At 46.2% G+C, this 143,318-nt stretch overlaps 2 protein-coding genes and 2 pseudogenes across 4 annotated transcripts; 2 read left to right on the top strand and 2 right to left on the bottom strand.

Moving 5' to 3' along the window:
* Positions 1–12,908: 12,908 nt before the first annotated feature.
* On the top strand, positions 12,909–13,433 carry LOC105705447 (large ribosomal subunit protein uL24-like; annotated as a pseudogene).
* A 20,172-nt stretch (positions 13,434–33,605) lies between these two features.
* On the top strand, positions 33,606–93,246 carry LZTS1 (leucine zipper tumor suppressor 1). The gene is made up of 4 exons (XM_012435362.3): positions 33,606–33,833; positions 83,545–84,023; positions 85,599–86,402; positions 89,091–93,246. The coding sequence occupies exons 2-4, from the start codon at positions 83,679–83,681 to the stop codon at positions 89,727–89,729; spliced, it is 1,788 nt and encodes a 595-aa protein (XP_012290785.1). The 5' UTR covers positions 33,606–33,833; positions 83,545–83,678; the 3' UTR covers positions 89,730–93,246.
* A 16,866-nt stretch (positions 93,247–110,112) lies between these two features.
* LOC135271506 (U6 spliceosomal RNA) lies at positions 110,113–110,204 on the bottom strand (annotated as a pseudogene).
* A 1,878-nt stretch (positions 110,205–112,082) lies between these two features.
* ATP6V1B2 (ATPase H+ transporting V1 subunit B2) lies at positions 112,083–142,701 on the bottom strand. Of its 3 annotated transcripts, XR_010339629.1 has the most exons (15): positions 142,566–142,701; positions 134,689–134,744; positions 129,603–129,701; positions 128,484–128,577; positions 128,303–128,380; positions 127,627–127,766; positions 127,194–127,295; positions 126,748–126,845; positions 126,056–126,179; positions 123,958–124,108; positions 122,417–122,499; positions 121,593–121,697; positions 120,646–120,775; positions 117,393–118,700; positions 112,083–117,191 (listed from the first exon to the last, which is right to left on the bottom strand). XR_010339629.1 is itself a non-coding variant. In XM_012435265.2 (14 exons), exons 1-14 carry the CDS (start codon positions 142,699–142,701, stop codon positions 118,561–118,563), a joined length of 1,536 nt encoding a protein of 511 aa, XP_012290688.2. In that variant the 3' UTR covers positions 117,266–118,560. The 3 variants fall into 3 exon arrangements, 2 of the variants coding, with proteins under 2 accessions (XP_012290688.2, XP_064224844.1); XM_012435265.2 differs by lacking the exon at positions 112,083–117,191 and having other exon boundaries at positions 117,266–118,700; XM_064368774.1 differs by lacking the exons at positions 112,083–117,191; positions 142,566–142,701 and having other exon boundaries at positions 117,266–118,700; positions 129,603–129,693; positions 134,689–135,021.
* Positions 142,702–143,318: the final 617 nt, after the last annotated feature.

Raw genomic sequence — 143,318 nt, 5'->3', positions numbered from 1 at the left:
GGTCCCTCTAAGAATGGCCATTATGTGTGTGTATGTTTGTGTATATGTGTGAGTCTGGGGTCCTGAGGCTTTGTTGATTCATTTATTCAGACTAGAAATAGTATGGCATATAAAGTGTGTTCAATAAATAAGGATTATTAAACTGGAGTGGGGAGGGCAAAGTGTTAATATCTCCATTTAACAGATGAGGAACCTGAGGCTCAGAGAGATTGCACAGGGTTCCAAGGCCTAAGATTGCATGTCATAGCAGAGCCTGCTTTCAATCCAGTGCTCCTTCTGTGGTCACCTCTGAGCCCTGGCCCATGGATCCTGCAGCACTCAGATCTGCCTACAATGCTCCCAATGAACCCTCATAACAGTACCCTCATCTTCCAATACTTCCTGGTTTAGTACTGCAACTGTCATTCATCTCTTCTATCCAGAGCTCCCAAAATCAGCTTCTCAAAACATCTTATAAAGGATCCCAGCCACATGTCATAAGTCACAACTCATAGATGCTGGCACTTGAGGTGGCCTCACAAAGTCATCACCAAGGACTCTTCCTGGTGGGTGGGAGAGAGCAAATGGCAGTGTTGGCAAAGAAGGTGTGTGAGGTCAGGAGGCAGAGGTGAGCAGGGCAGTGCCCAGTGGGGTAGAAAGTGCAGGCAGATGCCTGACGGCAGGAATCAAGCTCTTGGTATCTAGGCCCCTTGCAAACAACAGGAACAGCCCTGCAGAGAAGCTGAGTCAGCAAGACAAATGTCACAGGGATGAGCTCCTGGAATGAGATGTGGCTTCCTTCACCTTGGAATGAAAATACTTCAATATCTGTTCGAAAACCTTTTCAAGTTCACTGTGGCCCCCCTACTCTTGATTTCAAGTTTGCCGAACCTCAGCACTGGCGCCCACATGCCAGGTGCATGGCCATGTGCTGTTGCCATGCTCAAAGAGGCCTTCCTCTGAATCCTCACATTCTTTAAGGCCCAGCTTGGCGTGATCTCCTCTAGGAGACTCCTTGGACAAACTTATTTTCTCGCTGATATCTCAGGGCAATACTTGTCTCCTCCATTGGGTTTGCTGTTTCTTCCTGTTGTATTCTACCCTATACTAAGTTCTGAAGATAAGACATGTGTCCTAGACTACAGTATTAGTGTCCCAATGGCTGATCATCTCAGACATTTCCTTTTCCTCTACAAGCACCCTGCACAATGTTGTGCACATAACAAATACTAGCAAAACAACCAATTAGAGTCCTATTATCACATTCTGTACTCTACAGTATTCCCATGGTCTCCATTAAAATAATCTATTGATTATTAGCAACCTCTTTTTTACAAATATTATCTTGTCAATTAATACATACTGGAGCAGATGTCAGGGGGTTACTCTACCAAACAATCCTAGACATCTCTCTGTTGTCAACGCTGGAAAAACTGAGATACTCAGGTCGCCAGCATCTCTTGGAGTTGGAGAGAGGCAGTGGGCACAGGTTCCAGCTCTGATTATAAGACAAAAGTGGTGATCTGCCATGTTGCCGCTTCCTCCTTCAGAGGAATTCTGCCTGGAATGCAGGCATGATCATGACCTCTAGAACTGCAGTATCTTCTGGTTCATGGGACAAATGAGAGGAAAAGGCACTAAGACTCTCAGAGATGCTGGTGACATGCTGAGCAGAGACCTTAGGATAAGGAGCCGGCCCTTTGGGAGACTTGGGAGGAGGAAAGGGCTCCCAGTTCCCCCAGTGACATGATCAAAGTGCTGAGACAAGGCCAGGTACCATCTACACTCAGATTTTCAGTAAATGAAGGGGTGAATTTATTTGATGAGCAGCTGAAATCAGCTTTCTGTAATTTGTAGGCAGACAAACGTTCCTAACACACACACACATTGTTAAAAACAAAAAAACACAAAGATGAATTCCGGCTGGGCACGGAGGCTCCAGCCTGTAATCCCAGCACTTCGGGAGGCCAAGGTGGTTGGATCACGAGGTCAGGAGTTCAAGACCAGCCTGGCCAAGATACTGAAACCCCATCTCTACTAAAAATACAAAAATTAGCCAAGCATGGTGGCATGGGCCTATAATCCCAGCTACTCGGGAGGCTGAGGCAGGGAAACTGCTTGAATCCAGGAGGTGGAGGTTGCAGTGAGCCAAGATCACACCACTGCACTCCAGCCTGGGCGACAGAGCAAGATTCCATTTCAAAAAAAGAGAAAGAAAAATCCCCTGTCCCCTACCACCACAAACAGTTTGTTGCATATGATTCAATATTTTTGTAAATGTTACATTTTTATAAAAATGAGATCTTTTAGTCACATGGTTTTCCACAACTATTTAACATATATTATAAAACTTTTAAGGCTTGTCATCAAGAGTTACTTCACAGCATTATTTTAGATAATATATACTACAATTTGTTTTATTGATCTCCTTCCACAGTAAAATTGTCCGTATTGGTGAAAATGAGGTTCTTTCTAACACATCATTTTTATGAACGTGATCCTGATAAGTTTTTACACAACTTGAGAATGATTTCAAGATTTTCTTCCAGTAGTAAAATTGGTAAAGGTGTGCATATCTTTTTTTTTTTTTTTTTTTTTTTGGAGACGGAGTTTCGCTCTTGTTACCCAGGCTGGAGTGCAATGGCGCGATCTTGGCTCACCGCAACTTCCGCCTCCTGGGTTCAGGCAATTCTCCTGCCTCAGCCTCCTGAGTAGCTGGGATTACAGGCACACGCCACCATGCCCAGCTAACTTTTTGTATTTTTAGTAGACACGGGGTTTCACCATGTTGACCAGGATGGTCTCGATCTCTTGACCTCGTGATCCACCCGCCTCGGCCTCCCAAAGTACTGGGATTACAGGCGTGAGCCACCGCGCCCAGCCCAGGTGTGCATATCTTAATGCTTTTGCTATTTGATGTTAAATTTTCCTCTATCAATATTATATTATTTTTCTTGATAGCACAAATGATAAATTACAAAATATTTAACATTCATAAAGACCCAAGAATGTATAAAAAATAAAAAATCAACGCCTAAAATAACATAAAGCCAAATAAGCAAGCTTACACGTACGTCAGAGTTTAAGATGTCTGCATAGGGATTCAGAAACTTACCCTTTACATCACCATCACCACCACAATAGCCTCTTGCCCTTTTTCTTACTTTAAAAGAAAAAAAATCCACACATTTTGATTCTAGAAAGTAAAAACAGTCAAAGACGATGAAACACATTTCATAGAGAGTTTTCTATGATGGGAGGTTGGAGGGACAAGTATTTGGAGAAGAGTTTTCTGAAGAACAGAGCCAGATTGAGATGATAGAAGGAGTAGAATGTGAAGACAGAATAACATGGAGAAGAAGATCTTTTGGGTTAGTGGTGTCCAGGAATTGTTGAACACTAGAGAATAAGTGAAGACAGAGCATGTTAATAAGAGAGTCTCTAGACTGTACCTCTATTCCCTTGAATGAGTTTGGAAGCCATCAGTAATAATTTGACTTCCTGTTGAATTGTTCTTTAGATGTAACATAGCTCTATGTCTAGTCTGTATCAGTTAAGGCTTTTACATGGATCATGCAAGATACAGTTTACTCATCTTTAGCTAGTACCCACTACTGTCATTCATCCTTTCTGCTCTCAACCTGCTCCCACATGATGACAGAGACCATCCAAACACCACTCCAGGTAAGCCCATCAGGCCTCCAGCATCCACAGTGCCTAGACTCCAGAACAAAGCAAGTAAGAAAGAGAACAGGGAGCTCTCTTTTTCACTGTCACACCTTTTAAAGGCCTGCCATCCTGTTTTCAGAGAAGACCCAAGAGAATTTTGCTTCTCGCAAAGAATGAGCACTCACTGCAGGGGATGATGCCAGACCTACCCAGAGGGTGTGGCCTTCCTCAACAGGCCTAAATTTTAAAAATCAGAATGGAATACCACACAACCACTCCAATATTCACACCAGGGACTACATAGATGGTTTTTTTTAAAAGCATTATTCTATTTTCTAAATTGAAATTATTTTGAAATATGTATACATTGTGGAATAACTAAATTGAGTGTATCATATGCATTTCCTCAAATACCATTTTTTGTGTGTGATGAGAACATTTAAAACCTACTCTCTCAGCAGTTTTCAAAGATATAATACATTGTTGTTAACTACACTAACCATGTTGTGCAATACATAAATTCCTTCTCTTGGACTGAAATTTGGTGTCCTTTGACCAGCATCTATCTCCCCAATCCTCCCAGCTTCCATAGCTGTTTTTAATTCCAAGCCACCCTTCTCTTGCGAGGGCCACCTACATGGACCAAATGAATATTTTTCCTACTCTTCCTTTATCTCTCCACCCAAAAATCCATTTCCTGAGTTTCTTACCTCACCTCCAACACAAAAGCAGGGACCTAAGTCTGTTTTGTCTTCTTAATATATGAGCATGTGTAGTAATATCTCTTCTTTCATTTCTGACATTGGTCATTATGTCTCTGTTTTATTGCTTGAGATCAGTCTAGCTAGAGATTAGTCATTTTTCTCTTTTTAAAGCAAAAGGTTTTGTTCTTTTCTGTTGATTTTTGTTTTCTCTAATTTTACCTTTACTGAAATAAATTAAAATGTCTGCTCTTTATTTTTCATTCTAGGCATTTACTTTGGGTAAGATTTACTTTTTTTTTGTTTTCCCTAGCCTCTTAAAGTGAAAGTGTAACTCATTTAGGATAGTTTTTATTGTTATGTCTTGAAGTTCACTAATCTATTCTTTTATAGAGTCTAAACTTCTATTAATCTTATTCAGTGAATTTTTCATTTTCGATTTCTAATTTTATTCCATGTATTTATTTTATATGTGTACATTTCTTTCTTTTCCTCATATGTTCCTTTGAATTTTTGAGCAATTTTATGCTAATTTTGAGGTGGGAAGATAGCTTGACTCCAGGAATTTGAGGCTGCAGTGAGCTATGATCACACCATTGCACTCCAGCTCTGGATGGCAGAGAGATACTCTGTCTGTCTCCAATAATAAATACATAAAGTCCTTGTCTACTGATTTTATCATTTCTGTTATTTCTGCATCTACTTCCACTGACTGGTTTTTCTTCCCATTATGGTCTCATATTTCTGCTTCTTCCCATGTCTAGTAATTTCATATTGGATGCTAAAAATCATAATTTATATTTTGTGTGCTGAATTTTTATGCATTCCTTTAAAAATTGTTGAGAGTGTTGTGCTTTATTCTGGCAGACAAGTAAGTTCCTATGGATTGGCTTGCTCCTTTCAAGGCTTGTTTTTAAGCTTTATAGGGCAGATTTAAAGAAGCCCTAATATTAGCACTAGTTTAGCCCCCCTATTATGACAAGACCCTCTGGAGTTTTCGCAGAGCCTGAAGGCTCAGTAGGGACTCTCCACTCTGGCTAGTCAGAACTAAAACATCTCTAGACGACTGTATAAGCTCTGGCAGCTATTCAGTCTCCTGCTCCTTGGTGGTTCCTTATCTGGCCTGTGAGAGTTTCACCCTGTGCTGTATAGCTTAGTATCGAGCAACAAATTTAGGAGAACTCCTATGTGGGTTTCTGGATCTGTCCTTCTCTCTTTTTGAGACAGAGTTTCATTCTTGTTCCCCAGGCTGGAGGGCAGTGGTGTGATCTCGGCTCACTGCAACCTTTGCCTCTCAGGTTCAAGTGATTCTCCTGCTTCAGCCTCCTGAGTAGCTGGGATTACAGGTGCTGCCATCACACCCAGCTAATTTTGATATTTTTAGTAGGGATGGGGTTTCACCATGTTGGCCAGGCTGGTATCAAACTCCTGACCTCAAGTGATCCTCCCACCTCGGCCTCCCAAAGTGTTGGGATTACAGGAGCGAGCCACCGCACCCAGCTGGATCTCTTTTTTTCATGCAGCTCCCTCATCTCCTACACACTCCTCCAAAATTTCTGACTACCTATGACTTCCTAAATTCTATCCTCTGTTTGTACCACTCAGAAAGACTGTTGACTTCTGACTTCTCTTGGGATCACCTCCCCATGCTAATGTCCAGAAAGTGCTCCAGGTAGAAAGCTGGGGAAATCTTAGGGCTCACCTCATTTGTTTCCTTTCTCTTGGGACCATCATCCTATGCTACCTACTTTCCAATATGCAAAAACTGTTGTCTCATCTATTTTTCCAGTTGTTTACAGCAGGAAGGTATGTATAGTCTCAGTTATTCCAAAAAGGACAGATGTGGAAATCTTGGTCTGTTTTGTAAACCACACCACAAACCCTCCTAGATCTGAACAGTAGAGAGCTCCAGGCATCCACTGTGGCTCTGCTAACAGGACTAAATGAAAATCCCAATATGAAATATCAGGGAGAAAATTCAGGGCTGCTTTTATTGCCACTCTCTTTTACCTGGAGAGCTTTTCTTGGCTAAAACTTCAAAATTCTCTGCACAATGTTTGGTTGTCAAAGATCTGTCAAGCATCTGATTTCAAATGCCCACGAGCAAAGAGAAGTGAGCTGAAGCTTCATTTGGCTGAAGTGAGATAAAATGAGTCCAAAAATTCTTATTTTTCTTTGCTTAAATAAGTCCTTCGGACTGACTCCTTACTTCAAGTTAGTACAAGCTGGCTGCCTGTTGGAAGCAAGTCATTGTAATTGCCTTCTCTGTAAGGATATCACAGAATGAAGGCAGTATCACCAATCTTCATTTCTGAAATATCAAAGAGAATTCACACCATGTGGTTATCTTGGCCTGGTATGACCAGACTAAACCTCAAGAAATCCTTGCACTGCTTTTACCCCACTTCCTCCTCATCACTTTAGTCCTGGACCATTGCCACCAGTAATTCCCACTCCAATTCAACCTTCTCGTGCTGTGTGATCAAGTTTTCTACAATTCAACTCTAATCATGTTATTTTCTAGTTGGAAAACCTTTGTCGTTCCTCATTGCTATAAAATTCTCCCTAAATTTGGCCACAACCTTCTTTTCCAATGTTTTCTCCCATGATTCTCCTTCACTGCATTTCTGCATTAATTTCTGCTTTCTGGGCATGAACCAGAATTTCCCAGCTTTCTTCCCCTCTCCCAGCTCATACTTTTTTCCACATCTCTGGAAAACTTTCCTTATATTGAAAATTTCAACCTAAAAACATAGAAGTCCCACTCTAAGACTACCACGTTCATGAAATCTTTCATATGCTTAGCTATCTCTTTCTCCTCCCTCATAGTATTTAATTTTATTTATTGTATGTATCATTGTCTACCTTATATGTTAAAACCACCCCAGAAAACCCCTTGAGCATCAAGTATGTATCTTACTCTGCTTTGTGGCTCTGTATGCATCTAATGCACTGATCTTCACATAAGGGTGCCCAGTGAAAAGTTTATTGGGAGTGTGAGTGAATGAACGGTAAACTGAATGCTTACAGTCATGAATCACTAAATGATGAGGATACATTCTGAGAAATGCATCTTTAGGTGATTTTGTTATTGTGGGAACATAATATATCATGGAGTACACTTACACAAACCTAGATGGTATAGCCTGCTACACACATAGGCTGTGTGGTATAGCCTGTTGTTCCTAGGTTACAAACCTGTAACAGCATTGTACTGTACTAAATACTAAAGGTAGTTAGAACACAGTGGTAAGTATTTGTGTATCTAAACGTAGAAATGGTACAGTAGCTGGGCGCAGTGGCTCACGCCTGTAATCCCAGCACTTTGAGAGGTTGAGGCGGGTGGATCACCTGAGGTCAGGAGTTTGAGACCAGCCTGGCCAACATAGTGAAACCTCGTCTCTACTAATAACACAAAAATTAGCTGGGTGTGGTGGTGCGCACCTGTAATCCCAGCTAATCTGGAGGCTGAGGCAGGAGAATTGCTTGAACCTGGGAGGCAGAGGTTGTAGTGAGCCAAGATTACACCACTGCACTCTAGCTTGGGTGACAGAGCAAGACTCCATCTGGAAAAAAAAAAGAAAAGAAAAGAAAAAAGTACAGTAAAAATATGGTATAAAAGATAAAAAATAGTATATGTGTATATGGCACTTAACATGAATGGGGCTTGCAGGAGCTTGTAGGACTGGAAGTTGCCTGGGTGAGTCCCTGAGTGAGTAGTGAGTGCTTATGAGGGCCCAAGATATTAGTGTACATTACCGTAGACTTTATGAACACTGTACACTTAGGCTACACTAAATTTATTTTTTTTAATGTTTCTTTCTTCAGTAATAAATTAACCTTAGCCTATACTAACTTTTCTACTTCATAAAACTTATAAATTTCTTTAAACTTTTAAAAGAGTTAGAGCTCTCTTTTGTAATAATGCTTAGCTTAAAACACAAACGTATTGTACAACTGTACAGAACATTTTTTTCTTTATATCATTATTCTGCATCTTCTATTATTTTTTACTTTTTAAACATTTTGTAAAAACTAAGACACAAACACACAGATTAGCCTAGGCCAATACAGGGTCAGGATCATCGCTATCACTGTCTTCCACCTCCATATCTTGTCCTAGTGGAAAGTCTTCAGGAGCGGTAACAGGCGTGGAGCTTTATTTAATCTCCTAGGCTAGCAATGCCTTCTCCAGGAAGACTTCCTGAAAGAACTGCCTGAGGCTGCTTTACAGTTAACTTTTTCTTTTAATAAGCAGAAGTACACTCTAAAACAAGAATAAAAACTACAGTGTAGTAATACATAAACCAGTAACATAGTGGTTTATTAGCATTATCAAGTATCATGCACTGTACATAATTGTATGTACTATATTTTCATGTGACTGGCAGTGAAGTAGGTTTGTTTACATCAGCCTCACCACAAACACCTGAGTAATGTGTTGCACTGCAGGAGAACAGCTACAGTGTCACTAAGCAGTAGGAATTTTTTAACTTCTTTATAATCTTAACGGATCTCCACTGTATGTGAGGTCCACTGTTGACTGGAACGTCATTATGTCACCCATGACTATATATTCTTTGCTGTTCCTATCGGTTAACTTGAGATACATTCATCTGAATCATATGAAATTGCTCGAGGTAAGAAATAGTCAAATACCAGGAATTTCCAACAGTTCAACCTGATACTTCTTCTACTCTGTTTTAGTGCAAACAACTGTTTAGCAAATTGTATTACATTACTAAATTCATAGGATATCTAAATTAATCAGGGCCAAAGGATGCTCATGAATTAAATTAGAATGTCGTCATTATAGGCATGAGCCACTAAGCCCAGTCTTGCAGTTATGGAGATAACTGTAAGAGGAGAACTGAGTATAAAACAGACACATATCTGTCAAAGAGGATGTATGCGCAGGACTGGGTGCAGTGGCCTATGACTGTAATCCCAGAATTTTGGGAGGCCAAGATAGGAAGATAACTTGACCTCAGGATTTTGAGACCAGCCTGGAAAACATAGGGTAAAGAAAAGAAAAGAAAGAAAGGAAAAGAAAGAAAGAAGGAAGGAAGGAAGGAAAGAAAGAGAGACAGAAAGAGAAAGAAAGGAGGGAGGGAGGGAAGGAAAGAAGGAAGGAAGGAGGGAAGGAAGGAAGTTATATGTGCAAAAGAATAGATCAAATCAAGCTAGCTTAAGTCTGCAAGTGAAGTGTCAGCAGGATGTTGGGGCATCTCAGAGTTTGAACAAGCGGTACTGGTAATGGTGGAGTCAGGGCAACTTTGAAGCCCTGAGCACCAGGTCTTTCTGGGTTTTTCTTTCTAGAGCTCTAACTTCCAATCTGTTTCAGTTTGAGTTCCAAATTCTTGATGGAGACCACCTGAATGACTCAGCCTGCTAGAGGGGGCCACTGGTGCATTAGTGAAGATGAGAAAGCTGTCTAGAGGTTGGCCCTAAAACCCAGTAGCTAGAGAGGTAGAGTAGATATCCAGAGGTAGAAAGACATGATTTTTTACAGAAAAAAAGGACACTGATTAAAAGAAATGTATGCCACTCCTAGGGAGACATGTGCTCTGCTTTGCTACTGGGAGAAAATTTTAGGGAGCATCAAGCTAGATGATCTCTATGGTGTCTTCTAACTCTAGCTTTTCTCACTCAATCAGTCTCCATAGTTAGCCCAAAACTTCCTTTTTTGTTCTCCAACCTAGTTCAAGGTTTTAAAATTTGGTCTGTAGGTGGCTGGTCTGCTGTTCAGAATGTCTGAGGTGGAGAAAGATAGGGGAAGTGGAATTATTGGCACAAGTTTATAGTGAAACACAAAACAGCTCATTTCAGCTTTTTCTCTCTCATTTGTTCTCTATTTTCTTTTTTTGAGACAGGGTCTTACTCTGTCCCCTAGGCTACAGTATAGTGCTGTGATCACAGCTTACTGCACCCTCAAACTCTGGGCTCAAGTGATCCTCCCACTTCAATTTCCTGAGTACCCAGGACCTCAGACACACGCCACCATGCCCAGCTAATTTTTGTTCTTCTTGTAGAGATGAGATCTCCCTATGTTGCCCAGTCTGGTCTCAAACTCCTCAGCTCAAGTGATCCTCCTGCCTTAGTCTCACTCCATTCTTTATAATCCATTTTGTTCATATTTTTAAGCATCTACTGTATGACAAAATCTAGCACTTGGCAATACAAAATAGTATGGATATTGCGAGAAATACAAAGAAACCTAAGGAGTAGTCTCTGCATTCCAGAAAGTTACCATCTGATTAGGAAACCCAGATCAACACGCTGGAAATGTTAATAACCATGCAAGCTTAGTGGCTAAGCGTGCAAGTGTGTCTCCTCAAATTTAAGTGCAAACATATACGTTATTTCATCATAAACTATGATATAGACATGAACCAAAAGAATTATTTGTTGCATGGGATTAATTGCTACACAAAATTGGCAGCAACCAGACCAACAAAATCCTGTATGAGCTATTTGCCAAGACTTGGAAATAGAGCTTCAAAGCTCACCTTGATTGGGATCGGACGTGGTGGCTCACACCTGTAATCACAGTACTCTGAGAGGCCAAAGTGGGCAGATCACTTGAGCTCAGGAGTTCAAGACCAGCCTGGGCAACAAGATGAAACCCATCTCTACTAAAAAATACAAAAAAAAAAAAAATTGGCCTGTTGAAGTGGCATGCACCTGTAGTCCCAGCTACTTGAGAGGCTAAGGCAGGAGAATTGCTTGAACCTGGGAGGCAGAGGTTGCAGTGAGTAGAGATCATGCCACTGCACTTCAGCCTAGGCAACAGAGCGAGACACCATCTCAAAAAAAAGCAGTTACTAGGTCTTTATTCCTTTGAGTCTGTTCCATCCTCAATGCTGAACAACACTGAGTCATGTCTAAGCTTTAAGCTGCCTCATTATCCCCTACCCATTAAGGAAAAATCAGCAAGTCTTCCATATTTTCCACACATAGGCTGTAGACAGGAACTAAGGCCCAGACAGGGAGGAAATGACAAGAGTCATGAATTAGGAACCAGAAAACCTTGTTTCCGGTCTTACCACTGACCCTAACTTACTACAGTGCATTGAACAAGTCACTTAACCTCTCTCTGTCCTAGTTTTGATATATTTGTGAATCAAGGTGTGTAGGAAAAGCTTTAAATTCAAGCTTAAATTGGAGCTTAAGTGTAAAGCCCTCGGGGGCTTTAAATTCAATTGTAAACCCCCAGGGAAATGCCTTGTTCCATTAAATACCTGTGGGCAAAAATGCAAACTGAACTTTGAATCCCGAACCTCCAGACTGTCTAATCCTAGACAATTAATGGTGCAACATCTGCTCTATTTTTCTAATCCCCGGCCCCGTATCTCACTAGACAGAACACATGCCACCACTCTGATGCAGGAAAGTCTGTCTGAAAATAAGCTAAACCAGATCATTTGGGGGGACTTGCTCATGGCTCCCACTGAATTTTAACTTGTAAAAAGCTCTCCCTTGCGGAGGCGTTAAGAGGCGCTAATGTGATACTGTACATGAGAGCACAGAAACCAGTCTGGTCTCAGAAGCGTTTCTACTGGAAATTTATTGTTGAAAGCTGCGAGTTTTGATAGAGCATTACCCAGGGACAAATCCCACCGCTCTCAACCGTCCTCCTCTTCCTCCTCTGTTTATGCTCTTAATTCCGGAAGGGTCAGCGCTGACTCACAACAGCGCTGTGAATATCATGACCCTGGTGGGCTGCAGGGCCTGAGCTGTTTATTTCATTTCCCTTTCATTCCGTACATAGCTGGGCTCTCAGGGAAGGAGAGGGAAAGTAGCCCATGCTGACTAATCAGTCAAGAAATACTTACTGAGCCCTAGTCAAGTACTGTGCATTATGAGAAAACTTGAGAATACATTGAAAGCCCAGGGCTTTAGAGCTGTGAGGGGACTCGATGAGAACCGCATGCCCCGGCTTCCTTAAACAAGGTCACCAGCCCTGAGAAAGAAAACTTTGGCTGTGTTGGAGTGTGTGGGGGCTGGGAGAGGCCTGGGATGGAAGTTGCTGGAAAGTGCTTATGACCAAAGGGGCCTCAGTGCATTCAAGCATTGCATTTCAACATGTCAACATGTCCCCAACCTGGGCACAGGGGCATGCACTTATAATATCATCATCTCAGGGGTGGAAGTGGGAGGATCTCTTGAGCTCAGGAGTGCAAGACCAACCTCTAAAAAACAGCAAAATAGAGAGACCTCATCTCTTAAAATAAAAGAAAAAATATATATCTTACCAACAACATCAGTCATTAGTCAGTGGATGAACTTTTCTCCAGATTTGAATGCTTTGGAGGGTATAGTGGGGCAGAGGGAAGAAAGGAAGTGGTAGTTGTGAATCCCTCACTCCTCTCCTTAGCCCCCACCCCAGTAACAAATCCAGAAGCCCCAAACTCCAGGGGGCCACAGTTAGTGTTTTGCATATTTGTGCAATTGGGCAAGCTGTCTCTACCCTATCAAAAGAGGCAGCTCATCCAATTGCACAAATATGCAAAAGAGAGGCAGCTCACCCAACTGTACAAATATGCAAAACAGCTCTTCCCTTTTGCGGCCATCACCTTAGCGGGAGCTGCCAAAATGAAGTTCAATCCCTTTGTGACTTCCGACCGAAGCAAGAATCGCAAAAGGCATTTCAATGCACTTTCCCACATTCGCAGGAAGATTATGTCCTCCCCTCTTCCCAAAGAGCTGAGACAGAAGTACAACGTGCGATCCATGCCCATCCGAAAGGATGATGAAGTTCAGGTTGTACGAGGACACTATAAAGGTCAGCAGATTGGCAAAGTAGTCCAGGTTTAAAGGAAGAAATACGTAATCTACATTGAAAGGGTGCAGCGGGAAAAGGCTAATGGCACAACTGTCCACGTAGGCATTCACCCCAGCAAGGTGGTTATCACTAGGCTAAAACTGGACAAAGACCGCAAAAAGATCCTTGAATGGAAAGCCAAATCTCGCCAAGTAGGAAAGGAAAAGGGCAAATACAAGGAAGAAACAATCGAGAAGATGCAGGAATAAAGTAATCTTATATACAAGCTTTGATTAAAACTTGAAACGAGGAAAAAAAAATATGCAAAACAGTAACTGTGGCCCTCCAAGGGGTCACTTACTATTTTACATATTTGTGCAGTTGGGCGAGCTGCCTCTACCCTATCAAAACATTCAGGGAAGATGATTCCTCAAAAAGGGAGGAAGATGTTACAAGTACAGCCCCATGGGACCAGGCCTGACAGCAGAGCCAAGAGGCTGGGGGTTCAGCAAAATAGGATGCCTCCACACCACACTATCTAAGGTGAACCTTCTCCCCAGTCCAAGGAGGAAGTAAGAACAGCTGCTACCAATTTCAGACCACTCACCAGGGGCCAGACACCATGCTAAATGCTTTAGTTGCATTATCTTGTTAACTCTTCACACCACCACAAACCATGCCCTCCAGGGAGCTATAATTCTCTCTAATAAAGGTGGAGAGCAGTGAAGTGACATGGGCCAGTTAACACAGACAGCAAGAACAGGAGAGAAGATGCTGATCGGGTTTGTCTAACTCCAAATTCTGTGTTGCTTTATTCTGATACTGCTTGCCAGAAAAGAAGTTGGAAGCTCTAGGAAGCGGGTGGAAGAGGGGAGATGATAATGCCAGAGGCAGGAAGAAGTATAAGGGAGAAGGCTGATGATCCAGTCTGGGTTCAGCAAGGGGAGAGCTTCAGCTTTGGAACAGGACAGAGCTTGTGTCCCAGAGGTGCCCTTTAGGTGAGGGAACAACACAAAGCGGTAAGATCTGCCTTCTGGATCTGCATCTGTAGAGGAAGATCTTGGGCAGAGATTCTCCAGGAACTGAGAGCAATTAGCAGGCTCTCTGAGAACTTGTGCTCAGAGTTCATGGACGCTTCCTAACTTCTCCAGACATGATTGCAGATCAAGGCACTCATACAGTGCTCCTACACCATGGGGGGCAATGATGCCAATAAGAAAGGACCACTGGGGACAGGGGCAGGTTTGTGGGGCAATCCAATAGTGACAGAGTATCCAATAGCCACAGGCACAGAGAAAAGAGGACCAGCTTTCCAGTGCCTGTTGTTCTTGTTATTTCTGGACCCAGCCTTCCCCAAGTGCCTTAAGAAAACTTCCTGGGAAGGTGAACTCCACCTCTGCCCTGTGCAGTCTTCAGAAACATCACTGAGGAGACCCTTTTACTGTTTTCAATGCTATCAAGACTTGAATAGCTCAAGGACCTCAATCAAGTGCAAAATCAGTGAGGTACATTCCTTTATTCATTCTCATTGCACAAAGAAGTGTGAAACATGATCTCCACCTTCAAGAAGCATGCATTTTTGTTTTGTATCATGTTTTGTAAGCATGTTTGTTTTTTCAGAGATTTACTGAGATGTAATTCACATACCTTACAATTTACCCAACTAAAGTATACCATTTAATGGTTTTTAGTATTGTCACAGAATTGTGAAGCAGCCAGTATATAATCAATTTTAAAATATTTCATCATCCTAAAAAGGGTCCCTGTACCCATTAGCAGGCCATCCCCATTTCCCTTCAAATCACCCCTTTCCCTGGTCTTAGGCAACCACTAAGCCACTTTCCACATGGATGAGGGGGCACATCCCCCTCATTCTAGATGCTCCTTCCATGGGAAGGTGTGACACTCCTGGTCTTTCTCAACTTCTCATTTTCAAGAAGAAAAGGTATGTTTTAATAGGATTCATGAATTTGAAGAGAAGAAACAGAGGATGCTCAGCTCAGCTCAGTTCTTCCCTTTTTCATCTTGGGAGTGAGCCGCCTATACAGAGCAGCGGTTTTTTAATTTAAGGAGTTAGGAAGCATACCTGCCCAACTTGGTGAAACCCCATCTCTACCAAAAAATAAAAAAATTAGCTGGGCATGATGACATGTACCTATACTCCCAGCTACTGGGGAGGTTGAGGTGGGAGGATCATTTGAACAAGGAGGCAGAGGTTGCAGTGAGCCAAGATAACACCACTGCACTCCAACCTGGGCAACAGAGTAAGACTCTGACTCAAAAATCCCAACCAAACAAACAAAAAAACCAGATTAGTTTCAGGCCTCAGTTGGCAGAGCCAAATTTGCTTTCCCAAATACCATTCTGCATTCAGGTTCAAGGAGGGGCCTCTGGAAGAATTAATTTTGTATTCACGAGGCTAATCCTAAGGTGCAAAAGAAGAATAAAATAATAGTATTTCCAGGGGACTTTCAAGGTAATTCATGTATTGTAGGTAGACATTGGGCATTGCTCAAGCCCTGTGGCCATGTCCAAGTTATGTATAGAATTTAGAAGTCAAGAAAATTTAGTCCCTGGAGAAGTCAAGGTGAAACAATTGGTTCTTTCTGGGTCATGGAGGATATAGATTAAAAGCCTATAGCAGCTCCTCACCAGAATCATCCAAGGGTAATTTTTCCAGCTTAAAAAAATGTGGACATGAGATGAAAACCTCTAGCAGGTTCTTGGTCTTAAACAATTCCAAAACAAGAATCAGTGGCAACTCCTGCTGTGGCCCAGAACTGAAAATATACACTCACTTGATAGAACAGATGCCATGTTACCAGTCAGGGCTCACCCCTCAATGAAGCACTGAAATTCCAGAACTCAGGGCCACAGGGACAATGCAAAAGCCAATTTGCAAACTCCACAAGTGTCTCAATGTCCTTCTCATACAGTGCAGACGGTATACACAGATGGAGTCCCGCCCCAGTTTAGGTAAATTTACAGTGCTGAAAATAATGCACAGTGCCAAAATTAACCTTTTGCTAGGAGATTTCTTCCAAATGAGGTTAAGTTCTTCAGCTGCGGATCCCAGAAAACTGACATCCACTCAAAGGCATGATGGTGAAGTAGAAGTCAAGGTCTCCTTTGTCCATTCCCCTGCTCTCAGAATGGCCGTGGGACAGCATTAAATACTGGAGTCTGAGAATACATTTTTACCTGAGATGAGTGCTAAAGGCTGGCTGATTTTCTTAACTGGGGGTGTAGGAGTATAGGAAGTCTGTAACTGTGATCATCTTACGTGTCTTGTTAAATGATCAAGCTTTTTAAAAGTAAGGTGTCACTAGGAATCGGTGGCTCATGCCTGTAATCCCAGCACTTTGGGAGGCTGAGGCGGGTGGATCACCTGAGGTCAGGAGTTTGAGACCAGCCTGGCCAACATGGTGAAACTCCGTCTCTACACAAATTAGCCATGTGTGGTGGCAGATGCCTGTAATGCCAGTTACTCAAGAGACTGAGGCAGGAGAAGTGCTTGAACCTGGGAAGCAGAGGTTGCAGTGAGCCAAGATCATGCCACTGCACTCCAGCCTGGGCAACAGAGTGAGACTCTGTCTCAAAAAAAAAAAAAAAAAAGTGAGGTGTCTAAGGCTTGACATTGCATTAATAAAACTCCCGAGGCCCTGCAAGAATTACGTGACCTAGTGAGAATCCAGGTTGAGGCTGCTGAAAGAATCCCAGCTCAACCCAACCATCCTGAACTCTTCTAGCGGAGTCTGAGCAGAATAAGAAATCGAAGAGGATGAATTTCAGACTTCAATTTCCTTGAACTTTAACTCACACAAGCAAGTGAATTTGATTATGGAGATTAGCTTCTTTGAACTTTGACTTGGCGAGGGAATTTAGACTTTGAGCTTTGAATTCTCCTTGGGAACTCAATAATGAGAAGGCATTTATATTTGAATCTGAAGTGTTCCGAAACTGCTGGCATTTTATTACTGAATTGTCTTCATGCGGTTTATAACTGGAAGATCGTAGTGGATCACTCAATTTTATTCAAGAATTTCTGATGTACTATGTTGAAAAACGGAGTTGGACATAATTTGGGATAGGAAAGGGAGGCACTTTCAACCATGGGTACAGAGTGGTTTGGGGGTTATTTAACCAGCGGACTGTTAGGATTTATTTCAGAGCCTTGGTCCCAGCTACTCAGAAGGCTAAGGCGAAAAGATTGTTTGAGCCAGGAAGGTTGAGGCTGCAATGAGTTATGACTGAGTCACTGCACTCCATCCTGGATGACAGAGGAAGACCCTGTCTCAAAAATAAAGGAAGAAATAAACAAAACACAGATCAGTGGCCCCATCCTCAGAGCTTCTGGTTCTACAGGTAGGGGAGGTGCATGAGATGTTGCATTTCTTTTTTTTTTTTTGAATGGAGTCTCACTCTGCCACCCAGGCTGCAGTGTCACCCAGGCTGGCACAATCTTAGCTCACTGCACTTCTGCCCTACCCTGGGTTCAAGCAATTCTCGTATCTCAGCTTTCAGGAGTGCACCACCACATGTGACTAATTTCTGTATTTTTAGTAGAGTCGGGTTTCACCATTTTGGCCAGGCTGGTCTCAAACTCCTGACCTCAAGCAATCTACTCAGCCTCCCAAAGTGCTGGGATTACAGACGTGAGCCATCACACCCAGCAGAGACGCTGCATTTTCTAACAAGTCTCCATACTTTGAATATCACAGTATAGACAATAGGGGCACATGGATTTCACAGCCATACTTAAATTTCATACATAAAGAACGTCTGCTCTACCGATCTCAATGCATGTTTCGATGTCTATAACCGAACAGGTTTTATGGAGGCCAGCACTAGTTGACTTCACCTTCATCTCTGGCTTGCAAGCAACTCAAAGAGGAATTGTATATCATGTTTGAAGTAGGGAGTAGCCAATGGACCCTTGGTGAGGTATGATTTTGAGAGGCAGCCTTCTAGTCCTAAAGATACTATAAAGCTCAACCAAACAAAAGCAGATGTTAGAATGGCTGACTGCAGGGACCACAGATGCAAATATCCCCACCCCTTCAGAGAAGCAACTCTGAGTCCCCTTCTTAGTTGCTCTTCAAAGGCTAAATGTAGAGACAAAAAGATAAGGTATAGGGCAAGACACCGAGTGACTGCCAATTCCACCACAAGCTTGGGAACATCTTTGTTGTTGCATAAGACATACCTGTTATAACAGGCATCATTTAGATTAAAAGTAATAAATCTCTCCTGGTTCCAGTGACAAGTGGCTGGGCTCATGGTTTTTGGCTCTCAGCACACACATGAACACTACTCATTTTGTAAAGGAGGTACCACGTCTGAAATGGAGACACAGAAGGATAAAATCCAAGAAACATAAAACAAGCATTTAAATAAATTAAATCCCTGTATAGATGAGGAGCTAATTATGAAGCAGTCAGACACTTTTAGTGTATTTAAGAGTCTGTGTTCTGGCCAGGTGCAGTGGCTCATGTCTGTAATCCCAGCACTTTAGGAGGCTGGGCATAGTGACTCATGCTTGTGGTCCCAGCTATTCAGGAGGCTGAAGCAGGAGGATTGACTGAGCCTGGGAGGTAGAGGCTACAGTGAACTGTGATCACACCACTGTACTCCAGCCTGGGAAAATAGAATGAGACCATGTTTCAAAACTCACATCTGTCTTCTGAGAGATTCTTTATGTGCCAGACTTGTGCTAGTTTCCCCATGATGCCACAGCACTGCCCATAGCTGATCAGGACAGACATAGTGCCTGATCCAAATAGCCAGGACCATAAGGACACATGATTCTTAATACAGATAGCTGACTCGGTCAGATCTTCTGAGCATCAGAAGCAGCAAATACAGGTGACAGAATAGTACAGAAGTGGAAAGAGGAAAATAAAAGACAACAGGAAGAGGCCAGGTGTGGTGGTTCACGCTTGTAGTCCCAGCTACTCAGTAGGCTAAGGCAGGAGGATTACTTGAGCCCAGGAGTTTGAGGCTGCAGTGAGATATGATCACACCACTGCACTCCAGCCTGGGCAACACAGTGAGATGCTATCTCTTAAAAAAAGAAAAAGAAAAAACAGTAAAGGCAACAGGCAGAAATTATGAATAGAAACCACAGACAGAAGAGAAACCACAGAGAAAAGATGGCTGGGTGTGGTGGCTCACATCTATAATCCCAACACTTTAGGAGGACAAGGCAGGCAGATCACTTGAGCTCAGGGGCTCGAGACCAGCATGGGCAACATGGTGAAATCCCGCCTCTACAAAAAATACAAAAATTAGCCAGGCACAGTGGCTTATGCCTGTAGTCCCAGATACTCAGGAGGCTGAGTCAGGAGAATCACTTGAGCCTGAGAGGTAGAGATTGCAGTGAGCACAGCTCGGGCCATTGTACTCCAGCCTGGGCAATGGTAGTGAAACTCTGTCTCAAAAAAAAGTAAGAGGGAAGAGAATAGAGAATAGAGTAGGAAGAAGAGGTAAAGGAGGGAGAATATTTCGGTGGTAGACAGGTCCCAAGGTTGTTCTCTTTTTTGCAGCTGCTGAGGTCATCTCCTCATTTATGAATAATAGTCCTTTCTCTGGGAGCCCTCACTGGGAGTCCACAGAAGTTTTTCTTGTCTTTACAATAAACTCCCATGAACTCAGATAACCTTAGCATGTTTCTAGTTCTTGCAAACATATCTTTGTTAACAGAAACAGAGACAAGAGGAGATTGTTACAGACTAGAATTTTGGGCCAAACCAAAAGGATGAAATACAATATGAATAAACTGTCAATTGCTTCATTGCCACTAAAAGCATTAAACGGATCTGACTGGACAGTAGATCATATAGATTTTAGGTGAGCTCAGGGTACTAGAAGCCAGCAGTATACTGCATCTGAGGAAAATGCAAACTCAGCCTTAGCTTGCCTTAACAAAAGTATAGTGTGTGCAAAAAGAGAGAGAGAAAGAGAGGAGAATGGCTGCCCTCTGCCATGAACAAATGTTTGAATTGACACAACCTTTCCAGGGGCCCACACATTAAAGAGACCTTAATGAGACAGCATGTGGGTACAGAGGCAGCAAGGATGGTTAGCAGCAGCACAGATTGGGTGCTTTCCCTAATATGACTCCTAGATGTCCCCGTTCCTCCAACAGCCTAACACTTGCCTTGCCTAATCTCCTATAGTGTTACATTCCCACATCTTATTTTATTTGTTCAATGACTACGTTCCCCACCAGACTGTAGGCTTCATAAAGACAAGGACAAATCTGTCTGTTCATTACTGTGTTTCTGGCACATAGCACATGTTGAGCAGAGTTGGTTCTCCAGAAGTACTTGTTGAATGAATAGGAAAATCACATCACACAATTAGGGTGAAATCAAGTGGGAACACTGAATTTGGAAAGGAGGAAACTGCAGTAGACAGGATTGTCGCAGTGCTGTTCACAATAGCAAAGACATGGAATCAACCTACCTGCCCATCAATAGTGAATTGGATAAAGAAAACGTGAAATGTAGTACCTACACACCATGGAATACTCTGTGGCCATAAAAAAATGAAATCATGGGAGGGGCACAGTGGCTCACACTTGCAATCTCAGCACTTTGAGAGGCCGAGGCAGATGAATCACAAGGTCAAGAGATCGAGACCATCCTGGCTAACATGGTGAAATCCCTTTCTACTAAAAAGACAAAAATTTGCTGGGCATGGTGGTGCATGCCTGTAGTCCCAGCTACTCGGGAAGCTGAGGCAGGAGAATTGCTTGAACCCGGGAGGCAGAGGTTGCAGAGCCAAGATGACGCCTCTGCACTCCAGCCTGGGTGACAGAGAGAGACTCTGTCTCAAAAAAAAAAAAAAAAAGACACAAACAAACATAAAATCATGTTATCTGCAGCAACATGATGTAGCTGAAGGCCATTATCCTATGCAAATTAATGCAGAAACAGAAAATAAAATGCCACATGTTCTCACTCATAAATGGGAAGTCAACATTGGGTATACATGGACAGAAGCATTGAGTATACATGGAGCATCTTATTGTTCCCAGGAGATGGGAACAATGGGCACTGGGGACTACTAGAGGGCAAGAGAGTTGGGGACAGGGTTGGAAAACCACCTAGTGGGCACTATGTTCACTGTTAAGGTGACAGGTTCAACTGAAGCCCAAACCTCAGCATCACGCAATATAGCCATGTAACAAACCTGCACATGTACCCCCTGAATCTAAAATTTTAAAAATTAAAAAAAAACAGGAGAGTGGATTGTGGTTTTCTTTGTTTTTGATTTTATTTATTATTATTCTTTTTTGAGACTGAGTCTTTGCTCTGTCACCCAGGCTAGAGTGCAGTGATGCCATCTCGGCTCACTGCATCCTCTGACATCCTGGTTGAAGAGATTCTCATGCCTCAGTCTCCCGAGTGGCTGGAATTACAGGTGCACACCATCACACCCAGCTAATTTTTGTTTTTCGTTTTTTGTATTTTTAGTAGAGATAGGGTTTCACCATGTTGGCCAGGCTAGTCTTGAACTCCTGACCTCAAGTGATTTGCCCACCGCAGCCTCCCAAAGTGTTGGGATTACAGGCATGAACTACTGAGTCCAGCCTGAATTGTGGTTTTCAACTATCTGGAAGACTTCCAGGTGAAAGAGGGAGTAGGCTCATCAGGGTTGCTCAGGTGGGCAGAACTAACCTGGTGTAGTTGGGCTAAGAGGACTGGACTGGCAGGCAGAACCCTGAGGTCACCCACCCACTCATGGTAACCCCATGACTTAAACCTGAGCCATCACTGTATCCTTTCTAAGATCTGTTCCAGCTTCAACATTTAATGTACCACTGACTGATGGGTAAACATTACTAGGAGAGAGATTTTTGTTTTATTTTGTCAAAACTCCCCAACATTTACAGATGTAAAAAAAATAGAATGATCTGTCTTGTAAAGTAGTGAGCTATTTGTTAACATAGATCTTCAAGCTGAGTTAGAACACCACCTGCTATGTGCCTGGTAGTGAGGATTCTTGCATTGGGTGAGATGTTGGACAGGAAGACATTTAGCCTTGTCAGATTCTGTGAAATTCTAATTACTGGCTGGGTGTTTCAGTTTTGGTGCCAGGAATGGGAACCAAAGAAAGAAGTGATTTCTGCCTCATTCTGTGACTTGTAGGTATGTGACTTCATCTTACTGAGCCTCAGTATTGTCATCTGCTAAGTGGGAATAGTAACACCTGCCCCTCCTACATTAAATTGGCAACGATCAAATGAGAGACTGTTTGGACTTTGAACATATAAAGTGCTCTACAAATATATTAAGTCTCTGCTTCTCAGGGAGAATAGAAAATTTACAATGACACATCCCCTGATATCCAGGCCAAGATTCTGTCAGTCCAAAACAAGAGTATTTTTTCCTTACCTCTCTCTCTTTCCCTGCTTGGTGATAATAGGGCTGTTAACTTGTTTTTTCAGTTGTGGTGACTTAACTTGTTGCATAAATGTCAAGTTCCATTTGACTAGAAGTTAATATATAATATCTCCCCTTCCCTCATGAGTACAATCCTGTTAAATTATCCCTTTATGTTCATATTGATTTTTTTTTTTTTTTTTGCTTTTCAGTTTTAAGTCCTAAAATAGCATCTTCTACCCAACTGCTTTACTACTTTCAAGGCAATGAGGATGGTGCCTGGCAATGTGGGAGTTTAACGCAGATCAGAGTGAAGTTGGCTGCGCTTCAAGATAACAAGAGCACCGCCAAATGGGCATTTATCAAGGAGAGCCTGACAATCCCAGGAGCCTAAATTACCTTACGTTTGCAGCATTTCATTCACAGTCTCCTGTCACCCTTATGCAAGCCAAATGGAAGCAGGAGATGAGTTTTATTATCCTTATTTTACGGGGAGGAAAAGCCAAGATACAGAACCCTGAAGAGCCTGTACAGAGGTCACTGGGCCTGACTGGTGCTGAACCTAAGCTTCGCTTCCTCTTGGTAAATTACTCTTGCTGCTAAATCTTCAGAAGCCACTGGAAGATTCTGCCTGTCCTGGGGGTCAACTCTACCCACAATGCACTCTCAGAATTGTAGCATGCAGGTCTCTCAACCACTGGCCAACCTTGCTAAGAAAATCTGGGCCCTTTTCCACAGTACCTTCACAGACAGAAGCAGATCCAGGGAGACTGTCCCCAAAAGAAGAGGAAGAAACAAGGACAGCAAGTTTGTCTCTGTTAACATTTCAGTGTTTGACCCTTAAAGCAAATGGGAATTATTAGGAAAAAGTATCAGCTAGAGGCTTAAAATCTGCACAAGGGAGGAGGTGATTCTCCAGTGAAAGGGATGCATCTGGCATGTAGGCACAGTGACTTCAGGAGCAGGGGGCTTCTCTCCACGTCACAGGTAAGTCAGCTCACGGTAAATGACTTATCCACCGTCATGTAGCTAGTCAATGTCAGAGCTACTCAAGAGCTCTGGTCTGCAGATAACCCTTGCCCATAAATGAACCCCAAGCATTGACTATCAACTACAAGGGAGTATTTAGGGGAAAAAAGTAGTCTCTTTTTGGCCTCTCAGAAATAATACCAAGGAGGTAAATAGTGTCCACTATTCTTTCTCTGAAAACGGCTGCCTCTCCATTATTCCTCGCAAGTTCCCTCACACATTTTCCCTTCAAGATGAGGGAGGCCCCATTTCCTTAGATCTGGCTCTTCCAGGAGAACCTCAAAGAGGAAGGCTGGGAATACTTGTTCTTGGGTTTTCAAAACCAGCTAGAGACCTCCCCATGCCCAGAGGGAGAGGGAATTTCCCAGAAAACACTCTTGCACAAAATCCCCCCCTCCTTTTTTTTGAAACCACTCTCCACGGGCACTTCCATGGAGTCACCTTTTCCCAACATCCTTTTATCACCAGCCGGCAGGCCAGCTCACACCTCCTGCCTTCTCGGCAAACAGCCTCTCCCGCAACAAAATTCAGGGTCAGGGTCGGGCCAGTCAGAAGCAGGTCTGAGCCGAGGGGATGCCTACGCAGCTCTCCTGAGGGGCTGTCAGAGCTGGCAGGCATTGGTGGTCCCGAGAAAGCCCTCTGCCCCTCCCAGCGCTGCGCTCAGCTCAGCATCCACAGCAGAGGCAGTGGCGGCAGGGAACCTCACCGCTGCAAGTTGAAACAAGACTCCCCGCCTCCCCTGTCGGCAGCCGGGCTTTAAATAGGATTAATGAGAGAGAACATTCTAAACACTGCTCCAAGAGGTTCCAGAACAGGCAGCCGGCTACTTCCTCTCAAGCTGCCATTTTGGATCGGTTCCCCTGGCTGTCTCTCCTAACTTGGAGCCAGGGCTTTTGCACTCTGCATTGCAGCTCTGCTCTGTACCTGACCTTGGGATTTCAAGGACAAGACGAAGTTCCACTGTCCCACCAAGAACCTCCTCTACCCACTGCGAATGCCGGAAAGTTCAATGCTGCCTCACTCATTTAGATTAATTGATTACCCCCATTGATAAAATGAAAGGACCTCGGGGAAGGGGTGGGGCTGGAGCTGGGAAGGAAGTGGCATTGCCCTGGCACTGTCCTTCAGTGGCGAGTGCTCTGTTGTATAGCAATCACTATCTCATCATCGAGAATTGTGATAGATATTAATAGATTGTGGTAGAAGTTCGTCTAAGTGCTCCATGGTATAGCAATCACTATCACTGAGAATTGTGGCAGATGTTAGTCTGTTGTACATTATTTTTTCTTTTTCTTTCTGAGATGAAGTCTTGCTCTGTTGCCCAGCTTAGAGTGCATTGGCATAATCTTGGCTCACTGCAATCTCTGCCTCCTGGGTACAGGCGATTCTTCTGCTTCAGCCTCCCAAGTAGCTGGGATTACAGGTGCCCACCACCACGCCCTGCTGATTTTTGTATTTTTAGTAGAAACGGGGTTTCGCCATGTTGGCCAGGATGGTCTCCATCTCCTGACCTTCTGATACGCCCGCCTCGGCCTCCCAAAGTGCTGAGATTGCAGGCATTAGCCACCATGCCCGGCCTGTTGTACATGTTTTCCTGTGTCCAATCCTGTGGAATATTATTGTTAATATCACTCAAAAGGGCACAAAATAAAGCTTCTGGGGCCCAAAGACTACGCCAAGGTCACTCAGCTGCTAAGTGCAAAGTAGAATTCCAACCTTGCAGCCTTGCAGGCCTTCCACTCCAGGTCTATAGACTCGAAATGTTTTTTTTCCACTGCGTCATGCTGAATGGGCTTCAGGCCAAATCACGAGACCATTTCCAAATGGAAGAAATAGGGTAGAAAAGACTCTGGGTTCATGATTGGGGGAGGGACAACAAAGAGGACAACCACGACTAACACTGAAGAGATTTCCTATACATTTTTCTTGTCCTGAGCACTGCACAAGTTTAGCCCATTTCACCCTTGCTGCAAGACTGTGAGGCAGGCACAACGACTGGGAAACCTTAACCAAATCTATGCTACGCAATTTTGTTTCCACTGAACCCTGAAGGCAAAATTAGTCAGCATTTACCAAGAGTGCTTTCTGGATGGACCACTCAACCTGGCTGCCGTAACAAACCTTTTTTTGCCATTATTAGAAACTAGGGAAAAAGAGACAGAAAATTCTGGTGGCCAGTCACAGTGGCTCATGCCTGTTATCCCAGCACTTTTGGGAGGCTGAGGCAGGAGGATTACTTGAGGTCAGGAGTTTGAGATCAGCCTGGGAAACAAAGTGAGACTCCATCTCTACAAAAAATTAGCTGGGTGTGGTGGTGAACACCTGTAGGCTCAGCTACTCAGGCTTAGGTGAGAGGATCGCTTGAACCTGGGAGATCAAGGCTGCAGTGAGCTCTGATCGTACCACTACATTCCAGCCTGGGTGACAGAGGGAAATAAATGAATGAGAGAGAGAGAGAGAGAGAGAGACAAAGAAAGGAAGGAGGGAAGGGAGGGAGGGGAAAGAAAGAAGGAAAGAAAGAGAGAGAGGAAGGAGGAAAGGAAGGGAGGGACAGAGGGAAGGAAGAGAGACAGAGAAAGAGAGAGAGAGAAAGGAAGAAAAAAGAAAGAGAAAGAAAGAGAGAGAAAGAAAGAGAAAATACTGGAAATGACCTCAGAGATGATTGTGTGCAAACCACCTGCTCCCTTATGCCCCTCCCAAATTTTTGTAAGTGATTAGATTTTTCCGAGTCCAGCTTATGGAGACTATAGTCTGCCTTGGGAATAAAAGCAAAATACATGGTCAGCACCCAGAAAATCTGATATGCAGAGTAAAGGGAGTGTAGTTAATGGCAGAAGACATGAGGGAAGAGTGGAGATGCTCATTGAGAGGGGCAGTGATCTGGAGGAGTCAATTAGAAAACCAGGCAGGCCAGCAGGGCCCCAAGTGCAGGGCCGCCCTTGCCTCAGACAGACAACCGGTCTCTAATCTCCCCAGCCCTTTGTGGGCAGCATCCTCTCCTCTAGGACTCCGGGAGCCGCTTCCTGAGAAGCCACTGAGTAAATGTGTAAATTAAATTGCAGTGCACAGGGTTTCCAAAGCCTCTGCTATTTTTTCCTCCCCCCTGGGGAGAGGAAATGAGACGCCAACATTCCCCATAGGGGAACTAAATGATTTCCCAGAAGTCATGATCTCATATGCTCTATTTGTTTAAATGAGTTTAGGGCTACAAGCAAATGCGCGTTTGACAGGGCCCATTTGCAAAAGACCTCTCTTAGAACTGACAAGGGCCATGCCAACTTCTTTGTCTGCGTGCCATTCCTTAGCGCTGGGGAGAAATTAGCCCCAAGTCAATTAGTCCATTAGTCACCAGCTATGTGCCCAGCAGCAGGCAGAGTATTATTAAAGATATAAAAAAAAAGAGGTGGTCTTTGTCCTCATTTATTTATTTCATGTTTATTGAGGGCCTATTATGTACTGAGCATTGATCAGAGCACTTAAAATCCAGTAGGAAAATGAGATTCATTCACCTGAAACAATAGCACCTAAGTTACAAAGTGCGCAATAAAGAAATGAATAGTAGGACAAGCATGTGTAGTTTGTGAGACTTCATTCAATGGGGTGGGAGTGGGAGATTAAGGAGGGTGGGTCAGGGCCTAGTGAGGGCCTTGAAAGACATTTCCATCTGGCTTGAGGGAGGGCCAGGTCCTGGATGGATATGGACATGGCCTTGATGGTGGGGAGGCAACGTGGAGCTCTGGGCTGGTGGTGACCTAGGAGATGGTCAGGTTGGGGAGGTTGGGGCGTGGGAAAGCTGAACACAGCAGTTTCAACTTGATGGTAGAAGGGAGGCTATTCTATGCCTGGTGCTTACAGGGGTCCTAGAAGGCTTTCATTCATTTGTGGGGAGATCTCCAGCCTTGGGTAGAGGTGAGGAGAGTTGACTCTGGAGAGACACTGGAAGACTAGAGAGAGCAAAGGGTGTGGATAAGCCTGAATTCCAATTTTTTCTCCTCTGCTACTAGTGGTGGGATTTAAGGCAAATTGTTTAGCCACTCTGAACTGCAGTTTCTTCATTTGGAAAACAGAGATAATCATTTCTGTGACTGCTCAGTAAGATACTGTAGGTAAAATGTCCAGCAGAGGTATTGTATGTGATAGGCAAACAATGAGTGTTAGTTTTCTACAGGGCTTCCCCCATTTTGAAGACAAAGGTGAGCTACACATGTATGTTCTAATATCTATCTACCACCACTGGACCAGACAAAGCCAATCAGGGTAATTTTACTGAGTGTGCTCATGACTGCTAGATGATGTGGCCAAGCTGTTTAGTGTCAGCTGAAGGCCTTCTGGGAAAGGTTTTCTTGATCTTGAAAAAGAGATGCAGCAACAAGGGTCCTTTATTGCTCAACCCATTGCTAGTTCTGGGTGTCCAGACTAGACTGAGAGATTCAACCTGTGATCATGAAGCAACCATCCCAAGGGCAAGCCAAGCCCATGCTCTGAGGATAGCAGAACAGGGACATGGTGAGGCCTGATTCCTAATGGTCCTGGGAAGCCAAGGTACAAAGGAACCTGGGACCTGATCTCTGAGCTTATTAATTCATGAGGTTTTTGTCCTATTGTTTAAGGCGTTTTGAGTCAAGTTTTTCTGTTACCTGTTCATGGAAACATCCTCATGATTTATAATTTTGGACAAACTTGTCAAACCCACAGAGGAGATAAATTTCAGAACAAGTGATAGGCCAGACCTTTCAGAGATTGGATGTTAACTTAGAAATAGTCTGTTGGCCGGGCACTGTGGCTCACACTTGTAATCCCAGCACTTTGGGTGGCTGAGGTGAGTGAATTGCTTGAGCTCAGGAGTTCAAGACCAGCCTAGACAACACGGTGAAACACCATCTCTACAAAAAATAAAAAAATTAGCCAGGGGTGGTGGCATATGCCTGTAGTCCCAGCTACTGGAGAGGCTGAGGTGGGAGGCTCACCTGAGCTCTGAGAGGCAGAGGTTGCAGTGAGCCAAAATTGCACCAGTGTTCTCCAGCTTGGACAATAGAGTGAGTCCCTGTCTCAAAAGAGAAAAGAAAAGAAAAAAAAAGAAGAGAAAAGAAAAGAAAAAGTCTGAAATATACTGTTGAAAAAGATGGAGTGAGGGAGTCAACTTAAAATACTTCCTTCTCATTTCTCTGTAATTTAGTTCAACCCTGAGTTTACATCAAAGGTCTTGCTACGTAATTTTCAGATGAGCTTTGCCAGCTGGTACCTAAACAAAGCCGATTCACACCACAGCCTGTTAGTGCCATTTGAGCCCTTGCATTGCATTAGCCAAGTTGGCTGTCTCACTATTCGCTGCTCAGAAGGCTGCCTGCTTGTGGTCAAACCTGCCCAAATCAAACCACATTCAGGCCTGTGTCAGTTACAAGGTTTCTGAGGCAGGTAGGAGTCATGTGCCATTAAACCCTGATGTCCCAGCTCCAGCGAAGGGTCAATTTCTTGTCTTGCACTTTGACTCAGTTTTCCTTTCACTGAAAGAGTAGGGTGGACATATTTCCTGATGTAACTTGAGTGTCTTAGTAGGGAGGGGTCATCGTTGAATAGGAATTGTTATGTCAGCAAATTCTTCCAGGGCATCTGAGGGTATCTGTTCTCTCTACAACTTCTCTGGTCTCCCTCACCTGAATACAGGTGAAGACTTAAAAGGAAGTTACAAATAAGAAAGCTAGTGATGATGATAATAAATGATTTATTGGAGTCACGCAATACTTTCAAGGAAAGTGAAATACTACTTTCATTTTATCTCATTTGTCTTTATAACACTCAGAGAGGACAGAGAAGAGATGGTCCTTCCAATTCAAAGACAAGTTTCCTCAAGCCAAGAGATAGGAGATTCAAGGTGCTCAGAGATCTACAGGCAAGGAATGAAAACTCTTGCCAGGTGCAGTGGCTCACGCCTGTAATCCCAGCACTTTGGGAGGCCGAGGCAGATGGATCACGAGGTCAAGAGATTGAGACCATCCTAGCCAACATAGTGAAACCCCGTCTCTATTAAAATATAAAAATTACCTGGGCATAGTAGTGCGCATCTGTAGTCCCAGCTACTCGGGAGGCTGAGGCAGGAGAATTGCTTGAACCCGGGAGGCAGAGGTTGCAGTGAGCTGAGATTGTGCCACTGTACTCCAGCCTGGCACCTGGCGACAGAGCGAAACTCTGTCTCAAAAAAAAAAAAAAAGAAAAAATTCTTGTTACAAAAGCTGCACATTCAAAGCAACTCCATGGGAACTGTTTTCTACCCTGGAAAAAGACAGGGATGGTGAGATATCTTCTAAGGTCATGAGACCATTGGCTCTGGTTGCAGAAAAACTGGTCTTCCCAGTTCTTTCCTGGGGTCACTGGGAAATCAGTAGTGGCCTCAGTTGATTCCTTAAAGCTTTGCTCAGTGGTCTAGGCTCATAATATTTTCTCACCTATTTTTGGAGATTATTCAACTTCATGTAAATAGAGTCAGCTTTTCTTGTCTCTCAACACAAGGTTCTGGATTTTTAGACTTGACATAATATTAAACAATTATTTGATATTTTGTGTTTTTCATACCACCTTTGACTTTGTTAGTTCTTTTCATTTTGTATTGTTGCCAAAAGACAGATAGGGAAAATGTTATTAAGCCTCTTTTACTGATAGCAAACTAAGCCTCCAAAAGGTTGTGAGAAGACGGCAAATTGGAAGAAACAGGAATACATGCAGATTTTCTGAATTTGAGTTCATTTATCCCTCTGAAACATCATCTTGCCTCCCTACTCTCAGAGCCTTCATTCTAGTATTTTTTGAGTGCTTGCTTTGTACCAACAATGTGCTGTGCTCTGGGGATTTGATGTTGATTAAAACAGACATGATCTTTAAGCAAGAAACTTACAGAAGAGTTGAAGAGACAAACAAGAAGCCAGGCAATTCATTACATTGTGATAGGTGAGAGTACCTTGAGGAAGGCAGAGTTGTGTGTAATCCAAACAAGCTGCTGGCTTAACTGGTCTGTGGGTCTGGTCCAGTATGGCCAATCTTAGGTCTTAGAGATGAAGCATGATGTTCTGTATCTCAGGTGGTGAATAGATGAGGAGGGTAGGTGATTTTTACAAGAAATGTTTTGTGACCCAGCTTTCTCGATGCAACTCAGGCAAGGGAGAGCCTGAGGGTTGCAGTTTCACATGAGATGCCTCTCAGGAACCCAGACACTCAGGAAGGGCAGCGCCCCTTCACTAGACAAGGAAGAAAGGCAGCCACACTGAGAACCCACCGGTGGTGTTGGGGGTAGACACACCCAGCCATTTCATTACCATGCCCAACTGCTGAATCAGGGAGCTAATTATGGCTTTGTATTGCTGGAGACCACATTCCTGAGGCTTTCATGCACACACACGGAACCGTAACACATACACACATGCTGTGCCATCCATCACTGTTCTCCTCCTCCATTCTGCTTTCTCATTTCCTCCCCCACTCTCAATGCATTCTACTCTATCTCTAAAGTATCCCTTCCCCAGGGTTCCATAGTACATCCCACTTCCACCCTACATACGCAAACCAACACACTGCTCAGACCCTTTGCCCGACTCACTCATTACGGGAAGGCTACACGTCATACTCAGGCTTTTACCTAGATGCTGCTGACAAAGATGTCGGTGCTGAAGGAAGGTCCTCACGAAGTATCTTCTCATCCAAACCATCCACTTTCCAGATGAGGAAACTGAGGCCTCGTCAGGGACATGGCTTATCCAAGAGCCTATAGTCAGCAGTAGGGCCAGAACAAAAAGTGGACTCTGGAGTCTTTTGCCTCTTCCACAGAACCTCATCTCTGAAGACACAAAAATGAGTTTGAAGTCTGGAGCCCATCTGATCCCTTAATCTACCTTCCAAGAGTATGCCCTTTCTTTAAAGTGCTGGAATGTTTGATCGATATTAACTCAATCGGCTAAAATTCTTGAGATACTCTCACCAGCAAACAAGAATACATGTTCTCTGTCAATGAATGGAACACAAAGAATCATGGGGCTGTAGAAAAAGGAGGCATTATTTTGCCTGGGACTGTAAGAGACAGTGTGAGTAAGTGTTGCATATTTTGTCTCAAATTTTGAGAGGTAGAGTTAGAAGAGCAGGAGAAAAGCTTTTCAGACTGAGGGCCAGGTGTAGACAAAGGTAGGGAAAAGGAGTTGATGTTCAGGAAAAGGCCAAGTAGGCTTTAGGGTTGACAGTTAGAAGTTGTAGTATTGCTTGTAATCACTGCTGTGTGTCTTTACTTACCACAAGCCAGTGAGTTTCATTTAGTCCTCACAACGACCTATACATGAGAAATCCATTCATTTAACAAATATATATTGAGTGCCTACTATGGTGCCTGGCAAGTTCTAGGTGTTAGGGATACAGCTGTGAATAAAACAGATCAAGTCCCTCAGCCATCGACACAGGAGAACAAGTTCCTGCCTTCCAGGAATTTACATTGTGGGACTTGTTACCTCATTTTACAAAAACAAAAAAAGCAAACCTGAGATAGAGGAAGCAGAAGGTACTAGCTCAAATAACAAGCAGCAAAGTCTGTCTGTGTTCTTAAACCCCTTGCTGTGCCACCTTTCAGGTAGCCTAGATTCAAAGGTCAGAGTCTTCAGGGTCAAGACCTGAAGGCAGTGAGGTTCCCCTACAGGGTTTTGAGCAAGGGTGTGGCAGAAACCAGAAGACTTGTTTTCCTTTGAGCTGTCCCCACCACTATCACCATTTTATTTAACTTTTAAAATTTATTATTATTATTATTGAGACAGGTTCTTGCTCTGTCGTCCAGGCTGGAGTGCAGTGGTGCTATCTGGGCTCACTGCAACCTCCACCATCCAGGCTCAAGCAATTTCCACGTCTCAGCCTTCCAAGTACCTGGGATTACAGCCTCCTGCCACCACATCCAGTTAATTTTTTTTTTTTTTTTTTTAGTAGAGATGGGTTTCACCATATCGGCCAGGCTGGTCTTGAACTCCTGACCTCAAGTGATCCACCTGCCTGGGCCTCTCAAAGTGCTGGGATTACAGGCATAAGCCACAGTGTCCGGTCTCCATTCTATTTATAATCAGAGATTGGCTATGTCAATCCTACTCCATTACACCTACGCCCCCCGTACACACACACACACACACACACACACACACGCTTCTTTCAAGCTGAGGGTAACACTCCTTGGGCAGAGCTGCCACCTTCCCGCCAAGCCTGGTTTTAGCGGATTCGCCTCAGGGCACCCTCAAGCCCCCAAGCCTCAGGCAGCACCTGGCACTCAGGTTAACTGACCGTTTGTCCTACAAAACCCTGTAAGCTTGAATCCTCTCCTGGTTCAATTGCTAGACGTGAAAAGTGACGGTGGTGAGGAAAATGACAGTGTTGGAAGGGGACTGGGTGAGACTCGCAGCTGTAAACCTGAAACAGGCCTGTGCTCTTACCTGAAGCTCAGCTCCCTCAGAGCTGGAAAAGTTTGCTTTGGAAACGTTTCGGGAGCGGGGGTGTCGGTGCTCTGGACTCTAGTCTGTAATCCCGGTGTGGTTTGCAATGCCCCTCACTTGGGTGCTAGTCCAGTCCTTGAGCTAAAAGCACGCCCTTTCGTGGGAGTCCGGAGTGGGAGAGATGGTATTCGAAAAAAGAAACTGGCGAGTAAGAGGAAGGGGTAATAAAGAAGGGAACAAACACAGGAGAAGGAATGGATAAAAAAAATGGAGTAAGAATTTCAGGTAATAAAAGGGAGAAGAGGATGAGGTAAGAGCAAGACAGGAACAGTCGGAGAAAGGGGGCCTGGAAAGACAGGAAGACTGAGGGGGCAGGGTCGCCCGCTGGGGCTGGTGGAAGTGAGAGCAGAGAGACTGGACCCGGGACGCCGCGCAGGCCTCGGGCGCTGAGGAGCTGAGAGGTCGCGAGCAGCCCCAGCTGTCAGCCCGGAACAAAGGCCGCCGAGCGGCCCCCGCCAGGCTGCCGGCAGCTCCCGGCCAATCAGCGGCGCCGGCGTTGGCCCCGCCCCCGGCCGGCCCCGCCCCGCCCCGCCCCGGCCCCGCCCCGCCCCGCCCCGGCCCCGGGACCCGCGCAGAGGCCGGCGCGCCGGGAGCTGGCGGGCTGGCAGCGGCCGGGCGCGGAGGCCGAAAGTTTCTCAGCCCGCCTCGGCCAGCGAGTGGGAGCCGGGAGCTGCATTCCGCGCGGTGGGACCGGCCCGGCCCGCTCAGCAGCTCTGGAGAAAGAGAGACGGGAACACACCGAGAAACACTGGGAAGGAAAAAAAAAAAATCCCAAGTGCGCCCGAGGCGCAGGGGCCAGGTAAGCGCGGTGGCCGGGGGTCTCCTCGCCCCCGGAGGGTCTGCTGCCCCGGCTGCGGGAAACCGCGCTCCCCGCGCCGGGCCGGCCGGTCCGTGCGTCCGCGCGTCCGTCGGTCTTTGTCTGTCTGTGTCCGTGGCTGTCGAAGTGTCTTTGTCTCCGCGTGGAGCTGTCAGGGTCTCCTCTCTGCGGGGTGGGCGCCGCCGCTCCTGCCCGGGGGAGGTGACGGTGCGCCCGTCCTCCTGTCTTTGTCTCCGTGTCTCCTGCAGACGGGATGCGTCTACTCCCAGCCCCGGTGCCGGTCCTGGCGGGGACGTCAGTGTTAGGTGACACTGGTGTCGGAGGTGAAGAAGTGGGAGGTGGGGACGCGAGGCCGCAGGGGCCGGGGCCGCAGGAAGACGATCCGGCGGTCGGGCCGGGCCGCTGAACTTCGCTGCCTGGAACTTTGCAGATGAGCTGTGTCCACACCGGTGGGGAGGACACCGGCGCGATGCAGCGAGAGATCTGGAAGGTTTTCCTAGAGGAATAAGTCACACGGGCGGAGGCGGTGAGAGAGGAATTTGGTAAATCGGGGTGTCTAAGTGGCCCCCTGAAGCTGCAGGCTCCTGGGGTCAGTTCTGGATGTGCAATTCAGGAATTTGGTCGAAGCACCACGCACACGCCGACAGAGCCACACACTACTACATTCACTTCTTCCACAGCCACCATAGGCAGCCAGACCTCACCCCTCTACCCGGTTACAGGCTTTGCTCTGGCTGGAGAGGCTTCAGAGGTCGCACTCAACAGCAACAGGCACCCCCGAGACACCAAGGGCCAGGTGATGTTTCCCTTTCCTGCTCCAAGTGGAAAGGTTTAAACTGTGGAGCAGATGAGTGTTCTGCTCGCCCACGAGTACGTCAGGCCTGGGAAAGTGCTCCAAGTCCTCCGATTTCTCAGAAATAAGAGGTGCTTAGGGATCTGACCTCCTAAAGTGTTTTCTGTCTCACTTATTCCCTCCACACCGTCCAGCTGCCATCAGCCCCTCTGTTCTCTAGTCCTGGGTGCTGGCAAACTAGTGAGGAGGCACTGAGTTCTGGACCGTGCTGCGCAGGGGTTGCTCCTAATAAGGATCCCCCACGCTGCTGGAAGTGCAGCCTAATAGGAATCCTGGGAACCCAAGAGACAAGCCACAAAGAGATGAGCTATCTGCTTGGCAGTTCCTGCACCAAGACCCTGAGAAGAGTCTGCGGGTGCGGGTGCGGGTGCGGGCAAGAGGGTGTTTGTAACCTGAGCTTTCTCTAAGTTCAAAAACAATTTTCTGCAGGCATCCAGAGGGAGGATGGAGATGTAAGAAGAGTGTGTGCATATGGGTGTTAGAGATAGCATTTACATACGGGAAAGGTGTTTGTGTTTAAGAGTGGAGTGTGTGGGCAGAGAGCATACAAGCTAATCAGGCGTGGCGTTACACCTTGTATTTATCCAGCGTTTTTCTTTGGAGGCGCTTTCTGCGCATCATAGACGTTATCTCATATGTTATCTCCTTTATCCTCACAACATAACTACCAGGTTGGCACGGTGGGCTCTCTGTGTCTGCCAGTGAAGAAATGGAGGCATCTGGAGGGAAAGGCATTCCCTGAGGTCCCACAGCTAATGGGAGCAAAGTTGGAACAACTGGGAGTCCTGAGGTCTCAGCTGGGTGGATGTGAGTGTGGGGCAATCTCTCTGCTTAAGAAGAGAGGAAAACTGGTAGAAAAAGAAATGGGCTTCTCTTGTGGGTGTCTGTATCTGGGTTCCCGGTCGGCCGGGCTTCACATGGGAGCGATCCCCACATCTATATGCAAGCAAAAGGGAGGATGGGACATTTGATGTGCTGAAGATGGTTGTTATTTAACATTGATAGCAGCCACTGTGTGCTTCACGAAGTAAACCTGTCTCAGCAATTCAGCTTGTGCATTTGTGTGTCTGCAAGAGGTGCCCCTGGCTGTGTGTGCCTGGGTCGAGGTGGGGCAGGGTTGCTGCCATAGAAGGAGTGCTGCTGTGTGTAGTGTGATGGGGAGAGCCAGTGCTTTGGGAGTGTGTGAGGGAAAGATGTACCTTTCAGTTTTGAGAAGCCATGGGTCTGCGTGTATAGCAAAGCTATACATGGGCTCCAGACATATAAAAATGGCTTTCTAATCCTGAAAACTTATTTATATGCCTTTGCGCTTATTCAACATTCATTTCATAAATATTCATTGGGCGCCTACCAAATGCAAGGCTCTAGGCTAGGCAGTGAGGCTAGGAAGATGAATAATGTAATGATGACAAACCTGTGGGTAAGCACCTCATAGACTAGTGTCATGGGTGATCCTGTAACACTTAATGGCATTCACTACATACATTGTGTGCCCTGGACTTTTTATTCATTATCTCATTTAATTTTCACTGCAGCTCTGCAGGGTATGTATAATCATCAGATGAGGAGAGTTAAGCGACTTAGCCAGGCTAGAAAACAGAGGGGAGGGATTTGACCTCAGCTTAGTGAGGTTCTGCACCCTGGCTGTGTCCATATTCTTCTGCTACCTTTGAACATAGAAATACTGTTTCTTCTGCATAGAATATTCTTGCCTGGTCTCTCTACTGCCTTCTCTGCCTGGTCTCTCTGCTACCTTCTCCACCTAACTAGCTCCCACTTTTTTGTGGTTGTTGCTTTTTTTTTTTTTTTTTTGCTTTTTTTGAGATGGAGTCTTGCTCTGTTGCCCAGGCTGTAGTGCAGTGGCATGATCTACACTCACTGCAACCTCCACCTCCTCGGTTCAAGCGATTCTCCTGCCTCAGCCTCCTGAGTAGCTGGGACTACAGGCACTTGCCACCACACCCAACTAATTTTTTGTATTTTTAGTAGAGATGGGATTTCGCCATGTTGGCCAGACTGGTCTTGAACTCCTGACCTCAGGTGATCCGCCAGCCTCCCAAAGTGTTGGGATTACAGGTGTGAGCCACTGTGCCCAGCCCCACTTTGTGTTTTAACCAAAGGGATCAATTCCTCCAAGAAAGTTTACCATATTGTTTCCTTAATTCTGGGTCAGGTACCTTCCTCAGAGTCCCTACCATCATACCAGGATATTATAGCATTTACTCACTGGCTCCTGAAGAGTCTACAAAATTCCTAGAAGCAGAGATTGCATTGTGAGTTCCCAGCTCAAAATACAGTGTTGGCTTTCAGTAGATACTATGAGTAGGCCCTTAGTAAATGCTTGTTTAATAAAGGGGAAAGAGGACAGCTCTCAGAGACCCTTGGCAGGGAGCACCTTTCCCAACCGTGGATTTTTGCATGGGTGCACTTTGCAGGTGTGGCCACTGACTTCCTTCCTCTGTTACTCAGCCAGCCCTTCAAGGCTTCTCCCTGGATGGAGCCATCTCAGGCCCTACCAACAGTTTAGGAGTCCGAGGGAACCCTGGCCCCCAACCACTCTGCCTCCTGGTCAATCAACCCACAAGCGGGGTTATAGAAGGGGACCATTCTAGGTGTGATCTAGACCTGGGGTTTTAAAACCTTGCACTTTGAGCCCCAGGGGCCAGATGGTTCCAGGGCAACGGTGAGTTTCTGGGATTTTGCTAACAAAGAAGTATCCAACCACCTGGGGAATCTTGAGGTGATTTACATATTAGCTCTTTGAGTTTGCTGTTGAATAAATCTTTGTGCTGCTACAGTTTTGAAGCCTGAAATGGTGCTCCTAGACATGCGGTTGGGAGTGTGAATTGCTACCATGTTTGTGGAGGTCATTTGGCCATGATTTCTCCAAGGCCACATGGTCGGGTGATTCTCTTGCCATGCCCTTTCCATCGCCCTGTTATTTCTCATGTTGGAATTACTACTTGTGTTCTTGGGGGTCCACGGTGATTTCAGTTTTCCTATTAAAGGTGATTGATCAAGTTTGAAAAACTCTGCATTTCACTATTTATTAAAGGTCTAATCTGTGTGAGGTGCCAGGGAGTGGGAAACAACAGCAAAAAAGGCTACATAATGCTTTGAGAATAAAATTTGTAATGACAATTGGGAAGAAGAATTGGCACACCTGAACCAACGACAAGTAAGTTGAAAATTGAATTGCGTTAGACTGATGCAAAAGTAATTGTGGTTTTTGCAATTAAAATACTAACTTTGAATATGGCAGTTTCTCAGCAGGAGACAGGTGAGCTAGAACCTTTCTCACCAGGGAGGAGGTGGCCATGAACTGAACCTTGAAGCTGAACCTGAGGAGGGCATGAAGGGAGTCAGAGAAGCAGGAACCAAGTTCATGGCTCCAAGATGCAAGCTGAGAGCTGAGGAGACAGGGCTCTTTCTTCTGAGAACCCTAGCCAGAGCCTGTTGCCTCCTTATGCCAGGTTTGGCCAGCTACCCAGACCAAACAGAGGTGGTGCGTAAAAAATGGGAGGTTTTCAGCCTCTCATCTCTTACCACCACCTCCAGCCAGTGTGTAGATTGGCCTCCAGATCCCCTCCTCCAAGGGTTGAAGAAGTTGATGGGGATGTGTCAGCTACACTCAAGCATAGCTGGTGAGCTTCCAGCTGGTTACCTCCTTTGCCATTTGGCAAAGCTCTCTGTATTGCTGCAGTTTTCATCCTGTGTGTCTCCCACTGGATTTTCTTTTGTTTGTTTTTTAGAGACAAGTTCTTGTTCCATCACCCAGGCTGTAGTGCAGCGGTGTGGTCAGGGCTCAGCTCACTGCAATCTTGACCTCTTAAGCTCAAGTGATCCATGATTCTCCCTCCTTAAACTCCTGAGTAGCTGGGACCACAGGCCCGTACCAAAACACCCAGCTAATTGTTTTTAATTTTTGTAGAGATAGAGTCTTGCTATGTTGCTTAGGCTGGTTTTGAACTCCTGGCCTCAAGAGATCCTCCCACTTTGGCCCCTCAAAGTATTGGGATTCTAGGTGTGAGCCACTGTGCCCAGCCTCGCACTCTACTTCCTGGTGGATACTGACTTCCACCATCCCTAGGCTTCCTTAATAATGATTTCAATATCACTTTTTACTTGTACAGGACTTTACACTTTAAAAAGCGGAATAAAATTATCATTATTATTGTTTATACCTCACAACAACTCTGTGAGAGGATTCCTTTCACCATTTGGCAGATGAGGAAACTGAATGCAACTTTGAAAGCTGAAGGAGGGCCATGTGCGGTGGCTCACGCTTGTAATCCCAGCACTTGGGGAGATCGAAGCGGGCTTATCATTTGAGGTTAGGAGGCCAGCCTGGCCAACATGGTGAAGCCCTGTCTCAAGTAAAAGTACAAAAATTAGCCGGGTGTAGTGGTGAGTGCCTGTAATCCCAGCTACTCAGGAGGCTGAGACAGGAGAATCGCTTGAACCCAGGAGGTAGAAGTTGCAGTGAGTGGAGATCGCACCGCTGCACTCTAGCCTGGGTGACAGAGCAAGACTTTATCTCAAAAAATTAAAAAACAAAGGAAGGTGAAGGAGTTCACCCAAGGTTTTTAAGAGGAATGCTGAGATTTGAACACCAGCTGTTCTGACTTCCAATCTTGGGCTGTAACTACCAAGTCATCGGAGTTCATTAATTAAATGGATTTAGGCTCATCGAATTATTGGCAAGTGTTTAATATGCAGGAAAGAAGAGATTTTTAAAAGTATAAGAATGCAGTTACTTTCATATTAATTGTAATTCAAGCATGATGAGGGCATTCAAATCTCCTTCACTTTTCTGTGCTCACTTCACCCCTGCATCTCCCTTTTCCCTAAATGCTTGTTACACATATATATTAAGCTCAATAAACAATAAACTAGGTCCTGGAGCGATGATTCATGCCTGTAATCTCTGCAATTTAGGAGGCTGAGGTGAGCCGATCATCAGAGGTTAGGAGTTCCAGACCAGCCTGGCCAACATGGCAAAACCCATCTCTACAAAAATACAAGAAATTAGCCAGGTGTGGTGGCGTGCGCCTGTAGTTTCAGCTACTTGGGAGGCTGAGGCAGGAGAATCGCTTGAACCCGGCAGGCAGAGGTTGTAGTGAGCCGAGATTGTCCCACTGTACTGCAGCGTGGTCTCAACAACAACAATAACAACAACAACAAAACAATAAACTAGGATGTAGCTAGGATAATGGAATGTCTACTTGGGATTTGCTTTAGGGAATGAAATTTATCATATATCAATTCTTTCTTTATAGCTTGTCAATCCAAAAGGTGTAGTCCACTCCACATTGAAATTAGAGCAAATGTTGCCTCCGCAGAATTTGAATTGGAATACCAACCTTAATTGCATACTGTATTTTAGTGTTTCCACCTTGTTCGTAAGTTCCAAACTAAAATAGGATAGCAGTCTCTTCACTTGTAGCTCAGGCAGTGTGTGGAAACCAGACTTCAGGGGCAATCACACATGAAGGCTGCCCCCAGGTGAGAAGAGAACTGGATGGAGCATCGTGGGAAGGCGGGGAGCGAAGGGTGGCGGAAGATGGAGATAGAAGACAAGCAGAGAGGGAATGTGTGTGTTAGCTAACAGCTAAAGTTAATTGTTGTAATCAATCCAGTGGAGAGGTGATTTTTCTTACTAAGTGACAGGCCAAATTGGTGTCTGGACAGATGTGATGTGGGTTGCATCCAGCACCTGGAACAATGAGAGCAAAGAGCTGTCCCATGGAGATCACCATAGATGTGCTTTGTGTCAGTTAATCATTGTGGGAGAAGATAGCCGCCTGTGGGCCAGGGCCAGAGCACATGTACACGTACACGCACACACGCACATGCACACACACACATGCACATGCACACATACATGTGCACGCACACGCACACACGCGCACACACACACATTGATCCATTTCATTCATCTGCTCTCATCGTCTCTCCCTCTGAGACATGCTTTCTTGTGATACCCAAACTCACAATCCCAAGCACATCATATTACACAAATCTTCAGAGACTCCCAAGATGTCAGGACCTGGGAGATCCACACCTCTGTGTACGTGGGCTGGCCAATCTGTGGCATGGTCTCAGGTGAGCTCAGACAGCCCCTCCCCAAAGCCATGCCTTGGACAGTCTTTGGGTGTCCATGAGCCGGTCAGAGTTACAGATCCTCCCGAGGAAGGGGGTGGGCAAGTCTAGGTGAGACTTTCAGCCTGAAAGTGGTACAAGAACAGGGGCCCCTTAAGGAGACTGAAAGTGGAGATGAGATGGGTTTGGGAGTGGGCATTGTTCTCAAACCCTTGCCCATTCCTGTGCATGAGCCTGACCTCACTGAATAACCTCACAGGCGGCTGAGGCCATCCCTGCCTGAGGCACCAGGGCTGGGCTGTGCACTTGGCTCCCTGGCCTGCTGGCTTGGGGGGCATTTTCATTCTTTTTGCTGCTGCAAAGCCATTTGCTGCTAAATCACCCTCCTCCTGGCACCCTGGACTGCTAAATTGGTCTCAACTTGCTGTACTTCCACCCACTACCTTAGTCATTATTCACTGGCAGCATTCAGAGAGTGGGTGTAAGGCAGCCGAACATTATATTCCTGCTGTAAAGACAGGGAATTGAGTATAGACATGCAAGGAGAGAGGAGAGAGGGAAGGAGGGAAGACAGTGTGAAGCAGGCAGGAAAACAAGGCCTGGGGTTTGCCAGGACCTTTTCCCTGGTGACTCCAGTGACAGTGGATGGTGGGTGGCATTATAGGTGAGTGGGTCCTGGCTCAGTGGGAGGAGACACAGGGATCCACTTGCTACTGAGTGGCTGCCTACGCCTGGTCTGGAGGCAGGAAAGGACATTAGCTGTGGGAAGAGAAGGGTTCTGCCCTCCATGAACTCCCTGTTCCTTGGATGTTTCTTGAGTGTACAAGTGTACAATGTACTTGTCACTTCCATTTAAGCATGTGTTCCCATGCATTCGTATTTAGCTTTTCACCTCTATCCTCCCTCGCAGCATAGATTATAAGCCCCTTGAAAGAGAAGGTATGTCCTGCTTCTGATCTATAGCACCAGGTCCTGGGGATGGTTTAGGGTTCGGTCCCAAATGGCTGAGATGGATGGCGCTAAGGCCCACAGCGCTTCTTTCTACCCAGCCACTTAAGATCTCCCTGTGCCACTCAAGGGGCACAGAAATTGGAAAGCCAGGCAAGCAAGAGGAGATGGAATCACAAGGGAACTTACAGGGCTTGGTCTGCAATCTCAGTGGGAAGCTCCAGGGAGGGAAAGGGTTACACTGCAGAACAGACCAGCCAGGAAAGCAGAAACTTCAGAGACCTGCGGTCCTCATGCAGAAGGCTCGGAGTGATCTCCACCTGGCACATGGGCTCTCCTGATAGCTCATCTGATGCCCAGTGCCCAGGCATGGTGTCGGGGCTAGCAGGAGGTAGGAAGCAGAATTGGTTTTCACATCGGACAGCAGTGACAACGTCAGGCAGGTCAGACTGACCTTGACAGGAGTTCTCTGAGTCACTGATAACATTTGTCTGGAAACCCGGGGAGAGGTTAGGAAGGGAACTCAGTGCCAACCCAAGCGGGCTTGGGACCTGTGTCCCCAACCCAGGCTCCTTGCCTCCCACCCTCTGCTTGAGGGAGATAATAGGAAAACTCTGAGAACAGAAGCCTCCCCATCTAGGGAGGCAGGGAGACTCTTGTGGGATAGAGGGATGAGCCCTGAGGCTGCTGCCCTTGACCTTCCAGAGAGGGAGTCCCATGCATGGTGTCTGTAGGTACCTGTGTGGGGTCTGCCGTCCCCTCTGTCTCCCATGGTCAATGGCAGCAGAGGTACGGAAGGACAATTTGTGCACTCAGGGTAGCTTCCCTTATTTATTGCAACCTTCAGACACTCCAGCTTCAGCTCTTCTCTGCCCCCGCCAGCCCCAAAGGGCATTTCTGCAAGGCAAGGGGAGGAGGGAGGGAAGCATGAACTGGATGGTGCTCACATCTTGAGGAGACAGCCTCCCCCTCCTTGCCTATCAAGTTCCCCCAGCCCCAACGCCTCTGTGGCGCCAGCAGACAAACCGCACTGCGGGCAGGTGGGGAAAACAAGAGGAGCCAGGCGGAGCCCCCAGCCTCCACCTGCACTGTAAAGCGAGCCGGCCCCTGAAGGAGGCCCAGAAAGGACTCTCCAGCTGCCATCGGCTCCTCCCCTTGCCAGGCCTGCAGCTGGCCCTGCTCAAAGGCTCTGCAGCCAGCTGGTGGCTGGTGGGGCAGGTGTGGGCAGGATGCATGGCTATTCCCAAGACTGGATTTCTTCATCTGTCAAACTAGAAGCACCAGGCATTGGGCTTCTCTGGGCCTCTACCAGCACCTTGGACATCTGTTGACTTAGAAACTTTTTGTTGATATTGGACTTACTTATATACTGGAGCCACAGACAGGACCTCCAACTCTAGGGTCCTGAGATTTGTCAGGACACAAAAGAGCCTGTGCTGAAAAAACTTCAGATACTGTTGGTAGGGCCTGAGATGGCTCCATCCAGGGAGAAGCCTTGAAGGGCTGGCTGAGTAACAGAGGAAGGAAGTCAGTTACACCTGGCCCATTTGAAAAATTTTTTTGTAGAGTTGAGGTTTTGCTATATTGCCAAGGCTGTTTTTGAACTCCTGGCTTCAAACAATCTCCCCAATTCAGCCTCCCAAAGTGCTGGGATTATAGGCGTGAGCCACCATGCCCCATCTCTTTCTATTTCAGCTCCATTCTTTTAAAGTCACAGAAGGAGAGGTTCAGGTCCAGCCCTGTGCTATGTTCTGGTGCAAGATGAGCAACCACAGACTTTGCCACAATGAGTTACGTGACTGGTGTTGGGGATGAGACAGAACATCCAGAAAAACATCACTGTACAAAACAGAATCAGCACTGAGTCTTCATGGAAGATACAGAGCTGGAGAAGGGCCCTGAGGGCTGGGTGTGATTTCCAGGCAGATTAAGTGGAGGGGTGGCAAAGACAGGGAACAGCAGGTGGTGGGAAAGAAACTTTCTAGAAAGGCACATTGGAGTCAGATTGAGGAGGCCGTTGCATACCCAGCTGGGAGAGTGCATGCTATATGGTAGACAGCAGGGAACCACTGAAGTCAGAGACAGAGGGGTGGCCTAGAGCAAACCCTGGTTTTAGAAAGTGAACCTAGCAATGGAATATAGAATAGATTCAAGGGTGGAGAGGCTTCTTTCTAGAAATACCATTATTAGAATACCTATCTTCATCTTGTATCTCCTGGTTGGTAGCACAGGTTCCCAGAGACCTCATGCAGCCTGGGAATATTTGGGGTGGCTGAGGCTTCAAGGAGAGAGAAGTTCCTAATTCAACGTCAGGATGCTTGGTCCAGGATTATTTATTTAGCAGGACACATGGATAATACCTCCCTGCTTTGGATCTAAAAGAAATCACCGAGAACTTTTTTTTTTAAGAAGGAATCTTGCTCGGTCACCAGGCTGAAGTGCAGTGCTGTGATATTGGTTCACTGCAGCCTCCGCCTCCCAGGTTCAAGCGATTCTCCTGCCTCAGCCTCCCTAGTAGCTGGTACTATAGGCACACACCACCATACCCAGCTAATTTTTGTATTTTTAGTAGAGACGGGGTTTCACCATGTTGGCCAGGATGGTCTCGATTTCTTGACCTTGCGATCCACCCGCCTCAGACTCCCAAAGTGCTGGGATTACAGGCATGAGCCACTGTGCCCAGCCGGGCTTTTGTTTTTTACGTAGTTGAAGACACAGAGGCCCAGAGAGGGGAAGGGACTTTCTCGGGACATGGCAGAGCCAGGATCAGTGGTCCACCATCAGGACTCTTTCTACTAATGTGCCGTGAGGTCAGTGGATGAGGACTGAAGAGCCAGTAGAATTCAGGCCCTCAGACCTCAATGCTCATCAGGTTTGCCCCAGGCGGCATGCGAGAACACAGCCATATAGAGATGCTTTCAGTCTTGGTGGATTTTTCTCCCTACCCACGTCAAAGGAGCCCCTGGATTTTTGCAACAGCTGATACAGTGCTCTGTATTTTTCTCACCCCTCTTCTGTCTTGTTCCTCTGAGTGCTTGAGGCATCTTATTTCCTTCTGTTCTGCTGCCTTTTCTGTCCTTCCAAGGGTTCTGTGACAGCAAAGACTGTGCTGGTTGCAGTTGCTAACAGTCGGTACTTTGAAAACTGAAAAGCAAGTTCTCTGCCTCTCTCATATGTGCACAGCTGAAGCCAAACCCAAACAAAACGGGAGGGTTGTTGGGTGCCAGTCAGCAGGGCTAGCCACCCAGAGAGTGATACCACATAGGAAGAGATTTCCAGACAGGAGGCAGTGTGGGTCCTGATGCCAGGTGGGATGTCAGTGACAGGGCAGGAGAGGTGGGACATCCCTCAATCTCAACACACCAGGTGCCAGAGGTCCCTCTGCCTGCTCCCACAAAACTCTCAGAACCAGCATCTCCCACCTTCCTCTGGAAGATTCCTCAGCCTGCTACCTGCTCAGGTGTTTTTGTCTTGCCTTCTAAAAACCCAGCGAGCCCAGGGAGAGGACAAAGCTGCAGCAGTGTCCCATGAGGTTTCCAGGGAGGGGACCCCTGGAGGCAGGGCCTTCCTCAGGAAACACCCCTGCCCATGTCAGGCTCCCCTGGTCTCCCAGAGGAGCTCACCCTCACCTGGCTGGCAGTCTCAGAAGCAGGCAGAGAGAGCAGGTAAGTTCTAAAGACAAGGCATGAGGTTTTTCCTGTTTGTTGATCCTGAGGCCAAGTTTGGAAGTGGACAGTGGGGGAAAAAAAAAAAAAATACATGATTTGGGGAATCAGACAGATCAGTATTCAGATCCTGGCTCTGCTACCCATTAGCTGTGTGACATCAGGCAAGTCACTTGGCCTCTCTGAGCCTCAATGTTCTCATTTGTAAAATGTGTCTCATAGAATTTTTATGAAAATTACATGGCCAATAGAAGTAAAAGCACATGAAACATAGTAGGAGCTCAGCTAATGTTAGTCTCACCCCCTACACATGAAGCATACTAGGAGTTCAGTTAATGTTAGTCTCACCCTCTGTACATGAAGCATAGCAGGAGCTCAGTTAATATTAGTCTCAACTTCTGCACATGAAACATAGTAGGAGTTTAGCTAATGTTAGTCTCACCCCCTACACATGAAGCATAGCAGGAGCTCAGCTAATGTTAGTCTCACCCTCTGCACATGCACGTAGTAGGAGCTCAGTTAATGTTAATCTCACCTTCTGCACATGTACATAGTAGGAGCTCAGTTAATGTTAGTCTCATCCTGTGCACTTGAAACATAGTAGGAGCTCAGTTGATATTAGTGTCACCCTCTTCCCCTCAGTTCCAAGGGGAGGAATCCAGGCATGAGACTGAGTTGCCTGTACAGGAAAGTCATGAGTGTCTGATAGAGGCAGGTGTCCAGAGAGGGTCACAGCTGCCTCTGGAGCTACCTTCTTGCCCTCTTACCTGCTTACTGTGGCAATGGGAGACAGTTCAACTGGGAACAGTATACGAATTGCCCTCTTACCTGCTTACTGTGGCAATGGGAGACAGTTCAACTGGGAACAGTATAGGAAGGAGTCATTTCTACCACAACCACTCTGGATGTCCATCTATATTGTCAATTTGACTGTGCTAAAATAGATTGAAAGCCTACGAAGTTATGTAGAACAGGCGGCTGTGACACCATTCAGTGTCCTGAGCTCAGGACCCAGCGCTAAAAATGGGTCTCATGCTCAGATTAGCTTATGTTAGATACGGTGCAGGAGAGGAGGAGGTGAGGGGAGAAGGCTGGGAGGCCATCCAAGTCAGCTGGCCTTCTGTTCTCCCTCAGGAAGGACCCCGCAATGCCATCTCGAACCAGTGCGTGGGACAGACTTTAGGGGAGGAAGATTTCTCCCCATGGTCTGTGGCTGGACAGAAGTGGGGTTATTCTCCTTTCCTTCCTTCCTTCCTCCTGCCTCCTGCTTCAAAGCCAATGTCTTTCCCATCTGGATCATTTTCTGGATCATGTAGCACGTAAGGTCAGGAAGGGGAGAGAAAGAAAAACAAATAAAATGAAACTTCTCTCTCAGTTCATTTTATGGGGGCTGTACACATGGGGGAGGACCTAGATTCAGCTGAGTCTCACATAGAAGAATGCAGAAGTCAAATTAGAGTGTAATTCTGCACTGGAAAATTGGAGAAATAGTTATTCTACCTAAACAGCATTAAACAAGATGGGAGCAGCCTGGGTGGGCCGAGAAGAAGATGCTGGTGTCTTGGACACACATTCCCTACCAGGAATACATATACGCGTCCTCCCACATGAAACAGGCAGGCTGTCATTTAATGATTTAATGTACCCTCCAGGAGAGCTCCGCATTGTCTTCCTTCTCTTCGTCTTTTTCTTTAAGTAGAGGAAACTTTTCCCTGTTAATAGTGTGGCCCAGAGAGTTGAGACACAGAGCTATCAGGCCTCCGATCTGACGTTAAAACTTGCTTTTTAGGCTGGGTGAGGTGGCTCATGCCTGTCATCTCAGCACTTTGGGAGGCTGAGGTGGGCGGAGCTCTTGAGGTCAGGAGTTTGAGACCAGTCTGACTAACGTGGAGAAACCCCACCTCTACTAGATACAAAAAATTAGCTGGGTGTGGTGGCGCGTGTCTGTAATCCCAGCTACTCGGGAGGCTGAGGCAGGAGAATCGCTTGAACCTGGGAGGCAGAGGTTACAGTGAGCCGAGATTGCACCATTGCACTCTAGCCTGGGTGACAAGAGTGAAACTCCATCTCAAAAAAAAAAAAACCCTCCATTGTCAAAGTCCTGTGATTCTCTCATCCAAGTCCTAAGCAGCCCTGACCCTGCTTAGCTTCCAAGATGAGATGAGATCAGGTGTGTTCAGGGTGGTAGGGCCATAGACAGTTTCTCCATTCTGACATGTTGGTGTCTACCGGGGAGAAGGCAGTGTCTCCACCAACACAGGGATCGTGTGTCTCGTAGGAACGCCTAGGAGAGGGGATGCTGTGTTTGTTAAAACTTGTGCTAGTTCAGTTGCAGAGATGTCTGATTCTAGGACCAGGAATGCTCCAGGAGATATCAAAGAGCTGCCTGGAACAGGGGAGTCATGGGACTTCCCTCCAGGCAGTCTCGGCCCTCCCTCTTGAAATTATGCTGTGGTTGGGAACCTCCCACCTGTGGGATTGAGACACTGAGTTCAAAGGGCTGCCCTCTGCACAGTCCCAGGAACAGCTATTAAACTCCCACTTGACCTTGCTGCAGGGAGTCAGGAGCTGATGAGAGGTGTCGAACCTGTTAAACACAGGCAGCGTGGAATTCGGCCTCACTCTCATTGGCACAAAATGCTTTCAGGGAAGTCTGCCAAGAGCTGAAAATCATGGTGCTGCGATATGGTCCCTGCTTAATAAATCTCCACTCGGGAGGGTCTTAGGGAGGACCCAGGACAGGAGACGAGGAAATGGCAACACAGACCCCTTCCTGCTTTTCTGCCAGCAGCTGAGAACTGTGCTCCATTGCCTGACCCCGGAGCAGTTAAGGGATCAGGAGGTGGGGGAGGATCTCCTGGCAGCTGCCAGTTGTGGATGTGGTCTAATTGCAGTGCTCGTCTTGGGGTCTCGCCCAAACCTGTGCTTCTGAAGAAGCAGGACAGAACTCCGTAGGAGGGGGTGACAGGAGGACCTCCACCATCAGCCACCTGTTGGCCCAGCCTACTTCTCCCAAGGATCAGGGAGGGCTCAGCCTTTACAGGCAAATCTGTTTCCATATCTAGTGATAGAAGGATGCCTCTGGAGGGGAGGGTCTGTCCTCAGGAAGTTTTTCCTCTGTTAGGTCAGTGACTTCCAAACACCTTAAGAGCAATTCCTGCAAACAATGGATACATAATTACAAACCTGTTTTTCTAAATCTAATCTCTAAAGGCCCCAAATGGAATTGTTGTGAGTTCTTTAGATAATGAGTGACAAGAAATAGAGCCCAGGGCCCTGCGAAGTTGGAGACAAATACATCAAGAGTTTGAGCCCCCGCAATCCTAGGTGTCTGCAGTCACCAAGTCCCATATGTCTAAACAACAACAACAACAACAACAAAAACTAGCTGCTATTTTTAAGCTCTTAATTATATCCTTCTTTTACAAATAAAATTGTACTCGCTACTTACCAAAATCCTATGCGGTGGGTCCTAGCAGGAGCTCCAGCGTACAGACAAGGAAATGGAGGTAGTGGCCCAAGACTTCCCAAGGGGAAGAGGATGAAATGAAGGGATTCCCGTAACTCAGCATGGAGGGTTGGAAGATGCAGGAGAGGCAGAGGAGGGGTGGAGTTGGGGGCAGAGTTGGGGTGAGTTCTAGAGGAGCAGGGGAACTGTGGGGACAGGGGCGCCAGGGTGCCCAGTGTTGGGAGAGCCATATGCTCGATGCCACTGTGTGTATTGCTGGAATGCTCTTGACTGCAACCTAGGTTTGAAGCCAGGTACCGCCGCTGGCCAGATATAAAACCCGAGGCATCATTTTCAGATGGGGCAGTAACAGTGCCCCCTCTCGGGGCCAGGGTGAGGCATGCAGCAGATCGTGTGTGTGTTGTACGTTGTCCCATACCTAGTGCAACAGGACATGCTCAGTGAATGAAAGCCTAAGAGGAAGCTGTATCCCCTACTAGACTGGGCACTGCTGTTTCCACTTGGGCATCGCCTCTGGCCGGAGGTGATGGCCGGGAAGGGAGGCTGTCTCCAGGCAGCTTCTCTCAGGCAGTGGCCACCCCCTTCCGTGAGACGTGGGATGCTGGCAGTCAGCCTTTGCAGAGGCTCCTGACAACATCCAGGTCTTTATTTTGCAGCAAGGCAGTGATTTCAGAATCCCCCAGCTGTGTGGGGGAGGGAGGGAGACAGTGGGAAGACAAGCTCTGCTCGGCTGAGCTGACAACACCAGGAAAGCTTCACTCCTCTTAGAGAAGAGGGAACTTCTAAGGCTCAGCAGGAGTCAGGATTGCACCTGGGGCAGGGAGAGGCAGGAGGTGGGGGCTGAGTAGACCCATAGTAGGGATTCCCCACCCCCAGCAAAGGAGTAGAGGACCCCATTCTCTGGGGGTGGCCCAGCTCTAGGTGGGCTGGCCTCGGGGAGGGGAGGGACCCCAGGCAGCTTTTTTTTTTTGGCTGCAGTGAAATGGCACGATTGGCTTACTGCAACCTCAGCCTCCTGGGTTCAAGAGATTTCTCTTCCCTCAACCTCCCAAGTAGCTAGGATTACAGGCATATACCACCACACTTGGCTAATTTTGTATTTTTAGTAGAAATGGGATTTCGCCATGTTGGTCAGGCTGGTCTCGAACTCCTGACCTCAGGTGATCCACCCACCTTGGCCTCCCAAAGTGCTGGGATTACAGGCGTGAGCCACCGCACCTAGGCCTGAGCAGCATTCTTTCTCCCCTTCACTCACTCTTCTCCCTCTGGACTGAGTTCTGGGAGCATTGCTGTAGCCTCCCTGCCCTGAAGACAGCACAGATTCTGCATAGGAGCAAGGCAGGGTCCACAGCAAGGGCAAGCTCTAGAACCAGGAAGGAAAAGAGAGTAGAGGGTGGGAGCGAAATAAGAACAGGTGGGTGAGAGTTTACATTTCACTCTCACCTTTTACTTCTTGCGGAGCATCAGCTGAGCAGCAGTGTCCATCCTTGCGCTAACAGCAAAGATGTGGGAGTTTAGAGTCCCTGCCTTCGAAGGCGCAAAGCTCCAGTGAGGAGCTGTGCCGCATGAAAGGGTGGGCAGTACTCCATGTAAAGCCGGAAGATGGTGTTTGGGAACTCACACAGCAGGGGCTTGAATCCTGACTCTGCCTCTCATTTCCAAGTGACTGACACTGAACACCTTTCTTGTCCTCTCTCAGACATGTTTCCTGACTGGTAAATTGGGCAGAAAGAACCACCTCATAGGATTTTTGTGATAATCTTTTAAAATAAATGTATTGAAGTGTAATATACATGCAGAGGTGTGCACAAACCATATGTGAACAACCAGACAAGTTTGCAAATTTTTCATGTAAATAGAAGCCTAGTCAAGAGATAAAACATTAAAAGTACCCCCCAGAAACCCCTTGTCTTCCCCCAGAAACCCCTTGTCTTCCTCTGCTAATCCCTACTACTCCCCATTCTGACACCATCATTTTTACCTCTTTTTAAACATCTTACCGAATGGAATTGCACGGGACACGACCCTTGTGAAACTGGTCCATATTGTGGTTGTAGCAGCAATGCTGTCATTCATGCTCATTGCTCCCTGGGATCCACTCTACACGTGAACCCCAGCCCATTCATTGTACCGTCATAGGCATTTAGGTCTCCAGGCATTTTGAGTCTGGGACTCTGACGCACAAAAATACTAGGTCTTTAAGTGAACACATTTGGTCATTTCTGCCAGGTATACATCTAGGAGTGGAATTGCTATGCTTATGTTCAACTTGGACAGACACAGTCAAACGTTTTTGTAGTGTGGCAGAGCATGTCCAGTGGTTTATGAGAGTTTCACCTGCTTCACATCCTCCCCAGCACTTGGTATTGTCAGAATTTTTCATTTTACCATTGAATGGTGGCCTAGCAGTTGGTATTTAATTCTGATTCTAATTTACATTTTCCTAATCAGTACTCACCGTGAGTACCTTTTTATACATTTTTGTCCGTTAGCATACCCTATTATATGAAGTGCCTGTTCAAGTCTTTTGCTCATTTTAAGTTTGGTTTCTGGTTTTCTATTAGAGCTTTACAAGACTTGTTTTCTATATTCTGATACTAGTTCTTTGTCAGGTGTGTGTATTGTAGATATCTCCTTCTATTCTTCTATGAGACCTTTGATGAAGAGAAATTCTTTTTTTTTTTTTTCAGACAGAGTTTTTTGTTCTTGTTACCCAGGCTAGAGTGCAATGGCATGATCTCAGCTCACTGCAACCTCTGCCTTCCAGGTTCAAGTGATTCTTCTGCCTTAGCCTCCCAAGTAGCTGGGATTACAGGCATGTGCCATCACGCCCAGCTCAGTTTTTGTATTTTTAGTAGAGATGAGGTTTTTCTATGTTGGTCAGGCTGGTCTTGAACTCCCAACCTCAGGTGATCTGCTTGCCTCGGTCTCTCAAAGTGCTGGGATTACAGGCGTGAGCCACTATGCCTGGCCGATGAAGAGAAATTCTTAGTTTATTAATATTTTTCCTCTAGAATAGTGCTTTTTTTATGACCTGGCCAAGAAATTTTTGCTTATCCAAAGGTCATGTTTTCTTCTAGAAGCTTTAGGGTGTTACCTTTTGCATTTATATCTACAATCATCTGGAAATATTTGTGTGGTGTGAAGTAGGAGTCAAGATTCACTTTTTCCTAAATGGATACTTGTTGACCCAGCAGCAATTTTTTTTTTCTCACTGCCCTACCATGTCTCTTTTTTCATAAATCAAGTGATCTTATATATTTGGGTTTCTGAATTCTATTGGTTTCCATTGGTCAATTTATCTACCTGTATGTCAATATCACATTGTCTTAGTTACCATTTAGTCTTGCTGTCTGTTGACATACACCCTCCAGCTTAGTTCTTTACCAAATGGTCTTGGTTATTCTTGCCCGTTTGCATTTTAATATCTAAGCTGCTAGGATGTTGATTGTGATTGTACTGTCACTAGGTCAATGTGTAGAAAATGCAAATCTTAAGATTATCAAGTCTGTGACCCATGACCCTGGCATATCTCTGCATTAATATAGATTTTCCTTAATTTATCAAATAATATGTTAGAGTTTTCAGTGTAAAGGTCATATATAACTTCAGTTATATTCACTCCCAAGTATACACATTTTGTACATTATATGTTTTTAAATGTCTTTTTTGATTTATTTGTTGTTAGTATATAGAAGTGCAGTTGGTTTTTGTGTATGAATTTATTGTGAGAAGTAAATGAGATGACGGGTGAGCCCCAGAGACACAGCGGGGCTCACTAACTTGTATCTATACATGGAAGAACTGAGGCAGGTCAGGGTGGTAGGCTCAGTCCTAAAGGATATGGCCAGTGAAGGAAGGCATCAAGATGTGGAAGTTGTTGAGCTGACAATGGCAGGATTTTCCTGATGAGCAAAAGGAGGGATAATCTCTATGGAGGCAAACAAGATGAGAACCACAAGAAAACCATCTTGCAGAGACTTGAATGGATGGCAGTGTTGGTGCTGCACTTTAGAGTTTGTAAAGCCCTTTGCATCCGTTGTATTACTGATCCTCACTGCATGCCAATGTGGTCACCTGTGAGCTCTTTATGTCATTTTCAGGGATAAGGAACTGGGTTCAGAGAGTAAAGAGGCTTGGCCGAGTTCTCCCCATGAGGAAGTAGTTGTAAGATTAGTTTCGATCACAGCCTTTTCATTTCACCACTTAATGGAGAGGTTTTCTAAGATTATCAGATGGGAGCATGGGTCTCGATGAGATAGACTATGGGAGCAGGAAAAGGTTATCAAGCAGATAAGTGACCCGTGTTGAAATCTGTGTTTAGAATGACCTTTGTGCAGAATGGGTTGGAGGCAGAAGAGGTAAGCCGGCCGCCTTGGAGGTTGTCATTACACACTAGGCATGAGATGATGCAGGCCTGAAGGTAGGGAGCAGAGAGGGTGAAAATGAGCAAATGCAGAGGGGAGAACCACAGAGTGTGGCCAGGTACCCCAAGGTCAGGTCTCCAGGTCTCCACGGTCAATGTACACATGCGAGTGAAGAACACCACTTGGGCTTTTGGTTCTCAACTTTCTCTCCATTTAAAAAGAAAAGTGAAATGTGCACGCCTGTACCCTTTCTTAGCTAATCTTGTGACTGAAACAAAAACAAACAATAAGCTCCTTCTTTCTCATCCCCTGCTCTGATGGCTGCGGGCTCCCAGCTCTTATTCCACACTGACCTGGTTATCTTCAGAAGGGCAGCTCTGCTCTGGTCTCCCAGAGGTGGTCCACCTTGGTCCGTGCTCTTCCTGTTACCCCAGCCCTTCAGCCATTGAATCCCTTTAAATCGCCCTGACTTGGCCACTGCTTCTTCAGCATGAGGCTGAACTTGCTGGGCGGGCATTTGCCAACAATCCTTTCTCTCTTCTCAAAGCGTGTTTGTTTGCTGATCCAACCAGAGCCTCTCGGTTGGAAAGAGCGGTTATGATGCTGCCCATGGGGAGATGATGAAAGGAAGCCCCAGAGAGAATGACTCACTCAGGACCACACAACTAGTCAGTCAATGGCCCAGCACAGCAAGTTCAAGTCCAGAATGCCTGACCTCCAGTCCATTGTCATTTCTACTCCATGATCAAGGAAGAGAGGTTGGGGCATCTACAGCTTAGGCAACCCTGATATTTCCTAGATTCAGTAGGTTTTGCCTCTGGTGGAAGCCTGATTTGCTGACTTAGAAGATTTCCATTGATCCTAGGCCTGAAGGAATAGAGAGGGCTGGATTTGGGCAGGCAGGTCATTGTAGCTGCTCAGGCCAGATATGCAGTGGCCACAGCTGGTTAGTCTCTCTTCTGTGACCTGAAGTTGCAGCCAGAAGACCCTGAGTCTTCCTTCCTCCTTCCTGCACTCCAGCCAAGCTGACATCTCAGCAGTGTCTCTCACACTTTCTCCTTGCTGGTAGGAACTGCTACTCTACATAACTCACATTCCCTTCTCTAGAATGGACCATCTGTCTCCCCAGAACAACCAGGTGTGGAGGAAGAACTGAAGTAGAAACGGGCTGTCTGCTTGGAAATGGCTCTCTGTGTAAACTGCTGAAATTTCATCCCTCGCTGGGTGTCCAGAACAGACTCCAGTCTGTTGAGGCTGCTATAAAAAAAAAAAATACCATGAATGAGGTAGTAGATAGACACAAGAAATGTATTTCTCACAGTTCTGGAGGCTGAGAAGTCCAAGATCAAGGCGCCAGCTGATTCAATGCCTGGCAAGGGTCCACTGTCTGGTTCATAGAAGGTGCTTTCTTGCTATGTCCTCAGATGGTAGAAGGGACAACATAGTTCCCTGAGTACACTCATTCCATTTATAAGGGTTCCACCCTCATGGTCTCATCACCTCCCAAAGGCCGTACCTCCTAATACCATCACATTGGTGACTAGGTTTCAACATACGCATTTTGAAGGGACACAAACATTCAGACCATAGGAGGTTACAGAATATCCCTTTCCCATCAGACAGTTCTAGAACACATCTGAGCATCCATGAAATGTCATCTTTTCAGTCTTGACCAGTGAAGCCACTGGGGAGATCACTGGGAAGGGATACCTTCTCCAGAGCTCTCCTCAGGGCCAGTCAGGCCCCATCCCACTTCCGAGCCCCCAGGGATGCTCCATCGTGGATGAAGATGGAAGAGAAACTGTCCTATTTTATTCTATTCGATTCAAATAATTCTATTCTTAAAATATTCAGTGGGACCAACATGTATGAGTATCTGCTACCATATGCTAGACACCATCAGAAACTCCATGTGCTTTCACATCCTTTGATCTTTAAAACAACTCCAAGGTGTAAAGATCAGTGATTTTTAACTGAGAAAGATTTTGCCCCCTACCCACCCACCTAAGGAATATTTGGCAACATCTAGAGATGTTTTTAAAGGTCACCCCTGGTAGAAGAGGGGAGTGAGTGTAACTGGTATATAGTAGGTAGGAGCCAGGGGTGCTGCTAAATGTCCTACATATACAGGACAGCCCCTTACAACAGAGAATTACCTAGCCCTTGTCAATAATGCAAAGGTGGAGAAACCCAAGTACAACTTAAATGCAAAGGGAAAAACTAGAGTTCAAAGCAATTAGGTAGCAGTTCTTAAACAGCTAGTCAAAAAGGAGCTACATTGCAGTCCTCAGCTGTCTGATCCTAGAGACTATGCTTTTTTGGTTACCAAATGCTCCTGGTGCTCAGAAGCAACTGCTCCCAGGTCATATCTGTCATATCTGTGAGATAACTCATTCTATTGTTTTCCACAAGGCCAGCAAACACCATTCTGCATCTGCCAGATGAGAAGCTCAGCAAGCTCAGAGAGCAGCTGCTCAAAGGCAGACCTTTCTCACCAGTGCTCTGGAGGGCTACAGAGGCAGGAACCACCACCTCTTCCTCCCTGAAACTTGAAGTCTCTAATGAGTCATTATGATGTGTGCACATGAAGGGGCCTTGTAAGTGTCAGTAAGGGTATTGCCAAGAAGCCCATGGCTGTCAAAGGACTGTGGACCCTAGTGGTGACTAGGGAAGGCCCTCTTCATGGAAAGGCAGAACTAGAGTGAGTCTTGGAAGTCCTGGCGGTGGGATTGCAATACTCAGGGGAAGGGTTCAGGTTCTAACATCAGAGAGAAAGGAGCCTGGTCCTGAAGCTCCAGGGGTGGCCAGGGGCTATCCCTTGGGAGGATGGTAGCAGAATCAACTATAATGATAGCTCCATCCTTCCACCAGCTCTTTTCTGTTTTATCTCCTGTATTCATCCATTTTGTTTCATTGCTATAAAGGAACACCCAAGACTGGGTAATTTATACAGAAGAGAGGTTTATTTGGCTCACAATTCTGCAGGTTGTACAAGCATGGCCCCAGCATCTGCTCGGCTCTGGCAAGGCCTCAGGAAGCTTTTATCCATGGTGCAAGGCGAAGTGGGAACAGACATATCACATGGTAAAGAGGGAACAAGAGAGAGAGGAGGAGGTGCCAGCCTCTTTTCAGTTACCAGCTCTTGTGCAAACTAATTCAGCAAGAAGTCACTCACGACTATAGGGAGGGCACTAACCTATTCTTGAGGGATTCCCCCCCTGTGACCCAAATGCCTCCCTCCAGGCCTCACTGCCACCATTAGAGATCAAGTTTCAACATGAGATTTGGAGGGGACAAACATCCAAATGATATCCTCTCCTATGTCACAATCTTACTCTGGTCCTGCTTCTGTAATGATTTTCTTCAGCTGTCTTGTTAACCATTACATTAAAAAATATTGAGAAGACACCGTCTTCGCTGAGTCACTCAGGGAAAGCAACCACCCAGGCCCTGGGCAATGATTTTTTTGAGACGGAGTTTTGCTCTTGTTGCCCAGGCTGGAGTGCAATGGCACAATCTCGGCTCACCACAACCTTCAACTCCTGGGTTCAAGTGATTGTCGTGCCTCAGCCTCCTGAGTACCTGGATTACAGGCATGCGCCACCACACCCGGCTAATTTTGTATTTTTAGTGAGACGGAGTTTTTTCATGTTGGTCAGGCTGGTCTCGAACTCACGACCTCAGGTGATCTGCCAGCCTTAGCTTCCCAAAGTGCTAGCATTACAGGCGGGAGCCACCACATCCAGCCAATGATTTGAACGAATATATAAGCAAAATGTGAGCTGCAGAGCATAGGCATAGACTTGGCTGGTTAAAGAAGAATTCAACCTTGGGAGGAGGTAGAAGGTAAGTAAGTCTGGGAGGTATTTTTAAACCATTTTTTAGAGAACCTTGAATACCAGGCTAATGCCCAGGTGGAAAGTAGGCAGTGTGGCTCCCAGAACTGGCTGGATCTAGGGAGGACAGATGGGAGGAGGAGAGCTGTGTCTGTCTGGAGTGATGTTTCTGACAGTGCTTTAAGGAAAGGAAGTATTAGGACCACCCTGCCCCTTCCTCCCTCCCTGCTTGGCTGCGCCCGCCAGTTCTCCTGGTACTTCTTGAAATAACATTAGCGCAATCGACTCCCCAGCTATTAAAGGGGAGGGCAGTTCCGCATTCAGGCGGTGCTGCTTTTTATTTCAAGTGTCCTCACTTTAATGGGACATGAGGTCTGAACACATGTGCACGCGCCTCTGTGCATGTGGCAACGGGAGGAATTATCCCCATGAATATCAATGAATGAGCAGGGACAATGAGGTACAGTGAATGAGCAAGTTGTAAGGGGGCCTTTCACAGAGGCCTGAATGACAAGTGAACTCTGAGGAAGGCTGCCAGCAGGAGCACGAGCCACATCCAGAGAATGAGAGAGGACTGTTAGGCCTGACAAAGCCAGGCTGCGGGAGGAGCCAAAGTCCTTCCAATTAGCACTATTACTGGGCCGATGAAAGCAGAAGGAAGGGTGCACCCTTACTGTGGGCTACTCTAAGAAGATCAGGGCCAGATTCTTCTAAATAAAGAACTGAGAAAAGGAGGGAAATCCAACGTCCTCTGGGGTTGGGGCAGTGCCTAAGGGAATAAGAGCAGTTTCACTGTCTCCTGTGTAGGAGGATGGTCTGAGGTCTCCTTCACCTCTTTTTTCTCAGTCAGTAGCAATTCTACTCTTGGGATGGAAATGAAATAAGGAAAAGAAAATTCTGTGGCAATTTCGGCAATTTATCTTTTATTATTATTATTTTATTTATTTTTTATTTTTAGACAGAGTTTCTGGCTGTTACCCAGAGATCATGGCTAACTGCAGCCTCAACCTCCTGGAATCAGGTGATCCTCCCACCTCAGCCTCCTGAGTAGCTAGGACTACAGGCATGTGCTACCAAGCCCAGATAATTTTTTTGTTTTTATTAGAGATGGGGGTCTCATCATGTTTCTCAGGCTGGTATCAAACTCCTGAACTCAAACGATCTGCTCACCTTGGCTTCCCAAAGTGCTGGGATTACAGGCATAAGCCACCATGCTCAGCCTGTTTTTTTTTGTTTGTTTGCTTTTGTTTTTGTTGTTGAGGCAGGGTCTTGCTCCATCACACAGGCTACAGTGCAGTGACTTGATTCTAGCTCACTGCAGCCTGGAACTCCTGGGCTCAAGTGATCCTCCCACCTCAGCCTCCCAAGTACTGGGACTTTAGGCACATGCCAACATGCCCAGATAATTTTTTAATTTTTTGTAGACACTGGGGTCTTAGTATGTCACTCAGACTTGTCTCGAACCCCTGGCCGCTGGCAGTTCTCTCACTTCAGCCTTCCAAAGTCCAGCAATTTCTAAGGCAAATAGCTAGATTTCTGTTATTTTTTTTTTCCTGTCACCAGCCCACAAACACTTCTCCAACCTCTTTGAGCCTCTCTGATTTCTCTCCCTCCTTCCTTGAAGGACTGTTTAGCTGGGTAAATGGAAACAAACAAAACAGTGTTAGTCTTCAAGAAAGTCAGACTAGTAGAGGGAATAGACAGAAAAGAACAGGCTACTTAAGAAACAAAGAAATCAGTGCTCAAAGGGTTTCAGTCCCCCGTTGTACAATGACAGACACAGCAGCAAGGAAAACGTAGGATGGCTTCTTGGAGGAAGTGATATTTGAGGTGGACCTTGAAGGATGGGTTTTCACAGGCAGAAAGAAGGCTGGAGATACAGGGGCAAGTTTTGTGAAAGAGATTCTAGGTTGTGCCAGTGGCACATGAGAGCATTATTTGCTGAGTGATATTTGGAAGAAATGGTGAGAAAGCAGTGATAGGTGATGGGACAAAGAAAACTGGCAATTGGGGTTGAGACCCATAAAGGGTCATGAATGTACTGCAGGGAATGAGTACAGATCTCAGAGGAAGGAAATTAAGACAATTATTGGAGAGAGGAGAGGCTGGAAAAGAACCTGAAACTGTCAAGTCTGTGTTTTAGAAAGGCAATGGCTAGTCGCTGCCGTGTGGAAGATCTGTTTGAGCTAGGAGGGACCTAAGGCAGAAAGTCCATTGTTTGTTCATTCATTGATTCATTTGATGAACATTTATTGAGCGCCACCTGTTAGCAGCGGCAAATCCATCCAGGCCTGCAGCAGCCCCAATTCTTGTTTCCTCAGAAGAAAGAATTAGAGGAGGCATAAGGCAGATTGAGAAACTGAGGCAGGTTTTAGCGCAAGAGTGAAAGCTTATTAAAAAGTGTCAGAGCAGGAATGAAAGGAAGTGAAGTACACTTGTAAGAGAGCCAAGTGGGAGGCTTGAGAGAGTCAAGTGCACGGTTTGACCTTTGACTTGGGGTCTTATGTTGGCATCTTCCCAGGTTGCGTTATTTGCTCCCTGATTCTTCCCTTGGGGTGGGCTGTCCACATGCACAGTGGCCTGCTAGCACTTGGGAGGGGCAAGTGCTGTATATCCACACTGTGTTCACTGAAGTTGTGCATATGCTCATTCTCCCCTTACCCATCATTGTTCCTAGAGGAAGGTCATATACCAGTTAAACTCTACCATTTTGCCTCTTAGTACACATGCTTGAGCCCACTCCCCTGACTCCTGAGATCTCATCAGGAAGCTGCTGATCACCAGCTTCAGGTGTTTCTACCTTCTGGGAGATGGCCTTTCCCTGGCACCAGCTGGGACCAATTATTATTTTAGAGAGACACTGTAACAACCGCCTGACCATCTGATGGTCACCTGACCTTCCCAAGTGGGAAGCTTTCCTGCCCTGCTCATGACTGCCCAACTACCTACTGTAACACAAGCATGTGCCAGGTGCTGTGCTAAGTGACACAGTTGTGCCAGGTGCTGTGCTAAGTGACACAGTGATGAGCAAGAGGTTCCAAGGTGCTCATAGTAGATGGGACTGTTTCCACACACACGTTCTCCTGTTCCCAGCTTCCTTCCAGTCCCAGAGTTCCCAAGCTCTGCACCAAGCCAGAGTTGGCATTAGACACAGCCAGTCCTACTGGGAAATGGCCAGGAGGCTGACAAATCCTGCTGTTTTGGATCTTGCACCAGATTCTTGGCACTATGGTGCGTAGAAACAGAGAAAATAGTGCTTTTAGGACAGTTCGCCCACCTGGAGTGCCTGGAATTTTCTAACACCCCACCCTACTTCCTCCAACTCATAGATTAGCCTACAAAGTGAAAATCCACAGTTAAAGGCCCAGTTCTTAAACCTTTTCTTGGTTCGCCCTGTTGAAATTAATACCAGCCTTATATGCTTATTACTAGAAAGAGGTCCCAGTCCAGTCCCCAAGAGAGGGTTCTTGGACCTCGCTCAAGAAAGGTTCAGGGTGAGTCCATAAATTGAAAGCAAGTTTACTAGAGAAGTAAAGAAACAAAAGCCAAAACCTAAAATGCAATTAAAATAAAAAGAAACAAAAGAATGGCTATTCCACCGGCAGAGCAGCTGCATGGGCTGTTCAACTGAATACACTTATAGTTATTTCTTGATTATATGCTAAAAAGGGGTGGATTATTCATGATTTTTCCGGGAAAGGGGTGGGCAATTCCCAGACCTGGGGGTTCCTCCCCTTTTTAGACCATATATGGTAACTTCCTGACATTGCCATGGCATTTGTAAACTGTCCTGGTACTGGTGGGAATATCTTTCAGCAATGTTAATGCATTATAATTAGCATATAATGAACAGTGAGGACGACCAGAGGTCACTTTCATTGCCATCTTGGTATTGGTGGGTTTTGGCCAGCTTCTTTACCACAAACTGTTTTATCCCCAAGGTCTTTATGACCTGTATCTTGTGTCTCCTTCCTATCTCATCCTGTGACTTAGAATGCCTTAACCTCCTGGCAATGCAGCCCAGTAGGTCTCAGCCTTATTTTACCCAGCCCCTATTCAACATGGAGTTGCTCTTGTTCAAATGCCTCTGACATGCTCACCCTTAATCCTAATCTTCAGTATTGGGAACATCTTTAGTAAATACTAAGTGGAAAAACACACAAACCATTTTCCTCTGCTCTCACACCATAACAATCAACACAGGAGACTTCTATTCCCACATGTGTGGGGTTTTCCCAACCAACAAGCAAACAATCAGTTATGCAGAGGACCCTCTGATGTCCTCTCATTCAATGCACTTATGACACTGCCTACCTGGAGATTATTTCATCAGGTTTTTTCCCCGGTATTTCTGACTGGCTATAAATTGGAGTTCTCATGACCCCAGCCTTGAGTTTGATTAATTTGCTAGAGCAGTTCACAGAACTCAGTGAAACACACTTACTGGTTGATTATAAAGGAATTGCAAAGGATGCAGATGAAGAGATGCATAGGGCAAGGCATGGGAGAAGAGGTGAGATGCTTCCATGCCCTCCCTGGGCACGCCACCCTCTAAGACCCTCCAGGTGTTCAACTATCCAGAAACTTCCCGAACCGTCCTTTTGGGTTTTTATGGAGGCTTCATTACATAGGCATGATTGATTAAGCCATTGACCATTGGTGATCAGCTTAACCTTCAGCCCTCTCTCCTCCCCAGAGGTTAGGGACAGGGGCTGAAAGTCCCAACCATCTAATCCTGCCTTGATCTTTCTGGTGACCTGCCCTATTCTGAAGCTACCAGCCATCAGTCAACCATTAGCATACACACACACACACACACACACACACACAGGCATACACACACACACACACACACACGCTCTCTCTCTCTCCTTCTCTCTCTCTCTCTCTCTGAAGATTCTAAGAATTTTATGAGTTGTATTCCAAGAAATGGGATCAAAGACCAAATATATATTTTATAATATCATTGTCATTCATTCATTAAACCATTGTATTTTAACATGAATAAAACAATCTATCCCAGGATTATATTATAATGGGGGAGTAGCTAGGGGGCTACTAGCTTTATAGACTTCTCCTCCCATTAAAATGTGCTCCAGTCCCAAAAAGCTGCCTTCATTTCTGCAGGCTACATGATTTCTTCTGCCCCTGCTCAAATGCACTCAATCGCATACCTCCTTGCTTGCAACCAAGCCCTGACTCCTTTTAGTTAATAACGGCTCACCCCGGCATGTGACATCTGCAAAAAAGAAATCCAATCCTCATAACCAGCAGCTATGATACAGCCTCTGCATTCAGCTCGTACCGCTGCCCTTGCCCTGCACCCTCACCCTTCCCCACATGGTCCCTTCTCTCTGCCCAGCCACTCATTTACATCACAATGGAGGTGCTCTCCAGAGTCCAGGTCTCACTCCTCCCTCTGCTGCTAGGACTGGACCCAAGAGCACTTTCCATCTTTCTCGCCCTTCCTTGTCTCCTTCTCTTTCTCCTCGCCTACCCCTAGGTTGCCCCTTATCCTTTAGGATTCACTCTGTATGCCTTCTTAGACTTTTCCTCCAGCTCAGGCCCTTCCCCAACTCCCAGCCCACCTCTCTCTGGGGTTGACAGGAAAGCTTCTTCTGGGTGGGGGAAGGTAAGGCTGGGAGCTAACCCATATGCATAATTTTTTTTTTTTTTTGAGGTAGAGTTTTGCTCTGTTGCCCAGGCTGGAGTGCAGAGGCACAATCTTGGCTCACTGCAACCTCTGCCTCCTGGGTTCAAGCAATTCTCCAGCCTCAGCCTCCTGAGTAGCTGGGATTATAGGCATGCACCACCAGGCCCAGCTAATTTTTGTATTTTTAGTAGAGACAGAGTTTCACCATGTTGGCCAGGTTGGTCTTGAACTCCTGACCTCAGGTGATCCACCCGCCTCAGCCTTCCAAAGCACTGGGATTACAGGTGTAAGCCACCATGCCCGGTCACAATTCTTTCTGTTCCCAGTTAATGACTTATCCATCTCTTCCACACACATTAGTCTCTGTCCCCAGCCCATTGCCCTTCAGACACTTCCCTCCAGGACCCCAAGATCACAGCCCTAAGAGGTAATCCCGTTGAGACACACACACACACACAGAGAGAGAGAGAGAGAGAAAGAGAGAGAGAGAGAGAGAGAGTCTCCAGGCAGCCACTCTATCTTTGTTTTTGATCATAGCACTCCAGGGAGCCCACTCAGTGAGGGACCAAGGGTTAGGTCAAGGGGTCACTGAGAACTAATTCAGTCTTCTTTTGTACAAATCCTAACTTCCAGTTTAGGTGGGGCCAACAACACATCCCAGTTTACTAGGAATTTTCTGGTGATTTATTACTGAAATCCGCATCTCAGGAATTCTCACAGTCCCAGGCAGATCGGGACAGTTGGTTGTGCTGTGTCCCAGATTATTTTCACAAAGTGGAGCTTGGTTTGCAGAAAAGCCCAATACCAAGGGAGTGTGGATGCTGGTGCATGTATCTATGCTGCAGTGGGTTACATCGTCCAGCTGTAATCTCACCTCCGCATGAGGAGGGTCTAACTCTTAGGCCCACAGACTCCACACGCCCACAGCCCTGGACCCGATGCTCAGGCTACAGTACTACTGAGGCATGAGTGCCCACTTGGAGAAGCCTCTGTCACACACTGGGATGGAGGTGATTGCAGCTGTGCTCCATGCTACCTAGTGTATTCCAATGGGTTCCCTAGGATAGGGAGAAGGGATGAAAAGTTCGTAAATACCCACTGTGTCGAGTGTTTTATGGTGCTGCAGTTGGGAAAGCTGGTCGAACCCAGGCACCATAAAATACAATATGATGCATAAACACATGCTTATCCATTCATTCAACAAACATGCACTGAGTCTTGGGCCAGGTACTGTGCTAGAAGCTGGAAGTACAGTGTTGGGTGAAAGACAGTCTTGCCATCTACTGAGAAAGAGCTTGGAGTAGGGAGCAGGAGTGCTACAGAATGATTAACGCCGCCATAAGAACATGCAGATGGAGCCTTCCAGACACAAGAAGGCTTCATAGCGGAAGTGACTTCTGAGCAAAGTCCCAGAGGCTTTGGGCCTAGGGAGAAGCATGGGAAAAACTGGGGCAGGGTCCGAGGGAGAAAATGACAGATTTGCAGAACTCCAGTCTCAGAATAGATGAAGGGCAGGATTGGGGAGGTGGGGAGAGGAAGTGGTGGCGGATGACATGACGATACAAAGATTCACAAAGTGCCAGTCATGAAGGCCTTCTCTGCCATGTTAGGATGTTTATGCTTTGTTTTTGGGGCAATAGAGTATCCTTGGGAGAACTAGGAAAAAAGCAAATAATAGGTCTATTAATATCGTAAGGAAAATATGATAGCAAGTTAGACTAAGACAGTGGCAGTGGAATTGCAGGGAAATGCTGGTTTTGAGGAAAAGCAATAGTGAGACAGGGCTTGGTGGTTGGTCAGATGTAGGGTGAGGGCTGAGTGGGAATCAGAAGTTCCTGGTTTGCTTCAGTTTCTTGGGATCTGGCTTGGTCACAGTTGTGCTATTCACTAAGACTGGAATTCCAGAAGGAAGTGCATGCTGAAGGCAGATGGGTCCTGGCAAGGAAGAGAGAATGAAGACTTCCACTGTGGATGTGCTGAGGATGAGATGTGGCCCCTCCCAGGGAAGAGCAGTTGGATGTTTAGGGCAGGTGCTCAGCGGGGAGGATTTGGCTGCAGATACAGATCTGAATATCACCTCCATGTGGATGCAGCTGAAACTGTGCAGAAGGCTTCAGCAGAGCGGAGCAGAGGTCAGGGTCTCAGACACAGCCTGAAAAGCATCCACATTTAGGGAATGAAAGTGGCAAAGCTGACAGAGAAGGAGAGGCTGGGCAACCGGAGGAAAGCCAGGCGATCATAGTATCAGATAAGCTGAGGAAGCAGTGTTTCAAAAAACACAGAATGAAAAACAAAGAGGCAGAGCCGCCGACTGATCAAGTTTGCCAGCTCTTGGGAAGGTCCATTGGATTTCGCAACATTCCAGAGAGTGGTTCTAGTGCATTGGTGGGTTCAAAAATCAGGGCCTTTGTGGATTGAAGAGCAAGTGAGAAATGAGCAAGTGGCAGTAGCGAGTATGATGTTCTCTCTCTCCAGAAGCCTGGCTGTGAACAGGAGAAAAGAGCGGTTCCTGGAGAAAAAAATGGAGTCCAGGAGCTTGTGTGTCATTTTTGATTTGGGAGACTTGTGCGCATTTAAATGCTTATGAGAGAGAAGAATAGAAAACTGGAAGTGAGAAGGTTGGCGTTGATGAGAGTCACACCGTGGCTGGAAGGATCAGTCTGAGATGAAGACAGACTTCTATTTCATGGTGACAGGCACAGAGGAGGCAGCAGTCCTGTCAATTGCAGGTTTATGAGTTCAGGGAATTGAGGGAGTTTCCTCCCAATGATTCTACTTATCTCTGTGTTATAGAGATGAAGTTGTCTGCAGGGAGAGTGGCAGCACAGGTGTGTACAGGGCTTGGAAAGTGCCAAAGCATTGAGAGGATTTGAGAAATGCAAAAGGGAGCAGGAGAAGCACAGGCCAGCTAGGAGGTCTTGATTCTTGGGTCCCCACTGGCATCTGGGCTTAAAAGGAGTTTCCTATCTAGTGGACAAAAGCACCACTTCAAAATACAAAATCTACCCAGCAGGGGAAACCAATGAAGACCTGATCTGGGAAGGGGGTCAAGCTCAGAAGGGAGAATTTGGCATGAGCAAAGCCACAGGAGAGGGAAAAGGCAAGACGGGCCCTTGAGGGAGGTCAAGGGATACCAGTAAGGTCACTCTGGAGGTCACATGCAACCCTGAGTATCAGTGCCTGCACACCGTGGATCAGTCAAGAAGCAGGCCCAGTCATTCTAGCTTGAAATAGTGGGACATGACCTCGGAAGACAGCGTGGGCTTAGATTAAATGGGGCCTTGAATGCCAAGTTAAATTCATTCTCTGACATGATTTTACTGTCTACAAAGGCAGATTTTGTTCTTCTCACTGCTATATCTACAGGGCCCTGATGGAGACTGTGCACAATAAATGTTCAATAAGTACTTGTGAATATTGAAAAAAATGCACAGGTGCTCCCAGCCACTTACCTCTCCAGTGGCAGCTCTCTCTACCTGTCAAAGCTAGTGTTGACACACTTAGTGGGTTCAACTGCTCCTGCCCCACCAGGCGCATCAAGCCAGGCCCCAGCCCTGCTTTCACCTTCCTGGCCTATGGCTAGGCTGTCCAGCAGCCATTGCACACCCACCAAACCACAGGCAATGGAAGTGCATAGTCTTGGGTTTGACTTCTTATCAGAGCATAGGACTGGCATTGCTTTATTCAGACACAGCCACAGAAGGCAAGGGGGAGGGAGAGGTGCTTCTCCAGGATCCCCTGCACTGGTGAGGCAGCCATGGTCAGGAGCGTTGCTTCTGGCAAAGGGAGGAGTAGATGGGAAAGCACCGAGAGGATGCCAAGTGGGGGCCTACAAGCCACTCAGTATCACCGGGGCCGGAAGGGCAAGGAGGTTCAGGAGCGAAGCAGGAGTGGTCCTGACGTCCTGGCATCTACAGGTGGCTCTTCGGAGCCTCTTTAAGCACCTCTGGCCCTGCCGGCTGGTAACGCCAGCAGGAAGGTTCACAGAAACAGAGAGGGCACAGCTGATGAAGGTGGCAGCTGGGGGTCAACACTGCAGGAAGCCTGGGCTTCCAACAAGAGGTTAATTATCTCACTGTCAGGGACTGTGGGGTCTGCAGGCTCCAGGAGGGTAGAGAGATGGCCAGATGCTCAACCCAGGCTCAGAGGCTCCTGTGCTAAATGAGGCTCTAGTTCACTGAGGAGCCCTGGAGGAGGAGGCAGGGAGCTTGAGGAATCAGTGCAGAGGTGACACGGGAGTCAAAATTCCTCAGCCAGACACATCAAAGGATACCAAGAGAGCTTCAACTCAGGACAGGTAGGGACTCGTTGGGAATGGCCACAGGCTTTCTGGCTTGTGCACACAGACTCCCATGCTGTTGAGCACACAAAAATACACTCAGGTACACACAGACAGCGCCAGGCACTCTGCCCTCCCTAAGGGACCAGGTTAAACTCTTCGTGCCATACCAGGTCATTTCCAGCACGCAAAGGCAGGAATCTGAGCCTTGCCCCCTGCCAGGGCTTCCTCGATTCCAATCCCTTCTGGGTTCCCAAACCCAGAAATCCGAAATCAACCAGGTCTCCCTGCTCCACACCTCACCTCACCGCGCCCCCTCCCCCCCACACACAGACACATGACACACTCAGTGCATCTAAAAGAAGAGCCCTACTGCAGTAGGGGTGAGGGTAAGGACAGAAGGGGAGGGAGCATCTTTAAGACTTCTACTGCATTTCCCCCACCCTTCATCCTTCTCCCACATCTGCCCACCTCCTGGAAGAGTCTGTGCCTTTTGTCCTAAATTCTCCCTCTTCCCTGCCCAAAGCAGAGCCCTCCCAGGGGTGTCAGAGGTGGCAGAGGGCTTTCCAGGCTCCTGCTTCTTTATACTCTTTGTCTTGCCACCTCTGTCTCTTGCCCCATCCAAACTCACAAGCTCCAAATTGCCCTTGATTTTCCATGGAAAGACAGCACTTAGCACCTACCTTCAGCCGCTGTTGATGGCTGATGACACAGGAAGCCGCAGGTTGCTGGGGTTTGGGGTGGGAGACTTGGCTTCATCCTTGGTGTGATGGGAGTATTTTTGTAGTAGTCTCTCAGCATAGAATGATCTTCCCCCTCCACCTATGCCTCCTTCCTGCTCTATTGTGAAAGAACCATGTAAGAGGAAAGAGCCCTGGGGAGGGAGCTGGGAGGTCAGGCTTCCAGCCCAGCTCTGCCCCTGCCTCGCTGCATGGCCTAGGACACATCACCTATCCTCTGTGGGTCTCGTGGAGCAGTGACGTGCTTCTGGCCTTAACAGCTTTTCTCCATTCTGTGGTTCCATCTGGGATCTGGTGCCAATGGGTTTGACTGCCTGGGATGCCTGGTCCTGCCCTCTCAGGAAAGGCCTCGGGCATAGGTGAAATAAGGAGGCAGGTGCCTCTGTGATGCCCTGAAGGGTCTCAGCGCCCTCTCTCTGCTCGAGGGTACCCGCTAGTGAGAGACTCCCGTGTCCACCCCATCTGGCATGGAATGGAGAGTCGCACACCTGCAGCATTTCCCTCATGGAAGACCCTGGTCTAGAGTAAAGAGGACGACAGTGTGGAGCTGGGGACGGTGAAGGAAGATCAGAATTTTGGAGAGAAGGGAGCCACAAAGGCATCCCAGAGTCAGAGATCCATTGAGAAAGTTCCCATCCAATTTGGGATTGTCTGATTTGCCAAAGGCTAACCAGCTATCAACCTGCCTAGGGAGCTCACAGCATCTCCACTCCCCTCCCCTTCGCCTATGCAAGCCGTTGCTCAGTTTCCATGGATTCTTCCCTACTGAACCTGAACTTGGCCTCAGCATACCGAGTTGGTCAATGGGTAAAACGTATGTTTTAATCCCCATCCAAGGTTCTGTTGGTTCATGTTGGTTCATCACTCACTCAGACTCAGACCTGAGATCTTTAAATTCACCTTCCAGGGGTGCCCACTTAGTTTTTACTCTGGGTGTTAAAAATTCGGCAGGCAGTGGGCCATCTGCCCTCAACATTCTGGCCTCTAGAGTCCCATCTGCTCCCAGGTTCCAGTCTGTCTGTCCCGGTAAGATGGGAGAGAATCTAGCCAGATGCCCAGGCCTCCTCTGCCCCGACTCCCCCATTTAAGATCTGTATCACGTGTCTTCAGAAGAGGCTCCCTTATCCGGCGGTGCCTGGCTCACTTGGGCCCTGGTGTCCAAGCCATGAAAGTGGATAACCCTGCCTTCTGCTCTCTCACGTGGGACCAGCTGCAGCACAAACAGCAGCAGGGTGAAATTTGCATGAGCTTTGCATGTAACTGTGGCTTTATTTTTGGAAGGGGGAAGGGCAGGTTGGGATTGGTGGGTAATCTTGTTCCTGGGGAGAAACGTCAGTCAACGCTGCTGCTAAGACACAAGCTGCCCACCGGGACGGAGGAAGGCTCCCAGCAGCTGAGCGCTGACGACCTGCGCACAAAAGCCCGCCTGGGAGAGTGGCTTTTGATTCCTCCAGAGCAGTGGGAAGCCGAATTGCTTCCGATTGTTCGACTCGATGGAATGACTCAGTCTGCCAGCGATTTCCCTTTCACTTTCTGCCTTTCCATGGAATCCAACTGCACTTAATTGAGAGCTGCGTGGGCCCCTGCTCCCAACCCACCAGCAGCCTCTTTCCCCAGCACCTCAGCAACCTCAGCCCTTCCTCATGCTGCCCACGCTCCCCCACCCGCTTCCTCCTCCACGCTTGCCTCTTTTTCATTCATGCATTCACTCAGAAAATCTGTATTGAGCTTTGCACATGTAGCCCCTCAGGCGTCTGCAAACTGAGCACCGGGAAGTTTGCAGCCTGGGCTGAGATGATTAACTAGCTCAAAGGCTCACCCCTGCCCCAGCCCTGGCCCCCGACCCCTTTCCCCATCATCTAGAGCAGCAAATGGGAGGAAGGGTCAAGGACAAGGAACACAAACAGGAGGAGGAATTCAGATAAGGAAAGCTAGATCGGGCAGAGTATCTATGGGGGGAGGGGGAATGGGGAGAATCATCATAAAAGGGGAGTCAATTAGCCCTGGGCACGTGCCCCATTCAGTCCCAGAGAGACTTCTGCTGGGGAGCTGGCTGGAGGCCCGCCCACCAGTCTGGTGCAGCCTGGGCCCCCCAGCTCCAGCTGGCAGATGCCTGGGGACTGCTCTCAATTCTCTGCAAGAGCAGCTGCCCTCCTGGAGGCAGGTCTGGTGAGATGGGAGTGGCGGTGGGGGAGGGGAGTCCTTCCTAAAGGACCTGCTCTTTTAAGACAAGCGAGGATCTAATTCTAGCATCTTTCCATGCTACTGCACTATAATTTCACATGCACTTTGGTTTCAATGCATCCGATGTGTGCTGTCCTCACTGTGGTCAAGCATTTTTATATCTGTGATTTCATTTAATCCTGACAGTGGCTGGGCCTTGGTATCAACTGTGCTTATCTGACACACGAGGAAATGGAGACGCTGAAAGATTGAGTCATTTGCCTGATGACACAACAGACCCATCGGTCTGGGATCTTTTGTCGAGGGCGTAATGCGAACATGCCAGTGAAGCGTGTGCCAAGTGTGAGGTCTGAGCTGGGTGTGGTGGCTCACGCCTGTAATCCCAGCACTTTGGGAGGCCGAGATGGGTGGATCACAAGGTTAAGAGATGGAGACCATCCTGGCCGACATGGTGAAACCCTGTCTCTACTAAAAATACAAAAATTAGCTGAGTGTGGTGGCGCACATCTGTAATCCTAGCTACTCGGGAGGCTGAGGCAGGGGAATCACTTGAACCTGGGAGGCGGAGGTTGCAGTGAGCTGAGATAGCGCCACTGCACTCCAGTCAGGCCACAGAGCGAGACTCCATCTCAAAAAATAAACAAGTAGTGTTTCGTCCTAAGGACCTGCAACTGTGCTAGCCACATGTAAAGAGTAGGCAGGGCCCAGAAAGTGAGATGAGTGTCTCAGAGCAGGAGTGAGGCAGCACCAGAATTAGAGCTCTTGTTCCCTGACTACAGTTCCCCCGGACCCCTGCACCTCACTGTTATCCAGCCCCCCACATGGAGAGCAGGTCTGAACTCTTGGGCTCTCAGCACTCTGGGGACAAAGAAGCAGGAGGAAAACAACACAAGGACAATACCAGAAACCAGGGGACCTGACAGCCCAAACAGCATCCTCCACCAGGGTGCCTGAGAGGTGAGGCAGATAAGAGAGTAACTTTTTTCTTTTTTTTTTTTCTTTTTGAGATGGAGTCTCACTTTGTTGCCCAGGCTGGAGTGTAGTGGTGCGATCTTGGCTCACTGCAACCTCTGCCTCCCGGGTTCAAGTGATTTTCCTGCCTCAGCCTCCTGAGTGGCTGGGACTACAGGTGTGTGCCACCATGCCTGGCTGATTTTTGCCTTTTTAGTAGAGACAGGGTTTCACCATGTTGACTACGCTGGTCTTGAACTGCTGACCTCAGATGATCCGCCTGTCTTGGCCTCCCAAAGTGCTGGGATTATAAGCGTAAGCCACAGCACCCAGCCGAGAGAGTAACTTTCACCTTTTCTGTAAAAGAAAAAATTAAAAACCACTTACATGCTAGGGGCAGAGATGGACTAGCTCTAACTCAGCAAATTCCTAAGAAAGCTGCATTTTCAGTTAAATTTGTATTACTTTTTAAACCCTTTTTGTTTAGGTATACATAGCTGTCAGATCTCTCAACCAGATCCTCAAAAGCAGAAACTCTGCCTTGCGATTTTTGTCTTGGTTCAAAACTCCGAACAGGATTGATTGGTTGTTCAGGAAGAAGATGGATGCACTTCCCCCCAGGTGACCAATTGACTCAAAGTCTAAGTGATGAATCTTTGGGTGAAAAGCAGATTTGGGTTCTGGTAGTATATAGACTTGGCTTCGGTATTTGCATGTGTGGAGACTTCAGTTTAAGTCACATGCCCTCTGGGGGCCTCAGCTTCCCTTCTGTGAACTGGGTCAGTAGTTCCTGTGCCTCCTTATGAGCTGATTTTATTAAAAATATTTATTGAGGGCCAGGTATGGTGGCTCACACTGGTAATTCCAGCATTTGGGGGGCCAAGGCAGGAGGATCACTTGAGCCCAAGAATTTGAGACCAGCTTGGGCAACATAGTAAGCCCTGCTCTGTCTCTACACAAAATTGGACAGTTATGGTGGTATATACCTGTAGTCCTAGCTACTTGGGTGGCTGAGGCAGGAGGATCTCTTGAGCCTGGGAGGTTGAGGCTGCAGTGAGCTAGGACTGTACCACTGTACTCCAGCCTGGACAACAGAGTGAGACTCTGTATCCAAAAAAAAAAAAAAAATTATTGAGCACCTATTTTGTTCTTAGCAATGTGTTTGACCCTATGTGTGATACAAATAACCTTTAGCCCTAGCTCTGCCTTTAAGGGGGTTGAAAGATAAGTGGGGTGACAGACTTTTACCCCTGAGAAGTTAGATGAGGCAAGAGCTGTCTGCAGGCTATGCAGGCTGAGGGCCAAGGGAGCTGAGCACCAAGGAGCAACTGTGGCCGAGGGGTTTGGGCTCTGCCCAGAGCAGGGAGATGGGAGCCAGGCCTAAAACAGGGCTGTATTTGTTCTTAGAAAGGAAGCTGAGGTTTCATGATGAGATTCAAGGGTGGTTTTCTCCCCATCTTTTTTTTTTTTTTTTAAGAGAGTCTCTCTGTTGCCCAGGCTGGAGTGTGTGGCATGATCATAGCTCACTGCAACCTCCAACTCCTAGGCTCAAGCAATCCTCCCACCTCAGCCTACCGAATAGCTGGGACTACAGGCATTGTGACATTGTGCCTGGCTCATTTTTAAAAAAATCTTTTATAGACTTGGTGGAGAGGGTCTCACAATGTTGCCCAGGCTGGTCTCGAATTCCTGACCTCAAGCCATCCTTCTGCCTTGGCCCCACAAAGTATTGGGATTATAGGCATGAGCCACCACACCTAGCTGAGATTCAAGTTCTTTATGAGAGGCCTTGCTCCTCTTCTCTGCAGTCAACAAGATGTTTGCCATGCTGTCTACCCGGGGGGACAATGTGAATGAATAATAGTGAGTGTGAAGTTCTCCAGGTTGCACAGATGGAACTGAGCATGAAAATGCAAAGGCGTGGTTCCCATGGCTAAGATTAGAAATTATCCTGGGCTGGTGATGCCGGCCCAGTGGGAAGGAGAGAGCTACAGGCAGAGCGCTGATCCCTGCCCCGCAACCACCCATTCCTGGAGGCAGCTTGCTGCCCGACCTGGGACTGAAGCCACAGCTTCCTTTGCCTTCTGGGCACTTGAACCCACAGGGTTGAATCAGAGCAGCGCCGCAAGTCCAACAGGCTGGACTCCCATTTGTATCAGACAACCTGACACACACACGTACACACCCCACATTTCCCCTTTCCACATGCCCCCAGGTAGATCAGGGGCTGCTCTTTCTCCTCTCTCCCTCTTCCGCTCAGCTGTAAATGAAACCCACTTAGTCCTGTCCTGTTAGTAAAATAGACAGAATACAGGGTTGGAGCCTGGAATTCGTAATATGAGCTTGGTAAGTCCCTTTTCTGCCGTGGCCTCAGGGTGTAGTGAAGCAGTTGGGGCAGAGGACGGCTGAGGTCCTGCCTGGCTGGTTATGCCTCAGGTTCCAGGCTGCCGAAGGGCAGGGAGCTCCTCTGTACCTGCAGCAGGTCAACCCCTCTGCTTGGCCAAAGCTCCTTCACCCCACCTGGTTACAGGGCTCCTCCCTGGGCCTCAGCTCTGTCAGTGCCCCTCTTCTGAGTAACAGCAACTTCTCCTCCCCACCCCCAGAGTAACACAACCAAGTCTGACTCAGGGCTCTCTGTCTCATTGCTGCTGTCTTCCATTGATGTCTTGGCTAATAGCAGTCCTAGATGTCACCTCTTCTGGACAGTTTTAATTTAAGGAAGGGGGCTTTGAAAACTAGACAGCTTCTGAGACCCCAATAAAATAAATCTTAGTAAAGCTTCCACATGTGGAAAAATCATCATATAAATGAGGGTTTTTGCAACAGAACGGAAACATCTAAGTAGCGTAAAAGAAATGAGGTGGAGGCTGGGTGCAGTGGCTCACGCCTGTAGTCTCAGCACTTTGGGAGGCCAAGGCAGGAGGATCACAAGGTCAGAAGTTCAAGACCAGCCTGGTCAACGTGGTGAAACCCCATCTCTACTAAAAATACACAAATTAGCTGGGCGTGTTGGTGCTTTCCTGTCATGAGAGAGAGAGAGAGAGAGAGAAAGAGAAAGGAGAGAAAGAGAGAGGAAAGAAGGAAGGAAGGAAGGAATATTACACAGCAGGTAAATGGGAAGATCTAGCTCTACATGCTGTCCACATGAATGGATCCCAAGTATGGAATAAAAGCTTAAATAAGACAATCAAGGTTGTAGAATGATACATATGCCATTTACGTAAAGTAAAAAACATACAGTAATCATAGACGTTAAAATATGTTTAATGATCCAAAAATGTTCCCACTCAAATCTTGAGAAATTTCCCCCTGGGGAGAGAAATTAAGGGTGGGAGTGGAGCGAAGGAATAGGGAATGGGGACTCCAACTCTGAGATGTTTGTTTCGTTTCTGAAACAAATATGGTAACATTTGAACAACTGTCAATTCTGCATGGGGTACTTGGGTTAATTTTGTACCTATTTCCATATCTTAAAAATTCATTAAACAGAGGGTAAAGGAAACTGTAGTGTGGGATGTCTGATGGGCATCAGGCGAGCCTTTGGGAGACACCGTTCCCTGAGCCCTGCTTGCCAGTCTAGAGGGCCTGCCCATCTGACCGCCAGACCCCTTCTTCCACCTCGCACCCCCTTTTGAGTGGTCTAAAGTCTGCTCACCTCTTGGGGATTGGATCAGCTGCAGGCTGGAGTCAGTGTGGAGGGATGGGGCTGCCTTGAGAGGATACCACACATTTGCTTTGGTTTCACTTCCAATGGTCTCTGCAGTTCCTGAAGGGAAGCAGGGAGTCATTCAAGTGAAGTCAGTAACCCAAGACCAGGCTATTCATTCCTCTCCAAAGTTCATGTTCGATCCCCCAGAGCAGGATGTATTAATGTTTTTAAACTAGGTCAATCAAGGGGCATTAGGGGTCAGGGAACCCCTAAGAAGTTAGAGCCAAAATGTTGGAGGAGGGTGCATTTTTCTGAAGAGGGGGTTGACAGCTCTCATTAAATTCTTAAGAGGTCTCACACACACACAAAAAAAGACTGAAATTAATCCAGACCCTTATGTTGTGGTTGGAAACTGAGCCCGGAGGGGGCTCCAGGCTCTGCACCAGAGAACCACATCTCCCACCCCAGTCTCTGCCTGCTTCCAAGTTCAGGGTGGTCGTGGAGCAGGCAGTGGCACTAAGACCTCTGTGGCCAGGCCAGCTTCTGCCCTGGGAGTCCAGCCCCGCAGTGCTTCTCAAATCAACAGAGCATCTCAGAGAGGTCTCCTGGGGAATAATAATGAGAAAGAATAACAATAACCAGCACTGGGGATTTTGCAAAATACTTTCTAAGCTCCTACTTCCTTTCCCTTCCATAATGAAGTCATGTGGCAGGGCTGGCATGGTTACCTTCATGTTACAGGTGAGGAAACTGAGGCATAGAGAGGTTAACATAGCATGCTCAGAGTTACACTGAATCAGTGACTCAAGTGCGGTTTTAAACTCATATTTTCCTTTCCTTTCCCACAAACCAGGTTTCTTTGTTTTTGTTTTGTTTTGAGATGGAGTCTTGCCCTGTCACCCACGCTGGAGGGCAGTGGCGTGATCTCAGCTCACTGCAACCTCTGCCTCCTGGGTTCAAGATGCTCCTGCCTCAGCCTCCCAAGTAGCTGGGATTACAGGCATGCACCACTACGCCCAGCTAATTTGTGTATTTTTAGTAGAGATGGGGTTTCACCATGTTGGTCAGGCTGGTCTCAAACTCCTGACCTCATGATCTGCCCACCTCGGCCTCCCAAAGTGCTGGGATTACAGGCATGAGCCACTGCCCCCAGCCCAAACCAGATTTCTTAACCACAGAGCCATTGACAATTTGGGTGAAATCATTCTTTGTTGTGGGGCTGTCGTGTGTGTTCATCGTAGGATGTTTAACAGCATCACTGGCCTCTACTCACTGAATAACAGTAGCACCCTTGTCATGACAAGCAAAAATGTCTTGTCTCCAGGTCCTGCCAAATTACCCACATCTGAGAACGGCTGCTCTAACATGAAGCCCAAGTTCATCCAGACCTCTGTGCCCTTGCACATTGCTGTTCCCGATGATGGGATCATTTTACAAAACCACTTTATCAGTCTGGCTCTTCTCCAATGTCACCTTCTCAGAGGCTTTCCTGGCCACTCCACCTAAAGTAGTAGACACACATGCACACATGTACACACACATTCACACATTCACACATGCACAAAGACGTGCACACATGTACACACACACACTTGTCCCTCCCTGTCTCTTTGGCTTTTGTTTTCTGTACCATTCGCTAACTGTTCTCCTCCCTTCTCCCCTCCCCTCTTCCCCACCTGATCCTCTGCATTTTGCACAGTACTTAGCCCATGTCAGATGCTGAATGTATATTTTTGAGTAGATGACCAAATGAACCCCCACACTGCAGCCCTGTCAGCTCAGTCCTGCCAGCAGGCTACTTGGCAGAGCAGTTACTGAGGAAACACTTGGCTGGGTGGGCTTAGGGAGTGGGCAGTACAAGAGTTTGCATCGTTGTGGGCCGGCAGAGGGCAAAGGTGTTGGGGGGAATGGATGGGGTAAAGAGGGGCAAGTGCAGAATGCAGAGATGCCCGCAGTGCAGCACAGCCTTGAGTTCACTGCTGAGTGCTGGCCGGCCCTTCCCCCTGCTCCTTACGCTTAGGGGAGGAGGTGTGGGATGGAGAGGCGTGGGATGGAGAAGGAGGGAAGGATGTCAGGGAGCGGTAGGGGAAATAACAGAAGCTGAGTGGGAGGGAGGAGGCAGGAGGCAGGGTGGCTGGAGACTAAGCATCTCCAACTTAGGGAGTGACCTCTGCATACTGCATGGTGGCAAAGGAGGAGGAGGGCATGCATGAATCCTCCACTCCTCTTCCCAGCCAGAACCTGGGACTTGGTGTGGGCCAAGGCATAGCTGCTTCAATTCATGGGAAGGGAAACTATTGGTTTGGGATGGGAGGATGAGTCAGGTTATTTCACAACTCTCTCAGTCCAGACAGACCCTTTGCAACCCCATGCCTCTGTCTCCACATTCCAGAAAGGGACCATCAGAGGCAGGTGTCACTTTGTCTTGAGCCTTGGTTTCCTTTGGGAAGGGAAGTGCAGAATGGGGTTGTGGAAGGGGCAGCTCAGGTGCTCCCACTACTTTTGAGTAGAAGCCACTCAAAAGTGAGGGCTTCCCGCAATATCCTGGGCCTTTCCCTGTCCTGGTGGAGCAGCCACCCACAATGCAGGTGGGCTAGGGGAGGAGAGGTCATGTCAGGGAGGGGTACAAGGGCTGGGACTGGTCCTGGGGCTGGATTCTGAGAAGGGTAGGGAGGGTGGTTCCTTTCCACCAGCTGCTTTAGGTTCCTCTTCTCTTTTTCTCTCTTCTCTTCTCTCTCTCTCTCTTTTTTTTTTTTTTTTTGAGATGGAGTCTCTCTCTGTCGCAAGGCTAGAGTGCAGTGGCACCATCTTGGCTCACTGCACCCTCCATCTCCCAGGTTCAAGTGATTATCCTGCTTCAGCCTCCCGAGTAGCTGGGAGTACAGGAGCCCACCACCATGCCTGGCTAAGATTTTTATATTTTTAGTAGAGACAGGGTTTCACCATGTTGGCCGGGATGGTCTCAATCTCTTGAACTTGTGATCCACCTGCCTTGGCCTCCAAAGTGCTGGGATTACAGGCATGAGCCACTGTGCCTGGCCTGTCTCTTCTCTTAAGGTCTAAAGCCCAACTCTAGCTAGATTCCTTCAGTAGGAACTCTGGTAGTAGGTCACCATGCCATGCAGGATCACTGTGCCATGTGGGGTCACCATGCCATGTGGAGTGTGAGGCTCTGCAGTTCCGTTACCTTCTCTCTGTACTCCTTCTCTCTTCCTCTCCCCTTCCCGAATCCCCAGCATCTATGTGATTTCTTGTTTTCACCCCAGGGAGGTACTCCCAGCCAAGGGGAATTTGCTTCCCAGAAATAAAAATGTGTCTCTTCACCCTGTTCTTATGGAGGGCAGAGACAGCAAGTTGGATGGGGGCAGGTGAGAAGATGGATTTGGGAACCAGGATGGAACACAGCCGAGTTTTGTGTAATGCTCTCGCCAAGCTGAGAGTGGAACAAGTCTAGACATTTAAAGGTGATTAGCTTAGCTTTAAGTGGATCCCAAAGTCACCCCAAACTTCAAAGCTCCTGTGTGTGTGGAGACCTGGGAGTGGTGAGCTGGGTATCTGGGTTGAGGGACAGGAATGCTCTCAAGAGGACTGGAGCTGGCCATTCTTCAGCCACCCCTGTCCTGGGCTCCTGGCATCGCCTGTCTTCTTCCTCCTGACCCTCTAGGACACAGCACAAGGCTGCTGTACAGGTGAATGACAGAGCTTACGAATGCCTGCAACCTTGTTGGCATTCGCTTACAACCTTGTTGGCATTTGCTCAAAAGGGAAACGAAGCTCCACTAGAGAAGGCTGCCTTTGAATCCTCCTCTAGGCTTCCTCTTTCCTAACCCAGGAAGTTCCCTTTGCTATCTGGGACAGGAACCCTAACATCTCTCGGCCTCACCTACAGTCCCCAGCAATGTGAGATTTTAGCATGGAGATTGTGGCGTTTGGGCCTGGGGTCCAATCCCACCTTCGTCACTGGCCAGCTGAGTGGCCAGGGCCACCATCCCACCTCCTGACTCTGTGCCTCATTCTCCCCTTTTTTGTTCTAGGAGCTCTAGATACAAAAAACCTTTGCTCTCACAGTGTTTGTATCCTGGTAGCGATAAACACAATGAACCCTAAATTTAAGAATAAGATATAGCCAGATGTGGTGGCTCACACCTGTAATCCCATTGCTTTGGGAGGCCAAGGTTGGGAGAATAGCTTGAGGTCAGTAGTTTAAGACCAGCATGAGCAACTTAGCGAGACCCCATCTCTACAAAAAAAAAAAAAAATTAATTAGCCAGGAGCAATGCTGTGTGCCTGTCACCCCCTCTACTCTGGAGGCTAAGATGGGAAGATCACTTGAGCCCAGGAGCTGCAGGCTTCAGTGAGCTTGATCACTGTGTCACCTACTGCACTTCAGCTTGGATGATAGAACGACACTCCGTTTCTAAAATTAAAAAATAAAAAAGAACAATAAGATTAGTAGAGGTGAGAGCAAGCATTGCCTAGGGAATAAACAGGTTGGTAGATAGTAACAGGGGAAGGGTGCAAGGGTTTCAAGGGTAACTGGAGAAGCCATCTTACGGAGGTGAGACTCAAGTTGAGAACTAGAAAAATGAGAAAGGCTGATCCATGTGAAGAGCCCAGGGAGGAGAATTCCAGGCAGGGGCAGCAAGCGCAGCGGCTCCTAGATGGGTCAGGGCTTTGTGTTCACCCACCAGGAAAGAGAGGAGTGTGGCTGTCCCTGTGGCCAGGCAGGCCAAGGTGAGGAGTGCGCATTGTACTCTAACACAGTGGGAAGCCTGGAAGGGTTTCTATCAGGAAGTCTTATGACCTGGACGCTTCGGATGTTTCTGATGAACAGACTACGGAAAGACACATTGGGAGGCTCTTTCAAGGCCCGGGTGAGGGGGGATGGAGGTGGAGCAGGAGAACCATGCACAGATCTCTTTAGCCCCGATGTTGTCCATAGCCTCCAGCGGTGTCATAGGCTTGAAGGTAATACATATCACACACACATACCTGTAGAGTGCCTACCATGTGCCAGGCGCTGTACTTTACTTTTGTTCATTTGTTTCATCTCCCTAATGTCCCTATGTAATATTAATATTTTCATTTTGTAAATGAAGAAACCTCAGAGAAACTGATTTTAAAATCAGAATCCTGCTGATGCTGCAGCCGATGGTCTGGTCTGCACAGCTCTGCAGGTAGAGCTGCTCGTCAGTGTGTACTGCGTGGCAAAAAAAGGAGCCCCTGGTCCGAGGAGCATGTTGCGCAGAGCACGGGAGGGTCTTTTGGCCCAAAATGACACCCCTGCCTGTGGACCAGAGTAGAATTTTCGCCCCATAGGACCTAGAAGTCTCAGCTAAGCTAGAGATGGATGACCTTGGGGGATGAAAACACATTTTGTCAGTGTCAGGTTCATATCAGCAGGGCCCACCCTGTGCTCCTAAGTCACACCTCACAGGAATGGGATGCGGAAAGATTGCATTTAGAAAGAAAGGAATAGTTCTAGAAAATGAGTGTGGACATTGAAGATCAAGACCCATAGGGATGATGGATGCTGGCAGGGACCATGCTCACAATATAAGTAACAGATACCAATAAGAATGCCTAGCATTTATTGAGTGCCTACTGTATACTAAGTATTGAGTAAATGTTCCAGAGCCATTATCATATTGTGGTATTTCTTAAATTTCTCACAACGATCCTATGAGGTAGGCTTCACTGTGTTTCCTTGAGTCTATGAAGCCATCAGTTTAATAAAAGATTTTCATGTAAAAATATGTATTAAACTGAGGCAATGAAGTTTCATTGTGCTGTGCTTTTCTTAAAGAAATATAGAACATATTCATTCATAACATAACCTCTTTATTCTTCAGGATAATAATACAAGTTTGAATCAAAGCCTTGATATTCAGAGTCACAGAATGTCCATGCACAACTGCTAATTGTAAAAAAAAAAAAAAAAAAAAGTATATATATATAATGAAATTAAAATTTAAAAACAGAGTCAGAGGGTTTCTGGCTCACTTTTAGCTGTGCCCGTTCGTTCTCCATGCCCCACCTGGGATTTCTTTAGCCCCTTTAGGGTTGATGATGGTTTAATTTAGAGCAGAGCAAAGAACAGGGGCTCCTTCCACATCTCCTGTTTTATTAAACGTGTGGCTTTCCCCCTCTTAACTGGATTGCCTGCCTTTTGACTAAGAATTACTTCACGGTGCATGACAATCACAAAACCTCTCCTAGCTTTGAAAATCATGTGATCTAAACTTAGTGATTTGCCTGAATCTGCACATGTGCTGGTATTGACACCCCAGTTTCTTCTGTCTGGTGACTGACAAGGTTATTATTGTTTTAAGCATTGATTACAAGATGCTATACTATTACTTGGAAAAAAAAAATGTGCCCAGTGCGGCGGCTCATGCCTGTAATCCCAGAGCACTTTGGGAGGCTGAGGCTGGTGGATCACCTGAGGTCAGGAATTTGAGACCAGCCTGGCCAACATGGCAAAACCCCATCTCTACTAAAAATACAAAGATTAGCCAGACATGATGGTATGCACTTGTAATCCTAGCTACTTGAGAGGCTGAGGTGGGAAAATTACTTGAACCGGGGAAGTGGACGTTGCAGTGAGCCAAGATCATACCACTATACTCCAGCCTGGGCAACAGAGTGAGACTCCATCTCAAAAAAAAAAAAAAAAGAGTTTAAGGGTATCTTAGAATTAGTTCTTAACACTGAAGGTTAAAGATGTTAAATAGTTTACCTTCCATGTCACAGCTGGCAGGTGATGTAACTGGAATGCACACCAACCCAGCTGGGTACTTCTCAACATCAAGGCTGTGATGACTTCCTCCTTCTTTCTCTCTTGAATCCTCTTAATCCACCATTCCTCCAAAACTGCTCTTGTCTTGGTTACCAAAGACTTCCACATGGCCAAATGCATTGACTAATTCTCAATTGTTATCTTACTTCAGCAGCACTTGACACCTTTTTTTTTTTTTTTTTTTTTGGAGACAGGGTCTCACTGTGTCACCCAAGCTGGAGTGCAGTGGCATGATCTCAGTTCACTACAACCTCTGCCTCCCAGGTTCAGGCTATTCTTATGCCTCAGTCTCCCGAGTAGCTGGGACTACAGGTGCATGCCACCATGCCCCTTTTGCTTGGCTAATTTTTTGTACTTTTAGTAGTGACTGGGTTTCACCATGTTGGCCAGGCTGGTCTCGAACTCCTGACCTCAGGTGATGCACCTGCCGAGGTCTGCCAAAGTGCTGGGATTACAGGCATGAGCCACCACTTCTGACACCATTTTTAGGAAACAATTTCTTGACTTGGCTTTCTTAGGTCTTTTACATCCAGATTACCCTCAAAATCTTCTCTGCTACTCTTCTTTGTTTCTCCTCACCTGCCTGACCTCCAGATGCTGAGTGCTCCATGTGAACCATCCTCAGGCTTCTCTTGTCTTTCTGCATTCGCTCTTTGGTGATCCCATATAGTCTTATAGCCACTTCCACATTCACAGCTCTGCCATGTGCATCTGCAGCTCCCAGCAGCTACCCACTCACCCTCCTGCCTACTCTCCATCACTCCCTAGATGCCAAATAGGCTTTGCAAACTGAATGCCTTCAACCCAACTCCTCTCTTTGTCATCATCCCGGACTCCTCTCTTTCTCTCACTCCCTACTTCTGATCCTTTAGCAAGTCCTATCAGCTCAACCTCAGATTACATCGAAAACTGTTTTTTAGAGACAGGGTCTCGCTGTGTTACCCAGGCTGGTCTTGAACTCCTGGCCTCGAGTGATCCTCCTGCCTTGGCCTCCCAAAGTGCTGGGATTACAGACGTGAGCCACCGCCACATCTGAAACTCAATCCACAACTACCACCCTACACTAGGTCTATTAGTCATTCTGCAACCAGCTCACCACTTCTATCCTGGTCTTTCCCACCAGAAGCCAGAATGACCTTCCCCAGCCTAAGGCAGAACAAGGTGTCAACTGTTTAAAGCCATTGAGGGGCTCCTTGTCTCAACCTAAGCAAAGCCAGAAGAACTCTTACAGCTGCCCAGCCTCCTTGTTATCTGGGGTCTGCTGGCTCCTGGCTTCTGTTTCTCCTTCCCAGTCTTGCTAATTGTTCTCCAGCCAGGCTGCTTCCCATGCAGGTCACACAGCCAGCCCCCTCTGCCTCAGGGACTCAGGCTTTTGTACTTTGGCCTTCTTCTGGTAACCCTTCTCCCCCCAGATTTCCACATGGCTTACCCCTCATTTTCTTTTCTTTTTTTTTTTGAGACAGGGTCTCCCTCTGGTTGCCCAGGCTGGAGTGCAGTGGCTCGATTGTGGCTCACTGCAGCCTTGGTCTCCGGGACTCAGACGATTCTCCCACCTCAGCCTCCCAAGTAGCTGGGATTACAGGCATGCACCACTATGCCCGTCTAATTCTTGTATTTTTAGTAGAAACAGAGTTTCTCTAAGTTGCCCAGGCTGGTCTCAAACTCCTGGACTCAAGCAATCTGCCCACCTCAGCCTCTCAGAGTGCTGGGATTACAGACATGAATAGCTGTCCCCTCTTTTTCTTGAGGCCTCCTTAAATGCTACCCTAACAAAAGAGACCTCCCTGCATAAAAGAGCCACCTCCCAGAAATCTGTTCTGTTCTCTCTCTTCCAGTTTTTCCCCCAGCACTAGTACCACTTGCTATAGTACACATTGGTTTGCTTCTGGCCTCTCCACACCACTGTACTCCTAAGTTCCAGGAATGCAGGGACTGTGACTGTTTTAGTCACTTGCTGGGTCCCGAGTGCTCAGAGTAGAGGCTCGCCTGAAGTGGGCTCCCGGAGAATGTTTGTTGAATTATCAGACAAAGGAAGAAGGAATGGAGCACCCAGGAGTGGAGACAGAGCTGACCACTGATAATGCGTTTTTCTACTGCCCGGATTTGGAAGTCGGAATAAGCGCCCCTTAAACCACCGTTAAGGACTGTGCTGTGACCACTCCCACCCAGGCTGACTTCTGTCTTGTGTCTCCTTCCAGGTCTACGGCTCTCGCAGGCTCTGTGAGGGCTTTGCTATGACTGCAGTCCCCTCGCGGAGACAGAACTGCCCCTTGCTGCCGCAGCCTCTCCAAATCCCCGCCCCGCCCTGCCCCATCCTCAGCCCTGCGTCACCATGGGCAGTGTCAGTAGTCTCATCTCCGGCCACAGCTTCCACAGCAAGCACTGCCGGGCCTCGCAGTACAAGCTGCGCAAATCCTCCCACCTCAAGAAGCTCAACCGCTATTCCGATGGGCTGCTGAGGTTTGGCTTCTCCCAGGACTCGGGCCATGGCAAGTCCAGCTCCAAAATGGGCAAGAGCGAAGATTTCTTCTACATCAAGGTCAGCCAGAAAGCCCGGGGCTCCCACCACCCAGATTACACGGCGCTGTCCAGCGGGGACTTAGGGGGCCAGGCTGGGGTGGACTTTGACCCGTCCACACCCCCCAAGCTCATGCCCTTCTCCAACCAGCTAGAAATGGTAAGCAGGGGTCTCTGGCAAGGGTGAGTGGGTTGGAAAGGCAGGAGAAAGCAAAATGGGGGTAGAGAGCCTGGGGGCAGAGCGGGAGTGGTGACCTAAGCATTTAGACTCCAAGAAGCCGGAGCAGCAGGGGTTCGGGCAGAAGCCTTTGGCCACACCGCAGAGATCAAAGGTTGCCCAAAGGAATTAGAGCATTGCTCAGTCCCCTGAAGCAGAAGTCTCGGGTCAGCCCATAAGCAAAGAGCACAGGGGGCATGTAAGCTTCCCGAAGTCACACTGAAATGTCGCTGAATTGTCAATGCAGGACTCTGGCATTTGCCAAGCCTTGGGAAGGAGAGGGAGCCCTGTTCTCATTTGGAAGCACAGATGAAGAGGATGCAGGCAGGAAGCTAGCCGCTTCTCTCCCCAGAAGACTCGTGGGGATGGGTCGGGTGTTCTCATTTTCTGCCCTGAAGTGCAGTAGCTCCTTGCTCAAGCTGTGCCTGGGGCATCTTTGAATATGGGCTGGAATTTTGTCTTCCATTTAGCAGAGTTGAGAGCAGAAGAGGCCCAGGCACTCAGAACTCCAGCCCTTACACCAGCTCAAGCCCTTGTGCGTCCCACGAGTGGACACTGAAATCAATTTTCCTATTCAGTCCTCTGCCCCTGCCCCGGGGAAATGAATCTAAGGCTTTGATTTACTATGAAAGAGCCTCTTACGTTTGCATAGAGCATTCAGCTTTTCAAACTAAGGGGCTTGTAAACTGCAAAGCACTCCACCGGGGAAAATTACAGTTTTTAAAAAGGACTGTGATTTGGAATGAGTCTCCCAACCTGTGAGGAGGCCAGGTCAGTGTCCTTGCTCCAGGCTTAACGGAAGAGGCAGCAAACAGGAAGAAGGGATGGACCTAGAGAGGGTCACCAAGCTCAGCCGGCCTAATGCCCTAACCTGCCCCACACAGACAGAGTAGGAGCCTCAATATGTGTTTATCACCTCAGGAAGGCTGGGACAAGCTGGTGGCAGGTTGCTATTTCATAGAACAAAGTGCCCAAGTCACCATTGACATTCCCGAGTGACAGAGGGTTCTTTCCTTCTTAAGAGAGACTTTTTTTTTCTTTTTGAGATGGATTCTTGCTCTTGTCGCCCAGGCTGGAGTGCAGTGGTATGATCTTGGTTCACTGCAAACTCCTGCTCCCAGGTCCAAGCAATTCTCCTGCCTCAGCCTCCGAAGTAGCTGGAATTACAGGCATTCGCCACCATCCCTGGCCAATTTTATATTTTTAGTGGAGTTGGGGTTTCACCATGTTGGTCAGGTTGGTCTTGAACTCTCAACCTCAGGTGATCCACCTGCCTTGGCCTTCCAAAGTGCTGGGACTACAGCCGTAAGCCACTGCACCCCACCTCTTAAGAGAGATTTATCACACTCAGCTGCTTCAAAGCAACAGGAGAGGTCTGCTAAGACAAGTGACCAAGAGGGGTGCTACTTGCACTCCGGGAGCCCAGGCTGGCTCCAGGTCGGCATACATGCCTGGGGAGAGAGGGTATAGTGAATGCATAGGGGAGACATGAATCACCGTGGTCCTTTTCCTCTACAGGGCTCCGAGAAGGGTCCAGTGAGGCCCACAGCCTTCAAGCCTGTGCTGCCACGGTCAGGAGCCATCCTGCACTCCTCTCCGGAGAGTGCCAGCCACCAGCTGCACCCTGCCCCTCCAGACAAGCCCAAGGAGCAGGAGCTGAAGCCCGGCCTGTGCTCTGGGGCGCTATCTGACTCTGGCCGGAACTCCATGTCCAGCCTGCCCACACACAGCACCAGCAGCAGCTACCAGCTGGACCCACTGGTCACACCTGTGGGACCCACCAGCCGTTTTGGGGGCTCCGCCCACAACATCACCCAGGGCATTGTCCTCCAGGACAGCAACATGATGAGCCTGAAGGCTCTGTCCTTCTCAGACGGAGGTAGCAAGCTGGGCCACCCAGGCAAGGTGGACAAGGGCCCGTCATGCGTCCGCTCCCCCATCTCCACGGATGAGTGCAGCATCCAGGAGCTGGAGCAGAAGCTATTGGAGAGAGAAGGTGCCCTCCAGAAGCTACAGCGCAGCTTCGAGGAGAAGGAGCTCGCCTCCAGCCTGGCCTACGAGGAGCGGCCGCGGCGCTGCAGGGACGAGCTGGAGGCCCCGGAGCCCAAAGGTGGCAGCAAGCTCAAGCAGGCCTCGCAGAAGAACCAGCGCGCACAGCAGGTCCTGCACCTGCAGGTACTGCAGCTTCAGCAGGAGAAGCGGCAGCTCCGGCAGGAGCTCGAGAGCCTCATGAAGGAGCAGGACCTGCTGGAGACCAAGCTTAGGTCCTATGAGAGGGAGAAGACGAGCTTTGGCCCTGCGCTGGAGGAGACCCAGTGGGAGGTGAGGCCACACTGTACTCATGGGCTTGGGTGGTCAGCGGTTTGCACCAGTCCCCCTCCTCTCCTTCTGGTGCCAGCCAATAGCGTGCAAACACAGACCTCACAGGCAAGTGGGGCTAATGTGCTGGCTTTATCACTCAAAGAAGGGGCTCCCTGCAAACCATGCTGGGGGATTGACTTACCTCTGAGCTTCCTCCTGTCCTCGCTATCACCCTCGTGGCTCCTAGATTTCAGTTTCCCAAGTGAGCCATTAACCAAGAAGCCAGAAGCCAGAGTACTATGGCCCAGCCAGGCTGTGGGCCGACCTCCCTCCAATCTGCTCACAGCAGGCTCAGAAGAAGCACAAGCCATGCCTGAGCTCACTCGGGGCCAGGGGCCCAAGAGAGCACAGAATGTATTTGTTGCTTTGGAGGGAGGAGACGGCACCCACTAGTAAGAGGGGCCCCATTTGTGGCAGGTTTCAGTGATGGAAGTGGTTGCTCCTTGTGGAAGTGTAAGGGGAACTTCTATTGGATGAGCTGAGATGGAAACCTAGGAGAGGAAGGGAAGATTCTCACACTTACACACTCATACACACACACTCCGCCACACTTGGAAATGAGGCATCTGGACCTGACCGTGCTGGAGAACCCCATAACCTCTGCATCCTGTTGGTGGGAAAGCAGCTTTTCTCAGCAGCCGGGTGATCCGGATGACCCGTGAAGCTCAAGTCCATCGTTGAGGCTCTTTACATGCTTGCATCCAGCTTGGTCTGTCCACATGCCTGCCTCACCCCCAGTTCAGAGTCCAAACCTCAATCTACACCCAAAACCCTGGCTACGTGCAAGTCAATGACCAGTGGTTTAGCCTGCCTGCTACTGGCAGCTACATCACCCCCATTTAATACTAATGGTATTGGTTTCTGTGCCAGCCTGATTTCTGTCATCCATGTTTGTGCCCACACCCTCCAACCTCACCCCTGCATGCACCCAGCCCTCCTCTCTCCTCTCTACTGGGATAAAGACTACATCGCATATTCACTACCATACCCAGTGACGAGCACCGTGCTGGCGTGGATGCAGAGCCCAATCCACATCTGCCAAATGCGGAATCACTGTCTTCTCCTCTTGCCCTCCTTCTCTGTTTCCACTCCTATCCCCCATCAAAATTTGGCCAAGAGCAATGATGAAAGCCAAAGCCACTGTGTCTCTGGATCTTGGCCATTGGGGTCATGGTGGCTCATTGGGAGACCAAAGCCAGTCTGGCTGCATCTTAAGGGTGAATGAAGGCCAGAGCATGTGGCTTGACAGAATGGATTCTTGGAAGAAGCTTGGAAGCCACCTTAATATTTCCTTCACAGTAGAAAATTCCCCTTGCCCTCAGTGAAACACTGCATAGTCCTGGAGAAAATTCCACCCTACCCAGGATGCCTGGTTAGGACTAAGAATTTCATTCCAAGGCCAACCCTGTATTCATTTCATGAAGGGAGTGACACAGTTGTAGCTGAGGTGTGGGCCTGGCTTTGAACCTCAGCCTGACCTCTTATAGTCCAGGTGATTCTAAATACATTAGCTATGGTGGTAATGTGGCATAGCGATTAGACTATTAGGATCAAACCTTTGCTATTTTTTTTTTTTTTAGACAGAGTCTCACTCTGTTGCCCAGACTGGAGTGCAGTGGTACAATCTCAGCTCACTGCGACCTCTGCCTCCCAGGTTCAAGCAATCCTCCTGCCTCAGCCCGTCTAGTAGCTGGGATTACAGGCACACACCACCATGCCCAGCTAATTTTTGTATTTTTAGTAGAGACAGGGTTTCACCATGTTGGCCAGGCTGGTTTCAAACTCCTGACCTCATGTGATCCACCCACCTCAGCCTCCCAAAGTGCTGAGATTATAGGCATGAGCCACTGTGCCCGGCCCAAATCCTTGCTTTCATACTTTATGTATGTGTGTGTGTGTGTGTGTGTGTGTGTGTGTTGACCCTCAGGCTGGTCACTTCACCAGCTATTTACTATCATAGTCTCTCCATGCCTCAGTTTCATTGATGTAATAGTACCTACTTTATCGTGTTGTGAGGAATAGATGAGCAAATGTGGGGCTTAGCACTTAATAAAATTATACATTATTAGTAAAAGTATGTTTATAATAATATACTTATGTGTGGTCAGGCGTGGTGGCTCACACCTTTAATCCCAGCACTTTGGAGGGCCGAGGCAGGCAGATCACTTGAGGTTAGGAGTTCGAGACCAGCCTGGCCAACATGATGAAACACTGTCTCATACTAAAAATACAAAAATTAGCTGGACATTGAGGGGGGTGGGGCCTGTAATCCCAGCTACTTGGGAGGCTTAGGCAGGAGAATGGCTTGAACCTGGGAGGCGAAAGTTGCAGGGAGCCAAGATCACGCCACTGCACTCCAGCCTGGGCGACAAAGCAAGACTCCATCTCAAATAATAATAATATACTGTGTGTCATTATACATGATTATTATTATTTGTTTTATCATTTTACTACATAGCATGGCTCCATAACCTGGGGAAAAGGTCACAGCAATGCCAGCTTAGTTTCAGACTGGACAAAGAAGGCTAGAAGCCTGACACCAGGCCACCGCATCCGGAGTGGCTTGTTTATTTTAGGCAGCTGAACTGTCACTTCCCTGGATAAGGACACTCACCTCTTGGCGCTCTGTCTCCACCCCACCCTTGGCAGGTGTGCCAGAAGTCAGGTGAGATCTCCCTCCTGAAGCAGCAGCTGAAGGAGTCCCAGACGGAAGTGAACGCCAAGGCCAGCGAGATCTTGGGTCTCAAGGCGCAGCTGAAGGACACACGGGGCAAGCTGGAGGGCCTGGAGCTGAGGACCCAGGACCTGGAGGGCGCCCTGCGTACCAAGGGCCTGGAGCTGGAGGTCTGTGAGAATGAGCTGCAGCGCAAGAAGAATGAGGCGGAGCTGCTGCGGGAGAAGGTGAACCTGCTGGAGCAGGAGCTGCAGGAGCTGCGGGCCCAGGCCGCCCTGGCCCGTGAGATTGTGCCGCCCACCTTCCCTGAAGACGTGCCCGCCCTGCAGCGGGAGCTAGAGCGGCTGCGGGCCGAGCTGCGGGAGGAGCGGCAAGGCCACGACCAGATGTCCTCGGGCTTCCAGCACGAGCGGCTGGTGTGGAAGGAGGAGAAGGAGAAGGTGATCCAGTACCAGAAGCAGCTGCAGCAGAGCTATGTGGCCATGTACCAGCGGAATCAGCGCCTGGAGAAGGCCCTGCAGCAGCTGGCCCGCGGGGACAGCGCCGGGGAGCCCTTGGAGGGGCTGGAAGGGGCTGACATCCCCTACGAGGACATCATAGCCACCGAGATCTGAGGAGCTGTCTGGGAAGGCGATTCCTGGGGACCTGGCACTGCGAGGCGGGGCTCTTCTGTGCATCCCCCCTGCTCAGCAACTCAGACCCCTCTGAGAGACGCCACTCCCTGGGACACAGACCCAGGAGCCCCGAGGGGTGGACAGGATGGCATTTCCTTCCCTCTCTGATGTCCCAGTGCTTACCTGCCCTGCAGCCCACTCGACCTCAGGCCCTCACTCCTCTGGCTTTCCCAGGAAATGGGTCCAGGAGGTCTCTCTGTTTTGGTTAAGGGCGCTCTAAACTTTGGCCTTTGTTCAAAATAGAGATATCCTTTCCCCCTCCTCCAGGGAAGGTGGCCATACCAAGTACAGAGGCTCCCCTCTGCTTCTCAACCCAACCTCTTTTTCCTCCTGGACACATTGGAATGCCTTGGAAACAGAAAGAAGCCATATATGACGAGAAGCCTTGGAATCTGGCCCCATCACAACCTGAGCTATTTTCTTCTGGCCACAGAGGTGTAGGGTTGGAGTGAGTTGTGGGGGAGCTGGCTTTGAAACCTCAGGGCTGTCCCGGCCCCGGCGAGGCACAGCAAGGAGGGGAGAGCCAGGCAGTCTGGCAGTATGGAGCCCTGTCACAGCCTGAGGAGGGCAGAGGGAGAAGCCAAGGGGTAAGAGCCAGGGGCGGGTGATGGCCAGCCCCTGGGGCCCAACCCCTGTTTGCTGGTTCTTGCGAATGGAAGCTGAGCAGCTTCTGGACAGCTGGTAGCCTTTGACCTCAGTGGCCACTCTTCAAGCCATAGACCCTGAGGCCTTGGGCTGGGTGCTGGGAAGGGAAGGTTGAAGCCATCTTGAACCAGAGGGTGTGGCTTCCTAGCCATCCTTGGCGAGCCTCCCCATCTGGCAGGGAGTCCCTACCAAGTTCAGGTTAGCTGGTGGCTATTCTGGAACGTTTTTCCTTCCCCAGAATTGAGCTTTTGCTTGATCCAGAAGAGATCTAAGATGGCACATATGTGATCTGGGCATTTTCCTCCTCTGCCTACGGCCAGGTTTGGTGGCACATCTCTCCCCTTATCACTTCAGGGCTGAGTTCTGGGTTTCTACAGGTCAGGACAGGTCCTCACAGTGCCAGAAAGCCAGAGCCCCAAGCAGGAAGAAAAAGAGGCATATACACAGCAGTGTGGATAGCCTGGCCACCAGCCATCCTCCCTCCACCTCAAGGCCCCCATTTGTCCCAGACTAAAGGATCCAGAAAGCAGCTCCCTTTCTCAGGAGCTTGGGCAGTGCCCCAGGGAGTCTAGGGTTTCTCTGCAGATACACAGAGCTGGAGGTGGTGGTAGAGAGGGAGAAAAGGTGGAGTTTCTCTGCTGTTTGATTCAGGGATTTTATTTTTGTTTTTAGGAGACAGGGTCTTGCTCTGTCCCCTAGGCTGCATTGCAGTGGCATAATCATAACTCACTGCAGCCTCATACTCCTGGGCTCAAGCAATCCTCCTGACTCAGCTCTCCAACTAGCTGGACTACAGGTGCACGCCACCATGCCTGGCTAACTTTTCTTTTTTTTTTTTTGTAGGGATGGGTCTTGTTTTGTTGCCCAAGCTGGTCTTGAACTTCTGGCCTCAAGCAGTCCACCTGCCTTGGCCTCCCAAAGTGCTGAGACTGTAGATGTGAGCCATTGTGCCTGGCCAGATTTTTCTTTTTTTCTTTTTCTTTCTTTCTTCATTTTTTCTTTCTTGTCTTTTCAGAAGCAAGCCAGGCCTAGCAGGCTGTTCCATGTTCTATTTTTGACTGTAGCCACAGCTGCTGTTCTCAGGACAGCAGCCCTTCCCACATGCCTGCGCCTGCTGCCTGCTGAGGAGGGGAGCCTCTGGGAACTCAAGAGTCCGAGGCCAGTTCCCATGTCAGCCTCGCCCACCACTGGCCCTTAGAGACCCCAAGGTGGGGGTGGGAAGATGCTTCCCTCCTTGCCCCCAGCCCTCCTGGATCCCAGCCCTTCCCTGAGTGCAGGCTGTGAGCAGAGTCACCTTTTCTGTGGCTGGCTCTGTCTTCCTGTCCCTGGGGTTAAACGATGCCCATCCTGCCATGCTCAAATGACAGAGGAGGTTTTCTGGAATTTCAAGCCATTGCTCTTAGTCACAGCCTAGGTTTAAACCTGGAATCTACAAGCCAAAAGTCCCTTGCTGCCTGAGGGTGGAACCCTCCATTGGGCACAGTTCAGACCCAAGTCAAAGACGTCCCATTCCTTGCCCCCCCAGCTCTCAGTTCCTTTATTTTCCACCAGGCTGTGCCTTGTTTGAGTTTTTCCTCCTGGTGAGACTGCCCCACGGAGAGAGAGGAAAGCCTGGCTCCCTGTCCCCAGGCTGGAGACCCCCTACACCAAGAAAGAGCAGCCAGAGTCCAGCGCTCTGCCCTCCAATGTTGCTGGAGAAGTAGTGGCTGCCACCCCCAGGGACAGGCCCTGAGGCACGAGGCTGTGCTCCCCTGTGGTGCACTGGTGCCCTCCATATACAGGAGTGTAGGCTTCTCCGTATCTCCATGGCCCTGTCCCAGGCCAGCCCAGACATGTCCCCACCAGGCTTTGTTTAGTGTCTGACGTGGCAGATGTCTTTCCTGGGCTGCCACCAGTCCAGGCCCCAGAGTGGCCCATGGTGGCACTAGAATGCAAGTGTCCTGCGACTTACTGACCTCACCTTCCTGTGGGTTTTCTTTTCCGTCCTGTCCAAAAGCGCCCTCACTCTTCTTGGACCATACCAGATTCCGCCTCTCTGGAAAGAGGCTCTGGACAGCAGAGGCCTCTAAGCATGGAGCCTGGCCCCAGGCCCCAGACAGGGTGGGCTTCCTGCCCTTTCTTCTGGGCATGCCTGCTGGCACACTGGCCCACTCGGTCGAACCAACCTGCTGTGGCCCCAAAGGACGTCTGCAAGAGAGACCATCACTCCATACCACCTCACCAAGGATCGCACTCTGCCCCTGGGCCTTAGAATGCCTGGACTCTCCCGGGGTTCCCTCCTAGGTCTCCTGGTGAACTCCTGCCAGGCACAAGCAGCCCCTGTAGCACTGAGCTCAGATGGGACTGAGGTATGGGGGTATCTCTCCCCAGAGAGGCAGTGCTGAGCCTCCTGTGCCTGGCCCCAGCCTGGGCCATCTCTTAGGTGAGACAGTTCCCTGAAACGAAGCCAGGCCAGGCTGTAGAAGCAGCAGCTTTGGAAGTGGGGTTTCCCTGCAGACCCAAGTCATCCTGCGGTGGGTGCTGCCATGACAGAGGCTGAATCCCTGGGCCAGCGGGGCTCCTCACCCACCTCCTGTGCAGGTGGACTTCACGCTGTGCCTGCAGGCAGAGCTGGAGCCCCCAGCAGGGGCAGCCTGGGACGGGCGAGCATTTGGAAGATGTACATAGTTATTTTTCTCTTTGTGGTTTCTTGTTTGGTTTGGTTTGCTTTTGACAGCTTCATTTTCTTTCTGATGTCACTTTTTGGCCATGTAAACTATTTGTGGCAATTTTATGTTTTTATTTATGAATAAAGAATGCCATTTCTCATGCCCTCTGGAGCCATGTGTGTCTGCCCTCTGCTCCCCTTGCTGCAGCGTGGCAGCTCCCTGGGAACTCCCACCTTGGAATGGGAAAGATGACATCCCTTCCCCCAGTGAGGGGATGAGGGAGGTGACACAGGGCAGTGGGAAAAAGGGGCCTAGGGGTTAGACAGGCTTCAGCTGGCCCCTGCCACCATCACCTACCCCGGGACCTTATCTGTGAAATAGAGGAAAAGGGACTCAGGGACTGGTGCCCCTGTAGAGTCAGAGTGTGTCCTCTCCAAAAGAGAGCCCCTCCCCACCCAAACCGCCCGCCCCGCCGGCTTCTCACCTCACCAGCCAACTCCTGGGTCTACTGCATATGGCCTCTTGGCAAAAGACCAGCATGGCTACAGTTGCCACTGCCCCAGGGCCCCCTAGTGGGGCAGGCACAGTCACTACCGTGGCCATCTGTCCAGCCTTCTTGGTCCCAGACTGCCTGGTGCCCCCTGACAACCTTCCCTACCATCCCGGGCTCCGAGCCTACTGCTCAGGTGGTGGGAGACAGAAGGGACATGTTACGAGGAAACTCAAAGCACAAGGCAGCCTAGGGCGGAACCTAAGGGGCCGATGACAAGGCCTCCGAGGTGCGGAAGGTTAGTGTGGGCTGGGGGGTCCGGGGAGGTGGCAGCAGGAGAGGACCTGGGGTGAGTGTGGGACGTAAGGGGAGCGGGAGGGAGGAAAAGACCAGAAGCATGTCTCCGGGGCAGGCGTTCACACAGCTCCCTGCCCGCCCCTGATGGGATAAGAGCAGCACTGGGGGTTGGAGAGGCAGGAGGGCCAGGGTGCAGGGGCCCCAACTGAAGCTCCAGTCACTGAGCCAGGACAGCAGCCAAATTCTTTTTTTTTTTTTTTTTTAATGAGACAGAGTTTCGCTCTTGTTGCCCAGGCTGGAGTACAATGGCACTATCTTGGCTCACTGCAACCTCCACCTCCCGGGTTCAAGTGATTCTCCTGCCTCAGCCTCCTGAGTAGCTGGGATTACAGGCATGCTCCAACCACGCCCAACTAATTTTGTATTTTTTTTAGTAGAGACAGGGTTTCTCCATGTTGGTCAGGCTGGTCTCGAACTGACCTCAGGTGATCCACCCACCTCAGCCTCCCAAAGTGCTGGGATTACATAGAAGCCCTCGCTTTGGGACAAAGGGGTCATGTCAGACCTGGGGTAACCCTTCCCTGTCTTCCTCCTGGACCTGGCCCAGGCTGGTGACCTCACTAAAACATGCCTCTCACTAATCACACTCTTGGGTCAGCCCTTCCTCTTTAATTGGAGCAGGCCCAGAGACTCACTTTAACTAATGGGATATAGCAGGAGTGAGGCTCTGCTAGTTTCAGCCAAAACCTAGAAGGCTTAGCAGCTTCTGCTTTTATTATTTGAGACATCGTCTCACTCGCCACCCAGGCTGGAGTGCAGTGGTGCAATCGTGGCTCACTGAGGCCTCAACCTCATGGGCTCAAGCAGTCCTCCCGCCTCAGCTTCCCAAGTAGCTAGAACCACAAGCATGCACCACCATGCCTGGCTGATTTTTTAATTTTTTGTGGAGATGTGGGGGGTGATCTCACTATGTTGCCCAGGCTGGTCTTGAACTCCTTGCCTCAAGTGATCCTCCTGACTTGGCCTCCCAAAGTGCTGGGATGGCAGGCATGAGCCCCCACGCCTGGCCAGCTTCTGCTTTTATATTCTCGAAAGCCCTGAGCTGCCACATAAGAAGCCCACCCTCCCATCTTGCTGGAAACACCACATAGGGCAGGAGGGGCCACTTGTCCCAGAGTCTCAGCTAGGTCCTGTGTCCAGCTGAACACAGCTGAGTGACTACCCAGGACCCAGCCGACGTCATGGGGAGCAGAGTGTTCCCCACTCTGCCCTGCCATAATCCTGCCCCTCAGATCCCTAAGCACAGTAAATGACTGTGTTTAAGCCACTGAAGTTAGGGGGATCTATTACAGAGCCTAAAATACATCACCAAAACACCTATCAGCACGCCCCTTTGCTTGCCACCTGACAAGCCTCTCTCCATCCAAAGGGCTCAGAACAACATAAAAGAGCACCCCTAGGAACGCACCAGGCTGCCTGGGGCACAGTGGCTCACGCCTGTAATCCCAGCACTTTGGGAGGCCAAGGTGGACGGATCCACTTGAGGTCAGGAGTTCGAGACCAGCCTGGCCAACATGGCAAAACCCAGTCTCTGGTAAAAATACAAAAATTAGCTGGGCGTGGCAGTGGGCGCCTGTCATCTCAGCTACTCGGGAGGCTGAGACAGAAGAACTGCTTGAACCTGGGAGGTGGACGTTGCAGTGAGCCGAGATCACAGCACTGCACTCCAGCCTGGGCAACAGAGTGAGAGTGAAGAAAAAGAGAGAGAGGAAGGAGAGAGAGAAGGAGGGGAAAGGGAGAGGGAGAGGGAGAAGGAGGCAGGACGGAAGGGAGGGAAACCACAGAGCCATGGGAAAGACTGTTCCAGCTGGAAGAGGAGCGGCGGGCAAGGGGGCAAAAGAGTGGGGAAACGAGAGCTTTTCCTGACCCCATTTCCTCCAGAGCCCTGCCTAGGAAACAGCCTTACTGGAGCCTCCCAAACATGCTTATTGTTTTATTTTTTGTCTTGTTTTGTTGTAGAGACAGGATCTCACTATATCGTCCAGGCTGGTCTCAAACTCCTGGCCTCAAGTAATACTCCCACCTCAGCCGACAAAAGTGCTGGGATTACCGGCATGAGTCACCCCCGCCCCGCCCCCTGCCCAATCAGCCCTCTGCTTATTACTTCAGGAAAAATAATAGAACAAAAGGGAAAGGAGAGAGAGAGAGAGAGACAAGAAACAGAGAGAAAGGGAAAGAGGGAGAGAGAGAGGCTCCTCCTTCCTTGACAACAAGCAGCTCAATCCTTAGCCTCCGCCGCATGCAATGCACAGTCTCAGAATATTTTTATCGAGCCCCAGACGGACTCACTGCACAACAGAGCCTGTGAGAAGGGAGACAGTCGGTGATCATCCCAGAGCATCCACGGCAGCAGGTGTTTTCTGAGTTATTTAAGGAAGGTCATGCTGTCCCCAAATATCTCCCCAACCCAGGTTCCTGCCACAAGGCCTGAAATATCACAATTTCATGCATGCATGTATTCCTCCAATAAGTATTTATTGAGCTCCTACTTTTTGTTAGTCCTGTTCCAGATGCCAGAAATACAGAGGTGAGGCCGGGCACAGTGGCTCATGCCTGTAATCCCAGCACTTCACCTGAGGTTGGGAGTTCGAAACCAGCCTGACCAACATGGAGAAGCCCTGTCTCTACTAAAAATACAAAACTAGGCAGGCGTGGTGGCACATGCCTATAATCCCAGCTACTCAGGAGGCTAAGGCAGGAAAATTGCTTGAACCCGGGAAGCGGAGGTTGCGGTGAGCTGAGATCGGCCATTGCACTCCAGCCTGGGCAACAAGAGCAAAACTCCATCTCAAAAAAAGAAAAGAAATACGGAGGTGAACAAAGCAGTCAAGCTTCCTTCTCCTGATAAAGTTCACACTTTGGAAGAAAACTAATAAACAATTTTCCATTGTAATAAGTTCTAAAAAGGTAATAAACAGGGTGATATAAGCTATCTATGGATAAACTGGAGGTGCTCTAACTGGAGCGGATTGAGTGAGCTATGGAAACTGGTACAGTGAAAGATAAGTTGGAGAACCACAAACATCACCTGATGTCACTATCTTGATAGTCTATGCCAGCCACTGTCCTTTTCTAACTTGGATTCCCCACTCCCCATGACAAATTCCTTCTCTTAGAAATCTCTTCTTGGCTGGGTGCGGTGGCTCATGCCTGTAATCCCAGCACTTTGGGAGGCCAAGGCAGGCAGATCATGAGGTCAGCAGTTCAAGACTAGCCTAGCCAATATAGTGAAACCCCATCTCTACCAAAAATACAAAAATCAACCAGGCACGGTGGTGGGCACCTGTAGTCCCAGCTACTCAGGAGGCTGAGGCAGACAAAATCTCTTGAACCTGGGAGGCAGAGGTTGCAGTGAGCCAAGATGGTCCCACTACACTCCTCAAAAAAAAAAAAAAGAAAACAGAAAAAAGAAAAAGAAATCTCTTCTTTGGGGGTCTCAGTAGGGGTGTGTGTGTGTGTGTGTGTGTGCGCACACATGCACTCAAGACAGGGTCTCACTGTAACACAAGCTGAAGCAACTCACTGCAGCCTCCACCTCCTGGGCTCAAGCAATCCTTCTGCCTCAGCCTCCTGAGTAGCTGGGACTATAGGTATACACCACCATGCCTAGCTAATTTCCGTATTTTTTTGTAGAAATGGGGTCTCGCTATGTTGCCCAGGCTGGACTCAAACTCCTGAGCTCAAGTGATCCGCCCGCCTCAGCCTCCTAAGTGCTAGGATTACAGGCATGAGCCACTATGCCCAGCCCTCAGCAGACACCTTTTTATCTTACCAGGGCACTTGCAGCTTTTCTTCCCTAATCTCAGCTTTTCTTGCTCCCACCCTCTGGACATCTCTACCTTCCTCTCCATCTAAAACAAACCCCTCCTGCCACTTCTCAGTAAAGACCTTTGAAAAGCCTTAAGCATTAAACACTGTTCTTTTCACACATGAAATTAAAGACAAAATTTTGTGAAATGGCACAATTCTTATACAGATGCTGAAATTAAAATGGTTTCTTTCTAGGTAACTTAATTAAAAAATGTTCAGCTTTAATTAACTTATGCACACATATATTTTAGAGACAGAGTCTCTGTCACCAAGCCTGGAGTGCACTGGTACAATCATAGCTCACTGCAGCCTCCAACTCTTGGACTCAGGTGATCCTCCTGCCTCAGCCTCCAGAGTAGCTACTAGCCACCGCACCCAGCTAATTTTTTACATTTTTTTGTAGAGATGAGATCTCACTATGTTGCCCAGGTTGGTCTCAAGCTCCTGGCCTCAAGCAATTCTCCTGCCTTGGCCTCCCAAAGTGCTAGGATTACAGGCATGAGCCACCATGCCCAGCCAATTTATCTGTATATTTTTGTTGTTGCTGTTGTTTTGGTGGGAGGGATGTGTTTACTGGGGCTCCAAGCGCAAGTTTATTCTGCCTTCTGTCAAATCCAGACTTTCCCCAGGGTATCTCTATCCTACCATCTCTCACTGCAGTTTGGAGCCGTTGTTGATTCCTGCCTCTCCATCATCCTTTCTGTCCAATCAGATCCTAGATCCTGCAGGCTCTAGCTACTCCTTACCGCCCTCCCCACCACCCTCTTTTCTTTCTACATCCATTGGCCCATCTGAGGTCATCAAAAGGATCGCAAAACATCTAAGACATCTTAGACCTTTGACATCTAATTCTAACCACGTCTATTTTATAGACATACAAAAGGGAGACCTAGAAAGACAAGAGGGCTTCCTCAAGGTCACATGGCTAGTTGACCAAAGATCTGGTCTCCTTGACAGCTCTCATAACCCTGCGAGTTTCTCTGCCCCGACTCTGGCCCATGAAATCCATTCACACACAACACACAGGTTTACACCTCTGGTGCTGCTGACATCATAACTTGGCCTTGCTCAAGACCTTCAGTGGCTTCCTCACTGACCCCAGCATCCAGTCTAACCCACCTGTGCAAACCTGAATCTGATGGGAGGGGCCAGAGCACATTCCCTAAAGCACCACATGTATCATCACCATTAGCACCATCAACAAAGAGGGATTCCTCTTGCCCATCACAGTCTTTATGAAAAGAACCCCCTCTGCTGCCCAGTCCCATGTTCTACTTGAGACTTTCCAAGAGAGGCAGCAAGTACAGAGGTTAAGTGCTTTATCTGGAGAATCAGTTGGCCACATTCATGCCCAAACTCCTCTGCTGCTGAGCTGTGAGACATTAAAAAAGTTACTTATGCCAGGCGTGGTGGCTCGCTCCTGCAATCCCAGCACTTTGGGAGGCTGAGGCAGGAAGATTGCTTGAGACCAGGAGCTGGAGACCAGCCTGGGAAACAGGGAGACCCTGTCTCTAGAAAAAATACAAAAATTAGCCAGACACGGTGGTGCGCACCTGTAGTGCCAGCTACTCAGGAGGCTGAGGTGGGAGAATCACTTGAGCCTGGGAGCTTGAAGCTGCATTGAGCTGTGATGGCACCACTGCATTCCAGCCTTGGCAATAGAGGAAGACCCTGTCTCAAAAAATAAGTAAGCTACTTAAACCCTCTGGGCTTCAAAGGGTTGTTTTGACAATTATATCATACTCAATAAAAGTTCAAGTATTGCCACTGTTTGTTATGACTGCCACAACTTAGTGACATGATACTTACTAGTATTTGTTAACAAAATGTCCCTGCTTCAAGCCATGATGAGCTACAGTGGTGTCCCAGGCTCCCTTGGCCTGGTGAAGCTCTATCCCGTGGGAAACAACTGATCTTATTCTGATCTTCTGTCTCCCCAGCTCCCTCCAACCTTTTTTCTCCAGGTTTCAACTCCAGAAGCCTGGCTTACGGGGGTAAAGCCTCTGGGACAGAGGACGTAGCTGAAGAAAGAAAGGAACAAGGAGGTATTTGCAGGGGGTGCATTGGAGCTAGGCTGGGCTGGGCTGGGCCAGCCCATAACTGTGACACTGACCAAAACCCTGGCTGAAAGGGAGCCGGTTAGAATCCTTATTCACCACCTATGGTCCCTCTTTGTCTCTCCCTCCTCTTTCAGGTCCGCCACATAGTGCCAGCCTGAGCGTACACATATGCACACACACGCGCACACAGCAACTGCCCCCCTGCATTCTCCTTCTGCCCCTCACCCCTGACTGCAATTACAGATGAGAGTCAAGTAGGCTCACGACAGCAGTTGTAATCAGTCACGTGGGAAGCGAATTAAATTTCTTACACCAAAAATTTAAATCGTTCTTAACAGGACGATTTGCCTGCCACAGCCTGTCACGCTAATGGTCCTCTTTTGGGTTGCGGAGGGCCAGGTACACACAACCTGTGGGTTTCAAGGTTTGCAGACTCCAGGGGCTCAGCAAAGCAGGCTGATGGTGGTGGGTACTATCCATACCAAATAGAAAGGAAGCTCCCTGGCACCCATGGCATTGGCTGGGCTGGGTGCTGGCTGACTTCTCAACCCTGTCACTTGCATTTAACCCTCACAGCAGCCCTGCATTCTACACCTGAAGAAGCTATGCACAGTGGATGGTCGCAGCCCTGGGCCTGACTATGGCCAAGGCATGAGCTCTTGGTCTGCTGCCAGGCTGCCTCCTCCTCCCAGCCTTGCTACAGCAGTAGACAAAATTCACAGTGATGATAAGGGTCACCTTGCTATCCTCCCGCACTATGCATCAGAGTGGCCAGCTCTCCCGGGCCACCATTTCTTCTGGCCTCTGAAATATACCCATCTGAGCCGAAAGGTGCTTGTCCTGCTCTGCCCACCTGGATTGCTGCCACGCTGGAGCAGGAGAGTTGCCTGGGACCTGCCTGCCCCTCAGAAAGGGGGGAGGAGTGGTCTGAGCACCACTGCCCACTGTCAACCTCACCTGCCTCCCTCACCAGCTTCCCAGGCCCGTCCCCTGTGAAGCAAATGCTTTCCAGGGAAATTCTGGCTCCAGCTTTCATCTGGCTGGGCCTACAAGACTATACTTAGAAAGTGGGAGAGGACACAGCCGTGCCAATGGGCCAGCTCCAGGAAGAGCTGGCATCACCCAAGACTCACGCTGCAGAAAACCAAAGGCAAGTCCCCCACTCAAAGTCCTGCTCCCCCCACCCAATCCGGTTACCTCCTGCCTCCCCCTGCTTCCTAAGCCAATTTCCTGCTGCTGTCTTACAATATCTTAGCTTGATCGGGTATTTTCCTACTTATGAATTCCCAAAGGGCACAGCTATATTAGAAAAGGGGTTAGCGTGTGCCTAGGCTGGGTGTGCGCCTGGGCCAGGAAGCTCCCTTGAGCTGAGGGCAAGCCTCAAAGGGGGACGCAGCTCTGCACTCTCAACAGTTGGCGAATGAAAGCCTCATCCAGGAGGGGAATCCGGACCACCCCCAGGTCTCCCCACACCCTCCTTTCTCTCCCCTCTTCTCTGTACTCAACATTGCCACCCCCTACCTCTGAACCCTGCCCCACAAACCAAAGCCTAATGGATGGGGCAGGGTCTCTCACCCATGCCCACATCCCAAGCCCTCCACAGATGGCATCAAGACCACACCACATGTCCTGGGCCAAGCTGCGTCATGGGCCACATTCACACACTTCCTCCTGCCCCACAGCCAACTGTGTAGGTGTTTGTGGACACTCTCCACCAGGAAGAAAACTCTTAGCGAGAAGGAACCTCGGTTGAATGCCTCCGATGTGCCTCGGCGTTCAGCCAGAATCTGGGCTGGTGAGGGAGGAGGGCTGGAGTGGAGGTGGCTGCTTGTAGTTGTTCTGTGGGTTGCCCAAGAGCCAGACTCCTTACTGAGAGCCAGCTTAGCTGTAGGTGACCCTTGACAGGTGGCCCCATCTTCCCCTTCAATGCATCGGCCCCAGAAGCCAGCCCAGCACCCATTTGGCCCCGGCAGGTGCTCAGTCAAGGGCAGGAAGGGCTCTGGACAGGGAGTCAGACTTCCCAGGGTCCCATGGCCAGGTCTCCCAAATGGCCTTGAGCAAACCCCCTTGAATTCCAGAGGCCCAGCTCCTCCTACACAAGGGTCACGGGTGATCCAGAGAGGACTTGGGCTGCCTGGCAAGGCCATTCTAGGCAGTAAATGACAGAAAAAGTGGCTGTTTCCAGGCTATTGTACTCCACTGAGAGAAGAGAGAAAAGACTGCCGGGGTGGGGGAGGGGGCGCCAGGAGAGCTGAGGGCTTTCCCTGCCACAGCCCAATGAGGCACACGGAGGCCATGAAGACACCCAGCACCCTGGGGGTGGGGGGTGAAGGGAGCAGGCTTAACATGAGGTGGGGTGCCCCTGCTTTGTGTCCCCTAGAAGGGCAGGCACAGTGACAGTCCCTGCTTTCTCTCAGAGGCCCTGAGAGGAAGGGAAGCCAGCAACTCCTGCCCTGTGGGGAGAGAAGAGGTGATCTTTGCATCTAGTCCAATCTGTCCATTTCAGGATGGGGTCTCAGGGTGCTGGTCACTCCTTAATCACTTCAGGGCTTAATTACAAGGTAGGGGGCAGAGGAGGGAAATGGGGAGTGGGTGAGGGGTGGGAGCCCTAGGGCTGGTTACCCCAGCCATGCTTCAGGGTGGGATCATGGTACAGCAAGATCCTGGTGACACTTTGCCATGAAGTTCAGGGATCTGTCAGTTCCCTAGGGCTGCCATAATGAGTCACACAGACCACATGGCTTAAAACAACAGAAATTAATTCTCTCCCGGTTCCAGAGGCTGAAGTCCAAGATCGAGGTGTGTAGTTCAGGGCTATGTTTCCCCAGAAGGCTCCAGGGAGATGTCCTCCTTGCCTCTTCCAGCTTCTGGTGGTCCCAGGTGTTCCTTGGCTTGTAGCCACATCGCTCCCATCTCCACGTCCGTCTACCTGGCTATCTCTTCCCTGTCTCTGGGTCTTCACGTGGTGTTTCCCTCTCTGGGTCTCTCTTCTTATAAGTACCCCAGTCCTATTGGATTAGGAGCTGCCTCCTCTTAACTAATTATATCTGCAATGACCCTATTTCCAATTAAGGTCACATTCTGAAATCCTGGGAGTTAGGACATCAGTATGTCTTTTGGTGGGACACGATTTGATCCACAAAAAGGGACACTGGGAGGACTGAGATTCAAGGATGCAAGTAGAGGGTCAGGGCTTGCTAAAGCCCCAGTCCCTCCTGCTCTGTCCAGATAGGAAGAAACCCCACTAAAAGGAGAGCTGCCAGACGGGGGAGGGTCCCGGGGAGTGTCTAGCGAGTGCCTGTGAACTCCCAGAGGTTGTTTAAACCGCCCTCTCTTAAGAAGAGGGTGGAGCCCGGGTGGGTAACTCACTCAAAGCAACATGATTTTCCCCAGAATAGACCCAGGTCCCAAGAGTGGGGCACAGGGGCCCATTCCCCTTTGAAGTGCAAATGCTGGCCCCTCAGTGCAGCCCTCCCAGAATAATCAGTGCCTTGCATCTGCTGCCCTGCCTGAAGTGCGACCCACCAGCTGCTCCCGTTCTCTGAGTGCCCCACTGGCTGAAGTCAGGTGGCTGGAAGGATCAGGCCCCAGGCAGACCTGGTAATCAGCACGTAGCAGGGAGGGGGAATTAAGAAAACAGAGTGTTTAATGTGCTGGGTGGCAGTTGCGGTCCTGCTCCCATTTGCGTAGTAGATACCTGCTGTCCCCACTGGGCCCAGGGTTGAGGGAGGGCGGCAGGAGCAGCCCTTTGTTTAACAGCAGCTCACTTCCAGGGACCCCCAGGCCATCGCACAGGTTTCAGGAGGAGGACGGGACATTTGGTGGTTTTGATAACGATCAGCAGAGACCCTGGTGATAAGGATGCGTAGCGCCAGGCTCCCCCTTGGCAGAGGGTCCCAGCTGGCTGCTGTCGGGTCACCAACGAGGCTCCACCTTAAACCCCAGAGCTTTACCACAAGAGAAGTCAAAACCAACACCACAGACAGAAGTACTGCTCTCAAAGCTGGTGCTTGGGAACCAGACGGAGCAGGAGCAGCTATGCAGACTGACTGTGAGACCCGGCGCACCATGGGACTTTGGTCACGTTATCTAATCCAAGCCTCAGTTTTCTCGTCTGTGAAATAGGAATCAGCTTTACAGGGTGGACATGAGAAAGTGTATGTAAAACACCTGTCAGTAATACTCAATACACTCTTTCCTCACTAGGATCCAAGGTGCCTCTAGAAAGGGTTAAGCCCTGGCGCCACCCCCCTGCCCCCACCCACACATCCCCTCAAAATGGGTAAGGTCAGGTGAGAGAAAAACACCAGGTAGCCCCCTCCTGGCCTCCTGGTGCTCAGACCTTGCTCAAGAAAGGATGGCTTCTTTCTTTCTTCCTCCCTCAACCCTTTACCTGCCCCGTCTCAGCCCTGACCACGTTACCTCCTGGGCTACCTGCCTCTTTCAGGGCCCTAGTAGGGCAGATCTGTCTTGGCCGAGATAAAACAAGGCCAGCTTGAACAGCTCCTAGGCTGAGCAAGACAGCCTGAAACTCAAGGCTCGCTGAGTGAGTGCTCCGTATATTCGACCACACCAAACCCCAAGCACTGGCACCTAGACCCTGGGGTCTATAGGCCCAGCCAGAGCTGGGGAAGGTGGGCTCCCTCTCTTGGGCTTGCAAAGCTGTCGCCTGAGGGTGATGCCCAGGGCTGCCTTCTCCAGAGCTTCTCCTTGGAGGGGGCAGAGCTGTGTCCCTGAGACTCCGGAGCCCACAGGGAAAGGTCTCCTGGAGCTGGCACCTGCTCTTTGTGTCTTCCTGTGCCCCTTGGGGACATCAGTCCTGACCTGCTGCAGGGAAGACCCCATAGCTCTGAAGGGGAGGCATTGGAATTGAAACTATATTCCTTTGCTCGGGTGGGCTGCTGTAACCAAGTACCACAGGCCAGGTGGTTTCAACAACTGAAATGTATTATCTCACAGTTCTGGAAGTCTGAAAATCAAGGTGTCAGCAAGACTGGTTCCTCCCACAGGTTGTGAGGGAGAATCTATTTCCTGCAGCTCTCCCAGATTCCAGAGGCTTGCTGGCAACCTTCAGCATTCCTTGGCTTGTAGCTGCATCACTCCAATCTTCACATAGGGTTTCTGTCTTCACATGGCCATTTTTAAATAAGGACACCAGTCATATTGGATTAGAGTATCACCCTACTCCAGTGTGACCTCATCTTAACTCTATCTACAATGACCCTATTTCCAAATAAGGTCACATCTGGGCATTGGGGGTTAGGATTTAAATACATAGTTTTGGGCAGGGAACACCACTCAATCTGGGCTTAAATGTAGAGCAAGATTTGTGTTTGAGACAGAATCTCGCCCTGTTGCCAAGGCTGTTGGGCAGTGGTGCGACCTCAGCTCACTGCAACCTGTCTCCTGGGTTCAAGTGATTCTTATGCCTCAGCCTCCCAAGTAGCTGGGGTTACAGGCATGTGCTACCACGTCCAGCTAATTTTTGTATTTTTAGTAGAGATGGGGGCGGGGGGCGGGTTTCACCATGTTAGTCAGGCTGGTCTTGAACTCCTGATCTCAAGTGATCCACCCATCTCAGCCTCCCAAAGTGCTCGGATAACAGGCATGAGCCACCACACTTGGCTCGATTTTGACCACAAAAGTAGCACCCTCCAGATATTTGCTTTCCCAAAGCTAGGGCAAGAGAGCTTTCGAGTATGACTTATTTGGGAGAAGACAAAGAAATGTGTGCTTGGGGCCGGGTCCTCTGGGGCAGGCAGGAGGCTGCCTTCCCTGCATAATCACCTTCTCTCCTCTGCCTGTGTAATGTGCTGGGAAGAACTAGAAGGTCAGTCTTTGGGCTTTGTCATGAGGTGACAGAAACAACTAAAAGTTGTCCTGTGAGCTGACTGAGAGCCCAGTGATTTAGCACAATCTGAAGAGAGGAGTGACCTCATGCAGTGGTGTGGCTCTGCCTCTGGGGAAACCACCCAGGTAAAGTCCATAATGCATGCATCCCATGAAGCTGCCCTTCACCTCTCCAGGCCCCTTCCTGATCTGTCAATCTGCCTAACTAGTTGTGCCCATGTCAGAGCGCTGTTTTGATAAGTAAATCAGATGATTAGTGCAAGCTGGCACACAGTAAATGAATTCTGGCCATTGCTAGCCTGAGTCAAAGAGGGATGCCCTGCAGAGAACACAGAAGTCAACTTACAGTATAGAATTGCTGGGAATACAAGGACAGACCAAACCAGGGGTCGAATGAGGGCAGCAGGGGGTAGGGGGAGGAGGTGCCTAGGATGACTCCCACTGAGAGATCCACAGGAAAACGGAGGAGGAGCTCCCTCCCCAGGTACCAACTGGAGTACCCCAGCTCTTAAAGCTCCCTCTTCCCATGTGGTCTACTGACACCCGATGGTAAATAATGGAAATGCAGCAAGAGTCACAAGATTTTGTGTGTGTGTGTCCCTTCACTTTTAATTTTACTTCTGTAACAGGATTAAAAGCACTGCTAGTATTTTACCAGTATTTTATTGAAGATTTTTGCATCGATGTTCATCATGGATATTGGCCTAAAGTCTTATTTTTTAGTTGAGTCTCTGCCTGTTTTTGGTATCACGATGATGTTGGTCTCATAAAATGAGTTAGGGAGGATACCCTCCTTTTGTATTGTTTGATACAGTTTCAGAAGGAATGGAACCAGCTCCTCTTTATACGTCTGGTAGAATTTGGCTGTGAACCCGTCTGGACCTGAGCTTTTTTTGGTTGGTAAGCTATTGATTGCTGCCACAACTTCAGCCCTTGTTATTGGTCTATTCAGGGTTTCAGCTTCTTCGTGGTTTAGTCTTGGTAGAGTACAAGTGTCTAGGAATTTATCCATTTCTTCCTGGTTTACTGGATTATGTGAATAGAGCTGTTTGTAGTAATCTCTGATGGTAATTTGTATTTCTGTGGGATCAGTGGTGATATCACCTTTATCATTTTTTATTGCATCTATTTGATTCTTTTTTTTTTTAATTAATCTGGCTAGTGGTCTATTTTGTTGATCTTTTCAAAAAACCAGCTCCTGGATTTATTGATTTTTTGAAGGGTTTTTTGTGTCTCTATCTTCTTCAGTTCTTGACAAACCTGACAAAAACAAGCAATGGGGAAAGGACTCCATGTTTAATAAATGGTGTTGGGAAAACTGGCTAGCAGTGTGCAGAAAGCAGAAACTGGACCCCTTCCTGACACCTTACACTAAAATTAACTCCAGATGGATTAAAGATTTAAACATAAAACCGAACACTATAAAAACACTAGAAGGAAACATATGCAAAACCATCCAGGACATAGGCATAGGCAAGGACTTCATGACTAAAACACCGAAAGCAATGGCAATAAAAGCCAAGATAGACAAATGGGATCTAATTAAACTCCAAAGCTTCTGTACAGCAAAAGAAACCATCATTACAGTGAATTGGAAACCAACAGAATGGCAAAAAATTTTTGCAATCTACCCATCTGACAAAGGGCTAATATCCAGAATCTACAAAGAACTAAAACAGATATACAAGAAAAAAAAACAAACCGCCCCATTCAAAAGTGGGTGAAGGATATGAACAGACACTTTTCAAAAGAAGACATTTATGAGTCAAACAACCATATGAAAAAATGCTCATCATCACTGGTCATTAGAGAAATGCAAATCAAAATCACACTAAGATACCATCTCATGCCGGTTAGAATGGCGATCATTAAAAAATCTGGAGACAACAGATGCTGGAGAGGATGTGGAGAAATAGGAACACTCTTACACAGTTGGTGGGAGTGTAAATTAGTTCAACCATTGTGGAAGACAGTGTGGTGATTTCTCAAGGACCTGGAAAAAGAAATTCCATTTGACCCAGCAATCCCATTACTGGGTATATACCCAAAGAACTATAAATCGTTCTACTATAAAGACACATGCACATGTATGTTCATTGCAGCCCTGTGTACAATAGCAAAGACCTGGAACCAACCCAAATACCCGTCAATCATAGACTGGACAAAGAAAATGTGGTATATATACACCATGGAATACTACGCAGCCATAAAAAACGATGAGTTCGTGTCCTTTGTAGGGACTTGGATGAATCTGGAAACCATCATTCTCAGCAAACTGACACAAGAACAGAAAGCCAAACACCGCATGTTCTCACTCATAGGTGGGTGTTGAACAATGAGAACACATGGACTCAGGGAGAGGAACATCACACAATGGGGGCAGTTGTGTGGGGCATCACACAATGGGGGTAGGGGAGAGACAGTGTGGGGTAGGGAGGGACAACATGGGGAGAAATGCCAGATACAGTATGCACCTAAATTTAAAAAAAAAAAAAGCACTGCTGCCTCTTTGGACACACAGATACCTGCGCCTATGGCTACTCTAAGTTTCCCCATATACACTAACTGACACAGACCTGAAATGTATGAGGGCTTTAAGCCAGGGTCCATGATGGTGCTGCTGCTGCTGGGCATCTTCCTTCTGTTCAGGGCCAGGCCAATCCCAGAGCAGGCTTCAGAAAAAAGTCAGGCCAGATGCAGTGGCTCACACCTGTAATCTCACCACTTTGGAAGGCCAAAGTGGGTCGATCACTTGAGGTCAGGGATTCAAGACCAGGCTGGCCAATATGGTGAAACCCTGTCTCTACTAAAAATACAAAAATTAGCCAGGTATAATGGCACATGCCTGTAATCCCAGCTACTCCAGAGGCTGAGACAGGAGAATTGCTTGAACCTGGGAGGCAGAGTTTGCAGTCAGCCACGATCATGCCATTGTACTCCAGCCTGGGCCTAGGTGACAAAGTGAGACTCTGTCTCAAAAAAAGAAAAAAGGAAAGAAGAGGGGAAGTGGGGAGGGGAGGGGAGGGGATAGAGTTAGTCCTCTCTGGGCCTAAAAATCTCTAGAGTAGAAGCTCCTGCTGCTTGATTACAATACCCCCTCCTCACCCATGTCTTCCAACTAGCAAAAGAAACCCAGGCTGCCCTAGCCAACCAACTGTAAGGGATATAGCACAGCTGTCTCTGTCAGTCTGAGCTCCTGGGTGTTTGGATTTAGAAGGAAGTGGGATGGGGACAAAGAGGAAGAGAAGAGAGAACAGCTTGAGAAGGACATATCTGGTCCTTTCTGGAAATCTATTAAAAATTAGTACTTCCTGGGGATGCCATGACGTGGCTAATCACCTGTCTAGGAATTAGAATTCAAGCCCTCTCTTTTTTTTTTGGACACTGAGTTGAGAAGCCTTTCTTGCTCTGGCAGGACAGATGACACAATCTCTAGACAATTGTCAATGACGAAACTGAGCAGTGATGGCTGGGCCTTGTGGTCTAAGGGTGTAGCCACAGCTTGGGAAGGTGAGCTCCCTCTCTCAGCCATGAGCAGCTGCTACCTGGGGGTCAAGCCCAGGGCTGCCTTCCCTGGAGCTTCTCCTCAGGCAAGGGCACCCGCTCCTTGACGGAACAGGGCTGTGCTACGAAGACTCAGGCCTGCAGAGGAAAGGCTGCTGGAGCTGGCACCTGCTCCTTGTGCCTTCCTGGGCCCCTCAGGAGCCACAGGATCCTGTCTTGTCCTCAGGCTCTAAGAGCTCTCTAGTCACTACCCATCCCCGTCCTCTGAGACGTGCTCATTGGTGGGTGTCATATTGCAAAAATGAGAGGTCTTCAGGGTTAGTGGTGCATCAGACCTCCCAGCTGCCATGCTGGCCACCCTCATGGCAGCTCTCTGGGGGACTCTCTTTTAATATGGTTGGGAGTGGTAGCAGTAGGCGTGGAGAGAAGATAGTACAAGGTCACTAGAGTTTGGCATTTTATTTTGCACTTATGAAAAGGGTGTCATTCCCAAGCCTTTCCTGAAGTAGTTTTACGTAGGAATACAATTCTGATAGCCCTAAGGTTAGCCATCCTACTAAGAAATTCTGCATACACACATTTATAGCCATTGACCTTATTTCTCTGATTTAAAGGCCTGGTCATAACCTTCTTACCTTAAAATACAAAAACAAACAAAAAACCGTGGTCCTTGGAGAATAAGCCATGAGTTAAAGCCAGGCTGGTCATACACTACCTATGTGAACCTGGGCAAGTTACTTAACATCTGGCTTCAGTACCATCATTAATAAAGTAGAAAGTCTCTCATCAGCCACATAAGAGACACAATAAAACATGGGCTTCCTCTAGACACTCAAGACCACTTAAGATCACTAATTCTTCCAGGCGACATGGAATCTTACTCTTTTCCTTTTGTTTTGAGATCATGCATTATAAAATAGTTTGCATCTACTTTTGATTTTTTTTTTCTTTCTTCTTTTAAACATTTTTTAAAACATCATCCTGTGCAGGGGCCATGCTAATTTTTTCTGTCTCGTTTCAATTTTAGTATATGTACTGCCGAAGTGAGCACCTACTTTTAAGGTCTACTATCACGTGGCTATACAGAGATAATCCCTGCTCAGACTACTTTACAGATAAGGAAACTAAGGCTAAATGACATAGTTATTGAGGCATGGGACTTGATTGTCTCAAAACTGTGAATTCATTTTATCCTAAAAATATAAGGCTTGTTTTTCCTTTTCTTGTAGAGACAGGGTCTAGTTCTGTTGCCAAGGCTAGAGTGCAGTGGCATGATCATGGCTCAGTGTTAATCTTGAATTTCTAGGCTCAAAAGATCCTCCTGCTTCAGCCTTCTGAGTGTAATGGAAAGATCAGGGGACAGAGTCGACGAGACAGAGCCAGGGAAAAGTGCCAGGTCTAAGAAAAATATCCTAGAACTACAGATACATGCCACGAGCCATGGTTAATTCTTATTTTAGTAGATGCAGGGTCTTGTTATGTTGCCTGGCTGGTATCAAACTCCTGGCCTCAAGTCATTCACCCGCCTTGGCCTTCCAGAGTGCTGGGATTATAGGTGTGAGCCACTGTACCTAGCCCCTAGACTTCTGTTGTTGTTGTTATATTATTAGAGATGTAGAAATGGAGGCTGGGAGATTAAATAGTTCTCCAAACACCCAGAGGACCTCTCATTTCTACCCTATGACATTTCTGCCATTTGTCATGCAATCAGTTAGAAAAAGGCAAAGCCAGGATTCAAACCCAGATACTCTGGTAGATATTCTGTAGTGTTTTCACTTAATCTTTAACAGTTTATTGTCCCCAGTTATAATAGGGTCAGAGATAGTAAATAATTGTCTAAATTCTCATAATATAATGGTAGAACAGATTTCATCTTGGATCTGCTGTTCTCCAAAGCCCAAGATTTTCCACATTAGGCTACCACAATCTGAGGACTTTTCTGCACAGCAGGAACACAGAGTGACAGAAGGAATCTCCACAAGATTTCAGTATCCCCGAGTTCCAATCCCAGTTCTTCTAACTAAATCTGGGTCAGTTACTTAACCTCCCTGAACCTCAGGTAGTGAGCAGTAACATTCCCCCTGCCCTATCTTCAGAGTTGCAAATAACAATAGTAGAATCTAGTGGGTTGAGGTGGGCTTGGGGGTTCATGCTGACAACAGCAAATGAACTTGGAATCTTTTCTGGGCTCCTGGGGAAAATTCTATTCCTTCTTTTTGCATGGCAGCAGCAGAGTACTATGTGCTTCCCAGAGAGTTCCAGTCGCCTGAATTTGTGTTAATGTCACTTCCCATATGTCGGTAATTGTATTTCTCAATGCAAGAAGACCAGGGAACAGAGCCCACAGCAGAGCTGGGGAAAAGTGCCAGGTCTGATCTAAGAAAAACATCCTGTTGTCCTCAAGCTGGGAAGCCAGAGCTTCCCATTCTAGGCTTCTGTACAGGTCTGTAGGGGAAAGAGCAATGGCTCTATTTATTGTATCCTGTTCTAGAAAGGGAACTCACCACCTCTAAAAAACTTGATTAGGAGTAGAGCGGTGAATTTAGCAGTGTTCTGCCTTGGGTGAAATGGTCCATTCATCATGTAAAAGTTCTGCTGCTGTCTTTGAGTCTTGGATTGTCATCCTCTGGAGTTTGATTTGGTGATAGAGGAGGGACAGGAAAAGGCCCATCATTACCTAGACAAGATAGCAAGAAAGAAGTCCCATTTGCTGCCCAAGAGAGATCCTGGGCACAGCCAGGGCATGCTGGCCAGATATGAGACCCTGGATTTTAGAAATCATGTGGGCTCCCTGTCCCCACCCATTTCGGGGACCTTGAAATGAAGAAAGCTATCTTTGCAAAGTACATGGCTAAGCTCTGAATTTCCAAACAAACAAACAAACAAACAAAAATAACAACAAAAACCAGATGGCTTAAAAATGTTAGAATTCAGTGATAACTTGGTTTACTTTAATACAGTATACAAAAGCATTAAATTAGCAAGGATTTTTTTCCCCCTATTATAAGTCAGGATAGTGGTTTCTGGAGAGAAACAAGATGGCTAGCCACAGATAGGTGACAGAATGGGGACCTCTGAGAGGCTGGAGGTCTCTTAAGGTGTTTTTGGTTTCAGTGTTTTAACAAGAAAGAACACCCAGTGCTATGAGGGTGCAATGAAATCATGGTGAGACCAAAGGCTGTCACACATCTTTTTTAAAGCAGTGGAGCTAATAAGTCAAGAGCTTTGGCAGTGTTCATATTCTTTGTCCTATACTTTTGGAAATCTCTTAAATATCCCAGAATACAGATGAATATTTACATACCAACGAATCATCACAGTATAGGCAAAAGTTGAAAATACGCTTCAATATTAAACAGAGAAAATATGGGTATATTTAAAGTATTACATAGTCATTAAACGGAATGCTTAATAAGTACAGTTTCCCATGCAATTAAGAGGCAGAATGCAAAATTTATTTTCTTTAGTTCCAACTATATTAAAGCACTTGGAGTCTTACAGAAAATAAAGACCTGGTTTCTTTTTTCTTTTTTTGAGAGGGAGGCTCACTCTGTTGTCAGGCTGGAATGCAGTGGTACAATCTCAGCTCATTGCAACCTCTGCCTCCTGGGTTCAAGTGATTCTCCTGCCTCAGCCTCCTGAGTAGCTGGGACTTCAGGTGTGCACCACCACGCCCAGTTAATTTTTGTATTTTCAGTAAAGATGGGGTTTCACCAAGTTGGCCAGGATGGTCTTGATCTCTTGACCTCGTGATCCACCCACCTCAGCCTCTCAAAGTGCTGGGATTACAGGTGTGAGCCACTGCACCTGGCCAACTTGGTTTCTTAAGAAATGACATTAAGTATATCTTTAAAAGCTCAGTAAATAAGCTAGATGTTACTTGCTTCCTGAACAAATCCAATTATTTGGCATTATAAGAAACTCCGCCCCAATATACTGCCAATGAAAATATAAAATGGGGCAGCCACTTTGGTCAATAGTTTGGTAGTTCTTCAAAAGGTTAAACATGGAGTTATCTTATGACCCAACTGTAGGTATTCCACTCCTAGGTATATACTCAAGAGGAATGAAACATATCCACACAAAAACTTGTACACGAATGTTGCTAGCAGGATTCACGGCCCAAAAGTGGAAACAACTGAAATGTCTGTCAGCCAATGAATGGATAAAAAGTAGTATATTCATATAATGAAGTATTACTTGGTAATAAAAAGAAATGAAGCATGATTATGTGTTGTGACCTGGATGAACCTAGGAAACATTATGTTAACTAAAAGAAGCACTGTATGATTTCATTTATAAGAAATATCCAGAACAGGCCAGGTGCAGTGGCTCATGCCTGTAATCCCAGCACTTTGGGAAGCCAAGGTGGGTGGATCACTTGAGGTCAGGAGTTCAAGACCAGTCTGGTAAACATGGTGAGATCCTCGTCTTTACTAAAAATACAAAAATTAGCTGGGCGTATGGTGCATGCACCTGTAATCCCAGCTACTCAGGTGGCTGAGGCAGGAGAATTGCTTGAGCCTGGGAGGCAGAGGTTGCAGGTTACAGTGAGTCGAGATGGCACCACTGCACTCCAGCCTGAGCGAAAGGGCAAGACAACTCAAAAAAAAAAAAAAAAGAAAGGGGCTTTTGAGAAGTACTATCAAAGGACCACAATTCCCCTCACGGTACATGTAATCTAAGGAATTCAATAGAACTTTGTTATTTTGAAATTATTTTTGTTTTTCAACAGACCCCAAATTAAACAACATGGCTGTTTTGTAAACACATCTACTGAAAGTTTACACCTTAAACGCAGCTCTTCCTGACATGGTTTCTATAATTATATATATATTATATATATACACACACACACATATATATATGTGGTCCTCAGGAGAAAGTAGCCAGAATTGCCATGGGCTTTGGCTTAACAAGATAGAAGGGCAAAGTCACAGTTGGCAGAGGCATGACTGTTGAAAGGTTCGATATGAAAAAAATGTTAAGTTTCCTTTAAGTCATATGATTACGGGACTCTCTTCTTCATACTTAGCTGCACTTTTCAAGTTTTATCTGAACAAAGAACATCTAGTAGGTAAACCACTAACGAAGCTTCCTTAGTGCTAGGGCCACGCTTGAGTGCTACTGATTAGTAGATCCTGGGAAAAGTCCAGTAGAACCAGGGAACAGAATGTCTTAACTTAGAGCACATAGAGGCTTCCAGCAACCTAAGCCTGAATCAGAGTCCCAGCCTCTCTGAGTTGGTCCCAAGTCTCGTGTTTAGTGCTTGTCTCCAGCTCCAGCTTCCTCCTTGTGAGAGGCTTTGATTTCCATGAGCTGAGCCTTTAGATTTTGGAGATCTTCTACGGACAGCACAGACCCATGAACAGAGGTACTATGTCAGGAGGCTAGATCTGACTTCTAAAACTGTTCTGTCACCAGAGAGATGAGTAACTCCCTTACTCATAAAGGGAGGGATGTAGAGAACTAGAACAATTTAGACTGAAGACTTAGAAGTGGCCAACTATCTTCAAAACGGCAGAGGATTAACACCTGGGAGAGCCCTAGGGGACAGCCCAAGAATATTCCCTCTGTGAAATTATAGGGAGGCAAGCTGCTTGGTTTAGGAAAATTATTCCGACTACCAGAGATGCCCATCCCTGAGTGGACTGTTGCACCTTCACCAGAAGCTGGATCTCACTGCTTCAGATGCTCAGAAAGCCCTTCAGTTACCAGGAAATGGACAGACGAGATCATCCCTGCCATCTCTCTACCCAGATCTTCCGATTTCACAGTAAAGGGCTCCTTGCACCGATTTCAGTTTGTTTTATTTTTATCAGAGCATGTTCCCTTATAGCCCCCAGGCTAACATGCAGCTCCAAAAAAAGCACCATTTGATTCAGTGAACCGTTAATGGCCACTGAGCCGAAAGTGTCTGTTTCTGGAACTCGGTGTTTAGCCAGTGCGACACCGTTCAGGGGCTGCTGCCCTCTTGTGGAAATGAGGAATACGAATGCTTAGAAAAGGAATCAGATGCATTTTGAGGCTATTGTCTACACACATATTCCCATCTTACCTTCCCCACAAAGCTTAACTTTTTAGTGTGAGCCCTGAAGTCCTTAGGTCCATACAGGCCCTTTGGTTTACATTCACGCTACCATTCTGTCCCCTAGGATACTGGAACTTTAGCCACAATACAAAATCCTGGTTTCTAGCAAGACTGACATCGGTGAACACCATTTTGATGCGTGCAGTGGCCTTTGGATGTTAACCCTGTGCTGGGGGAAGAGCTCTGGCCTAGGCTTAAAGACCCAGGTTCCAGCTCATGTTCTGCCATTCCCTTGTGACCCCCAAAAAGTCATTTTCTAGTTGGGCTATATGACCACTCTTACCTGGAATGCTGTAATTTATTAGATTTAGAAAATGCTCTAGAGTTTGGAGATGAAATTCTTTGGAGAAAAAGTGGCGTATCACATGTGCACTACTTATAGCTGCTAACCACAGCAAAGAGCCATGTGTTTGATTCTAGGTTAGGGACCCTCAGGCTCCTACAAAGGAGACCTAGGTATTATCTGTGCCTCCGCCTCAGGGACAGCCACGGTCAGATGCTTTGCTTTTCCAACTGTGGCAGACTGATGAGGGAGGGTCCCACAATTCCTAGCTTTCAGATGTATCTAAAGAACATTTAGTAAGTTTTCTGGATGGGTTCTGCCACTAGCTCAGGAAACAAAGCTCTGTGACCCATTAGTGACTAGAAGATTTCTCACTGTTTCCAAACATCAGTCACCCGCTCCTGTTGCCAGTGCAGGGCTTCATATGGAGGAGGGGCAGCTGGGGACACCACATGGTCTGCCTGAGTGCGAGGTAGGTGTTCAACCCCAAACTGGAAAAATGGCTTGGAATAAAACTACAGTTGGAACATGACTGTTTCATTTAAAAAACCCACTTCCTTCTCCTCAAGTTTTCCCACAAAGAATAATTTTCCCTCAAGAACTGCCTTGCCAAGTTTTTCTTGTTGTAGTCTCTAAATGCTATTTTAAATGCAGTCTGGGGAACTATTTTCTGTTGGCTCCTAATACTGAATTAAGCTAGCTTTTCCTTACTAGAGTAACAGAAAATTCCAAGGGCAGAGGATGCTTTGTACCTCCACACTTGCTGAAAACAAAACATCTTAGTGAGGTATTTATGACATTAGTCTGGAAACATTTTTTCACTGACATGAAATCTTACACAATTAAGTGACAGTCAACTGCAAGGATAGATGCTGAATGAGTCATTTAGTTAGCCTGACCTTTGAGGACACCTGGCTTCTTACCAGGTCTTTTCATTAGATCTTATTCTGGTATAAAAAGGCTCCTTAAGAAAATGTTTTCAGTAAAAATAAAGTTACAAACTCACAAGAGTGCTACGTAACCAACAAATCCTAAGTATTATGTAAGAGTAGTAAGGCAAATTTATCTTAAAAAAGGTTTACTAATAACAGTGGCCTGCTATGGACCAGGCACTGCCCTAGTGTTTTACACACAAAAATCTCCAGTCCTTATAATAACCCTAAAAGGCATATAAGCAGACAAGCAGACTCAAATTTGCTGAATGACTAAGCAAGGCCATATAGTACTGGTAGAACCACGAAGACAACTCAGGTCTACCGAGTGCTTCTTATAATTAAGCTTTTTCTTTTATGTCTCCTGAAAGCTGATTTAAACTGGAGTGGGGAGAAATGGGAGGCTCCATGACAGCACGCCCTGTGCTTCCACCAGGTTTCTTTATACACTGGACACCCCTGTGAGATTGTATGTGAAACAAGTTTTGGCTTGCCTCAAGCTGTATTCCACTATTTAGCACCCTCTTTCATTCACAGAAGATGGGTGGGTTCTAGAGGTCCTGACAAAGTCTGAAATGAGGAATGCGGGAGAGCCCCTGTAGAACGCTCAGCCCCGGATCAAACTACAGCGCACTGTAAGGGACAGTACTAAAAAGAATGGCAAGGACAGCCTGGAAGACATGTCCCTGCAGCACAAGGGCTGGTTCCCAATCCTGGTTATGATGCTCAGACCTGTGAATTGAAGAGAAGCAGGATTACATATTTGCTTCTTGCTTTCCTCATTAGAAGATACAGAGTCACATTAGTTAACTTCCATTTAATTTAACATTTATTTTCATTTTATATCCAGATGTCACATTTTCTACATTAAAATATAATCATGCTGACTCCCCCCACCCCCACCCCTCCAAAGAAAACAGTGAAGAACTTTACACAACACGAAAGATGGAACGCGCAGAGGAGAGAAGTTGCTATTGCACCCAAGTGACGAAGAACACAGAGACGCAACGGGAGACACGGCAGAACTGCATAGAAGATCGCTCAAGGCTCACACCAGGAAGGCGCAGGAATTCAGAAAACTCTAAAGCCTGGAAATGCTATCGTTTGTGCCACAGAGATTACCCTGAAAAGGTAGAGAGAGGTCAAAAAGCAGAACCAAATAGAGGATTTTCAAAGGCTGCTATCTAACAGAGTTTAAAATATCCATAAACATACGTGCTTTTGCTCCCCACCTTGCCTTCAGCATCTGGTAAACACTTTAGAAACTGAAACCACTGTTAGCATGTCAGAATGTAGAAAGGCTGTAGGGTTTCTCTTCTTTTCTTATACCCCAAACAACAACTCTATTCGCGATTTAAATCATGTGACTCCTCTGCTTGGAAACCAAGTAAGCATCATTAAGACAAGGAGTCTCACTGCTACCAGACAAATACCAGCTGTGCAAAAGTTACAGGATTCTGTGTATTACTTGGAGAGGGAGAGCTGTAAGACACAGGAATCCCAATACATATGTACTAAAGAGAAGAAACTCCTTTCACTCATCTATTCGTTATACAGGAAAGATCAAGTAGACAATCAAAACCATCTGCTTCGAGCAGCAGCACAGCCCAGCAACACAGGCACACCAACACACTGAAAGCAAACATTCAGGAAAGAGCCTCTTGGCCCTTCTAAAAGGAGACTTCTTTCAGACCGGATCTTGCCCCTAATGCAGAGATCAAAGCATTATCACTTTAGAGACTGGTACTCTTGAGGGAGTTGAGAGGTAAGTTCTAAGAGACCCAAATCATGAGACCCTTATCAGGTAACTAACTACTCCACTATGTACAATACATACAGCAATAAGAAAACATCACTCCATCTCTGCAGCTACTTTAAACATAGCACTGAGGACCCAGGTGTTCTGAACAGGGGATATTTTAAAGTCTGTTAGCAGTTTAAAACATTGCAACACTGGCACAATATGTTACCTATGCTTTGTTTTTAATAACAGGGTAACACAGTAAACTCCAACACAAAGGTGGGGATGGGGGAGTGCAAAAGGAATAAAGAAAACAGAACCGGTATTTCACAAGAGCACGGAGCAGTGAGGAAGCAGCAGCTAATGCTTTGCAGAGTCTCGAGGGTAAAATTCGCTGAGGGTGCTCTGAGGGATTCTCTTCAGCATTTCTTTGGGGAAGATTCGAAGCAGCTGCCAGCCAATGTCCAAAGTCTCATAGACAGTGCGATTTTCGTAAGGACCTTAAAAATTGAGATTGAATTAATAAAAGCAAACGACTTCCAACTTAGCAATGCTATTCAGTACATATTGTTATATGACTAGCAGTGTATCAAATGTATATTAAAAAAAAAAAAAAGGACTCCTAAGACTAAATGAGGAGTGAGGAAGAGAGGGCACAGACAGTGAGTACCATAAGGAACCAGAGAAGAAGAGGCAGGTGGGCTAAGAGGGCGAGCAGTCTTGCGGGAGAGGGTGGGAAGATAGATCTGAGATTTGACGACTGGGTAGATACTTGAGCAATGGAAACTAGAATCAATGTTTTGTCCAGAGATCAGTGAGAAAAGTCTCCCAAGCACAGAAGGTTCCCACAAGGAGAAAAGGTTGAATGTGAGGGGGACTAACGCAGATGGTCAGAAGGCCATAAATGTCAGTCAAGCACCTGAACACACACAACCCCCTCAAGAGTATCACTATCCAAAGGTCAGTGGTTTTCAGAGTTGTTAAAATTATTTTTGATGGCAGAATCATCCTGATCCCACAAATAAATCTTATTCTTTGATTCCAAGGCTGGAGGATTCTTTTTTCTAGATGAAAACTTTAAGATATTCAGGTTCTTCATTAAAAAATTTCCAATAATCATGAATAATTTGGGGATTTTAATAGTATTAATGTATTACACAACTGGAAAGGTATACAAACTCTAAGTGTACAGCCTGATGCCTTTATTCCAAAGTAAAAACACCTGTTGTAACCACCACTGACGTTAAGAGACTATCACTAGCATTAGCAGGGGTGACAGGAGAGACCAAGCAAAACAGCTTGAAATTCCTGCTGATGCTATGTCATAAAAACAATTACAGGTTTTTTTAGTAGAGGGACAACCAATAAAATTAGTAATATATTTACCCTGGCAATGGTACATAAGGAGTCAAGGAGACTGGTGAAATGTTGGCACCAATGGCCAAGAATAATGGGACAAAGGTTTGGACTAGGACCTTTGAACTCAAGAGTGGACAGAGACCAGCAGCTTCAACATCACCCAGGAACTCACAGAAATGCAGCATCCCCACCAATGTCTGCTGAACCTGAATTTACATTTTAACAAGATCTCTGGCTGATTCAAAAGCATACTAAATTTTAAGAAATATAGGACTAAGGTATTATAATGGGAATAAAAACAGAATAAGGCTAAGATATTTCAAAGGAAAACACTACAAATTAGTAAATAATTGATCACTGGAGAATAAACAAAGAAGGTTAAGAATAATGCCCAGTTACTAAGCCTGGTTAACTGGGACAATGATTATACCAGAGGTAGATAAAAATTGAAAGGGCACCGCAAGCCAGGTCAGTTGGAAAAAAACTTTGGTTCTGAGTAGACTGAGCCTGAGGGGCTGGTGGCATAAGCAACAATGGTGTCCCTACGGCAGCTAGAGATGTGGAGTCAGAGGTCTGGACAACAGGTAACGGTCCACACACCATAGTCCACAACAGACTGAAAAGTGGACACTGGGAGGGAAAGCAGAAAGAACAGGTAACTGAGCTTTCTGGAATACTAACGATTAGGCAGAAACGTAAGAAATGAGAAAAGGAGATAAATACAGATGAATTAGAAAAGTTCCAAGTCCCAAATGTCAAAGCAGATCACTGCTGACAAGTTAGCAAAAAGGAGAACTGGCAATGAAGTTGCAGAGCAGAGGGCCTGGGAAGGAGGATTCTGAAGGGCAATGAAAGAAGGAAAACAGTAAGATGATAGTAAGTCACCGGAAAACCAAGTCAAGATCTTCCCAAGATGTTTACAAGGCAGAGGAGAATCAAAGGGTTAAGGCAGGCAGGTGACAGAACCTCTTCTCTAACCAGAGAAATAACTACATAGAAACCAACGAGAATTCTCTCAGACTTGGAAAGTAGTTTTCAAAATTACATACGAGGCTTTTTGTGCTTGTAAGACAACAATCACCTTACCCTGAGCAATAAAGTTCCTCTCAAACTTCTGCAGAAATTCCAAGTAGAGAAGATCATCTGAGGTGAGCGCTTCTTCTCCCACCACAGCTTTCATAGCTTGCACATCCTTCCCAATGGCATAGCATGCATACTAAAGAGAAGAGGGCTCCATCAGCTCAGACAAGCTCTCAAAATGCTTGGGCATCTGGGATACAGGAATGGATTGCTCTTGTTTTCCTCACAAGAGCCCATAGAAGGAATTTACAAAAACAATTCACAAGTTCATATGAAAGCACCAGAAGGAATATATTCTCACTCAGAAAGGAGTCTTCAGGCATACAATACACAGATATTCCTAACGCTCTATAAAAAACACACTTCTTCAATATGTTAGTGAGCTCAAAATTTACAGAGCACTTGAAAATCAGAAAACATAAACCATGGAGAAATTCATCTTGAAGTTCTATTTTTTAAAAAAATCTGTGATATCACTAAGTTTACCATTTCTACTTAATGGTCGTAAGTATTTTTATTTGTGTTAGTGTACAATCTTATACAACTATAAAAATCAAGGATTTCAGAATCTACATAAAACTGTATATGTTAGTGTTCTGGTGATGGCTTAATATGTTAACCAAGAAATAGGTTAGAGTAGCCTTTCAGGAATACTATATAATTATCATTAACATTGCTAATAAAAAGTTTAAACAACCTTATTGCTTGGCTTTTTATTTAGAAACTAGACACCATTAGACACAGATTTCAAGCTCATCTTGATCGTCAGCAACTATCCTTATGAGAAAAGGCTGCTTTGGTTCTAATGAATGATTACGTATCCCATTTTCAAGCCTACACTAAAATTCCATGTGGATGGGGAAGAGAAAAGTGATAAGGGTGAAAGACAAGAGGTATAAGCCAGCAGAAGTATCCATTTCTTTCAAACACCATTCTTAGAAGAATGCACGTACCAGCTGGTTAGACACATCGGCATGGTCCTTCCTGGTCATCCCCTCTCCAATGGCAGACTTCATTAACCGTGATAGTGAGGGCAGCACATTGATAGGCGGATAAATCTTGCATAGAATGAGAGGGGAAAAATACTACATTTAAGTACAAAACTCAAGTTTTACTGGTATTAAAAAAGCATTTGGAACTCATTATTACTCCTTAAATCACAGAAAACTGCTGCATTTGTCTTCTAGATGCAACCTACTCTCTCTCTTCCTGGGAAGAAAAGGTAGTAAGAAACACTTTATAGCGTAATATTTCTTTCCAGAATCAAATCCAAAAAAGTGTCACCTATAACACTGTACAAGGCTATTTTAAAAAACTAAAACTTTCAACATCTGCTTGGCAAGTACTACCACATTATAGAGTCAAAATGGTCTGAACGCTGACTCAAAAAATTATACACAAAATTAAAAGATTAACAATAATTCCTAAAAGCTGATTTTCAAAGTCAGCATCTACTATGGAAGCATGGAAAAGTCTGTCTTTCTATTAATAATAAGATTGGTAGATGATACCATTATGAAACAGAATTCCCAAAAAAGTTCTTGGAGACAAGTGACTCCATTTTAAGACACAATAAAGAAAAGTTACAATTCTTAATTCTGGCACTCTGGCCACACCAGAATTTAAGATAACAGAAATGATAATTTTATAGCTATATTAAAAACAATTCAAGTTGATACTTTCTAAGCAAAGCAATTCCTAAGAGCAAAATCCAAGTCCCTAAAGAGTAACGGACGAGCAGGTCTGCAAGCTTCACAGCACTGCTCGCATTTAATACCTGTCTGTTGTGCAGCTGTCTGTCCACATAGATCTGCCCCTCTGTAATGTAGCCAGTCAAGTCAGGGATTGGGTGAGTGATATCTACCGGAGGAAGACAGATAACATTAAGCATGGCATCCTTATGAGTTTTAAAGTGGCCATCTCAGAACCAAACCCACAAGAAGTCCATCTGTACTACCTGCAGCATTACTCAGAACTGAGTGTTATTATAGTCATTTTCTGTGATGCTGGAAATGTTCTGTCTTTGTGGTGTGCACTCCAGTAGCCATTAGCCAAATATGGCTATCCAACACTTGAAACGTGGCTAACAAAACTGACACGTTTAATTTCAATTTTATTTAATTTTAGTTAACTTGAACTTAAATAGCCAAATGTGGCTAGTGGCAACTACCAGCCAGTTGAGTTTGGTTGCAGCAGTTAGATGTGTGCTGGCTCTATGAGGTAAACTGGCTACATTCATAAAAAATACTCTCTCCCTGAGGTAAGTGCTCTGCCCTCAAAATATAAATTAAGTTTCATTTTAAACACAAAGTTCCCTTATAGAAATTTGCCAACCTGATGTATACTGAGAACATTCTTAGTTCATAAGCTATCTCGGATGGATACACATTTCACCATGCAACATGTAGGCATGTACACAAATAAAGCAACACCACACAGGCTGCACCAAAAAGGGCACACAAAGCAACACATTTCCAAATGTGTTCCATTATGTCATTTTGTAGCTACTCCCTTAGAACAAACCACATTTTCATATCAGGGGCAGTACAGAGAAACAGTGTGAATTATGAACTCAAACTGGGTCCTAAATCTATCACTTGCTAACCTTGACAAATCATTTTACCTCCCTGTGCCTCAAACAGCACCTGCCTCAAAGTTGCTATGAGGAGCAAATGAATGAGTATTTATAAAGCACTCAGAACAGTGCTCAATTACAGTAAGTAATAACTTACCGTATTTTTAAGTGTTTTTCAAAAACTGAAATAAGGACAAAAAGGCCATATAAAAGAGGAATTCTGAAGTCGTACCCCAGGAGCCACCCTGAGCACACACACAGACAGGCATTGGAAAGTCATTTCTAAACAGCCCTTGGTTAAAAAATCTGTCTCTAAGTCTAGTGGACTTTAGCAGCTGTACTCTTCACGTGGCACTTAACACGACCATCTTAAATTACTGGTGCACACACATTAAAAAAAAAAACCCCAACTAGACTGAGTAACTTACATTAAGTAGAGACCATAAATTCTTTTTAAAAATTCTTTACATTTAGGACACTGTCCTGTAAACAGCAGGCACTCAATAGTACCTAATAAATGAAAGTTAAAAACTTAAATTATGAAGAAAATTGCTTTCCCTCCACAAAAGGATAGTGATAACTATGGGTAATTTTTAGATAAAAAAATTTTTATTTAGGCACAAATAACCATGATAAACTCTTAGGGGATGTGTTCTCAAAATAATTTCAACTCAAAAAGGTAGATGGGTCTTCTCTCTCCCTAAAATGATTAGGTGTGTTATAATCCAAAGACCAAAACTTACCATCATTAGGCATGGTAAGAATAGGGATCTGAGTAATGGAGCCGTTTCTTCCTTCCACTCGCCCAGCACGTTCATATATCGTGGCTAAATCTGTATACATGTAACCTGGGAAGCCTCGTCGACCAGGAACCTCTTCCCTGGCTGCTGAAACCTAATAGCAAGTCAAGGAGAAGAGTACCACGCACCAGATTAGAACAAGCTTCGTTAGAACATGTTTGTTTGAACATGTCAAAGTACAAAGTTGAAAATCCCATCGTGTTCATTTTAAAGACTGTCTTTAAGGATGATTTAGAAAAATCTCCCAGCGACATAAATTCAAACTATTCTGTAACAAAAATATTGACAATGGGGGACCAGAATGTTTTTGCTAAAATCTTATTGCCATAATTTAAGTTTTCAAATAGTTTGCTAGAAGAAAATCTGCCTACAATTTTATAAATCAAAGGAAGTTAATTTTAAAACAGAAAAGATTCTTGGTCCACAAGATTTATTCCATCCGGTGGAACTAGCCATATTTATGTAATCTAATCCCAAAAAAGGTTAAAAAGGAAGGAAATGCATACCAGGAATCATCTGTTGTGCTTTACAACATTATTTAATCCTCACAGCAACCCTATGAGGAAGGTGTTACCTCCAATTTACAGGTGGAATCACGGGTCAGAAAAATTAAACAATTTCTCAAGGTCACAAAGCCAGGAGTCCATTCCACTGCACAAAATAGGAATGGTGATAACTGATCTTTCCCTTAGAGTCATGGATACTGGAATATAGGCATGCATATTAACCTACAATCAACTAGAACTCTAAAGCATTATGAAATGCAACTTCTAACTGCTACTTTGGCATCTTCAAAGGAGCGTGCTACAGCAGTGCTCCTCACAGTGTGGTCTGCAGACCAGCTGTTATCAACAAGAAATGATCACAGAGAAAGCAAGATACTCATTTAGAAACTCTCATGGCAATTAGGCAGAATAATTTTATGTCTGTTGAATCTAATAATAATTTTAAAATTTGCATTTGTAAACTATATATATTTTTAAAATTTCACTTTTCTAGTAACTCATTTTTATTGCATTTTACAAAAGTATTGGTCTGTGATGGACAGGGGGAAAACTAGTTCTTTACTAGAGTTAGTTTGAAACAGCAATATAGCAGGGTAAGATATGGTGATGGCCCTTAGGGAATTCTAAGAAGCCATGTATTGATAGAGCCTGTCTCTTCAGAAGTCTTTTTATGTGCTTAAAAGAGTAACTTACTCAAAATTTCAGTAACTTGTATAAAACAAACACCCCAAAACTTCTAGGGGGTAACCATTCAAATCTTTCCTTTAATTAAAAAAAAAAAAAAAAAAATAGGTCTTGCTTTGTTGCCTAGGCTGGAGTGCAGTTGGCACAATCATAGCTCACTGTAGTCTCTAATTCCTGGGCTCAAACTATCCTCCCACCTCAGCCTCCCGAGCAACTAGGATTACAAGTGTGTGTGCCACTCTGCCCAGTCAGTTTCTTAATTTTTTTATGGAGATGGGGTCTTGACATGTTGCCCAGGCTGGTCTTGAACTCCTGGCCCCAAGTGACCCTCCTGCCTTGGCCTCCCAAAGTGCTGGTATTAGAGGCGTGAGGTACCATGCCCAGCTTGCTAGAATCTTAATATTGTTCCTAAACACTGGGTTTTCTGAAGAAAAAAGTGCTGAAGAGAATACTGTCAGATTATCGTCTTTATTTTTTAAAATATTAACATCATTAAAAAGGGAATTACAAAAAGGGTTAAAAATTAATAGTCTGGACAGAAATAGAACTTCCCGGGAGAGTAACGAATAAACAACTTGCATTATTTACTTCCTTTTACAATCAGTTTAATCCATGGAGAGAGTGACAGTAAGATAAACAGGCTAACCGTTTACATCTTATCCTCTAATTGCTTCTACCAAGCTGACAAAAAGGAAGTATTTTCCTTTCTGATTTATTAAGGCATTCTACTAATATATGAATAGTGAAATTTTAAAAAAAAGTAATTAAGTAATGAAAACTTACAGAGCGACAAGTTAACCATGAAAATTAACCAATTTTGTGTAACTGAGGGAAAAACACGAACGAGTTACCTCTCGAAGTGCTTCAGCATAAGAACTCATGTCTGTTAGGATAACCAATACATGTTTCTCACATTGGTATGCCAGAAATTCAGCTGTGGTGAGAGCCAGCCGAGGAGTAATAATTCGCTCAATGCTGAAAGGGAACATAAGTCTTAGGTCACTCAAAGCAAAAGACCAAAAAGAAATGATTCTGGAAATAATAGTACAATTCTCCTTTTAAAGTTTTAAATAAATTGAGGAGAGTAAAGCAATCGTTACTTTACAAATTCTTACGTGAGGTATTAACAGTTATTTCTAAATGTCCCAAATTTCTCAGTTATATGGTTTCTCAACGCTGGGGATGGGCAGGGGGGAGTGAAGGAGAGAGAGAGGGAAGAAATGAAAGCCAGATTTTTCAGGTAAGAGGAAAAAAATCATTTATAGAGAGTTGATTGTGTTAGGTAATTTATAAGTATGATCTCATTTAATATGCAAAACAACTCCATGAGACAAGTATCAGCTGTCACATTTTATGAGTTTCAGAGCCTAAGTAATTTGTCCAATGCCAGATAACTACCAGAAAGCAGGGCTGGACTTTAAATATAGGGTTACCTCATCGCTAGGTCCAAATGCTGTCATTACCACATTTTACCTCACCAGCCTTAAGAAACACTTTTGATCCTAAGTCTGGGGCACAGAAACAAACAGCTCTGTTTACTTACGTTGGGTCATTAGCCAAGTTCAAAAAGAGGCAGACATTGTCCATTGAGCCATTTTCTTCAAAGTCAGACTTGAAGAACCGGGCAGTTTCCATGTTTACCTAAATAACAATAATTTCGTTAGTGCTGGGAGAAGAAAAATCCTTAACATTTCTGACGAAAGCCAAGGTACAGATTTGAATTGTTCCTTCTTTTAAAACCTCAAGTACCCCAAAAGTTTTCACAAAAGCCAACGGAACAAAGGGGCAGCTTGGGGCACAAACAGTATTATTGTTAAATTTCAAATTAGTTAAACACTAAATTTTAGTCCTTAGTTTGGCCAAAATGCCAGACTGCAAATTCTTTACCTAGAGAAAAATTCAACTATATATATAGTTTGTTACATTGTTCTCACAACACAAGCACAATTTTATATATCATACTAAAACAAACAAAAAACTTCTACTTACACCCATAGCAGCAAATACAATTGCAAAATTTTCCTCACTGTAGTCTACCACATCTTTGGATTTCTTTACCAAACCAGCCTGGCGACAGATCTGAGCTGCAATCTGATGAGCAAAGCAGAAGAATTCAGCTGAAATCTACAATAACATTTCTACAACAAAATAACTTTTACTGTAAACTTTCTGGAATTGTAATCATAAATGAAACTGGGATGTTTTCGTGGATTTATTCAACAAAACTATTTTGTACTTTTTGCAAAGACATGCAAGGGTAAGCAAGAAGACGTGCATAAATACAGATTTAAGATAACTGGATTAACAAACAATAAGACTGAGCATTTATTTTGAAAACCCTTTATTTGGTTTCTCAGTAACAGTGATGTATTTAGAAATTCTTGTCTGCTAAATTTCATACTAAACCGATCCCAGTCCTCACCTCATTGTGTGGTAACCCAGCAGCAGAGAAGATAGGAATTTTCTGCCCCCTAGCAATACTGTTCATACCATCGATGGCTGAAATGCCAGTCTGAATCATCTCCTCTGGGTAGATTCGACACTGAGGGTTGATTGGCTGACCTAACGTATATTTCCAAAGAGGAAAATTTTAACATGTTGGCACAGTATTCACGAATGAAATCAGAAATCTTATCAAATTAAAAGAAAAAGAAAGCACCAGAAGACCAGAACTACATAAAGCATCTCTCTACTACAAAAAAAAATCAGTTATTTTTCAAATCTGAAACTTGGAATAATTTTTTCCTTTATTCTTTTGTAGACTCACAAAATACAGGGTAGTAGAATTCAAGTTCCTAAAGTAAAATAAAGGTATAGCAAATAAGACAGAAGTCCTAATTTCAAATTCATGGTTTTACCATATACATTTCAGGTATATCCTAGATATTTTACAGTGTCTTAAGATATTATTAATACATAAAATTTTAAGATAATTTCTTAAAAATATATAATTAAATAATAAAATAATTTATAACCTATGGAGTGTGTTGCCTATCTACTTTAAATGATACCACAAAAATCATTCCCTATCTGGCAAAGGTACAAGACAGAGAGAAGCTATTTTCTCCCAAACACAGAAATCCATCCACTATTCCTACCCATGATATCAAGGAAGTCTTCAGCCAGTACAACGGGGCCTCTGTCAATGGGTTTTCCTGACCCGTTGAATACCCGACCTAGAAAACAGTAACAAGACAGGATGGAGTAGATGCTGACTCCTTATGGAAATATATTTAAAAGGAAACAGATCTCTGCTTAGAATGAAAAATATCCATTTACCAAGCATATCCTCAGACACTGGTGTTCGGAGAATATCCCCAGTAAACTCACAGGACGTTTTCTTAGCATCTATACCTGAAGTCCCTTCAAATACCTATCAAGAAAAAGAATGAATCAGAAGGGTAAATTAGATCACGGGCATTTACATTTTATTTGTCTGTTAAACAGCCCTTATAAACTGAAGCACATGAATGTATACTACTGTTGATATAATGAGCAAAGAAATATGATAATAAGCCAAATTGTCAATCTTTAGATCAAGGGTTCATGCTTACAGGTCAAATTCGATAAGCAAGTTAAGCATGGTGTATGGGGGGGTGGGTGGGTGTGTGTTTATATTTTAATTGGCCCCACAAAGCCTAAAAGCTTTACTGTCTGGCCCTTTACAGAAATTTTGCTAATCCCTCCTTTAGCGATTTCTAAAGGGAATGTTATTTGAGAAAAGTGCCATTACCCAGAGTGAGGTAACATTAAAAATTAAGGTGGCTCAAGCCTGTAATCCCAGCACTTTGGGAGGCCGAGGCGGGTGGATCACGAGGTCAAGAGATCGAGACCATCCTGGTCAACATGGTGAAATCCCGTCTCTACTAAAAATACAAAAAAATTAGCTAGACATGGTGGCGCGTGCCTGTAGTCCCAGCTACTCAAGAGGCTGAGGCAGGAGAATTGCTTGAACCCAGGAGGCGGAGGTTGCGGTGAGCCGAGATCACGCCATTGCACTCCAGCCTGGGTAACAAGAGCGAAACTCCGTCTCAAAAAAAAAATTAGGAACTATATGAGACAATTTAAATAAACAGTTTCAGACAGATGACCCTTTTGGTTTCATCACATCATCAGTGAATTCTGCTTTTCATCTCTCCTTCTACATGGCTATTTATCCATTAAAAAAAAAAAAGCCATTTTATTAGTGAAGCTATTGGACTAAGTGGAGCTTAGGTGGCTGACATTGAGCAAAAAAACATGCAATAATATTTTTTTTTCCCTGCAGCTGGTAACCAATCTCTAAAGACTCTAAAAACACTTAGGCAGTGATCATCACAGACAGAAACAAGTAGTGCTCCCTATGTGTGGGCAACTAGGAAATAGTTCAGCTGGCCAGGTTTTGAAAGTGAAACTTACCTGAACTACGGCCTTGGAACCACTAACTTCTAGAACTTGCCCACTTCTCTTCGTACCATCTGGTAAGGTCAAATGGACAATCTCAGCATACCTGGGAAACTAAAGAGAAAAAAAAAAGGCTCAATAACCAATGTTTTAAAAGCCCCCCAAATTATTACATGCTCTGTCTCTACTACGGCGTTGTCTGAATGTGCAACCCCCTACTCTCCAGACACAGGTTTATGCTGAGAGCTTTCAATATCCTCAGGTAGTTTAATTCCTTACAACACACATCATTGACACATATACTAGCAAACAAAGCATACGGTATAGGAGAAGGGTCCTAAATCCATAGAAACATGGCAATTAAATGTACTGCTTTTCCTCTGCATGCATGTTTTAAAGTTTTGAGGTTACAGAAAGGTATCGATAAACATGTTCCCACCACCTACAACTGATGTTTGCTTTCTAGGCTGTGTGTAATCATCTGTGCGCTCCAGGTGTGGTTGATAGGGGAAGAATAAAATGTTACTCAATAGGCCAAGTGAGGTAGCTCATTCCTGTAATCCCAACACTTTGGGAGGCCAAGGTAGGCGGATTATCAGAGGTCAGGAGTTTGAAACCAGCCTGGCCAACATGGTGAAAACCCCATCTCTATTAAAAATACAACACTTAGCCAGGCATGGTGGCACACGCCTGTAATCCCAGCTACTCAGGAGGTTGAGGCAGAATTGCTTGAGCCCAGGAGACAGAGGTTGTAGTGAGTCAAGATCACACCACTGCACTCCAGCCTGGCTGACAGAGTAAGACTCTGTCTCAAAAAAAGAAAGTTACTACAAGTATGCCAGAATTTCCCAAAGCCATTTCATGGGCTACATACAGGCCATGCCCATTTTCTGCCAAACTAACTCTGCAAAGGACCCTTATTAATTTATAATCTCCCTAGCAGTATAAAAAAGTATCCTTTCCCTCCATCTTTGCCAATCTTATGTTTTTAAATTTAATTTTTGTCATTTTGATAATAAAAATGGCATATTTTTAGTTTGCATTTTCTTGACTTCTACCAATATTGAGCATCTTTTCATGCTTATCACTGTCAATTATTCATTCATATTACTGATAATTCAGACTTTATTTCCCATGAATTGCTTATTAATATTCTTTCCTCACTTGTCAAGTAAATCCTTCTTATTCATTTATAGAAGTTTTGTAGATTAGCTATATCAATCCTTTTGTGAATATCTTCTCTGAGTCTACTTCTTGTCTTAACTTTGCTGACGGTATCTTGTCAAAAGTTTTAACACTTTTTATGTAATAAAACATACTGTGGTCCTTTATGACTTTATGCCTTTTGTGTCTTGTTTGGAAAAGTCTGAAGTCATAAAAATGGTCTTCTGTATTGTCTTCTATCAGACTTATGTTTCATTTTCTAGATCTTTAATCCATCCGGATTTATTTTTGGTAACTAATTTTCTTTTATGTTTCTCATTTTTATATGGGAAATCAATTGCCCTAGCAAGATTCTGAACAGCACACTGTCCCCCATGGTCTTGTAATGCTGAATTTACCAAGTTGAATTATTCTGTGTGAAAAGAGTTGATTTTAGGGCTCTTAATTTTGTTCCACTGATACATCTGCTTATTCCCGAACCAAATCCTCATTTTTAATTACTCTTCTCTCATTGTGTTAATTGGGGAGGATCGAGTCTTTTCATTCATGAACATGGAATCTTCACTTATTTTAGGTCTTCTTGTATGGTCTTTCACAAAGTTTTACAGTTTTCTGTAAATGGTTACTCTGGCATACAGAACACTATAAAAATTTTTGTAAACTGATCCTGTATCCACTACCTTCTTTTCTACCTTGTTTCAAACTGTCTGCCACTGAATGACTTTGGTTTTCTGATTCATTAATCAAATTATCAAGAGATGATGATGGTTGTTCCTTTTCCCTTAGAATCCCTTTATATCCTAATTTATTTTCCCCATGGCTCTGGGTAAGTTTTTAGCAGAAAGATGGATAGTGATGGTGAGTGAGGACTGGAAATTTCAGCCCCATCCCGACTTCCTGACAGGGTAGAGGTACAGGAAATTGACTAATCACCACTGGTAATGACTTGACCAATCATGCTTGGGTAATAAAGTCTTCAAAAAAACTTCAGGTAATAAAGTCTTAAAAATAAAGTCTTCAAAAACTGAGGGTGTTTGGAGAGTTTCTGGGTTGGGGAGTAAGAATGCATTCACGTGCCAGGAAGGTGGTCCACCCCAGCTCCACGGGGACAGAAGCTCCTGTGCTCAGGACTCTTCAGGGCCTAACTCCATGATAATCTCTTTGGCTGGCTATTCAGTTGCATCCTTTAATACACCCTAAATCAGTAATAGTAAGTAAACCATTTTCCTGAGTTCTGTGACCTATTCTAGCAAATTATCGAACTGGAGAAGGGAATCTTCACTCTGTAGCCAAGCTGGACAGTAGCTGTGGGTAATGTGAGGACCCACTACTTTTGATAGGCATCTGAAGTGGACTGCTGGTCTTCTAAGTAAGCCCCTAACCTGTGGGGTCCACACCAACTCTTTGCAGTGTGTCAGAAATGAGTTAAATTGCAGGGCATCCAATAGGTGTCTGCCAAAGAACTGAATTGTTGTAGGAAAAAATACATACCTCTGGTGTCAGAAGTGAAGTACACACTGAAAACAAAAGTAGAAAGGAAACAGGAGTTTTCCTTTTACTGATTTCAATGGGAAAGTTTATAGTCTTTTAAGTACGTGGTTTCTGCAGGTTGTGGTAGATACTCATTAAAAGTTAGTTATATTTCTTATTTTCAAAGAGGCCTTTTTAAAAATGAGTAATTTAATCAATTTTTTTCTGTATTTATTGAGAAGATACAAAGTTTCTTCTAGTGTATTCCATGAATCTGTTGAATTACACTGTATCTAATATCAAATTATCTACTTTTGCTAATATTTTAGATAGATATTTTTGCTAATATCTAACGTGAATGTATTTTATTAAGAATCTGGAATTTGTGTTTATAAGTGAGAACAGCTATTTTTCTTTTCTAATGCTATCCTTTTTCTGGTTTGGAGTCAAAGATATGCTAACTTCACAGAATGAGTTGGCAACAGTGCTGCTTCTTCTTCTATTCTGATATAATTTGCATGCGATTATCTATTCCTTGATCCTGTATGTTTTATGTTAAAAACAAAAGCCAAAAACTAAAAACAAAGCAAAACATATCACTATAAATCTCATGATACAAATCGATTTTTCTACAACTACATAAAATTTATTTACCAGTCTTTCCTCACTTATAACTATACCCCAATGTAACATTCAATGAAACTTTTTTAGCTCTCTTAAAATTACTTCCTCGGAGATGGTTTGTAAGTCCTTCTCAGTATCATCTTTCACAGCACCCTAACTGACTCTTCACAGCATGGACCAATTAGACATTGATACTATATTTGCTTCTCCACTATGCTATGCTCAACTAAGGGAGAGCCCATTCTCATTGTTCACCATTATATTTTCTGTATTGGGCTCAAGCACTTAACACAATTGAAGCCCAAATATTTTTTGAGCTGTTCCAATAATATACTTACTAATATTAAAACAACTGGTAGGGTGCAGTGACTCATGCCTGTAATCCCAGCACTTTGGTAGGCTGACGCAGGTGGATCACCTGAGGTTGGGAGTTCAAGACCAGCCTGACCAACATGAGGAAACCCCATCTCTACTAAAAAATGCAAAATTGGCTGGGCATGCTGGCACATGCCTGTAATCCGAGCTACTCAGGAGGCTGAGGCAGGATAATCTCTTGAACCCTGGAGGTGGAGGTTGCAGTGAGCCAAGATCGTCCCATTGCACTCCAGCCTGGGCAACAAGAGCAAAATTCTGCCTTAAAAAACAAACAAAAAAACTCGTATTTTAAAAATGAGTCCAAAAGTTTATTTAACAGAGAATACAGAAAACAATTATAAGATAAAGAAACAAACAAAGCTTCCTAATATTTTCCTCAAAAAACAAGAGTAGGCTCTATTCTTTAAGAAAACGTTAATGGGCACCTGCTAAATCTGGTACAACTTAAGTTTGATTAAGGCTTTGAATCAATCTGCAGCACACTACAAAACTGCAGTCGGGAGTAAACTTGCTAGGTTTCATCTTGAGATTAGTTTCTACAGGTACCTTACATACACAAAAATATTACCTTAGTGATAAAGGAGAAGAGACAATGCACTTTGCCCTTTTCTTTTAAGAAATGTTTCTCAATGTATTTTCTGCTTCCAGAGGGGTCACATGCCAAGCACAAATGCATCATTAACCTCTCTCAACAAACTAGTAATTGTATTGCTCTTCCCTGACCCACCCCAGTAACCAATGCCCAATTACTGTTCTAGAAAACATAGAAATGATATTTTGGTCATATAGCTCAGGTAAAAAGCTCAGCCCAGAGTATCCAATTAGAGACTATAACCTATGCCTCTCTTTCTAAGATAATAATGTCTTTATAATTCTTAAGTATAGGTCTCGCTTAAAAAAACAAAAACAAAAACATGTAACTAAAGACCTTTACAACAAACTGAATAAGTAAAAACTATTCTTTAAGGTTTTGAAATACTCTGTTTTTATACATTCCTTATTTGAATATCACTGACAGACTGTCAAAGACAAAAGTAAGATTGTTTATTCACTCAAGGGCTTAAAATTTAGTAGAAAAGATAAATACTATGAAAAAAAAAAACCCGTAACATATGACAGTCTATGACAAGGGCCATAAGATACTATACATTTTTATAGTACCCTACGAGTTTTAAGAGACACTGAAACGTATTACTGCTGCTTTTTCCTCCTAATAAAACTGTTAGGTAAGACTGACTTTTTGTTTGTTTTGCAGACAAGAGATTCAAGGAAACAGAACTCACAGCAGAACCAATAATGGAATCCTGTCTTCTGACTTTTGGTCTAAAAACTCTTATCTCCTACATAGCACTGACACTCAGTCTAAAGCATCACTTAAAAATCATAACAAAAATTTGAAGTGTACTAAATAGGACTAAACACCACATTTTTAACTACGTAAATAGACTATAACAAATAGTGGTATTACCTTAACATGATCTAAGATCACTAGCGGACCATTGACTCCAGATACTGTCTTGTATGCTGGAAAGAAACACAGAAGAGTCAGCTTTAGTCAAATAGCACAAAAGCTTAAATTATCTCTCTGGCATTACTAAAAATCCTTTCTACTTTATCAAACCTGTTAGAATACAGAACACTCAAATAGCTATGAAATTTTTCAATGCATTTATAAAACATGTCTGTGCCTATTCAACTTTTCATAATCCACCATCATCCAGCCAAAAATATTTTGAGTCCTTACAGTAAGTCATTATTCTAAGCACCCAGCATACAAAAACAAGACACAGAAGGACAGATTCTGCTTGCCTTCAAAAGTTGTCTTATGCGAGGGGGTGGAGTTAGAATGTGATGAGATAAGGTCGCTAACTATGGCCTGCAGAGGGTTTGTGGAAGCACAGCAAAAGAGAGGAATAGTTCTTACCTCAGAGAGAAAAGGAAAAACTTGATAGAGGAGGTGGCATTTAGCTAAGTAGACAAAGAAAAGGAATCCTTAATGTTAAACAGAAGTGACAAAAGTCACAAAGGAAATCAGAGAAATTGCAGCCTGTAAGGTAAAAAGCCACAATTAAATGGTGTCATAAAAACTATGAGAAAAGGGCCCAGTGTGGTGGCTCGATTATGAAGTCAGGAGATCGAGACCATCCTGACCAACATGGTGAAACCCCGTCTCTACTAAAATATAAAAAAAATTTGCCAGCCATGGTGGTGCGCACCTGTAGTCCCAGCTACTTGGGAGGCTGAGGCAGGGGAATCGCTTGAACCCAGGAGGTGGGGGTTGCAGTTAGCCAAGATCGTGCCACTGGACTCCAGCCTGGCAACAAAGCAAGACTCTGTCTCAAAAAAAAAAAAAAAAACCTAGGGGAAAAGAGCTTTCGAAGGAGGGAGTAGGCAATGGAAAGAAAGGCCAGGAGTCAAACAAGATAAGGAAAACATCCTTTAAAAAAAGAGTCAAATGTTACTGCGAGATTAGAGACTGGTGTTTTCTACTGCAAAGTATGCCGTAGGAATAAACTGCTGCTCTATTTCAGCAGGTCCTACCCAAAGCCCTCACCCTATCATACCTGTGTGGCAAGTGAAACCGGGATTAGGTATAAGAACACTCAGGGGAGAGTAATTCTACCAGACACCTACAAAATTCATTAAATTTCATATGCAGAACAGCTGAAAAAAATACATGAACTAAAGTTTTGAAGAGAATTTACTATAAGGCCTAAAATAATTACTATGAAGCTGTCGAGCAACTGGGAATTTTTCATTTGCTTGATTTCTTTTGAGGTCTTATAATGAGCTTGCACAGAGATTCCTGGCACAGATATGGACTCCGAAGAATGAGGAAACCATTTACTAACCAGTCTGTCCACTCAACGGGGTCTGGAATTAAAAATTACAACTCCTTCAGCCTGAGGCTGAGAAGCCAGGGCCCTGATACAAATGTTGGGATGGAAGAGACAGCGCTATCATGGCATCCATCTTTCATGCTAAGAGGAAGTTTAAATTGATCCAGACATCAAATATTTGCTTGAACCCATCAGTAAGTGTACTGTAACTGTCTCAACAGAGGCCCCCCACAACTGAAGTGTATTTTTTTTTCACTTGAGATAAAAAGCAAGCTACTTGGATGGTAAAAGGATTAATCATTCCCCTAGAGTACTAGAAAGACCCCATTTGCCGCCACTTTTATGAAAACTATCCCCACTGTATTAAAATGTTCTAATACTCGTAAAAAACATAATTCTAACACTTGAAAAAATTTCTTCATTGTTCTCATTTAAAAAAGATTCCCAACATTGCTTTTCAATGACTTTCTAAAATTGCTAAGTGGAAATGGAAAGTGAGCTACATTAGAAACATGTTTTCTTGAAGTCAGTTTTCAAAAATACAGAAACGCAGACCTTTCCAAAACCTTTACCAAACAGCTGGGGTCGGGGAGGGGATATGGTGTTGAGATCTATGAAAAACTGTTTTGAATAAAATGCAACATCAGTAAAATACATCAGGTTAAAATTCTCTTTATTTTTCCAACATGATTGTATCTACTTTAAATGTCTAATTTCTACAACAATATTACTTCAGAATCTCATGGCTAAAATTCAAGCTCATTCCAAACTATGAAATTTTGCCAGTCACAAGCAAAAGTATGACCAAGAAAAAGAAACACTAGTCATAGCTTCTCCTGGAAACAGTGAATCCAGTTAACTTCTACTACAGAAAACAAGATTCTACTTCTTCAAATCTCTCTAAATTTGCAACAATGTAGACAGCCTTTTAAGAAGCCAGTAAGTAACCTTGCAAATTAATTGGTAACACCAACACACATTTGTAAGTACATTTTAGTAATTCTCATTTAATCTCCATAACAGACACGAGTCAGCTATCATTATTCTAAGTTTTAGAAGAGAAAAATTATTCTCAGAGAATATACTGTGTCTTGCCCAAGGACACAAGTAACTAGCCCAAGGATCTGAATATACAGTCTGGCTCCAGAGTCACTTATTCTTTGACTCTATTACAGACCAAATTCTAAAACTGAACTGGTCCATTTTTTGTAGTATGGTATCTTGTTAGAATTATGAAGCAACACCACCCTAAAAAATTTCACAAGCCTGCAATTTTAGTTACGAAAAATAGGTTTTTACTGTTTAACACACTAGACAATATTTCCCTGTGTCTATCATAATGAGGAAGGAGACCCAGGTATGTGGAATCACCTCCCCCTTGACTTCCACAGTACATTTCAGTAGAAGAAAAGGCTGGCTGACTGGAGCCTCCTGAATCCCCTTCCTGTAGACGGCAGGCTTGGTATTGGGGAAACTCTCCAGAAGACAGTTTTTACTTAAAACAAGATCAAACCTCCATCCGGAGACCAGAATCTTTTCACATGTGATTCCTAAAACTATAAACCCGAAACCATTCATATGTGATTTCTAAAACTGTAAACCCGAAACCCTTTCATGTGTGATTTCTAAAACTGTAAACCCAGAAACCTTTTCACATGTGGTTCCTAAAGCTGTAAATCCAAAACCCTTTTCACCCGTGATATCTAAGGCTGTAAACCTAAGATTTTTCCACCTGCAGTATCTAGAGTGTAAGCCTATATAAAGGCAGAACCTTCCTTTGTTAAGGGTTTTAGACAAATCATTGCCCGGCTCCCGGCCATAATAAAGCCCTTTTCCTTCCCACTCAGTGTTCAAGAGAAGCTCTGTTTCTCCCAGCCGCTCCTGCTACAATAAAACAAATCTTTTTCCAGTGGAGTCATAGCCACCATAAGAGTTTAAGTAGAGAATGGAGTATCCGGTGGAGGTGCTGTAGCAGTTTTCCTGCAATGGAAATCATGAAAAACATGAGGCGATCAGGAGATACTTCTGATACAAACTAGAGATGAAAACATGCTTGGTTTAAATTCAACTGACACATAAAAACTAAGCTGACACATGTTATAATCCAAACAAGATAAAAATTCGACCCAGCTTTATAGTTGAAAAGAGCTTCATGCTTTTACAGAGCATCTTCAGATAGGCTATCTGATTTCATCTTCACGGAACACAATGAGGTGGGTGCTATGGTTTAAATATCCCCTTGAAAACTCCAAAACAAGTTGAAACTTCATCCCTGACGTAGCAGCATTGACAGGTGACGTCTTTAAGAGGGGACTGCGTCCTGAAGGCTCTGCTCTCCAAAATGGATTAATCCATTCATGGGTTAATGAGTTATCATGGGAAGGGAACTGGTGGCTTTACAAGAGGAAGAGAGCTGAGCTAGTGCCCTAGCATTCTCAGCCCCCTCACCACGTGATGCTCTGAACCACCTTGGGTTTCTTTCAAGTCCCACAAGAAAGAAGGTTCTTATCAGATGTGGCCCCTCTACTTTGGACTTCGGACTCCAGAACTTTAAGAAATACATTCCTTTTCTTTATAAATTACCCCATTTCAGGTTTTCTGTTAAAAGCAACAGAAAATGGCTAATACAGTAGGCAAGGCTGATATATCCTAAGGAAACTAAAGTCCTAAGTTTGTTTTTAAATGGGAGAGTCAGGTTTCTGTTTCATTTTTCTTTAATTTTAAAATTGGTACTCTAAGACCCTTATAATATTTCTGGCCCTAGTCTCCAGTACAATTGAAAAGTATAAAGAACATACAGCTTCTAGCACTTGGACTGTAAGTGGGGACTAAAAGACAATTAGTATAATGGTACTAAAACTATTTGCAAAGAAAACCAAGCAAAATGATAACAAACACTACCTTTTATCTCTCAACAGTTCCTCACCATTAACAGCCCAAAACAGAAATACCAGTTTAGAGCATGGCTGTCAAAGACATTACGTTGCTCTTCAAAAAAGGCAAAAACCCATTTGCAAACTACCTAAATATTTCTATTTAGCAAAATACTGACCACTCTTCTCTCCAAATGAACAAGAATTTGAGTCCGTAGATGGGTGTATGGGGGATAATCAGAACTTCTGACAACACAGAAGAAACATGCTTATCATATTCTGAACATTTTTACAACCAAAATGTCTTGGCTTTGATTCTTAACTATCATATCAAGCAGACATTTATGAAGTAACATTTAAAAGCCCAAATCTACACAGGTTTTAAGGAGCACATATTTTGTCAGATGACATCCTCTTCCTCCTGTAGTATAGAAGACTGTTCAACACTACTAACACCATTTAATGATTATGAAATACTCCGAACAAAAGTTGGCAGCCATTGCATAGTAAGAGTCCTAGTCTTTTAGCCTCCGCCTTATTAGCAAAACAAAAACCCAGAGCAATCATCTTCTCTTGTGCAAGAAGAGCAGAGACCCACACCCTGAGCAGTGGGTACCTGAGAAGAGGTTCTAGGAAAAAAAGCAAGAAGATTCCTATTTTGACCTTTTGCAGGGATAGCTCTGCTTTATGATTTAAGAAACTTAAGGTCAGTTGATCTAGGGTCTCGAGAAAAATGGAGGTGACCAAACTTAAAATACATAGCATCCAACAGCTCTATGTATGTTGTTGAAGCCTTTCTTTTAAAAGAAAATCAAGTTTTCATTCCCTGTGACTTCAGAAATTCAACTAAAATGCTCAAGATAATTTCCTAATTTCAAGCCTGAATATGTTTTCCATTTCTTGTTAAAAGTCCTATAATCTTGAAGCTGTTTTTAAAAAGGATCTACTTTGTATAGTGGCGCTGTCAATATTACTCCCTTTCTTCATTCAAAAAGCACACCTTTTTGAGTTTAAATGCAAGTTACACAATTACAAGACACATTCTATGTGCCAGGCACTGTGCTAGGCAGTGGGGACACAAAAACGATCCCTGACCTCTAAAGGTTCGTGTGAGGCTTTAGGCTGGGTGCCGTAGCTCACACCTGTAATCCCAGAACTTTGAGAGGCCAAGGCGGCCTGATCGCTTCAGCTCAGGAGTTGGGAGACCAGCCTGGGAAAAAACATGGGGAAACCCCATCTCTACCAAAAATACACACACACACACACACACACACACACACACACAATAATTGCACAACCCCTTAAATGATATCATCAATCTTTATTTACAAAAATTAAGAGGTTGGCCAGGTGCGGTGGCTCACGCCTGTAATCCCCACACTTTGGGAGGCCAAGGTGGGCGCACTGCCTGAATTTAGGAGTTGGCGACCAGCCTGGGCAACACAGTGAAAACCTGTCTCTACTAAAATACAAAAAATTAACTGGGCATTGAGGCATGCACCTGTAGTCCCAACTATCCGGGAGGCAGAGTTGCAGTGAGCCAAGATTGCCCCACTGCACTCCAACCTGGACAACAGAGCGACTGTCACAAAATAAATAAATAAGTAAAAGGTTAATCGGTATTTATTCAAAAACAATTAAAACTTTTGAGTAGAATTAAAAATGTGGCAAAAGAAGAAGATATTAAAATGCAACTAGTTGTTAGCCTAAGTGTGATATCATTTATGTTTTTTAGATTACACGGAGACATAAGGGAAACTCAACCGGGCATTTCAACTTCCTACTCTGACTCCACCCATGTTCAGAATCTATCCACTGAATTATTAGAGCAAGGAGTTTAAATGCAAGTTACACAATTACAAGACACATTCTATGTGTCGGGCACGGTGTTAGGCAATGGGAACAAAAGAAGGATCCCCGACCTCTAAAGGTTCAGTGTGAAGCCCTATGCTACAACAGTTTTGCCAACAATAATTTCTAGAAAAATCCTTCAGCAATTGGCTAAGCGCGTAAAAACCATAGAGAAATCATATTCATCTCTCCTAAAGGTTTACAACCTTAATCATGGAGTACTCCTTAAACAACATTATTTCAGTTGATATTCTGAATTGACACTGAATGATTAATTCTACTGCACCCTTATAACCTTTTTTTGAGAGGCACTACTACGTCGATCTGTTCTGCCCAAAGAAAAGCAATGCATACAAATGCAATTCATACAAGAGAATTTGTAATTCGTAGGTATAAATTTATTGCCAAGGTCTGCATAAGAATGCAACATCTGTCGATTTCCTGAATTATCTACTTCAGCTTATATAAACCCCAACAGACATTTTCTAATTCGAAGAATTCCCAGTGTAAAAGGCACATCTCAGCAACCCAACGAATCAAATGTTTTCCTTTTTCTTCACACTGCAGTGCTATCACATGACCCAGTGACAGATCAGGATGTGGATTAGTCAGGCTTCAGATTGCCCAGACTAACACCCTTCATCTGAAATCCTTTTTTAACAAATCGGCCACCTACAGACACACTAGGGCAATTAACCAGTGAAAATGCAGTCTCACCACCAGGGGAAACATCATGTGCTTTTCCCAGTTTTTTAAAAAGTCTATTTCGAGGGCTCATCGCCAGTTCCCAAGAAAGCTGTGAAGAAGTTAAGACGCTACACAACTGCATTCTCTAGTAATCAAGAACCATTGCTTTTGGAATTGCTGAGCTATCCACTTAAACCTAGCTCATTAAGGCCTTTTTATTTAGATAATCAAAACACTTAAGCCTATGCACACATACCAACCATGGGCAAAGCCACTTGCCTTCTCCCAAAGAACCTTGCACTCAACCAAGTTTGGTTAACTAGTCAGTAAATGAAGAGGCCACGGTAGAAAAAGGCCCAGCGGAATTAAAAAATTTGGATTTTTAGTCCCTGCTCTGCCAATAATTAAGTGTCTGAAGCATGGCAAATCCTACCCCTCCCAGAACCTTGGGCTTCTCACCTGTAAAATGAGAGGGTTGGACTGCATGACCTGCAGGGTACTTTTCAGCTCTAGCGTTCTCTGATATCTAGGTGTCCTCCTGTGGAGCAGCCCCTCCACCGAACACCAAGCCCCATCTCCCTCTGGCTGCTGGTCTGATCTCCATCCACGAAAGGCCTGACCACGTCAGCGATGGCTGCTACCGTCTGCCCTCGGCAGGAGCTGAAGACCCCCACTGAGGTCCTTACTAGGGGGAATGGAGGGGAAGAGGCGTTCCCTCGACCCCTAGATATCCAAATGAAGTCAGGGGAAGATTAGACTGGAGTGACAAGAAGTGGCCCTAGGGGACAAGAAGCAAATGGCTTCAGAAGGCTCCAGCCTAGGGAAGCTGGGGAGGGGAGAAGGGAGAGCAATAGCCAAGAGCCCACCAACCCCAGGAAAAAGTTCCCGCTGATGCTCTTCCCCACGGCCCACCTCCTGGAAATATAAGGTACAGGCAAATCTCCTTCCAAAGAAACAAGTGGGTCAGGGTAGGAGGGGAGACGCAGGAGGGAAAAACAAATCCCACCCCCTACCCGCTGGCTAAGCAGGTGAGTGGCAGCAAAGGGCTAAGCTAGGGAGCAAAGACCGGAGACGTCTTGCTCTCTGATACTCACTGAGACGAGGCTGGGAGAGGTAGTTCCGACTAACTGCCAGCGCCTGCTCCCGAGCTCCCACCGCCGGCCCACCGGCGGGCACAGGTAGCTCGGGTGCGGCCCCGTTGACGATTCCCCGCATCGCCCGCAACGCCATCTTGTCTCCTCCGTCCCGACTGGCCCAGCAGCAACGCCGCACATGCGCGGATATACCAAGGCGGCCCGCGCCACCGGCTCCGCCCATGCGCGCTGCGGCGTCCCGGCCTCGCTCCGCCCGCTTCGCGGCCGGCCGCCCCCATCCTCGTGACTTGGCGCCGCGCGGGCGGGGCGGGACTGCAGGCGAGAGGAGCTGACCAGAGTGCTGGGAGGCGGGCGCGGGCGCGGAGGAAAGGGAAGCGAAAGAAGGGAGATGGAAGGAGAGAGAGCAACACCAGCGGAAAAAGACGCGGAACAGCGAGGGTGACGGGGAGGAAGGCAAACACGTCTCAAGCTGTGAAAACCGCTTTGAAAAACAGAAGCAATGGAAAACATGTTTCAGTGATTATTAACACATGTGGTGGTATCATTTAGTTCACTTTACTCCCTTCCCAATTCGTTCACGCCTGTATCCATTCAACAAAATATATTGGCTTGTTATAGGATGTACGTAGCGGTGTGAAACATAGGAACAGATTTGGAAACTGTCTGAGGGGTGGGGACTAGCGTAGGATGACAGCCCAGGCTGGAGACTGGAGCCAGGGAATGCATTATTATTGAGTGAGAGTCTCATTCTGT

The sequence above is a fragment of the Aotus nancymaae genome, unplaced genomic scaffold, assembly GCF_030222135.1.
Source record: "Aotus nancymaae isolate 86718 unplaced genomic scaffold, 86718_ANA_hifiasm-v0.15.2.pri h1tg000079l, whole genome shotgun sequence".
NCBI classification, from domain to species: Eukaryota; Metazoa; Chordata; class Mammalia; order Primates; family Aotidae; genus Aotus; species Aotus nancymaae.
Note: the sequence above shows the minus strand (reverse complement) of the source record. Positions and strands in the feature narration are given on the sequence as shown.

Excerpts from the sequence above, each read along its gene's own strand:
- LZTS1 (XM_012435362.3), top strand. The coding sequence starts at position 83,679 with ATGGGCAGTGTCAGTAGTCTCATCTCCGGCCACAGCTTCCACAGCAAG. Across the intron at positions 84,024-85,598 it reads TCTCCAACCAGCTAGAAATG|GGCTCCGAGAAGGGTCCAGT; the intron begins GTAAGCAGGGGT and ends TTTCCTCTACAG. Across the intron at positions 86,403-89,090 it reads TGGAGGAGACCCAGTGGGAG|GTGTGCCAGAAGTCAGGTGA; the intron begins GTGAGGCCACAC and ends CACCCTTGGCAG.
- ATP6V1B2 (XM_012435265.2), bottom strand. The coding sequence starts at position 142,701 with ATGGCGTTGCGGGCGATGCGGGGAATCGTCAACGGGGCCGCACCCGAG. Across the intron at positions 128,578-129,602 it reads GTTCCAAGGCCGTAGTTCAG|GTATTTGAAGGGACTTCAGG; the intron begins GTAAGTTTCACT and ends TTTTCTTGATAG. Across the intron at positions 118,701-120,645 it reads GAGGAACTTTATTGCTCAGG|GTCCTTACGAAAATCGCACT; the intron begins GTAAGGTGATTG and ends TCAATTTTTAAG.